Here is a 144,179-nt window from a genome sequence, read left to right as displayed (position 1 = left end):
GTGCGCGCTGCACGGCCGCTCGCCGGGGCTGCCTTCCCGCGTTCCTGCGAACCGAGCCTTGACTGCAGCCCCGGCGCTTCCCCGAGGAGGCTGCGAAGTAGAACTGCGCAGGAAGAGAGCCGGGGACCCAGGCAGAGTGGGCGGGCCCGGCCACCGGGAGTGACGGGTCGCTCCACCTACCAGAAACACGGAGCACCATGCAAATCCAGCCGCTCCGCTGAGGGTTCGACAGCCAACCGGCTCACGGAACGTGGGGGTGTGGAAAGGGTTTGGAGCAGCGGAGAGCAGTCGGGGGTTGCTATTGGCTGAGACAAGGGGCGGGCTCCGAGGGGCGGAGCCAGGGGGCTGGTGACAGGCGCAGCTGGAAGGAAGGATGCTGTAGAGACCTAGCGCTGCGCCCCGGCTCCCGCGCGCACTTCCGCACGTGCTCCCCAGGAGCCAGCCTTGGCTGCAGTTGTCCCTGTGTGGGGACGCGAGTCCCCATCCAGATGTTTCGCGGGCGGGATCGTGGTGTGTGCGTGTGTTAGAAATAGGGAGGGCGGTGGAGGAGCGAGGGTCAGGCCGGAGATGCCCGCCCACCCCACGCCGGGATTCGGAGGGGGAGGCCCTTCCGGGACTAGCACCGGTTTAGGAAGTTTAAGTGGAAATCGCTGTCAAACTTTTTTTTTTTTTTTTTTTTTTTTTTTTGCGGTACGCGGGCCTCTCACTGTTGTGGCCTCTCCCGTTGCGGAGCACAGGCTCCGGACGCGCAGGCTCAGCGGCCATGGCTCACGGACCTAGCCGCTCCGCGGCATGTGGGATCTTCCCGGACCGGGGCACGAATCCGTGTCCCCTGCATCGGCTGGCGGACTCTCAACCACTGCGCCACCAGGGAAGCCCTAAGTCTTTCCTTCTTATTCTTTGCCAGGAGTTGATCTCTCTCCAGCTGCCGGTTAACTGGGGTCGGTGTAAACCATCCTCAGGAAAAATTCTTCCCTCGCTTCCGAAAGTGCTGAGGAAAGAAAAGTCGCGAGAAGGAAGGGAGAAATTAACAAGGAGTTAAAGGCTGGGGGAAATTTTCCTGGCCAAAAAGTAAGTGTGAAAGTCACGTGTAGAAAGTTTTGTCCGGATATGAGGGTGTTGAGGACGTTAGGTGAAGAAAATGTTCTCCCTTCCCATGAAAAAATATCAAAGCCAACATTCGCCTTCATTTAGGAGACGGTTCGGTTTGCTGGCCTGTTACACGAATTATTAGGTGGTGGTTTTTTTTTTACCATCGATGTTTTTTTCTAAGTCAAACGTCAACTCGGAGCAAATCGATCCCCGAGTTGCACCTCAAGTCCACTCCAAGCCTGTCTCCCGGGTTTTCCTCCGCAAAGTGACCCTCCCGGTCGGGGCGGGGACCGCACTCTGCTGCATTCTTGCCCCGCGTTCCGGTTGGAAGCTCGGGTGCTCCAGTCACCCCGGTGGCACTCAGGAAGTTCTGGATGCCGGCGACCCGGAGGGGCCAGCGGGCCTCCCACGCCTGGCCCCGCGCGGTTCCGGGACAGAACGTTCCTTCCGATCCCGACCCCCGCGCGGCCCCCCGCTGAGCGCTGCCCCCGCTACCTTCCCGGTCCGCGCGGGCGGCGGAACCACCATGCCCCGGGCACCCTGCTGCGCTGTCCCCTCGCTGTCCCCTCTCGAGGTAGTGTCCCGAGTCCCGCATTCCCACCTTGGGCCCGGTTCTCCTCCGTCGGGAGCACACAGAGGAAGCCCGTAGGCCGTGAGCATCTCTGATCGAGAGAGGGGGCGGCGACCCGGGAGGGTTTGGGTGACCCTGCGGCCCCCCCACCGGGCCCCCGAGCCCAGCTGTGCTCTGCGCGACCCCCTGGTAACTCTCAAGCCCAAGACATCTTCTTATAGGATGGCTGAGGGGAAAATAATTTAGGAGGAGGATTTCCTCCTGCTTTTATATTCGCAGGGAAATTTTCTTTCCAGTCCTCTTTTCCCCTCTCCTTCTTCGGAAGTGATTTATCTACCGTTAGTTTTTTAATTACATTAACTTATTATAAGTTTATTTTAAACTTCTAAAACATGAGAATATATTTCTGAGCGTTAGCTTAGACGGACTTTTTTTTTTTTTTTTTAAGCGACAGGGAAAATGTTAGTGTCTCCGAAGGGTTTCTTCAAATTCACATTATTTCGGGGGGAAATGAAGTCCCTCCTATCCTGAGGCGGCTTAGAGTTTGTGGACTTCTGTGGATTTGGGGGGAGGGGAATAGTGGTTTATGATTTGTGCGTGTTCAGGCCAATTGTAGCTCCCACATGGCTAACTTCAGGCCTGGTTGGGTGTGAATGCCATGGTTTAAATTTTTTTGTTTTTTTGATAATCCTAACAAAAATGGTCCCTGTCCTGCGGGTTAGCAAAGTCCAGTGTAAAAGAAAAAAGAGTGAGCGAGTCCGCCGGCTATATTTAGGACTTCTTTTTCCGGGGGTGAAAGGAAGGAGAGAGAAGAAGCAAAGACATGGGCATCGGAAATTGCCCGGAGAGTTCCGCGGAGCCCAGCGCCCCCCGGGCCAAGTCGCCGCCGAGGGCACCCGAGCGCGTTCGGCCCCGACCGCCCAGCAATCGGCAGCGCGCAGAGCTGGGCTCCGCGGCCTCATGCGCACGGTGATTCGGCCCTGAGCAGCGCCCGGCGGACCGTTACGTGGGGCGGGGCGGGGCGGGAGGAGCGGACCTGCACAGTGACCCCGCGCTCTGACCCTTCCGCCCACTCGCCTGGTCCGCTCGCTGCGCTCTGGAGCCCAGAGACGCGCCCCGAAATCTCCAGGCGTGGGGGCCGCTGCAGGTTCTGCGGAGGCGCAACCCGAGGCCAGCCTGTGCGGAGTTGGTGGCGAGGCTGACCGTGAACCCAGCTGGAGCCTCTGCCCGCAATCATGGCTCAGCAGTCAGGGGTGCCCCACGCCCGAGCCTGGCCGTCAGCACAACGCGGCCACCCAGACCCGGAGAAAGGGTTCCCTTGGATAAACTTATTCAGAAGTTTTGCCCTCGAGAAACCCGCAGAGGAGCGAATTGAATTTGAGCACAACTGTAGGGTTTATGTTTTCTTTCGGTTGGTTTGTTGCGCTTACCTAATGAGGTGCTCGCCTCGGGCCTCGGTCGGGCTAACGTGGCAGGCAGCCCCTCTCCCTCAGAAACGCACAGGCCGCCTCAGGGGCCACCTCCTGTCCCTCTTCCCCCAGGTCCTGCTGCCCACGACCCCCGTCGGGTCACTCTCTGGCCCTGAAATTCCCCGCCTGTAGAGTAGAATACTTGAGCCGAAAGATGCCCACGATCTCTTCCGCCTGAAGGTTCTCTGGTTCTGGGCTCGAGCCCCCGCCGCTCCGCCCATCGACCCTCCAGCTCCCCCGGGGGCCGGCACCCCAGCTGCCCGCCGCAAGGGTCGCACTTCCTGGGCTGCCTGAGCTGATGGCCCGGAGCCCGGTTCCCGTCACCGAAACCCGTGTCCCCCCCCCCCGCCACGACTCCGCAGCGAGGCGGGCCCCGGGTTGGCGACTGCAGGCTCGCTCTGCCCTGTGCCCCACTGCGCCCAGATGCCAGCCCGCAGGGGTCGCTCCGACGGCTGCGGCGGTGGGGAGAGGGTCGCGGCGCCCCAGCGCCCAGAGGAGGGAACCTGTCCCCAGCGCGCCCCGGACCCACCCTCTCCTTGCGGGGAGCTGCCGGACAGAGGCGGGCCTTTGCCCGAGCCCACAGCTCAGGCTGGCCAGGCAGACGCGGGATCTGACACCGCGTGGCCTGAGGGCTCCGCCGAGAGGAAACCCTTTCCCAGGCTGCGCTCCAGCTGCACCTCGGGGACCGTGTGCCCACCGGGCTTAGTTGGACACATCGCCCCGCGACGTCGCAGGCGCGCGGCCGTCTAAGAGGAGCCCTCTGCACGTCACAGAAGAGGGATGATGGCTCTAGTCTTATGGATAAAAGAAGTTTGGTGCCCAGATTGCTTTGGTGGCTGGTGTCCAGAGGAGTCAAGGTCGTGTGCTGATTCCGGCTCCCTGGCCCTCGTGGCCCCCTGCTCTGGGCCCACAGCTTCTCTGGCCCTCGGCCAAGGGGCAGGGCGTGGTGGGGAGACTGCAGAACAGGTATTTATGCCCCAGGATCCCTCTCCGCTGGGTCATCAAAGGCTGGCGGCTTCCTGTCCGGCAAGACACAGCTCCTGCTGGGAAGTCCTCCCACACAGCCTTGCTGTCACCAGGTTCTGGAACGGCTGGCTGTCCGCCTGGCCTCTGCGGGCCTAGCGGGGTGACGACACCTCCCCTTTCCAGCGTCAAGGCACATGCCCTCCCTGTGTTCTCCCCTCCAGCATCTTTTAAGTAGCTGCCACATTACCCAGCGGGAGTGTGCCTTGTCTTTCCTGCCAGGACTCTGACTTTGGTACGCCAGGGCTGCATTACTTTCTCTCATCTGGTTCCCAACCACTTACCGGCTGTGTGACTTTGAATAAGTTCCACACCTCTTCTGAGCCTGAGCTCCTCTCCTACAGAAGCCTTCAGCCCCCTCTTCCTCCCCTAAGCTCTCCTGGCCGTGGAAATGCAAGGCCAATCCTGCCTTCAACCTTCTGGGCCTGAGCTGCTGAGTTGCGGGAAGAGATGGTGCCTTAGGGATGGTTGGTCCTGCTTCAACTTCCCCACCGCAGCCTTCCACGGGCACATAAGGGCACAACTCTCCTAAATGTCCCCAGGAGGCCCACTTCCCCAGCTCCTGAGACAGCGTTTCTTACCTTTGATCCCTCCAGCATTTCTCAAAGCCTCTTTGAGAACGTAGATGCTGACGGGGATTGTCTACACCTTCCTACCACCAGACATCCACGCACATTAGCACTCACCCAACTCCTTCCTACCCCTCCTTCTTCCCTCTCGTTGCAGTGGAAGAAGCTGCGGGCCAGCCTGACACACAGTGACCCCCAGTACTGCTCTGGACCTCAGCCCTTCTCCCCTCCCATCTCCTTGTCCCTGACCCCAGTCTCTGCGGTGTGGACACGGATGTGCCAGCCAGACCCCGTTAGTGAAGGACGCGTTGCCCCAGCTGCGGGAGTGCTGTCAGCACACGGCCTCCGGCTGTCAGCACCTCCAGACTGAGGGCCGGAAGTCACGCCTCTTTCCAGGAGGGCCCCATCCAATGACGGAGCAGGGAGAAAAGGCCTGGTCGTCCCAGCAGGCTCCCGGCATCTCTGAGGGCTTCCTGCCCAGTTGGCAGAGGACGAGGGGCCCGTGTCACAGCTGGGATCGGCCCCTGCCCAAGCCTTCCCCCTCCTCTTCCTTCTACAGGTGTTGGGTCCCAAGGGCATCGCCCAGGACCCCGACCTGACCTGTGTCCCTCCCTCCCTATGGTATGGTTCAAATCAGTATCCAAACACACTCCTATATATGTATATACACAGTGTGTGTATATATATATTTTTTGTCTGTTTGTTTTTTGCTCCTTTTCAGAGCCAAACACACGTGCAGGTCCTACTTTCTCACCTCTTATTTCCTCTTTATAATGCCAGTTATGCTTTTCTAAAAATATTTATTTATTCGGTTGCATCAGGTCTTAGTTGTGGCATGCATGTGGGATCTAGTTCCCTGACCAGGGATGGAACCTGGGCCCCCTGCATTGGGAGCACGGAGTCTTACCCACTGGACCACCAGAGAAGTCCCATCTTTTTTTTTTTTAAACAATGAACAGCTTATGCATACACTGAAAAATCTGTAAGAAATACAGAGTAGAGTATGACTCTCTAACCCAGATCCTCAAGTTTCTCTCTCCAAAGGCAACCACTGTTGCTAAACATTTTATGCAAATACAAGTAAACGAGTATACATTACTGTGTCTTTTTTTCTCAAATGGGAGCATTAAGTAAATAGTAATGCCATGATATGGGTGATCATTCCATGTCAGTGTGTGTGTGTGTGTGTGTGTGTGTGTGTGTGTGAGCTTTTAAAAATGCTAACTATAGATAACTTCCATTTGAAAATGAAGGAATTATTGAAGTAATAAATGTCTCTTTATCCCTGGGAGTACAGTTTCCTAAAAGATTCTGCTAAAGTTAAGAAGAAAATAAAATAACTTTCTAAACTACATATCTTACTTCTAGACAGTATTTATTGACTCCTTGCTTTGAGAAATAATTAACACACTTATATTTGCTTTCACCCTTTCTAAGTTAAAAAAAAATTAACTAGTGTATACTTTATTTCATGTTGTCAAGAAGAACAGACACCAGAGGGCTCACACACACTCCCCCTTTCCTCCTTCCCACCCCCACTCCCACCAAGTGAGGACATGGCAGCAGGTGGCCGTCTGCAAGGCAGGAAGAGAATCTTCACCAGCCACTGAATCGCCGCCCGTCATCTTGATCTTGGACTTCCCGGCCTGTTCCAGAACTCTCACAGTTCCAGGATGGTGAGAAAACAATGTCTGTCGTTGAAGCCAACCAGCGTATAGGATTTTGTCACAGCAGCTCGAGCCGACGAAGACACCCTGCTTCCCCCGGAAGTCAAATCCAGTGGACGTGCTTCTGTCTGAATTTTCCATGAGGTCTAAGCAGCATTAGATTCGGGTGACCACTGGGTCTTCCTTGACACTGCTCACAAGCCACCAGCCTTTCCCCAACACGCGTATCAAATCCTCACCCTTTACCGCAGCTTACAAACCCTACCTGCTGCAGCTCTGCTGACCTTCCCAGCTCATCTTGCTCTACACGCCAATGACCATGACAGCCCAGCCACACCGGCCTTTATCGACTTCTTAAATATCCCAAGTCCCCCCTCCCACGCCCATCACGTGCCCTTTGCGCACGATTCCTCTCCTTATAATGGCTCTTTCCCTCCTTTTTGCATGACTGGGCTCCTACTAATCCTTAGTTTTCAGTTTAAATATCACACCTTCAGAGCCCTTGTCTGATCATTTTATCAAAAGTAGGTCTTCTTTGAGCCCAGCTCCACTTTGTTTCTTCCCAGCACTTTCAGTAATTTATAACTGTTGTCGTTATTTTGTTTGTTCATTCACTGTACACCCCACCGCCCTTGGCTAGGAACATACTTGCTTTGTTTATCACTGAACACCTGGCATAGGGCCCTGGGTAGGCTTTCAGTGTGTATTTGTTGAATAAGTGAATTAGTCTGTAAGGACTGAATTAAAATGCATGTAAGGTGTCTAATAACATGCCTGATACATTGTACAAGTTTGGCAACGATTAAATTCCACCTCAATGAGAATGAGGTTATTTCTACAAAGGTGCTAGGTGTTACTGGTGAACATTTCAGCAAATTCCCATTGTTTTTGGAAGAAAAAATAGATACACTTTATGGAACCCTTGGAGCAGTGGTTCTCAAAGTGTGGTCCTTGGACCAGCAGCAGTAGCATCACCTGGGAATTCGTTAGGAAAGAAACCCAAAACTCTGGGGGCGGGGCCCAGTAGTCTGTGTTGTAACAAGACTCCCCCAGTAGCTTCTGATGTGTGCCTGAGTTTGAGAACCATTGCCTTAGCGTATTTTTTTTGTTTTGTTCTCTTTTTATTTTGAATTGTGGTAAAAATACATAACATAAGCTTTACATCTTAACCATTTCTTAATGTACAGTTCAGTAGTGTTAGCTACATTGACACTGCTATGCAGCCAGTCTCCTGAAATCGTTTCATCTTGCAAAACCCAAACTCTGCTCCCATTAAATAATAACTCCCTCTTCCCCCTCCCCGGCCCCTGGCAACCACCATTCTACTTTCTCTTTCTGTGAATTTGACTACTGTAGGTACATATTTAAGCAGAATCATACAGTATTTGACCGTTGGTGTCTGGCTTATTTAACTCAGATTATGTCTTCAAGGGTCATCCATGTTGTACCACGTGTCAGAATTTCTTTCCTTTTTAAGGATGGATAATATTCCATTGTATAAACCACATTCTGTTTATCTGTTTATCCATCAATGGACAGTGGAGTTGCTTCCACCTTGGGGCTATTATGAATGATGCTGCTATGAGCAAGGGTGTACCCATGTTTCTTCAAGACCCTCCTATCAGTTATTCTGGATATCTACCCAGAAGAGGAATTCCTGGATCCTACGGTAATTCTCTTGTTTCACTTTTTGAGGAACCGCCGTACCGTTTTCCATGGCAGCTACTCCATTTTACATTCCTACCAGCAGGGCACAAGAGTTCCACTTTTTCCATACCTTGTCAACACTTGTTATTTTATTTTTTCTGATAGCGGCCATCCTAATGGGTGAGTTCACTGTGTTTTTTTCTTTTTAATTTGCATTTCTCTAATAATTAATGTGCTTTAGAGTACTTTTACACGTTTCTAGGATAACCTTTTTGTAGTTTATAGGCCCTGTTTATAGGATGCCAGAGTACCTGCCGCAACACAATGGGGAATTTTCAGTCACTTCAAAGTTTAATATTAAACGTAGAACCCAAATCCAGATTCCTTATCAATGCCCTTAAAATCCTGACCTATCTGTATTTTTCAGCCATCAAAATAGGACCTTTTTTTTTTTTTTTTGTCCCACTTCTACCATCACAGCCGTAAAGGCTGACAAATATGCATCAGGTCTGCACTGAAGCCCACCTTCACAGACTGCTCCTTCCTTCAGGCAGAGAGAGACAGCATGGGGCTTCCCTGGTGGCGCAGTGGTTGAGAGTCCGCCTGCCGATGCAGGGGACGCGGGTTCGTGCCCCGGTCCGGGAAGATCCCACATGCCGCGGAGCGGCTGGGCCCGCGAGCCACGGCCGCTGAGCCTGCGCGTGCGGAGTCTGTGCTCCGCAACGGGAGAGGCCACGACAGTGAGAGGTCCGTGTACCGCAAAAAAAAAAAAGAGAGAGAGACAGCATGTCTAGAAAATGGTAGAAACCGCACCCAGGAGTGCAAATGTCCTATAGTCAATTGCTCAGGGGATTGAAAGCGCTTTTGAAGTAGCAGGTGGCAGCCTGAGAGCCTTTGAACCAGATCCTCCTTACTTATTGGCTGGAGAGGAATCCTGTTTTAATTGAAGAGAAAATCTTCAGAGGTATCTGGGGGCACCAGTGCTTCTTATAACTTACCTCCCAAAGGTCTGTGTACAGCTCTCAGGTATTTCAAACCGGTCCCTCTTCAAGTGGCGGGAAGTAACTGAGTACAGCGTCGTGTGGACTCTAATGTCACATCCACTTCACTATGGACGCCTTCTCCTCTTCCATTTCCGACCCTTCTTTTCCACTTTTCACTTTCTCCCTCTGGAGATCACCTCCATAACCTATTCCTCATCTCCGATTCCCAACAGTCCACAAAGAGGCTGAAGTAACAGATAAGTGAGTTTCCCGTTGTCATAAACGCCACCAGCCATTTCCCTGGCTTTGTTCTAAGTGCATTACTGGAAAAACTGGCCTTAGGAGGAAGATGGGTTTCCTGTTGACTTCCATTAGCGCTTGATGAATTTCTTAACTTTGAGCCTTTGGGAAACCCGTTTGAAATAGGAACGCCTGGTACTTTTTGCGAAGTAAGAGTATGAGTATAAAATAGTGATGCTGACTTCCATTGGCCACCCGTGACAATTAGTTATGACATTGAAGGTGGGCTTTGTCTCCATAGCGGTCTGCCCACCTCTCAAAATTCCAGGGGCCAGTATCAGACTTTCAATCCCGTATCCATCTGAAAGGTGCAACAGCACAAAGGTGAATCTACCTAAAAAATGAGGTTGGTTTTTAAAACCCAGAGCTGCCTCTTGGTTTCCCTAAGACTGTGTCCCGAGGAGGTTACCAGTATGCTGAACGTAACACATTGTTCTGGAGTAAAAGCTCTTTGTGGAAACTGTTTGACCATCAGTTCAATGAGTGTTTAACCTGCAGGCTCTGCTCTGCCCACCTTGATTAACTGCGCTCACCGACACCGATTTCTACGTGTCACTCTTCCACTCGAAGACTTTCCGTGGTTCTTGGTTGTGTGCACCTCACTCAACTCTGATTTCATCTGGACAAGGCTGTCTGGTTCTGTCACCTGCCATCCTAGGGCTCTTTGAAAAGTTACTAACGTCTCTGTGCCTCAGTTTCCGTCTGTAAAATGGGTTGGTAATGCTGTCAGGGCTGAGAGCAATGCCAGACCCGTGCTGGCATTAAAAGGATGCTAGCTCTCCTCATCACATGTAAATAAATGACTGTCACAGCCCTCTCCCTTGCCCCACTGCTCTCCTCTGTCCTGTAGCTCATGATGGCCCGTGATTCTCAGATGAAGAAGCGGAGAGGGGGCACCTTCGGAACCTCTGGGGCTGAAAACACACTCTGATCTAACTCACTAGGGGGCACTCTCCCGCCCTTCACCCCCACGGGCATTCCCTCATGAGAATCACATGAACCCCTCCTGTTCAGATACCCGTCCTGAAACTTGGCGGATAGTTTAGACCAAGCCTGGCCAGGTTAGAAAGGACTGAGAGGCTGAGTGAACAGGAAAGCAGCAGACGCCACTCTGGGCTAGTGGGTCGCTGTTGCCAGATCTCCCGATTTTTCCCAGCAAAGCTAGAAAACTGGATCTTTATGTGAAATTGCCTGCATTTTATATGTGAGGAGATTTAAAAAGTTACATGTTTGAAATAAAATTTAAGAACAGCCTTGGGGGTCATTAATATCTGAGCCAAACACAGGTAGTTCAGACGGAGGAAATCCAACTGCCAACCTCTGACCTTTACAAACCCCTGTTCCTTCCAGAGAGCTCCTGAGAGCAAGAGGACTTCTGACTCTTGTTTACAGACGCGAGCACTGATTTTCAGCAAAGCGAAGGTCATCTAAACCGCAGCAAAAGGGACCAGACAGAGCTTGATCCCCACTGCCTCCCTCCCCACCACGCAAGAGCCTCCTCCCAATCCAGCCGCCTTTGGGGAGACGCCCAGACCGCTTGCGCATGGCTCACGTTCCCCTATTTATACACATCACCATCCATACACCAACTCTCCCACTTCGTGTAAACCCTCCTCCAACCCTGCCCTGGCGCCAGGCACCGTCCCAGACTGATAGTCGGTGGCCAACGAATTCTTGCTGCTCAAAGTAATTAAAGTAATTAAGCACGTTGGGTTACTGCATTAGAGTAATAGCTTACTTAATGGCCACTTAAATACTCTGTAATGTCAGTCTGTGGTCTGCTTTGGAGCCCCCAGATTATAAAGTAAGTGAGTTTCTGGATTTTTCGCTAGCTCAAAGCCTTCGCTGATTCATCTCTTCATGCATTTATTTGTCCTTTCTTGAGCTACCCCTGTGGCTAGGCCCTGTGCTAGTAACAGAAACGCAGCCCATGCCTTCATACAGCTCACAATCTCCAGGACCATCTTGATAGCTTTAAGTGTAGATATTATAAAGGTATCTATTCATTATAAAAGTGAAAAGGACAGAGTAATTTAATACATGGATACACAGGGGGAATTCGGTTGGAAACTGAGACAGCTGTACACAAGGAATCTCTTCCCCCTCCCCAGGCCTCCTATCTGGTGGCTCAGAAACAAATAGTTATTCCCTAAAGCAACCGAGGAAGCCTGAATGATTCCTGCACAGACTTGGCACCAGAGGAGCAGAGATCCAGAAGAGACCTTGGTGAGCCTTTGCCCCATCCAGGAAGGAATTATTGACCTTTGAAGGCAGCATTTCATGACCTTCCATCTGTCTTTGGCCTCAAGGACTCCTGAGTATAAACACAGGTACTACCTAAGTAATGATTCAAGCAATTAGATCCCATTGGGTAATTCCAGAGAAAGTTTGTTTTGGTGAATTCAGGCTTGCCCTACAAGAAATAATAAAGGGACTCTTTCAGGTTGAAATAAGAGGATGCTGGAGAGCCACTTAAAGCTGGATAAACAAATAAAGATCTTTGATAAAAGTAAATACATGGGCAAATATAGGAGCCAGTATTATTGTTATTTTCTACATGTTTTAAAAGACAAATGCGTAAGAATCAAAGTAATATGATGTTGGACACACAGTGTATAAAGATGTAGTTTGTAACAACAGCATTAAAGAGGTGGGTAAGGAGTTGTATAAGAGCAGAGTGTGTGCTACTGAAGTTAAGTTGATAGCAATTAAAATTAGATTGTTATAACTTTAAGATTTTAAATGTATCATAGTAACCATGAAGAAAAGATCTATAAATATACACAAAAGTAAGTAAGAAGGAAATCAAAGTGTGTCACTACAAAAAAATCAACTAAACATAAAAGAAGGTAGCAATGGAGGAAGTGAGGGACCAAAAAATCTATAAGACATACAGAACACAAATAGCAAAATGGCAGATGTCCTTCCTTATAAGTAATTACATTAAATGTAAGTGGATTAGACCTTCAAAAAGCAGATATTGGCAGAGTGGATAAAGAAAACGTTATCCAACTATGTGTTGTCCAGAAGAGCCTCACTTTAGATCTAAAGACACAAATGAGTTGACAGTGAAAGAATGAAGATATTCTATGCAAATAGCTAAACCAAAAGAGATAGTGATATACTATCATCAGACAAAACAGACTTTAAATATAAAAACTGTTACAAGAGACAAAGGAGGACATTGTATATTGATAAAAGGGTCAATTCATCAAGATGATATAACAATTAAAATCATATGTGCATTGAACAACAGACACCCTCCCCCCAACATTTATAAAGCAAATATCGACAGACGTAAAGAGGGTTATATAGTGATAGCTGGAGACTTCAATACCCCACTTTCAATAGTGGATAGAATCATCAGACAGATGATCAATAAATATGGAAATAGAGGATTTGAACAACAATATAAACCAACTGGACTTAATAGACATACAGAATACCCTACCCAACAGCAGCAGAATACACATTTTTCTCAAGAGCATGTGAAACATTCTTAGGACAGACTGTATGTTAGGTCACAAAACAAATCTTAATAAATTTTAAAAGACTGAAATCATGCAAAGTATCTTTTCTGGACGCAATGGAATGAAACTAGAAATCAACGGTAGAAGTAAAATAGGAAATTTCAGAAATATGTAGAAATTAAACAGCACATTCTCAACAACCAATGGGTCAAAGAGTAAATCATAAGGGAAACTTAAAGATACCTTGAAACAAATGAAAAAAAAAACCAAAAAGTACAGGATGCAGTGAAATTATCCCTTATTAATACTGATGCAAAAATCCTCAATAAAATAACAGCAAGTGAATTTGGCAGTATATTGAAAGGATTATACACCATGACCAAGCAGCATTTATTCCTGAAATGCAAGGGTGGTTCAAAATATGAAAATTAATCAGTGTAACACATTCCATTGATATAATGAAGGAAAACTAAAAATAGAACTACCATATGACCCAGCAATCCCACTGCTGGGCATATACTCTGAGAAAACCATAATTCAAAAAGAGTCATGTACCCCAATGTTCACTGCAGCTCTATTTACAATAGCCAGGACATGGAAGCAACCTAAGTGTCCATCGACAGATGAATGGATAAAGAAGATGTGGCACATATATACAGTGGAATATTACCCAGCCATAAAAAGAAACGAAATTGAGTTATTTGTAGTGGGGTGGATGGACCTAGAGTCTGTCATACTGAGTGAGGTAAGTCAGAAAGAGAAAAACAAATACCGTATGCTAACACATATATATGGAATCCAAAAAAAAAAAAATGGTCATGAAGAACCTAGGGGCAGGACGGGAATAAAGACGCAGATCTACTAGAGAATGGACTTGAGGACACAGGGAGGGGAAAGAGTAAGCTGGGACAAAGTGAGAGAGTGGCATGGACATATATACACTACCAAATGTAAAATAGATAGCTAGTGGGAAGCAGCCGCATAGCACAGGGAGATCAGCTCGGTGCTTTGTGACCACCTAGAGGGGTGGGATAGGGAGGGTGGGAGGGAGGAAGATGCAAGAGCGAAGAGATGTGGGGATATATGTATATGTATAGCTGATTCACTTTGTTATACAGCAGAAACTAACACACCATTGTAAAGCAGTTATACTCCAATGAAGATGTTAAATATATATATATATAAAATGAAGGAAAAAATTTTAAAAACACTCATGGTCATCTCAACTGATGCAGAAAAAACATTTGACAGAATTCCACACACTTTCATGATAAAAAGCACAAAATCAACTAAGAATGGAAAGGAGCTTCTTCAACATGATAGAGGCTATACACATAAAGCACACAGCTAACATCCTAACCCTAGCCCCTTCGAAGGGAACTCGGGGCACAGCTGTACGGAGTTGCAGCTTCATTCCTCTGGAAAACAAGGCTTGAGGCGAGCAGCAACATGCTAACAATCTACTGGAGAGCCACAAGCCCACAGGGCGCAGACCAGCGGCCACGGGAAGTGAGGCCAGGGAAGGAGAGAGGAGAGGCTGTACTTTGTGGGCGACTTGGAGAAGAGCTTGGAAGAGGTAGGCAGGCTGGCTCGTTAGCCTTCTTTATTTTTATTTTATCTTTTTTTTTCACTAGCCTTCTTCAGAAGAGTGGAAGGAGGTCCACAGGATGGGACGGGGGTTTATCTACCACTGGAGGGGGTTTCCTCCTTCTCTTGCCCCCCATTGGTCAAGGTCCATCAGTTGGGAGTTATTTCCTCAGGATTCCCAGACTGCATCACCTGGCCCTTTGTTGGCTGCAGCAAGCAGCTCCCACACCCTGCAGCGTGCTGTGTTTCTCAGATTTGGAAGCTGGAGAGGTACAGGGGTCTGAGTGGCGGTCTCCCAAAAGGTATGTCCACCTGGAACTTGTGATGCAACTCTATTTGAATAAAGGGTCTCTACAGATGTAATTAAGGTAAGGATTCTGAGTTGAGATCATCTTGGATCAGGGCGGGCCCTAAATCCAATGACAAGTGTCCTTAGAAGAGGATGACATGGAAGAGAGGCCAGGGAAGACAGAGGCAGAGCCTGGAGTTTTGCTGCCACGAGCCGAGGGATCCCCAGAAGCTGAAGGAGGCCAGGGGCCCCTCCTCCACCGGAGGCTCGGGAGCCAGCCAGGCCTGCCCACGCTGGGACCTCCAGGGCTGCGAAAGGATAAACTTCCCTGCTTTAAGTCACCAAGTCTGTGCTCATTTGTTACAGCAGCTCTAGGAAACACATACCAACGAATACACCGACGGGGCTGTCCACAAAAAGACCGGGAAAGGAAGAGGGCAGCTGCGGAGATTCGAGGTGAGCAACCGTGTGTCCCGTCCAGCTCCTGCTGCAGACCCGTGTGGAGGGAACAGGGGACCTAGGGACGCAGGCCTGCTGGCAGGTGGAGGTGGGGTGTGAGGCTGGAGCTCAAGCCGGTGGGGAGGCTGAGGGCTGTCAGATCAAAGGGAGTCACCAGTTCATTAAAAATGGACGCTGTTGTCCATGAGGATGACGGCAGGGGATGTGAAGAGAAAAAGAGGGATAAACACAGGGTTGAGATGGTCTCGGGGGGAGCTGAGCTCTCGTGGGAAGGAGCTGTGGGCAGGGATTACCCGGCAAGTATTGAACAGATGAATAGCTGGAGTTTTAGGTGCTGATAATGACATTGAAAAATGTCCCCCAAAGATATCAGGCCCTACTCCCCAGAGACTGTGACTATTACATAGCAAAAGATGTGACTAAGTTATGGATGTTGAGGTGGGCGGGCTAACCTGGGTTATCTGGGTGGGGTCTGGCTAAGGATGTACATGTCCTTCTAGGAGAGAGGTCGGGGGTGGGGGAGATGTCACACACACACGCGCGCGCGCGCGCGCACACACGGGAGAGGGCTGTGTGAGAAAGGAGGCCGAGACTGGAGGGTGATGGTCATGAAGCCATAAACCAACGAACACCAGGAGCCACAAGAAGCTGGAGGAAGCAAGGAAGGATTCTCCCCTAGAAGCTTCGGAGGGAGCTTACTCCTGTTGACACCCTGATTTCAGCCCTTGATACTGACCGACTTCAGACTTCAGACCTTTAGAACCGCGAGAGAACACATCTCTGTTGTTTTTAAGTGCCCCGGTGTGTGGCAACTCGTTACAGCAGCCCTAGGACGCTAATACAAATGGGGCGGAAGTCAGGGCTGATTCGGCCCTAAGTCATAGCTCCTGCAGGAAGGAGGGACCAGGAGAACTCAGGGGCACGTGCAGAGGAAAGGAAAGTGGAACGGACGACGATTCAACTCCATACACAAGTTCTGTAGCAGACGCTGTTTGACGCCGTGAACTGTACATGCTCACCCTTGAAAAACGAGGACAGAAGTACAACGTATTGAACGCCCAGTACAGATTTCAGGAGGAAGCAGGGTGAGTAGAAGACTGGGGTCCCCTATAGGAGGCACTGTTGGGTGAAGATGAACTCAGGCGTCGAAACAGAAACAGAAAGGACCTGCGAGGAGGGGGGCGGTGGGAAAACAGAGCCAGACACCCTGCAGGGCAAACCGCACGCACGCCCGTACCCCACACGCGGAAGCATCACCGTTCTGTTTCCAATCTTGCTCTACTTCAGAGCCGTGGGCTGTGTCTGCTCGAGGCCAGAACAGCTGTGGGCGATTCAGGAAAATCATTCGTCAGACAGTTCAGTGGGGCAGCGCAGTACGGAGCAAAGCGCGTGAATTACTTACTCCAGTCCCGTCCCCGAGCCTCCCTCACCAACTTCTGAAATGGCAGGAATCGTACCGCATTACAGGTGGGAACTCGTAGAGGTGGCAACAGACCCCTGCCCGGGGGCAGACCCGAATTCAAACTCGGATCTGTCTGCCTCCTAAATGCATGATTTCTCCATCAGTGTGTGGAGGGAACGGATATATATGCTCTTTGAGATTTCTGAAGCAGTTGGCCTGAGATAAGACATGTGTCAGCGTGACTAAGACACTTGAAAAGAGAGAGGGAAAATCTGTTGAGAGCCACCTCCCCATATTAGAGACCAGGGGAATCCATGGACCCTCTGAAATAGTTTGCAAAATTGTACAGGCGTGTGTCCATTTGCTAGGTGGCAAGGGCCTCAACTCCTACACCTTAAAATACATTAATCTCGCTGCTCTAGACATAGGGCACCATGCCAGGCTCTGTGAGTAACCATCAGTCTTTCTAAATCTAATGCCAGTTGGCTGCCCATAATCCACAGACAAAGACAGTGCTTTGGGAAGAGGCTATATAAAACTGACATATAAATATGTTTGTTTTACTTCTCAGCCCAGACAACATCTGTCTGGGCAGCTCTGGTCACACGTAGGTATGATATAAAGATATAAAAGGTGCCCCCCCAAAAGGAAACCCAGATGTTACCAAGTCATTCAGAACTACATAAAGACTCTATCAAAATTCTTTAAAGCCTTGTGTCTACATGCCCTACTCATCTCCCTGAGACTTTCTAAACTGCTAGGAGCCCTTCTCAGTGAGGTGACAAAGGTTAATTAACAGGGCGGCCCCCTCTACATCAGAGAAGCATAGACAAGTAAGGGAGAGAAAGCTTGAGTCAGCGTGGGCAGAGATTTCATCCTTACATATTTGCTCTGACAAAACCCATCTGGATGAGCCTGGGTTCTCCAGAGGAACAGGACCAAGAGGACTGAGGGATTGGCTGGTTGATAGGAATTGGCTCCTGCAGTTATGGAGACAAAGTCCCAAGACCCGCAGTCGGCAAGCTGTTGACCCAGGAGAGCCGATGATACGGTCCAGTCTGCATCTGGGAGCTGTGACTGGTGTCGTCCAAAAAGAGAAAAAGATTTCTGTCCGTGTCTGCTGAGATTGCTCACGTTCCTGCAGCTTAAGAACACCTGTTGGCACTTCAAGGTGGGCAAGAGGCCCTGGGTCCATCCTGCTTCCTTTAACTCTCCTGGAAATGGAGCCAACCTTCCAGCCGCATCCATCTGGGAATCAGGAATTATAATCATTGAAGGGACCGTATCAGATCTCAAGTAATTAGGTGGGAAAATCCTAGTGGCCACCCTATAAATCTAGATCACAGGCGATAGCTGAATACACCAGATGGTGGGGACTGGTCTGTGCTCTTGGGGAAGATGAACCAAGTGGCTCAGTTCTAACCCGTGGTGTTTGCAGGAAGATGTCCGTCCATCTGTGTTCACTGTCCTTTTGTCCATATGGGCACCAGGGTCAGGGCTTCTGGAGCACACTCCTTGGGGCTCCCAATGGTGCCCCTGCGTAAAAGAGAAGCTGGGGGAAGGCAAAGTGGATGCAAGAGTAAGTAAAGGGACGGGGCTGTGGGACAGGCCCAGGGGTGGCCCAGGGTGGTGAGAGCAGCCTGAGACCCAGGGATCCCCGGGCTGGCGTGGGACCCTCCGCATAGGGGGCTGGCCACCTGGCCTCCTGCTGTGCCCAACAGCCAAGGTATTTTCAGCTTTTCGATGCTGGGGGCTGCGGGTCTATCCCTGGTCACGTTTGTCTCCAAGTGAAGTGGGTTCAGGGAGCAGATGCACCAGCGTCCCAAGCGAGAGCCTGAAGGGGGTGGCCCTCCGCCTCTCCTGCCGCAGCCAGCCCAGAACTCAGCCGTAACACCCTCCTACTTCTCCCGAGACCCAGCTGATCATAGATCAGAACTGGCTAATCCTTTCCTCCCCAGCCGGCCCAGCCTCGGTGTGTCAGAGCTGCTGCCGGAATGCCGGATGCATGAGTACAGACGGTAGCGCCTTTGATCTCTGAGCACGACGACATAGACTTATCAAATGTTTGCCTCTTTCTGCCTCTTCGAAAGGCTGATTTATAGGACGCAGCCTTAGCCTCCCTTCCTTTCTTGAAATATGAAGTGTTCGTGAATAGCCAGGGTAATATTTAATCTCCTGCCAAGGAGGCTTTCGCACTGACTAACAAATGCACTACATCCCCGCCAAACGGACCACATCTGTTTGGGCTCCTCTTTTTGGACTAAACAAATTAGCATTAAAATGCCTCGCGAGAATGCCAAGTGTCCCTTTCTAGATGAGGGGGCAGGGACAATTCCAAGGGAGCCCGGCTTGCGGCTGATGCTTTCCTGTCCCGTGTGTCTGGGCAGGAGCCGGGTGGTTGGCGGGGAGCCAGGGAGCACGGGGACCCCAATGCCCACGGAAGCTTAGGGTTGGGGCTACTGGCAAACGGACCTGCCTGGCTCATTCCTGGCTCTTTGATCCAAAGTTTTCCCTAAACGATTCCTGAGAAAATGGAAGTGTCTTCTAAGAAGTACTTTGCTTGGAGAAGAAAGCAGCTGACTTTAAAGGTGCTGAGGCTCCTTAAAGGTGCTTGACGGGACTGACTTAGCTCTGAGGGTGGCCCTGCCACCCCGAAGAGGGTGCCGGCCTGGGAAGTCCCAGGGGTGCGGCTGACTTGGTGTAAAGAGCAGGTAGTAAAACGCCCTGGGTTTTCACCTTGTTAATGGTCTTGTAATAAGTGGACCTTCACCCGGGTCTGTATATAAAGGAGGTCCTTCCTTACGATGAGTCGGGGACCACAGGTGTCAGGCGGTCAGGAGAGGCTTATCGTGGTGATGGGCAGTGGCATCTGAGGGTCCGCATAGCCGCTGGGCACTGCCTTCGCTGGGACCCCTTTCCCAGCGCCTCTCCTGGGCCCACTTCCTCATGGCCCTGACCCCAAGGCCTCTCCGAGGACCAAACTATGGGGTGGCCAAAAAGCTCATCCGGGGCTTGCCAGAAAATGTGACGAAAACCTCGAAGGAACTTTTTGGTCAACCCAGTACAATGTAATTCCCCTTTGTCCACCCTCGTCTCACCGAGTTCCTCAAACCTTCATGGTGGGAGGGGACGGCTGCGTCCCGCATGCGGGCTGATCGATGTGAACCAGGCCGAGTGGGTCAGGAATCAGCACAAACCCTACATCAGGCCAAACAGGGCCAACATCTCAATGTCCACTTTCTTTTTCTTTAGGTTTGAACAAGCAGCTGGCTCCAGTCGCCCAGTGGCCCACCGAGGAGGCAACCACAGTTACCGGGGGCTTTTGTTTTCTTCTCAAGATATCCCAGGCAGGAAGACAGGGGGGTTTGTTTTTTTCACTTCTGCACCCCAGCACCTCACTCGAGGTAAGTAGCAAACAAGTATTTGTGAATAAAGGAATGAATAATTGTTTAAGGGGTGTCTGCTTCTTAAGGGGAGAGAGCCTGCCAAGAGTGGTGACAACAGAAAGTGGAGAGAGATTCTGCCGCCTGGATCGAGCCGTGCCTGATCTCAGCTGGCTGAAATGCGCTAGCCCTTCTCCAGCCAGTGACGTTATAGATGGCTTTCTGGAGCTGATGGGTGACGATGCTTTGCCCCCAGAGTTGGTTTCTTATTTTGAAACACATTGCATTGGAGGGGAAAGAGGCCGAGGACCTCGAAGGTGCAGAGCTAGACCCCCGTTTCCTGTAGGGCGTCGGAACATCGGTCAGAGGACACGTGACACTGTGTCTAGGGCACCAAGCGGGGAGAGGCTTTCACGGCGCGAGACAGTTTGGGTGCAAGCTGGGACCCCACTGTCTGGAAACAGATACCTCTCTTAATGAAGGAAGAGATTTTAGCAAAACATAAAAAGAGTGATGCCAAACGAGGAGATGAACCACCAAGCAAAAAAAAAAAAGTTAATACTATGAATGAAGGACTTGGAAGACAAGCGCTGAGGTCCAACCCACAAAATAAAAGAAGTTATTTGCACAGTACTGCCGTGAATCTATACACCTTTTCAGTTTTTTTAATCTTTTAAATTTTTATTTATTTATTTTTAAAATTTTTGGCCATGCTGCACAGCTTGCGGGATCTTAGTTCCTCCACCAGGGATTGAACACAGGCCCCTCGGTAGTGAGAGCCCGGAGTCCCAACCACTGGCGCCAGAGAATTCCCTACACACCTTTAAAATGTATTCAGATATTTTGATTTTGCAATAGTCTTTCTAATTTTGTTATTCGTTTCTCATGTACCATCATGTCCTTTTTAACGTCCCTCTTTTATTTTTTGTTATTTTATCTTTTCAGCAGAGTTGCCTCCCGGCCAATTAGTTTTGTGGCCAAAGTACCTAGAAGCGGAGGACTTTGGGGAAGAAGCTGGAATGCGCCTTCCACTCCCTCCCTGAGAACTCTCCAGAGAGTAAGCTCCTGGGGGTCGCGGCCGAAGCTGGGTTCGTCCCTTTGTCCCACAGCAGGCCCGGCTCACGGCACGTGGACGGTCACTGGCTCAGCAGATGACAGAGGGGCAGGTGCCTCTCCCCTCACTGACGCTTTGTTTGGTTTGTGTCCGTCTGTTTGTTGAGGGTGGGAAGGGTGGAGGGTGGTGTTTGTGTTAGCCCAGCTAATGCTCCCAGGATTGTTCGTCTTGTCACCTGGCCCCTCTTTAGGTGTTTGGGGTAGGGTTACTCAGCCAAGCACTGTCTCCTCCAAAGTTTCCTCTGCTCCCCTCCCCTCCCCCCTCCTGCCCATCCCCAGCTGTGTTCTGGGCTTTGCTTTAGAGAGAGGAGCTGTCGGGTAGGAGCTGTCTGCTGAGGACACACTGGCTTTTACCAAGACCCTGGCACTCCATCTTCACCCCCGGCCTGGCCGACCTGCCGTCTCGCACTTGGGATCCTCCCTCTCTTGGTTTCCACTTCCTAGGCAGCCACCCAGCTTATGCGCCAGGTCGGGGTCCCATTCCTTTAAGCTGACCTGGATGCACGGGCTGGCTCTCACCCGCCGGAGGTGGGTGACGATTAAGGAAGAAGATGGAGCTAGACACTAGATTCTCTGCTAACGCATTTGAAAAAGCAAAAAGAGAGAGCAAGAAAAATCGTGGCCAAGAAGCCGACTTGACTAAGAACTCCTTGCTGCTTAGTCGTTAAGCCAAGACAGCCCTGAAGACACAGGAAAGAGCGAAAATGTACCACCCTTTGGAAAACAAAGACCGAGTAACATCTGGAAGGAACGATAGTCATCATCTTGGCTCGACCGTGGCTGTTTTCTTCACAAGACAGGTTGAGAGCTGCGTCTGCCCTGGATTCAGTCACATGGGGTGTGTGCCCTACTCACCCCCCCACCCCGTGCTGGTCCCAGTGGAGCCGAGACAAGTGTCCCTCCGGCCCCAGCACCTGCCCTAAAGCCACCCGCTCATTCCTTTGCTCACTGACGGCGCACCCGCCTCGTGAGCACTCCCAAGTCCCTTCTATTCTGGGTGCCCGTGGATCCAGCAATGAGAAGCAGACGCTTCTGCCTTGCTGGGCTTAGGATCTGATGGTGGGGCAGGGAGACGGTGCATGGACAGGTGAGTAACACCTGCAGGCTGCACACTGACAGGTGCCCCGGGAGACACAGCAGGAACGGTGGGGGGGATGGTCTGAAGTCAGAGAAGGGAGATTCCAGAAACAAGAGAAGCTGTGGGTGCTGGTCTAGAAGCGGGGGTGGGGGGGGCCTCTGGTCGGTGCAGCCCCGGACTGTCCTGCGGGTGGGGTGGGAACGGGGACTGTCCCAGCAGTGGGATAAGGACGGTTTATAAGCCATTTTCTCTCACGAAACCGCCTGTTATAAACAGCTTTCCGAATCAGTTCCTTCTTGATCCCAGGCTAACAGACCCTGTCCTCCTGACCACAGGGGCCTCTCGTAGCCCAGATGGGGTTATTCACTCAAAAAGCACTTACTGAGGGACTTCCCTGGTGGCGCAGTGGTTAAGCATCTGCCTGCCAATGCAGGAGACACGGGTTCGAGCCCTGGTCCGGGAAGATCCCACATGCCACGGAGCAACTAAGCCCGCGAGCCACAACTACTGAGCCCACGTGCCACAACTACTGAAGCCCACACACCTAGAGCCCGTGCTCCGCAAACAAGAGAAGCCACCGCAATGAGAAGCCCATGCACCGCAACGAAGAGTAGCCCCCTCTCGCCCCAACTAGAGAAAGCCTGCATGCAGCAGTGAAGACCCAATGCAGCCAAAAAGTAAAAAAAATAATAATAATTTTTAAAAAGCACTTACTGAGCACCTACTCTGGGCCAAGCATTGCTCTAGACACTGGGGAAAAAGTGCCGTGGAGCAGCAGTCAAGTCGATTGCTGGACCCTGTTTGTCTTCCACTTGCTTTTTATTTAGTTGCCTGTCAGTTGACACCACTGATCCTACAAGACAGATGGAGAAAATGTGCCCCGGACACGAAGAGCTTTGGGGATGATCGCTAGCTGGCCGATGATTCCAGAGAAAAAGCAAGGCAACATCCCAACCCAGTTCGTCTTTAAGTCAAAATCTCTTGGGCTGTGAGCATGTCATTAGAAAGGTCAAGAGAGCATTTCCTGAAAACCTTTCTCCCCTGAGTCCCTCCTGCCATCAGTTACAAGTGTCCTGCTGTAACAGGAGTGTGCTGGGGAGGGGGGGGGTGGGTGGAGGTCAGAGGACGGAGACCCTGACTCCAGCTGAACTCAGAGAAGTGAGTCTCCCATCACACCTGCGTCAGCAAGCAGAAAAACCTTTGCTCTGGTCCCAGCACTGCCATGGGGCAGAGAAGTGCTGAGTCCTAGCTATTTTCTTAACAAGGCAAAAGGAGTGAGGATGGACTGAGAAAAAATACACGGTCAGAGGGAAATTCAACTCTGTATATCCGCAGAGCAAAGCACAGTTTCCGACAGCCTTGTTTTTTCCCTCTAGCATCAGGGCATGGGGCACTCAAAGTGTATTTAAAGCGCAATAAAGGTGTTTTGATTGGGCAAGACAGACCCTATTTTTATGTCTGAAAACACAAACCAATCCTGGGAAGAGGCAACGAACAGCATCCCCCTCACTGTCGGCCTACAGAGACAGACCCTTTGGTGAAATTTGGTTTTATCCTCAACGGATACAGTGGTTTCACTAAAAGGAAGTTGGTACAATTTTCCCAGAGTCAGAAGGAATAGCGTGTTAGGAATCATGTTTCTTAAAAAGCTAAATAAGGAAACTGGACATGACCCGTTTCCTTGTCATTAGTTTGCCATATTATGAAATAAAGGCCAAGTGCAATCCCGTTTCAAAGCACAGGCTTCTGCTCCTACCCGTGTGGCCCCCCTCCTGAGTCAGGGCCCCCAGCTTGAGTCCTGTCCTTGCAGCCACTGGCCTGACAGGCTGAGCGAAACTCTGCAGATCAGGTCCAGACAGTGCGTCCCAGGCTGGGCTCCTGACATGGCCAGGGAGTCACCAGGGTGAGCAAACTCAGACCCTCCCGTCTTTAACCTTGGGTCCCTGGGAGGTCCTCTGCACGTGCTCCTGTCTCCCCAGTGGGGTGACAGGATTTCCCAGAGACCTGCCGAGGGATGCTTGAAACACACGGGCTTCACCGTGCGGGAAATGCTACTGGTCATCGGCCAGGGTCAGAACACCTGGCTGTGGAGGTGAAGCCCCGGGACGTCAGAAGCCCAGGTGACCGAGCAGCTCTCTGGGCTCTAGGGCTGAGGGGGTCATGGGAGCGTGAATTCCACGTTCCCGCAGGAATGAAGGGACAGGGGTCTGGGGAGGTGGTGGTCTGAGCACAGGGTAGCCCCAGGGAGGTGTGAGAAGCAGCACGGTGGTGGGGTGGGGGTGGGGGTGGCAGTGAGGGGTTCCCGTGGAAGGGTCTCATCCTGGGGTCTGAGCACCAAGGAGCTGAGACATCATTGGTTGTGCAGACTGCACACTGGGCACTGTATTTTCTGAGCCGGGGAACGACAAGTGAGGAGGTCAGAGAGGCCTCAAGGACCATTTCTAGGGCGATGGTTTTGAAGGGAGGGGAAGGGAGAGACTAGGTGATCCAGAGCAGAGGGTGGGTGTCAGGCGGATTCTTTCGGGAGCGCAGGCTGCTTGCTTCCACCCCCTCAATAAGAAACATCTCCGGGTGGGGCATTCTGCTCCCCTCCCAGCTCATGAAAGTGAGGCAAGTGTTATCGGTTCCACCAGGAACCAGAGATGGAGTGGAATGACGCCACACACACTATGGTTCAAGGTGCTGGTTTATTGCAGCAGGAAGAGAACCGACTCGCTTTACAAATCTGAGGGCTGTGGATGTCCCCGCAAGACACACTCATGCCAGTTCCCACAGTGCCACCTGGATGCAGCCAAGAGGTGATGTTTCAGGTAAGCAGAGACAGAAATCACATGCTACCTGCAATCGCTGTGGAGTTTTGAGAGAACAGGCATATTGCAGGCACTGTTTAAGTGTTGCATAAATTCCCAGATGGATTCCTTCCGGGGCACTGAGTAACTAAAGTATCCTGTTAAGCTTCAAGACCTTCGGGCAAACGGGACAGACAGTGGACAAGCCGGTGCGTGTGGGGGCTGAGGAGACTGCTGGGACGGAGGCCAGCCCTGTCTGCGGGGACCCATGCGCCTCCCAGGACCATTAAGCACCCCCATCCGGAGTCCAGCTCCTGCTTCTGGCTCTCCAAGCCGCTGGACGTGTGGAGGCTAATTTCTGAATTTAGAAGACAGCAGGATGGAAATGTGTTCCTCACTAAAGGGACAAGAATGTGAGCTATGTGGGCCGGCTGGCCCCTTTCTGATTTCCCTTCTCACTCAGCCTTGAGCCGAGCTGATGACCGCAGCAGTGACTAAAGAGGACGAGATGGATCAGAGCCGGAGGGATTTCTAGTTTTAAGTCTAGCATGACCCTTCCAGAAAGAAACGCTCTGACACCTCTGATATTTTAAAGTGAACTTTAAAGATGCCTTTGATTCCTTGGAGTTTCTGAAATGCTGATACGTGATAGGGTGGGCAGTGGGTGGTCTGGTCTGAGATTCCCCAGACAACCGTTTGGAATTCCTCCCGCAGAGGCTGGGCAGCAGCATGTCCTTGGCGTTCTGTTATCGTCTGAGGGAAAATGAGGCTGAGGATGTGTGTGGGACAGAGGAAGGTGGACCCGGGGGCCCTGGCTCATTCACAGGAAGGGGGGCTGCGACTGGCAGCCTGCATTTCTTCTGACAGCCGGCGAGGGACCAGAGGCCACGGAACCACAGATACCAGAGTGCGAGTGTGCACCTCGTCCGGCCACCCCGGTCGGCACCTGGGGAGTGTGTGTGGAGGGGCTAAGGAAGGTGTGCTTGCACTTCTACCTGAGGGAGAGGACAAAGTGGGTGGGGTTATAGGAAGAGCTCTGTAAAGACCCTCAAAGAGAAATGCGCTCGTCACGTAAAACTGCGGAGCCAACCCAATTCTTATTTGGGGAGCATTTTGGATATCACCGTGCAAAGAGTTGTCGAGTGATCACCGAGCACCAAATTAGTTTACAATCTTGTTCTCAACACAGCGACTTCTCTCCCGGTGCTTTGGAATTACCAAAATATCCTTGCCTAACAGCAAAGGGGGAAAAAAAAAAAACCCCTGTGCGTCTCCCTGGATGATTTTTGCTCCTCCCCACGCGCCGGTCGCCGTCAACTCTGCGGCCCGCCCGCGTCGCCCTGCGCAGCCGGCCTCTTGCAGGTCAGCATCAGCAGCAGGAAAAGGGGCAGATGCCAGAGGCTGCAGAAGAACAGCTTCCGGGAGCTCTTCCGGTCTGCGTCCCTGTAGAACCGAAAGCTGAGGTAGGAAATGTACAGGTTGATGGGGAGGGCGATGACGGGGAAGGTCCACGTGGTGACGTCCAGGGCTGGGGCCGCGGCGGACATTGCGACCAAGGCCAGGCAGTGGCGCAGGGCGACGCGCCGGCACAGGTCCGGGTGGGTGACCGACATCATGCAGTAGCCGCCCCGGGAGTAGTCTTCGCGGAGGCCCCAGCTCAGCGCGTTGAAATGAGGAAACTGCCAGGAGTAGAGGATTCCTCCCAAAAGACACGCTCCTGCACAGAGGTTTGGGGAAGCAAGACACGCCGTCATCAGAGATCCACAGAGGCACCCTTTCCGACAGCTGCCGGCCCTGGCGGCGCGCTCCCACCCCGCAAGCCAGACTCCCTCGGGTCCTCGCGCGTCTGCGCTTCCCTCTCTGCTCGGAGATGGAGGTGGGCGGGGGCGGGAGGCTTCCCACAAGGCTGAGCACCTGTGGCACCTGACCGCCCCCCGCCCCCTGCGGTGCCAACACCGCGACAACAAAGGAGGTCACGTTCAGGGGCGGCCCAGTCCCAGAGGGCCTTCTGGGCCGGGCTTTTAGCTCTGTTTCCACCAGCCGGCTCGCGAGTGAGGGGCTTGGTCAGCGAGGTGGAAGGCCGCTCCGGGCAGGTGGCAGCTCCCCGCTCAGCACCGACAGAACCGCAGTCCTTATGGGCGGCACCGGGGACGCGGGGGCAGCAGGCGGGGCGCACGGCCCGCACCGCAGGGAGGGCGGGGGACTCCCCAGCGCAACCTGAATACGCAGAGCGGCACAGGGGCAAAGGCTCTGCTGTTTCTCAGAACAGGTGAACACCTGAGCACCCTTTCTCCGGAACTGGATCTTCCCCCCAACACGGTGGGGTGAAGGCTGCCAGTTACTGAGTGCCTCCTTCTAACGAAGACTTCTACAGTCACCTCACTTAATCCGACTGCAGGACTTGAGGTAGGTTTTATAATCCTCATTAAGCGAACGAATCAGATGATGCTAAATTCTCCAACAAGAGGTGAAGGAGGAACTCAGCGGGAGCCCGTCTGATTGCAGCCCCGGCTCCCCCGCGGCACTGGACCGGGTCTCCGGAAGGGGCTGCAGCCATTCCTGAGCGGACGGTTCATTCCTCCTCTCCTCACACAGGGCGTGTTCCCCGAGCGCCCACTGAGAGGCAAGCGCGGCCTAGGCACCGCGGATGCAGCGTGAGCGCCGAGCCACGTGGGCCGGGTTCCCGCAGAGCCGCGCATCCAGAGGCCCGCGGCGGCTGTGCAAAAGCATGTGCAAGGGGGGCGCAGGGCACCGGTGCGCAGCGCACGGGGGCGCAGCGCATGGAGCGGAGCAGACGTCTAGAGGAGGACGTCTGCGCCCAGAGAGGAGTGACCAGGCCAGTGCGGTAATCAAGGCCCCCGGGCAGGAGGCGCGGCAGTCACAGCATGACAAGAAGACTAGGGCGTGTGTTAGGATCCACAGAGCCGTACATCAGAACAACAAGGTCGATATTACTGTATGATAATCTAAAAAGTAAATTAAAATAAAGAAGGCAGGCATGTGTCTGGAGTGCAGAGAGCAGCGGGGCCAGGCTCCAGGATCAGCCAGAGGGACGGGCAGGGCCACCCGCCCCCGCTCTGCAGGCGGCGCCAAGGACTGTTCCATCCTCGGAGCAGCAGGAAGCCATGGAGGGGACCTAACGCGTGAGAGCGCACATGTGCGTGTGGCGAGAGGGGCTGAGGAGAGGGGCCCTGGTGAAAGGACACACCGGAGGGGCCCAGGCAGCTCTGGACGGATCACTCGGGAGAGGAGAGATGAGGGGAGTGAGGATCGGGGCGGTGATGGCGCAGCAGGAGAGATGGGCCTGAGAGGGACCAAGGAGGCAAAGGTGACAGGACGTGAGTGCAGAGAAGGGAGAGAGGCGTCGGGAGCGATTCCTGGGCCCAGGGGTGCCCGGAGACCTCGCGCCCTAGAGGACACACCCGGAAGCCGTGCAGGGCAGCTCCTAAGGGTAACTCTGGTGTGTTCGGTCTGACACGCCCTTGGGATATCCACACGGCAAGTCGTGAGGAGGGTCTGGGCTGCGATGCGTCCCCCACCGGGTGAGCCACCTATCCCATCACTACCTGTTTCCTTTCCCCTCCGGGATGTGAACTCCGTGAGGGTTCGTTCCTCTTTTTTTCATCTCCAGAGAGAAGTGCTGCATACCATGGGGCAAAGGGTCCTCCAGCCCAGCCCCGGAGCCCACGTGCACAGAGAACTGCTCCACAAAAGCCATTCCCAAGACCCCCGTTTCCAGCACTGACATGTGAACCTTAGGACCTTCTACTGCCCCTGCTTCCTTCCTCCTCGGAGGGTCCTGGACGCGCTGACTCACTCGGGGTTCCCTGTGTCTCAGACCCCCACCTGCCTCTGGGGCCCCTGATCCGAGAACTGGGGGATTGAAGACCCACTGGAACCCACCCTGGGAAGCACTGTGCTGCAGGGGGCTTGAGCATGTGCACCCACTGTCCTGTCTTAGATGGTGATGCAGATCTTCTGAGCCCCTCGTCTGTGGGAACGTGCAGAAAAACAGGGCGGGGTCTGGGGCAGCGACTGCTAACACAGGACCCTGAGCAGGAGAGAACACAGTCAAATCACTGAGAGTCCTCCAGAGAGTAAGCGTGGGCTCCAAGTCCTGCCACGCACCTGCCGGAGAGGATCAGAGGAAGGAAGCCGCTCTTCATTTTGGATCTTTATTTGTGAGTCAACCGACTCCTCGTCAGCCTTCCAATCCAGAAGGAAAATAACAAAGACTTGCCCTTAGGGTCCCTATTTTGGTAGGGTGGCTGTCAAATCCCCTCCAGACCATTTTAACCCTATCTATAACTAGCACATATATACATCTTCATTCACGTAGACACATTCCAATTTGAACAGCAAAAGCAGCTACTGGGACTCCCCTGGTGGTCCAGTGGTTAAGACTGTGCTTCCACTGCAGGGGACGCAGGGTCGATCCCTGGCTGGGGACCTAAGATCCCGCATGCCGTGGGGCCAGGAAAAAAAAAAAAAAAGAAGCAGCTACTATTTGTTGAATCTGGTGGCAAACAGAGGACAGTGTCAGCCACCCACCAGGTACGACCCTGGAGGCCAGAGAGGCAGCGGCCAAAGCGACAGAGCCCTGCACGGGGCCCAGCGGGAGGCGCACACGACGCAGGCGACACTGACGGCTGCTACTCAGAGAATCAAAAGAGGGCGGCAGGATGGGCGACCTGGGAGTGACTGCTCAGGGAAGGCGTCCCCACAGGTGGTGTGTGAGCCACGTCTCAACTGCACTGATCCTGGGAAGAGTCACTCGTCGTGTCTCTGGGAGACGTGCAGGCTGTGGGGAGGCATGGGGAGTGAGGAGACAGCCAGCAAGGGCGGGGCCGGATCTCAGGGTACCTGCACACCCGATGGGGAGGGGCATCTCCCCCAGAGCAGCGGAGAGCAGGGAGGGGGCACAGGCGGCAGAGACCACCAAGGGGACAGGTGGTTGGGGGGCACTGGAGAGGCACACACTGATGCCTTTTCCTCCGGGGGGACCCGCAAGGTTCATGGTGGAGACGTGAAGGTTCTCTCTGTGGCCGTATCAGGTTTGCCCAGCAGACATCCATCCCCACGAAGGCCTGGAGGCTTGTACGCAGGCCCGCGGAGGGGAATCACGTCCATGCTCTCCTGTTCCCGGCACCTTTCTACAGGCACAGCTGCTCTCACCTCACAGCTGAGAGATTAAGTAACTTGCCCAAGGCTATTCAGCACCCCGGCACCGTGTACCAGCACCTTCTCCTAGAAAGTTGTTGCCAAACAGCAACTGAAAACGGTAACAAGGGACTGCCAGGTGGTCATCAGAATGCCAGTGGAGCAGAGCAGAGGAAGGCTTGCTGGAAGGAGAAAGCCCACTTATCAAGATAAGAGTGCTGGTGCCTTAAAAAACAAACAAACAAACAACCAAGGTTGTTCAATTACAAACACACAGGTAATATTTTTCTTGACAGTGAGCACCCTTGGGGAATTAGCCAAGACAGAAGGGAAGGGGGCAGCACCCAGGTACAAGTGAAGTGGAAAACAGAGCGACAGAAGGAGACTTCTCCTTTGTATTCCGATGGCAAAACAGAGCCACCTCTGGATGTCAGAGGGGCCAGCACAGAGGAGGCAGTGTGACTGGTTCTCGGGGCACCAGGCCACTCGGAGGCTTTGAGCGCAGCCCTAGCCCAGGGGGGCCGACAAGACCAAGCTGTGTCCCCAGAGGAATGGCATCAGGGCTCACGTAGAGATGGGGGAGGGGATGGGTAGGTCAGGGCTCAGGAGCTGTTTTGCTCTTGCAATGGCCGAGAAAGAGCCAATTCAGCCAGGAAACCAGGCTCGAAACGGTTAAGACATCAGGCTCCCAAGTGGAATCTTGTCGTTCTCAAAAGCCCTCTTTTTTCCCGTGCCAATTGGAGTATTCTGTTTTGCTCAATACACGTTTTCAGTTATGCTTCTCCTTCAAATAACATAATTTTAAAAAAATCACTTTCGTAAGAGTGGCATGCTGCTTTCTCTGGGAGAGGAAATTGGGTAGGGGTTTGGGTCATGTCACAGATGAAAGAGCTTTAGAAATCACAGCTTAGCCTTCAAGGAGTGTAATCAGAAAACCCCACCCCACACAGCTCTCCTCGATGGGCTGCAAGGCCTCGGCTCCGTAAAAGATGTAAAACAAATGACTGTCTCCATCAAGATAAGGCGAGCTAGAACAGGAAGGCTGGAATTAGTCCAGGGGCCTTGGGGGAACCCACCTTCCTCGTGGGGGGAACATAAAGTCCTCGGTTTCCTGACTCAAAGGCTTCACCTCAGCCTCATCCCCACGAAGCAGTCTGTTTTCACTGGGCCCACGGTCTGTGACAACAAATATTTACTGTTTGCCCACCATAGGGCAGGCATGGTCTACCCTCAAGGCCTCTGCTGGAGTCTGGCCAGGGACAGAGACAAAACACAAGGGATCACAGCCCAGGAATGTCACCTTCGGTTCAGGGCTTCAGGGGAGCACACAGGAGCAAGACCTCAGTCGGCCCTGGAGAGGTCAGGGAAGGCTTCCTGGAAGAAGTGATACGTAAACTGAGATTCAAAGATGGTCTCTGAGGTTCAATCCATTCACACAAGCCGTGCGTTTCCTCCTTCTCTGCAATGTGTTTTCTCATTTTCCTACCGGTCTGCAGAATCTTCATACATACTTGGTTTAATCGTATCCAGAAGAAATGTCTGCTTCCTTTCTTTTAATCAAATATCTGTTGGTCTATGAATACACAGGATACGGAAACTTGTGAGATAGTTGGCGTATCTGTGCGAACGGACTCTCCAGAGGACAGCAACTTCCTGAGATCATGATGCCATGATCCCAGTTTAGAGGCAACTCCAGAGAAGGGCCAGGTGTCAGCGGCCTTACTTCCTTCCCTCCACACACAGAAAACAGAGGTGAGCTTGTCGACTGTGCTGTGTGTGACCAGCTGAGGGGAACCCTTATCTCCTGGCACCCTCTCCGATTAGGGGGGCTCCTCAGGTGAGGCAAGGCCAGCCAGTGTCTTCCCAGTGACTCTTGGAAAATACTCTCGGAACATCTCCCAAGCATCTCTACGCCACACCGGCAGGTGGAGACCCTCACCCTTGTCCCCTCCGCTCAGGTTCGTAGCGTACTTCCATCATTTTGTTGGCAAACAGAGCCAAGGCAATCCCAGCCAATAGCTTCCCAACAGGGTGGAGACAAAAATCTCCAAGTTGGAGCTCTGACTCTGTATGGGCTCTTCCAAAACACACTCCTCTGGAACGGAGCTCAGTGGTTTCAGCTTGCTTTCTCTGCTGCCTGGCGGGCTTACGTTCAACCCTTCCCACCCCGACCCCAACCATTCACTGCCCTTCGCTGCCCACGCAGGGACTTGAAAAGGAGGAGAGACGCAGGTCCAGCAAAGCCTGGGCTGGGCTCGGGCAGTCCTCCCTCCGCGGACAGTGGGCTCCCTCTCTCCACGTGGCCCTCAGCAGCTTTGGGGTGTCGTGCTCATGTAAACTGGGGCTGGCTGGGGGAGCACAGCCAAGTCCAAAGCTTCATGGGCAGCAGTTTCAAAGCCCTTCTTTTGAGGGTGAACACAGAGGCGCCTGTGGGACGGGTCAGCCTCCCCCATGTGATGAAATTCCACGGCGCCGCAGAGAAAGGGAAGAGGACGGGGGCCAGTTCATCAACTGCATGGCGACAAAGGGGAGATGAAAAGTCCCCTGGAAATAGGAAATAAGAGTCGGCAATGGCCGCCTGCCCTTGAAGAATGCTCTGGCAGTGACTGGGGAATGATGAAGAGGCACGGCGAGGAGAAGGGATGCTCTCCCTGCCTCCCTCCACGGTCCACTCCGCACGGTTCCTTGCCCCGCTGTCCACGCCCCACCGTCCATGCGGAGCCGCCCGAGGTTTCATTTGAAGCACAGTTGGGGGAAGAGTCAGCACAAAGCCCTGACTCTGAGCAAGGTGACCCCTCCCCTCCTCTTCCCCCCGCTCCCCTGGGGGCTCCGAGCCTCTGTGGGTGCTCTAGGAAACTTACCTGCTCCCCACTCCCCAGCTCACACTTGAAGGTCTCTCCCTTTATCACCCGAGTATGAATCTGTTGAACAGAACTGACTAAATGTGCACTGCGGGCCAGGCCTCACCTACTGTGGTCCAGCTCCTGTGATCCTGCCCGGCTACGCGACCCGGGGGTGACAAGGCCGGGCCTTTTTGTGCCAAATGGTCGCCAATTACACCGCCGACCTCCGGCTCGCTGCGTGTTTCTCATATGGTCCTTCTGACTTTTTTGTTTCTTCGTCTTTGAAGACAAGAGGGCTCTAAATATCGTTTGGTTTGCTAATATTCCTGTAATGTCTCTTGGTCACTCTGTCTTTAGAAATGGCATTTATCTTAATCAATCTCAAGCTCTAAGACTAGTTATGGAAAAATCTCACACAAAAGGAATTTACTCGTTTTCGAGTTTGATTTCAAAGTGAGGCAGTGTTTTAAAGGAAAGCTTCAAAAGGGCTTGGGTTAAACAGTGCCTGGTACTTGTTAGCCCTCAATAAATATTTGTGGAATGAGTGAGTGAGTAAATTCTATTCTACCTTCTCATCCCAGAATAAAGGAGGTAAATAAAGTGAAACAGTATTTAACATTTTGTAGTTTACCAGCTGAGGCTAAAAAAACTCATTCTCTTTTTGTTACTAGAACCATCCATCTGTCAAATGTCACTTCCTGATAAGAGTCCGTCTCTGAGTCCTCATTTGTAACTGAATGTTGGCTGACATAATTAATGTTGACCACACAACAACATCTGAATTACAAACCAAAGGCCATTTACAAATCTCTTCAAGGCAGTCACCAGAAGCATGCCATAAGACCGGGGATTTATTCAAATATAGGAAAGACCCAAGACCGGGGATTTATTCAAATATAGGAAAATAACAAAACAGAATCTGAGCCTTTTTAAGAAATGGGGGTGATGGGAAGAGAGGTGGCTTTGGCATGGGAGAGGGGAAGGGACTTTAACCCGAAGCCTTCGGGATAAACTAGACCATCTCTGGAGGTGAACGCTGTTGAGAGGCTACCATGTGCGGCTCCAGGCCGGGCCAAGCAGGAGCATCTGCTGTCGGGCACTTATCCGCGGTGTGCCCCCCACCCCCACGCCCTCCCCAGGGCGTGCAGGTCACTTGTCTCCTTGCTGGCCACTGCCTGCAGAATCAAACCAAGCATTTCCATTCCTAAGGCAGCGAGCTGGCTGCACCATGGGCCAGCCCTCTTATTGGGCCTTCCTGAGTTTTAGTTGCTAAGCGTTTTTAATGTTTTCTGCTAACAGCAGTTACGCTCCCCCGCCCCCCGCCCAAAAAAAAGCAAAGTAATTAGGCAGGTGGGAGGAAAGGTCTAAGCCTGGGTCTCAGAGGAGAATGGACACAGGAGAAAATTCCACTGTAATGATCACCTCTATTGACACAAAAAGCGCTTTTAGGGCTGGGCTCTGGCTGGGGCTGGCACCCTCTGAAACAAAAATTCCACTGGGAGAGAAGAGCTAGCTGTTCACAGTTCTTTGTGCAGCTACAAAGCAGCAAACACCAAGAACACCTAATGTTTGTTTAGCTTTTACAATTTCCATCCGTTAGTCTGTTTGTCTTCACCTCACCCCCTCCCCCTGCCCACCAATCCAGCCTCACTCGCCCACCCACACTGAGCTGGATTCTGAAGGGTCACATCAAGCACAGGCTTTGGACCCACACCACTGGGGCATCTAGAACAGCGAGAAATTCTTTTCCACTAGCGGTAAAAACAAACAAACAAAGCCAACAACAACAATAATGTTGTGGGGAAAAGAAATCAGAACCCCATGGCTGTCTTATGTTTCACGTCTTTACTGGAGGCGGGAAGGCAGCACCATCTCTTCCGTGCTTGGTGCCCTGGAGGTCGTGATTGGCCCCGTGGCCACTACAAAAACCACAGAAAGATCTAGATGCTAAGAAGGGTGCTTCCGAACACTGCATTTCTTCATTCTGTCGGCCGTCTGGGAAGCACGCAGTTTTCTGTAGCTACAAATCTGGTATCTTTCCTCCCATCCAGAGTCAGTTCCTTCGAGGCAGGACCCTGAAGGTGAGGCTTCAGGATCCCCATCACACACGGCCCCGAGCTGCTGCCCCCCAATCGTAACCAATGTCTACCAAGCCCCAGGAAAGGGCTTCAGCCCAAGTCCACCTGGTCAGGGGGACGGCGACTGAAATGAACGCCGGGGCTGGTATGCGGCGTCCTGACGCGGAGGCACGGATTTCGGTCTGTGTAGACTTGTATGCCTACCAACCCCTGTGCACACACTTTCCGTTTCTTGGAAAGCACTTTCCCTCCTCAACTAAACGGGCCGCGACTTAACTCAGAAGTCACTCGGCTCCGAAGTCTTCCTGGACCGATTTGGGGGCCAATTTAAGAGAGCCCGGAGCCCCAGCTAAAGCTCTCTGCTCAGGGAAATACTTGATCACCGGCCTGCCTCTCCCTGAAGACTCTGAGACATGAGACACAAGTGAGAACCGGGACTGGGTTTCAGTGACCCTGTATCTCTCAGGGCCCCGCACGCAGTGGCGGCTGGGGGGACGGTTCGGGAAAGCGCGAGCCGAGCGGGCCTCTGTCACCTCTGTCACCCACCTCCCCCTCCCTCCCCAGCAGCAAGCTCGACAGAGTTTTCCAAACACTTCTCTCCTCATGGCTGCTCCACAGTGACCAGTTTTTGGAGGTTTAAAGACAAGATGGTTTGGAGATACCACAGAAGAAAGGAAACATTGCTGGCTGTTTTTTCTCAGAAGGGCTCCTTCAAACAAACACGTCCCCAAAGATAAGAACCCAGAAGAGATACAACAACCTCGGTAAATAGTACAGATGACACTGTTAGCGCATCTCTGATAATACCATCTGCCACGCCCTTGGCCCAAATCCCTCGGTATTTCCAGGGCATTCTAACAGTAAGAGCGCTCGCTGGTTCTGCCTTTTCAGATTGGCGGTTCTCAAATGTAGTCCCTGGACCAGGGGTATCAGCATCACGTGGGAACTTGTTAGAAATGCAGACTCTCAGGCACCTCCCCAGACCCACTGAGTCAGAAACTTTGGGGGAAGGGCCCAGGATCCTGAGTTTTAACAAGCCCTCCATCCAGGTGACTGATATGCACTAAAGTTTGAGCACCGTCGTGTTGGACTTTGGCTAGCGGCTGCCACAGTACAAAGTGCAGTTCTAGAAGATGATAAAACTATATAAAATCATAGCCAACTTAGTCCCTAAAATCCAGGAGTAAAAATCTTTCAACTACATTCTCTCAGATTCTGCCTTATTTCTTTGAGTCATTTCCTGCTGTACTCATAGGTGATGCTCAATATACATCTGGCGATTGACCTTGGAAATACCTTAGTTTTTTCAACTTTAAAACGGAAGCTACTTATCACTGTTTCATTCATCCATTATTTCATTTACTCAATTCATTCAAAGATCTACTTCTTAGCTCAAGTTGGCTCCACCTATCAAATTAATGTCTTGAAACTTCTGAAGCAATTGCAAGCATTATTTAAAGTAGCATTCCTCTTTCTGTATAAACCTCACAAGGCTTTGGGTGTGTGATTTGATCTGTGGTAATTAAGGATTCTGGGGGCAGTAAACCATGTTGTCATTGTGTGCCCCACAATGTACCTTCAAGATTTATACAAAAGGGATACAATAGAAGTCAATCGCAAAAACTGCAAAAGGACCTTCTTTTTGTGGCTTTACAAACCTTTCAGGCTGCTCTGCTTTACACCAGGGTCAGTTCAGGTAGATGAAGGGTCTCGTTTCTCAAGACAAACGTGCATTTTCAAGCCGCTACCTATAAAAGGTACAGCCTGGCCCTGAGCTGTTCCTCATTAATGAGTACCCAATACAAACAATTAACTTTGGATTGCAGAAATACTATACCTCAATTTAAAAGAAAATTTAAATATGCCCATTAGCATTTTAGCCAGATCCGGACTGTGGCTGAACAAATAAGGGCTCCACCTGGATGTGCGTCCTAAGTGGGAGGACCTGAAAAGCTTCTCTCTCTGGCCTCCAGGGAGGCAGCTCGAACACATGCTGAAGCCCAAGCTCTTCGCAGGAAACTACCAGGGGCCTCCAGCCTTCAGCAAGAACCTGGGTCCGAGGACCCTGCATGACAAAGGTGACCGAATTCTCCACGGCCCTGGACTGGACAGCCCTCACATACCTCCAAGCGATACCTGTGCCTGGGGCTGTCACACTTGGCCCTGACCCTGGCCCTGGCTGGGATTCCCTGGACAGAAAAGGTAGTTTCTGGTGCCTTGTTCCTTGTGACAGGTTTGAGGAAACTGAACAGGGCTGTGTCCATCCGGCAGGCAGGTGGCTTGGAGCAGGCATCCGAGGGCTTAGGCAGGAGGACGTGGATGGGAACAGAGCACACAGTGCGGGGCGGGCAGGGAGGCAGAGCCTGGAAGCGCCCTGCTTGCTTTCCAGTGTCTGGACGATGACTGGAAAGGCCTGGAGGGCACAGCAGGGGGAGGCTAGCTGGGTCAAGGGTGGGGATCCAGGCTGAACTGAACAGCAGGAATCTGACCAGGAGGTTTGGCAGTGCCCAGGTGGGCTCTTTAAATTTACAACTGAAAACCGCGGGTGGAGGGTGGGGGCGGGAGCTCATTCCTCATCTGGTCCAGGGATGCCAGAGCCCTGCTTTCCCTCCCACTTCCCTCACCCAAGACACAGATCGCTGATGGACCCAGTGCTTTCCCTCTAAGCCGGGAGGCATCTCCCTGTCCCAAAACAACAGCCAGGGAACAATCGGGAACCGCTCAGACTCTGCCAGTGCATCAAATCTCACGACCTTCCTTCATCTGTACTAATTAACACCAGCTTTACGATTGAGGGAGATTCAATAACAAGTCAGCAAATCCTCACAACAGCTCCATGAGAAGGGTCTTTCCAGTCCCAGGTGGGAGGCGAGGAGACACGGTGTAAGGAGGTCAAGTTTGGTTCTGAAGGGCAGCCAGCTAAGGCCGGGCGCGCCCCAAACCCAAGCCCCCTCCGCCAGGGCCAAGCCCTTCACCGATGGGCTGACGCCGTCTCCCGCTCGCAGGAGACTGGCCTCAGGCTCATCACAGAACAAACAGGCACACACGTTTCAGAATATTATATTCGCAGATTCATGAAATGCCAACATTTACAGGATATTAAAGCCACTGTAAGAGACAATCCTGGTAAAGGTGCAATCACCTTTGTAAGCTTCCAAATGGGAACGTAAGAGCTTTTACGAAAACGTTTCAGAAACATGGCTTCTAGGGCAACGGTTTATGGCCAACAGCCTTTTGATCGCTCATGTGAAAAATATGTACTTACATATATTGCCGGAAACCTCACCACTTCCTTCCTAAGCGTCGGTGAAAAACAATAATTACTTGACTAATTAGACTGTGAAACTTCCCTTACGGATGGTAAAAAGGAGCTATTTTCACCCCACAAATTTACTTGTGACATCCCAGCCAAAAAACTGGAGGAATGTTTCAATGGTTTTATTGTAGACAGCATGAAAAATGTAAGCAAATCATATAAAAATAAATTAGAAACTAATGAAAATAGTCTGTCCTCTCCTAAGAGGGGAAAACAGTCTGGTTCTGGGGGAGTGAAGAGCTGGTGCAGCAGGCCTGCTGACAAGGCAGCATCCGCTGTGCCCGGGCCGGCCCTGACACCCACTCCAGGATCGGGACCGACCCCACACAGCACCAGGCCTGCCTTGGCTCCTGACTTTCAGGTGCTTTCTTCTCATTCTACCTGTTGCCCTTTGTTTTCTCTCAGCCCTTCCCTACTGGTGAGAGCATCTGTTCACCCAGAAGCCAGGCTGACACGGTCTCCCTGCAGCTCTACACTCGATACTTCCGACAGCCACAACCGCACACGTGCCAAAGGACTGGTACTGAATAGAACGGCATCTACCACCAAGTACCGCAGCTCAGGGAAGGAAGTGGCCTCTGACCAGCGGTGTTAGCGCATGGAAGAGCCCCTGAGCTCACGGGGCCAGCACCCAGGCCCCGGGTCTGTGGAGAGACGCTGAGACACTCACCAGCATCCAGGCTGCCCGTGGCCGCGGTCCAGCCCATGAGGGGAGGGATGGCCCCCACGACGGCTCCCACCCACGTGTTGGCAATGCTGATCCTCTTGAGCGGGGTGTAGCAGCAGGTGTACAGGAAAATGTTGAAGAGCCCCAGAGCTCCCGTGAGTGGGTTTACGCCCCAGGTCAGAAGGGCAACTCCCGGAACTGCACAGCAAGTGGCAAAGGACACAGCTAGCAACGGGCTGGAAGAGAGCAGGGGACACAGAGCCATCACTTTCAGCTCCAGGCAATCACGACGTGGGGCACAGGTACAGGGAAGCGAGCAGGGGGTGGTGCTGGCCTGGCTTCTGCCCTGAACCAGGACATCCTCTGGATGACATTTACAACGAGGAGGGACTGGCTTGCAGGAGCTCGGGCTGCTCCTCCTGGCTTTGCCAGCCGGGGCTAACGAAGTGAAGAGAGTGGAGGCCGACGAGGCCCGGATTCAACAGGAGGCCCTGCCCCACCTCCCAGGCCGCAGGATGTCCCGGCCTCCCTGTCCTTATCTGAGCAGCAGTGACCGCCCCCTCTTCCCAGGGCTGACGTGAGGGCTGCCCAACACGGCACCTGCTTTGCACACGGTTCTGTTGCACAGCTGGTGGGAAGTTAAGTGATCGTGACAGATGAACCCTTCGGAACCCAGGATTTAGGATTTGGGCAAAAACCAGTATCTTACTTCTGGAAGCAGTTCTGTCCATTTACTTATTATTTATTTAAAAACATCACCCAGTTAGTACTAATGCGTAAGGACAGTGTGTCTGAGTACCACTACGTGTAATAAATTACAGGCTCAGCACGGCACCAGCTCTGGGCCAGCAATGAGACACCAGGGGCCGCCCGCGGTGATCACGCTGCCCGGCCGGACCATGGTTTATGGACACACAGCTTTCAAAAGAGGTGGCACAACGCCCTATATGTAAGTTGTCAGATAAAAGTCTACAGCACTAAAGATGACCGCAAGCCTGGTTCCCAACAGAGCCTACTTTATACAGTGGACTTCCTGGGGCCTCTTGTGAAAGGCTTTTCGAAAGTGTGGAAACTGCATCTACTAGTCCCTGCCCATCTGCATGTTTCTTTACTCCCCTGGAGAAACCTAAGGAGGGCGCTTCAGCCTGTCTCCTCCTTGGAGAAGCCACGGCTCACTCGCAGGCCCCAGCACGTGCCCACGGGGACACAGGTGTCATGGGTGCAGCTCCGAGGGTGCTCTGGTTTTAGGGAGGCCGGCTCGCGTCCCTGCAGGCACACGTGTGGGTGCGGCCATGTCCCTAACACTGCCTGTCTGTCCCTCAAGGAAAAGACAAGATGCGGGGGGTTGGGCGGGGCGCCCCCAACCCCTCAGCAGACATCCTTCCCTCTTACTATGAGTGATGGATACCTTCATCTTGACTTCTTCCTCCCATTTTCTCTCTCATTTTTAAAGGTAAGCGCTCCAGTTTTGCTCTTGTGCAATCCCCTCCCTGTCTGTCTTTCACCTTCTCCCTCCACTGAGCCACATCCTCACGTCAACGGCCTTGTTCACATTTCTCCAAGGTCTGACCATCCCCTCCAAACCCAACTAGCCTTGACTTCCCCATCCCTCCCTCTGCTATCGGCCCCAACTCTCTCCCTCACACCTACTGAAGCAGATTTCTCTCTGCTGTGACCTGGATAAACACCATGCGATACACACCATGTGACCTGGACCACCTAGCTTCCCTGTAGAGCGGACACACAGTTTTCCAGGGGCATGGGGAGGAAGACACCTGGGGTCACCTCTCACATTGGTCCAGAAAGTGGAACTGAAATGGCTGATAAGCAGTGCAAAAACTGTAACTGCTGTTCTTCTTTCAATCAGGTACTTTATAGCTTACAAGAACAGATTTTTTTTTTCCCTATGGGACTCTGAAAAGCTAGTTTTATTGGGGTGGAAGAAAAATGTGGCTCATAAACATTTTTATTTTTCCTGAATTGGACCTTGTGGGGAAAAAAAAAGGCTGTTCACTCCTTCTCCAAGGACTGTGGAAGCCAGTTGGATTCAAAGGTATTAGTGTTGTAAAAAGCCCTTTTACAAAAGTGCGCGTGAATTTAATTTATTGAGATAGGCGATTTTACGTGGAAGTTTAGTTTCTGACCCTTGTCGGAATCACAGAAAATCATGAGACTCAAGTTTGGTGTTTAAATCTGTGCTCAGGGGCACGAATGAAAATTGGGTAGGTTGACAAACCATGTAAACAAAAATGAGGATATCCACCCTGGTAGGGATGATCACTCTCAGCGCCCAGATACTCAAGGAACCCATTTCCTGCCTGGTCCAAGGAGCCTGGGGTCGGCTCATGTTGTGGGTAAAAGTGTCCCAGTGACTATATCTGTGAAGTTTATACTCCTGTGCTTTATTTTTCATAAACATATATGTTTATCAACAGAGGAATGGATAAAGATGTGATACTTATATACAATGGAATGTTACTCAGCCATAAAAAAGAATAAAATAATGCCCTTTGCAGCAACGTGGATGGAACTAGAGATTGTCATACTGAGTGAAGTTAAGTCCGACAGAGAAAGACAAATATCATATGATACCACTTATATGTGGAATGTATAGTCACAGATGTAAAAAACAAACTTATAGTTACCAGGGGATAAGGGGGGAGGGGTAAATCAGGAGACTGGGATTGACATATACACACTACTATATATAAAATAGATAACTAATAAGAACCTACTGTATAGCACAGGGATCTCTACTCAATACTTTGTAATGGCCTATATGGGAAAAAAAAACCTAAAAAAAGAGTGGATAGTTGTATATGAATAACTGATTCACTTTGCTGTATACCTGAAACTAACACAACACTGTAAATCAACTATACTCCGATAAAAATTTTTTAAAAATAAAATTAAGGGGCTTCCCCGGTGGCGCAGTGGTTGAGAGTCTGCCTGTCGATGCAGGGGACATGGGTTCGTGTCCCGGTTCGGGAAGATCCCACATGCCGCGGAGTGGCTGGGCCCGTGGGCCATGGCCGCTGAGCCTGCGCGTCCGGAGCCTGTGCTCCGCAACGGGAGAGGCCACAACAGTGAGAGGCCCGCGTACTGAAAAATAAATAAATAAAATAAAATTAAATTAAATTTTAAAAAAATTTAAAAAGTACTTACTCTCCCCCCTACATCTGAGGAAAGGAAGGAGAGAGGGCGGAAAAAAACCCATAAAAGTAACACATGTTCATTTCCAAAAATTTGGAAGGACAGAAAATCACACAAAATATTCTAAATTAGCTTTTCAAAGAAACATTGGTTTATAGCTTTCTAGCCTTTTTTTTTTTTTTTTTTGCGGTACGCGGGCCTTTCACTGTTGTGGCCTCTCCCGTTGCGGAGCACAGGCTCCGGACACGCAGGCTCAGCGGCCATGGCCCACGGGCCCAGCCGCTCCGCGGCATGTGGGATCTTCCCGGACCGGGGCACGAACCCACGTCCCCCGCATCGGCAGGCAGACTCTCAACCACTGCGCCACCAGGGAAGTCCTCTAGCCTTTTTCCAATGATACAAATACTTTAAAAATAACTGAAACAGGGACTTCCCTGGTGGCGCAGTGGTTAAGAAACTGCCTGCCAATGCAGGGGACACGGGTTTGAGTCCTGGTCCGGGAAGATGCCACATGCCACAGAGCAACTAAGCCCGTGCGCCACAACTACTGAGCCTGTGCTCTAGAGCCCGCGTGCCACAACTACTGAAGCCTGAGCGCCTAGAGCCCGTGCTCCGCAACAAGAGAAGCCACCGCAATGAAAAGCCCGTGCACCTCAATAAAGAGCAGCCCCTGCTCGCCGCAACTAGAGAAAGCCCACGTGCAGCAACAAAGACCCAATGCAGCCAAAAATGAAGAAAGAAAGAACTACTTTGCTTGGCTCTTTAAAAAAAAAACCAAAAACTGAGAACACAATGAATTGTGGTTTTGTTGCTTATTCTATTTTCAATATATCTTAATCATTTCCCTATGCAGTTAAGAATTATTTCACACCATTATCGTTAATAGTTACATAGTGGCCTATTCCGTGGATATACCGCAATTAATTCAATCAATATGTCTTTTTGGACACAGCATTTTTCCAGTTTTTAATTAGAAATAATGTTGGGATGAATATCTCATAGACAGGTCGTTGTTCACAGCTCTGACTATAATACATTCTGAGGATAAGTTCCCAGATCACTGAGTCAGATGACATGAACATTTTTAGGGGTTTTGACTTGTACCCCAGCCTGTACTCGAGAGTTTATACTAGTTTACACTCCCACCAGCAGCATATGAGAAAGCCTATTCCCAGAACCCGTATCAACACTGGGCACGGCGGCATTGAAAACAAAACAAAAGTGAACAAAGTCAGACAAGTTTACTGAGATAGATAGTATTATCCCCATTTTACAGATGAGAAACTGAGACTCGGAACCAGGACCTGTACTCGGGTTTCCTTGCGGGCTCATTCAGGTAACCCGGGGTTCACCCTCTAACTGGTACGTGGAGGGCACTGGTCTAATACCATTTACTGACGCTCTCACTTCTGGGGACTGCAGGGGGCTGTGAGGTTGGGGTCTTCAGCTGGGAGCAGCCTCCTGTGTGCTCACAGCTCCTTCAGCTCACCCCACTGCCCACGTGGCCTAACTTCCTACTGCATTCCCTGACATGGAAACGACTGGGAAGCACTCCATTTCTTTGAAGCAAAGGACAGACCTGGGATGTAACACGGTGAGCAAGACAGACATGGTCCTCATGCTGGGGGTGCTTATCCCACAGTGGGCGACAGTGAAACAGGTGGAACAGTCAAGTGAGGGGCGAGCCTTCCGGGAGCAGGAACCCAGTGTGGGCGGAGGTGTGGAGCAGACACAGGAAGTTCGGGGGATGTTGAAGCCAAACCCTGATGGACGGATGGGAGGCAGGCAAAGGGCGGGGCAGCGTGCTTTGGGGGCCAGAGGAGTCAGAGAGCAGAGGTAGGGAGGGCCATGGGGAGGTCTCTGGGCAGAGGCAGAGTCCACGAAGCTCCCTCTGCTTCTTAAATCAGGGAAGGAAACAATCAGATCTGCTTTTGAGGAGCCCTCTGCCTGCCAGCACGTCCAGCATTCACTCCACTCATGAGAGAGGTCCGCATTAGGCGTTTTTTTGAGGAAAATGAATCGCGATCACCCCACTGCACCATTTTTATCAAATGCTCAGTTGAGAGAAACAGCACTCAGGTAGCCAGTAGCCGTAATCTACCTTCCAGACCCCCAAACCCACGGTGGGTAAAGCAGGGCAGCAGGGCCGGGCCTGTTCCTCCGGGCGGCCTTCCTCGGCTGACCCCAGGGCGATCGCACCGCCGTTTATTAGCTCCTGCTTTTGCCTCTCCTTGTCTCTCCCACGTCTCCTTTTTGTTGACTTTTTTGATCATTTTTGTTACATTTTACATACGTTTGGAAGTTAACAGAACTTTGTTTCAAATAAGGCAGAATAAAAGAGTTAAGTAAACAAAGGGCGACCCACAGGGTTTTGGTTAGAATCTTTGCACACAGTGAAAATACATCAGTAAAAGGAGCGAAGGGTTCGTTTTGAAGCTGGAAGTAGGAAGAGGCCGAGCAAGAATAAAGAGGAAATACATCAAGTGGTATCTGGGTTATTTTTTCCAGCTGGATTTATTGTGAAATCCTTAAATATCATGGTGATATTAAAGTTGCTTAAGTTTAGCTGTCTTAATAAATAGATCTATTTTTGATACAGAAAAAGATTAGGAAAGCGCACTCCTTTCTCATCTCAGTTATACAACTATGCTTTTCTGCCTTAGTCTCATAAAATGTGCTCAGAGCTAAATCTCAGACCTGAAAGGCAATATTGTCAAAGACTGATTTCTTGTTGCTTTAGGTCAATTACTCATTGTACTCTTCCTCTAATCATACTGCTCAGCCCTTGATCAAAAAACCCACCTAGTCTCCCTGTTCACGGGTTTTGGAAAGTATCCCAAACCTGGGGAGAGGCACCCCCCCTGCCCCCCATTATTTCTCCCTTTATTTATTCTTTATTTAAAATTTTTGTTGACATCTTTTTTTCCTCACTTAAATTCCTTAGAAGTTCATCCACACTTCAAGTGGTACTCGGAGGCCTGATTTCTAGAGGTAAGACCAGAAGGAAGGCGAACTGGAGGCTTCCTCGGGTTTCCCTGGGCTGGGGTGACCCGAGGGAGAGGGTCTCGCTGGGACCTGCTGGCAGACCCTTTGCACCTGTGGTTCTGTCGTGAGCGTGGTCTTTGGACCAGTCACAGCAGCATCACCTGGGAACTTGTTAGGAACCCAGGTGATCTGGAGACCCGCTGCTACACTATCACCAACGTGACGCTGGTCCTACCTGGCCTGCGTCTGGCCAAGCTGACGCAGGCTGAGCCGACAGAACCCTGCACCCTTGTTCTGCTTCCACTGCTGACTGTGCTGGCCTGGTAAGTCGCCCACTTTCACTTGTCTTTACATAAATGTCACTGCAGTGGAAAGCACTCAGCGCTGTGAACTAGATCTGTCATCAGCTAACGCAGGAACTCAGCTGTATCCCTCAACCCCTCTCTGTTCCAAAGACCTTGAATCCAACCTAGTCATGTGGCTTAATGTGTTTTGGCCACTGAAAGGGCGGGATGAAGCAAGTGTGGCAAAGTCTTGGTAACTGTTGACTCCGGGGGATGGGTGTCCTGGGGTTCAGTGTGCTCTCTCTACCACTGTGTCCCATGGAACGTCTCACAACAAAAATGTTTCCGAAAATGCCTTGATACTCTTTATTCATATTATCATTCTGGTTTCTGTATATGGCATAACTAGGCATGTTGTACAGGAATCGGGTGGTTCCGAGTCCTCTCATGAGAACTCTGATGTAAACCATCTGTGTAAAAGCGGGCGAATTATTTAACCTCTCTGGTCCTTAGTTTCCTCAACTGTAAAGTAAGGGTTGTATTAGGAATCTTTCGATGGCAAGATTGCAACCCGAGTCAAACTGGCTTACACATAAGGCTCGGTAACAATACTATGGGGAAGGCAGGGGTTTTACCCCATGGAGCTATGGGACCTGGAGCAAATTACTTAAACTGCTGGCCTCAGTTCCTTCATCTGTGAAGTGGGAGACACGCCATAGAATTGCTTATGAATTAAATGCAATAATGTAAATAAAGCACTTAAGAGTGCTCACTCAAGGTGTTCATTCATTATTCATTCAAATCTCTCACTGCCTACACAGCCAGCCGCTACACTGGGTGTAGGTACAGCAGCCGTGAACAAGACAGAGAGCAGAGTTTAGTCTAGAAAGGAAGACAGACGTTAAAGAAACACAAGTACTATGAACTCTCAAGTTGCAACATCAGCTACAAGAAAAAGAACAGGTGATACGAAACAGTTATTAAATAGAGGACTTATTTAAATAGAGCTGGAGGTAGAGGCTGATAAACTTGCAATAAATTGTTTCCCCTGATTTATATTTTCAAAATTATAAAGACGTAACGGATATATACTAGAATATGAAAACGCCTGTATATATACTCAAGAATGTCAGTTCTTAATCATAAATTATAAATGTATGATGGCTGTGAAGCGTGTTTCTAATAATAACAATTAAAATGGCAGAATATTTCTATCTCCAATTATAACTTTAAATTAAGAATTTAATTTTATTACAGCAAATTACAAAAAAATAAACCAGAACCAGGAGGAACTGGGTTGATCACCTGCAAAACATTTTAAAAATAAATTTATTTATTTATTTATTTTTGGCTGCGTTGCGTCTTCGTTGCTGTGCGCGGGCTTTCTCTGCGGCGAGCGGGCTTCTCATTGTGGTGGCTTCTCTTGTCGCGGAGCACGGGGTCTAGGTGTGAGGGCTTCAGGAGTTGTGGCGCATGGGCTTAGTTGCTCCGTGGCATGTGGGATCTTCCCGGACCAGGGCTCAAACCCGTGTCCCCTGCATCGGCAGGCGGATTCTCAACCACTGTGCCACCAGGGAAGCCCCCAAACATTTTTTTTTAAATGTGTGCTTACACGTCTACCACAGTAGCTGTCATGGCTTTTATTAAGAACCGAGGAGTTATCTCTGTGAGTGGTTGTTGCTGGAGTGAATTTATAAAGGAAAGATCAGAAAAGCAGGGGAACGGGGTGTGATACTGCTGCAAAACATTCCTCATTGTCAATAAAACAGAAAAAAAAATGCGTGAATAAGGAAAACAGCACTACTTGATGGGGGCGGGGAATGGCGGCAGGAAAAGATCTAGCAATTTTCTTGAGCTAAAAAATATTCTTTTGTATCCCTCCACTCACTCATGCAAATAGGTTCACGGCTCGTGCTGAGGGTGGAATGATGATTTATTTCCAAACTCACATCCAAAACTGAATTACATTTTAAATTGAGAGATCTTTCTACTGAGCACCAGCGTGAGGTCTTTCTACTTGTGCCTTTCCTGGCCAAGGCTACCGTGGAAAGAAACTAAGAGATACGAGTGGGAGGGGAATTTGTCAACACATTTCTATGAATTATTTATTCCTCCCATAAAATCTAGTATTTCTTTGTTTACTAAAGACCAATCCTTAGTAGCTCTATCAACGTGGAATCTATAGAAATCAGGAACAAATGAGAAAATACAAGCTTTAATATGATACCTACTTATTACACTTAAATGTAATTTAAATTACCTGACTTTAAAATAATTTACTGGAGAAATGTGGCCTTTCTGTTTAAGTAATGTGTCAGAGAGGTCTATGAAATGTTATATTAAATCAAGAAGGCTTTATATTTTAAGCAGCTCTGCAGGTAATTGGTTTAGACAAAAATGAATCTCATACTTCTTGGTCATTTTTCCAGAATAAATGATTTTTAAATTGTAAAACGAAATCCCCTTTCTTCAAAAACAAAAGAAAACTCAAAACCTTAATCAAAGCAAGCCAATTTAACTTTAATTTCCTACATAAATCCCACATTTGAGCTCTGACCTGAGTTTTTGGGAAAAGTGTTCACAAATAACTGTTTTGAAAATATCTCTTCAGAACCTTATTTAGGAGTTTTCTATTTCTGAACAAGTCTGAAGTTACAGATACTGGAAGGTAGCAGGGGACTGATGTAAATTTAGAATTTAAGGAATATGTGACGACAATGAGGACACAAAACATACTTTAAAAGGAAATTAGTTACAGCAAGTTTTGAAAGACTATCAGTTACATATAAAATGACGGTAACCTGCTTCAAGAAAAAATTAAATTTTACAACATGTTTAAGAGAAATGCAAGAATAAGTATGTATTTCTGGCATGATTATATTCAAAATATGGGGACTGTGGTACTACATTAAGTAAAACTTTAAGGAGGAAAACAAAGCAGGTCTGAGCTGAATGAGTTTTTGAAAACTGACTGAAGAATCTTATTAATCTAGGGGGAAGATAAGAAAGATAGGTTAGGGGAAAAAAAAAAACCAAAAAACACTCAAAGGAACACTGGCCCGCTGTTGACCTCTCAGATTCAGCCTTCTAACTCAGGGAGGAAGTGAATGGTTACCTCTTGAATGATGCTCCATCGATTCAGCTCAAATTAAGAATATGTTATTTGTACGAAGACTCTGGAATTTTCAAAGAGAAGATTCCTATTGTTCGATCTCCTCCATGAAAAGCAAGTTTCTAGTGTAGTGGTCCAATCTCAGTGTTTTCTCACATCCTTGAGGGCGGGACCACCTACGGAATTCCTCCATTACCCCCAGGCCCCAGGGAGGAACACCTAGGCCTGCCTAGGTGGGAGACACATACTTTTCCTTTTTCCTGCTTGAGCCAGATGGTTTAATTCTGACCCCCTCCCTTTTTAATTTATAGGAATCTATTTAAAAAAAGCAGCTTTGTTCACTTACATAAACTTAGGGTCAGTGAATTGTTAGGAGTCTTTGAAAAGCTTTAATAAAACACAATTTATAAAAAATGAAGCTAGGAAATAAAACTATCCATCCCCACAGCTCTGGAGACTCCTGGGAGCTGCATGCACGTGCAGCTACTTGGACATGAGGGTGCAGATGTGGGAGGCTGAATCTCCTGCACCGCCTGGGACCGGAGCCTTTGGTCCACAGGTCCAAACAGTGTTTGCAAACGTGGACATCTGTAGGGACCAGGCTGGCAATGTGAAGCGTAAAGTGGGCGGACTTAAGAAAAAACAGGAGGCGTGAGGACTGTGGGAACTGCTAGTCAGGTTGCGCTGGCGGATTCCACGTGGGAGTGAGCCAAAGAAGCCTAGAAATCTGTGGTTTTATGTTCAAATTTTCTATTTTTAAACGTTGGCAACTGCAGAAAAGCAGTGCACCAAACAAAAAAGCGCCTCCTCGGGATCTGGTCTGGTGGCTGCTGTTTTGCAGTCTGTGGTCTAAGTGGAAGGTCTCTGCTGTCGAGTGCGTGCAGCTCCTCTGCCCCAGGACGACCCCACACCCTGCCCCCAGCGACACTTCTCTTATCTTTGGTGTGGCCGTTTCTTATTCATCCTCCAAATTCAGCCTTGACATCAAAACACGTCCTCCAAGAACATCTTCCCTCACCCCTCTCTCCTCCCTGTTGGCCCCCCATGGGTGGTCCACGTGCCCTCTGCTGTCACAGCACTTCTTGGTCTCACGCTAACCTCCTCTGCTGCCTTGTCTACCCATCCCCGACGTACACTCTTTCAGTGCGACTCTGTACCATTCATCTTTACATGCCCGGTACCTAAGGCTGGGGCCCAAAATGTTGGCTGAAACAAACCTTTACAAACCAGGCAAAAGAGAGAACACGATCTTAAGACTACTGCTCCCGTAACAGCAGCCAATGGGAGTAGCATTTGATGGTGTCGAATCTTTTCACATCATCATCTTATTTGAAAAGGGAGGAAATAAAGTGATAGGACATTAGACCAAATGACTCCAGGTTATTAGTAAAAGGTGTTTGCTCCTATGACTTATTTCCCACGTGACTGCAAGGTATTGGCTAAGTCGCTACGATACGATAGTTACTCTGTATATTCATGTTTCTTAGAATATCTAAGTATTGTCTGGTTATACAAAGGGGCCTGGGGGCTGAAGGATTCCTCCAACCCCAGGACTGCTGTCAACAAATGCTCACAACTCACAATGCTTTCATAAATGCCTTCTTTTTTTTTTCTTATGACAATGAGAGAAAAGCATGTTAACTTTCAGAAAACTCCCGTGTTCCTCTCATAGAGCCACTGTGATGACTTGTCACAATGACGTGCACACAGGCCCTTTTGCTGGTTCTTCCTAGTATGTTTCATACGTTGAATGATTTTATTTTAAGGATAAAGTTCTGTCTGTTAGCACCACTATTATTAAGTTGAGACCAAATCTGTTCTTCCTGCCACTCCAAATGACTGGTTAACACTAAAAAAAAGAAATTTCTACACTTATAAAATGTTTATGTTCTTATTACATTCGCATTATATACACAACGAGAGACTAATCTTAACCACCCAGAAGCTCTGCAGAGCTTCACCAGGGCCGGCTACGTGTCTACTAGACCAGCGTGACGGGGGTGGGGGGAATGAATAACACTCCCAGGTCCCCTGCAGCCTGCAAGATGTTTACATTTGCTTAACTGCTTACTGCTAAAACCTTCAGTAAATGTGAAAAATGTCTCCTGTAAATCCCTATAATACTTCAGCTAAACCCCGTTCTTTAAGTTAATAATGCCAACTAAACAATCCATTAATTTCACTCCAAAAACTCAATCTTCATCATTCATTTCAAAACCAGGTATGGGCTGCCCCCAATTCCAAGTGCTTTGATTTAGCCTCTCTGAATCACCTTCCACTCTGCTCTTATCGCTCTGTCTCTCCGGCTCACAGCCCACACCTCAAGCTTACAAGTTATGGATCACTCTCATCGGAGCCCTTAAGTTGGGAAAACTAACGCTGACATGTAGTCTTTCCCTGTCAACATGACCGAGCTGGAAAATGGAGAATTCAAAGGAGACGGAATCAAAATAAGAAAGAAGGCCCAGCCCACGCCTGACTTCTTCAGGAAGCTTTCACTGCCCAGCTGGTCCTTATCCGAATCTCCCCTTTCTGACCTCCCGGGGACCTTCTTGTTTGTACCAATTCTTTTATTTCCGTCAACACATGTTTACAGGCTGCCCCGTCTTGTCTGCTATGCATTTGGTTAATTTTTCCACCCAGATTATAAGCCTTCTGAGCATGATAACAATAAAACTGACAGTGCCGCTTCCATTCTAGGTAATCAATACATTTTTGATGCATTAAACAAGGGAATTATGTAACTCTAAAATATAGACAAGATACATTTGGCCTTGACATTCTTAAAAAAGATGAATTTTAATTAGGGTAGACCATGAAAAAAGGTTATTACTTAAAAAAATATATAAGCTATGTTAGCAATTTAAGTCTGAAGGACTTCAACTCAGAGAAAGATGTATCCCTCTGTCCTCTTTGAAAACAAACAGGAGAGTGAACAGAAAACAGAAAGCTCCAACTCTGACAGAACCAGGAAACCCTCCTAGAGAAGAGCGCCAGATACAGGAGGACAGTGAGAGCACACACAGGTCTGTGCATCGAGGCAAACGGTGAACGTCTAACCTCAGGTCTTCCGGAGGCTCTGTCTACAGGTCACAGAAGGGATCTGACGCCAAGTGGGTGCTCTGGGGGTGGGGAGGTGGGCCCCAGTTAGAAGGTGACCAAGTAGAATGAGGCCGAGGGTGGCTCAAGCTGTTGGAAAGCAGCCCTGGAGGAGTGGCCTTGGGTGCTCTCTGTGCCCTGTATCCGCGCCCCCGCCCCGCTTAACTGCCCCCACAAGCCTTGCCCTTGGCCCAGGGCGCTGGACCAGAACTCGGGCCAGCAAGTCTTCTCACACTGGGCCTGGGAACTGGGACAGAGGACTCGGCCGGAAGACCTGGGGGCCAAGGTTGAGGGTTCCATGTCTATGATGAGTCAGTTTAAGTGGAATTGGGACCTGAAGACCCAACAGGCAGAGAGGAATGAGGTGGAAGCGCAGAGAGCAGCAGCCTTGACACGGGGGTGGGAGGGGTGAGGGGTGCCATGCTTTCCGGAAGTCTGGCTGTAAAAAGAGAAGAAAAACCAGATGGAGGGGCTGATTTGACACTCATCTCTGTGACAGAGGACCACTTGTCTAAATATTAAGTCAGAAGGAAAGGCCCTGATGGGGCAGAGGGCCTGGGAGGCCCAGGGAGCCTCTAGGCCAGGCACGCACACTCTGCAAGCTGCCCTCTAGGGCTGGAGCTTGGGGCCCAGAAGGCAGAAACGGGGCCCCAGCCGCCAAAAACAAGTGTTAGATGCTGACAGCGAAAACCTGTGCAAAAGTACCTGGTCTCATCCTCCTCGGAAGAAACGAGCGCTGTCTCAGGAGGAACTACTGAGGACATTCACTTTAACCACTCATCATCTGCCCTCCCCTCGGCCACCCGAGAACTACGAAATCCGTTTTATCCAATTAGGACCAATGTTGCAAGTAAATACAGAGCTTCATCACACAGAGGGCATTCAAGGACACTGGATATGCGTGTGACATGTAAGTGGCAGGCAGGAAGGAAGTTACTGGTGAGAATACAAAACAGCAGAAAAACGGGGGGCCCAGAGGTCTCAAATTCCTTCTTGATTTTGCCTCACTCAACCCCGAGTCATCCAGGCTCCCAGAGCCGCGGTCCCCTGGGCGGTGCTGCGGCTGTGCCGACAGCCTCAGGGGCACAGATGCAGAGGTGTGGCCCACAGTTAACAGAGGTCAAGTCTGCAGGGAAGAGCCAGTCCTGGAGGTAAGACAGCACCATCTGACCCCTGCAGCCCCTCTCCAGACATTCTTAGACGCAGACGCTGAGCTCTTTACCAAACGCACCGAGACTCCGCGACCAGCGGTGTGCGTAAGGGATGCACCTAAGTGATGTGGGGACAACGTACTCAAGTTCACCAAGTGGCCCCCGAGCCATTAAAAATCATGCCTGGTGCATATGAGGCCCTCAGGATATTCGTGTTATATAAATAATCCTAGGCAGTGGACATAAACACACGGAAGACTCAGTCTTCGTCTTGGAAGAGCTCACAACATGGTAGTGGAAGACGCCCAAAGACAGGTGTGTAGTGTGCTGAGTGGTGCAGTGGCAGACACAAGCGCAAAGAGCAAGAAAGCCACCAAGACCAAAGCCCAGCACCCCGTTACTGCAGCGTGGACAGAGCGATACGTCCGGGGGCAGCCCCGCTTGGCTGAAGACCTACCCGGGCATGGAAGGGCAAGGCTAGCACAGCTGGCAGGGGTCAGAGAAAGCAGGGCATTTTGGTGGAAAACGCAGCAATTCCACTTAGTGACAATACAACATAAAAGCGTGAATAAAAAGGAGAACAGAGGGATGAAGCTGGAAGGACTAGAAAGGATCGGACTCTGAAAGGCCTTGTATGACATAGTAAAGAATTTAAAACACATTTTTTCCCCAAATATGTTTGGAAGACCCCAAAAAGTTTTAAGCCAGACACGAGTGTGATGCTTATCTGCCAGCTGAGTGGGAGATGGATGGAGAGGGGGTGAGCGAGAAAGCAGAGAAGGCGGCTGGGGCACTGCTGTAATCACCCCACAAAACGGAGGATGGTCAAAGGGCAGACGCCAGGGCGATCCAGGCAGTGGAAAAGACACAATATGTTGAATAGTCAGATGAAGGGGATAAGAGAAAGAGAAAGTCTAGAATGAGTTCCAGGTGCCTGACTTTAGAATGTAAATTAACAAGCAGAGAAGGAAAAAGAGACTTGGGAGAGAAAATGATGAGCTTACGGAATGTGAGATGCCTCAGGGCTCCCAGAAGAGAATTTCAAAGGGTCCAGGCTCAGAAGAGGAGTCTGGGCTGTGGGCACAGCACTGTGGAGGGCAGCACCTCAGGGGAGAAGTGAGGTGGGAAGAGGACCAGTGACAGGGCGCAGACGGGGGAGGGAGGGGCAGAAAGGAGAGCCGGAGGCCCCATGCCTACTCACCCTTCGGTCCTCAGCTCCAAGACCCCACTCCCTGATGGTTGCCCTGACCTCCTCGGTCTGGGTCAGGTTCTGTGTGCTCCCACCTCCCCTGGGCACCCCCCAGCACAGGTTCTACCGCTACCCCTCCAGTGTCTGGTGTGGGGCCTGTCTGGCTGGCAGGTGTATTCAAAAATTACATTTGTTGAGTGAGCTGTACCTTGGACAGCACTTAGGGTTCTCATGCTTGTGTGCCCCCCTCTCTCCAACGGGATTCCACGAATGGAGCCCATGTCATTTGCCTCTTTGTCACTCTAGCAACCAGCACATCCTCTAGGGGACGACATCCTCCATAAATGCGTCCTGATAGTGACAGGATGAACGAAGCATTCACTAACCTGCCACTGGCTGGACCAACTTAACCATGAAAATGGAAACATGCACTTTCATTTTCTGAGTTCCCTTATCTGCCAAGTGTTTTGCTTCCTTTTCCCCATCCCTTGAATCGAATCTGAATTTCTTTTTTATGTTATTGCCTGATAAGTATGAAAATATTTGTATTTCAAAGCAGATTTGGAAAAAGATGAAAGTTCTGCAAACAACTCTACGTTCCTCTGGAGTGTCAAACCCACTCCCCAACAATGCACTTCAGTTTACATGGTTTTATCGATCTTACGTTGTCCCCCCAACAACGCTACGAGATGAACAAGGTAGGAGATACGATCTCACCCTGCACGTGAGGAAGTGGTGGTGTGGGAAGAACCATTCACTGACTTGCCCAGGCTCAGTGAGTGAGATAACGTTTTTCCTAGACTGCAATGACCACAAGAAGAAGATCTGAAGACTGAGATGTTTTCTATTACATACAGTTTTTAAAGATTGCTAGTTCACTTTTTCCAATCATCAAGTTAAAACTAGATTATACCAAATCTGCCTTTTTTTCTGAAAAACTGAATGAGTCTTTAAATTCTATAGTGCTTTACAATTTTCAAAAGTTTCACACAGATGTTTTCATTATTTCCTAACACTATGGGATTATATGACCTTCTTGATAAGAACGTCAGCTCCTCTGACGTCTACCTTCACTCTTGCCTTTGAGACTGCAGATTCAACCTGCTCAGTGGGTTTCGTCACCAGCAAGGTGAGTTCTCGGGAATGTTCTTTGTCTGAGAATGAAAGGGAGCTCTAAGCCCAAGTCTCCCCCGCACAGCGATGACCAGAGCCATGACAGTCTGGCCAGGAATGTCCAAACAAGTCTGCTAACCTTATTTATCTTTTCCAATTTATAAGACATAAAGATATTGAGAGTCATTGAATAAAAAGCTATTTAAAGGGGTCGGTATGACAATGCCTACCCGCAAACTGATTTAGGTACATCGTACTTTCCATTTATGCTCTTTCTTCTCTTCGAGGCAAAATAAACAATTGGAATTTGTATGAAACAGCCTTAAAATAAGGGAACTCTGTGAACATCACAATTGTCACCATCACGCCCTTCATGTAGGTGGCATTTGGTCACCACTCAAGCTGGACACTGTTGACAGGGAGAGGGGACACCTCCCACAATTCTGCTGGGACAATGGGTATTAAGCAGGCCCGTCCTGGGTAAGCTGGGAGGACGGGCCCCTTGACTTCAGCCCACATGACGGTCACACTCGTGGCAGAGTGCTGTCCCCGAGCATCTCTGGTCACAGCCCTGACCTGGGACGCACTCACACAGGCAGCTGCTCTCCTCTTTCTTTTCACCATGTCGGTTTAACCCTGGGTCAGGCTGAAGGGCCAGTGAGTCCATGCCCCTCCCTGCTCGTGTCGAGGCCAGTGAGGCCACGCACGCACTCGCCGTGGGTCCCACTGGGAGCTGGTGCTTGGTGTCCTGTCTCTGGTTTGTACCCAGCGATGCCTTTGAAATCCATGATCTGCCGCCGCTACTGAGGTCACTGAGGCCGCTCCTCTAGTATCATCCAAGTGTCCCTTCTTTCTTACTTTTTAAGAACTAAGAGGCAGAAGTTTGGTCTCCCTGGAGTGGTGTTTTCTTCTCATGGACAGAGAGACTTTTCCAGAGAGTTATGTGCAGCTGTTAGGAACTCAGGGTGTGGAGTCAAGTGGACGAGGCCAAATTTATTCATCGTACTTGGATCCCCAGTTTTCTCACGTGAGTACTGGGAGGAATTTAAAAGCATCTACCTGGGCTTCCCTGGTGGCGCAGTGGTTGGGGGTCCACCTGCCGATGCAGGGGACGCGGGTTTGTGCCCTGGTCCGGGAAGATCCCACACGCCATGGAGCGGCTGGGCCCGTGAGCCATGGCCGCTGAGCCTGCGCGTCCAGAGCCTGTGCTCCACAACGGGAGAGGCCACAACAGTGAGAGGCCCGTGTACCGCAAAAAAAAAAAGCATCTACCTCACAGTGCTATAGTGAGACTTAAATATAAATAACGCGTATAATGCTTTTCATTATGATGTAAGTGTGGTTTCACCAGGAAATGTAGAATGACATTTACAGTTCAACCTTATTAACTATGTGAATTTGATATGCTTTTCTTGTGATCTTACCATTTATCCCCATTCTATTTTCTGTAACCCCGACTTTCTTTACATATTTCTCTACTTTACTAATAGCCTTATGAAGCCTCTAATCCTTTCTGGAATAAAGAATAAGTAAGCAGTAAGGCACTATTCTCTCTGCCAGCTCTGAACCCTCCCTGTCGTGTTTTTCTAGAAGGGAAGCCACCTAGGAGCGCAGAGAAGGCAGCCAGGCACATGCGAACTGCACCGACAGTGCACACAAGCCAAGAGCCCCTTCAGGGAGCTCCCCCAGGTCCTCAAGAGCTCTCAGAACGACCAGTCCAGGCATGTGCTTCTTTCCTTCAGGACTGCTATATGACTTTAACTCCCTAGAATATAGTTCACTTAAACAAAAACTTTCAAAAAAAACTGCAATCACTTGAAAAAGATAATGAAAATAAACGTCTACAGTATGTCTGTCAAGTAGATACAACCAAGCTATGGACAAAGGCTGTCAACAGCAAACGACCTTTAAGGATTTCTGCCCCAGATTCACGTCACCGCTGCCCATCAATAATGACAGGGATCGCACTTTACCTGCCAAATCGTGACTAAGTCTACAAGGCTGTGCTGATCCGTGCGGGCCCAGATCAAACGGGACAGTAAACACTAAAGGAGAATTTCAGAGCAAACTGGCTAGGCTTTGGACTTACGGCCCAATAGCCGTTAGGAATGGGAGAGCCACCAAAGCTGAGCGATAAATGTCAACGGTCATCTGCAAGACTTTCTACTATACCCCTATGGCCACTCATTTATAAAATATCTGTGTAGAAGAAAATAATTTACTGAATTATAGTAAACACTAAATGGCAAGATATTAAGTCTTCAGTTTTAAAACTATGATTCTCAACGCAAGATTTTGCCCCAGACTCATAATAGCTCCTTGTACCTATTTAATAAAATACATCCTAGCTAGAAAAATAAGTCTGAGTCTAGCTTTTTCAGGCCTATAATTTGCCCTCTAGAAGAGCAATTACGGTTTATTATCATAAATGAGATTCTGCCTCGGTCATCTTGCAAACAAAAGATAAGTTACAAGTCTATCAAGACTAATAATCGTACTGTAGCCTCTTCCTTTAACGGAAGGGCACTGCCAACACCAGCCACCAAGGCTGTGATGCTCCTCCCTCCTGGATGTACTGAGAGACTGTGCTTTCCTGGGCGCGAGGAAACGAGCACGCTGGGCGAAGTAAGACGACCTACTAGAAGAATGACGGCCTTTATCTGATGACCATTCCAGGCCTAATGGCTGTTTGCTGGGCTTATCCCGTTTCCCTTGGTCCTAAAGGAGTACGATTTCACTGAGGAAAAAAGCCTGGACAGAAATTCCAAACAAGTAGGAACGCACCAGTGATTTCAGCAGTGGCAGGAGCATCGTTTAGCTTTTGAGATGGGTTACAGGGCTTACATGTGCCCTCTAAAACGACTTTACTCAAATCAAAGTGCTTCTGACACTTTCTAAACATAAAGACAGCAGAGAGCTGCATCAGATCTCAAAAAGGGAAATAAAGTATCAGTCAGATATGAGATTTCTGTTCTTAGGTGTTTTCATCTGGATCTACTGCCCTTTTCAATATTTAGATTAAGAACTGAATGGCTGAAAGCAGCAAATACTAAAACTTACATTTACACAGACATCTGACTCATCTGAACTTGTTTCCTTTATTGTTTTGCTTGATATGTATGATTATTTGATCCACAGTGTTACGCCAATGAATCTGAAGCTCCGTGAGGGCTCCGCCGGGACAGGTGGACAGAGGTTTCTCTGACTTAGAACAGTCATGCAGTATGAACCACTGGCCCTTTCTATTCTTCTCGGCCTGTGCTGCTATTAGACTTTAAAAAATATTTTAAAATGCCGGTTTCGAGGCCTCCAGGAAGTAAAATGTTTAATTATTAACCACTAGTGGTATTAAAATATTTATATGCCTTTTAGTTCTACTTAGTTGAATTTGGTGGAGAGGACAGTAAAGGATGCAGTGCTTTACCTGGGGTCTAACAGTGCTCTCAGCTCATCTGAAAACATAAGGATTCAGACATAGCTTGCTGCTGAGACCCTGCATGGATCTGTCTGAAATCACCTGTGTTAATGGAATGTTTTTACCTTTAGCCACTACGAGCAAAACAAGCCCACGTCTCAAAACCGAGTCTAATAAGGAAAACTATTGCGTCAGTTATTCCCACAGCAAAACTGCCCATCTCAGATCCATTCTGAGCTCTGAGCCCTGCATTTTGGTTAGAGTTGGAGAGCACTACATATCCCCCTCCCCGTATGTCCCTTTGCGGGTGGGGTGTTCTTTTCACTTTACAACTCAAGGCAAAATACTGGGAAATGATTCAGGATGGACAAGCAAATGAATGTTCTGTAACATGGAGGAGACTGACATTCATGATTTTACCTGATCTGTCCACGAACCAGAGGTCTGTTCTTTGTCCTATTCATGTTTGAATCAAATGGAACCTCAAAAAACTGCAAAAAGATTGAAAACAAAACAAAACATTAAATACAGTGTGAAACAATTATTCTCTTCTGCTTTAATTCTACAGTTTTTTTTTCACAGTAAATTTCATTTTAATTTTGATACTACAAACTCATACTCTTGGTACTCTTTAGAGAAAAATTCTCCGGGAGAGACACATTTTAAAAAATATATGCACTAATTACCAGGAACATGCACAGTTCTACTTTTACCCGCTTTGAAAACCACGTGTTAAACACACAGTTGCATTCCTCAAAGCCAATGTTTCAGGTTTAGAGCATTAGTGCTGTCCACAATTTCAGAACTTTTCACACATCCCAAAGCCTGTGAATCAACCAAGAAGCAGATGACCACGGGAAATGGGCTACTAGAGCCAAAGCCAGGTCTGAAGGGAACAAGATGCCAGATGAAACCATACACAAGTGATGAGGTTACACCGAGACTAAGGCCAATGCCCCTCTGCCTGGGACAGCTCTCCTGTACACCTGAGACCAGGGTATCACACCTGTCACTGTCTTATGAACACAGCAAAGTGCCCCTGGGGATGGAGACTTAGGTGGCTTCTAGGTCTGAGGCTGCAGGAAATATTTAGTGTCTGGAGCCTTGGTTTCCTCAGCAGCAAATGAGAACAGTTGCTCTCACCTACCGACGTCGGGCAGTGTGTGACGACACTGCTGCCATGCAGGCCGAGAGCTGCCGCTTCTCCCCAACACCTGCACCCGCCCACAAGACTCCCAGCCCCTCACAAACCCGACCCTTCCTTCAAGACTAAGGTCCGGTTTAATTGAAGCCTGAACCTCTGACCTGATGTGATCCCCTCCTCCTTTCAATCCCCATGGCACCTGCCTGAACCACTTGGAAATGTGGCTGCACCTGAGGTGAAATCGAAATGCTGCAAATACAACAATCACTTGTCAAGAATTACAGAATTGAAAAGGTGATAAGTCTGTTTCTGATTTCACATGATAGCAGTGTCACTCTAGTTGGTAAATGAAAATACAGACTGTCCATTTTTTGGTTCAGTCTTTTTTTTTTTTTTTAACTTTACTGAGGTCCACTTGATATACAATAAACTGCATGTATTTAAAATATATGATTTGGTTAAGTTTTGACATCTGTACACACCCCTGAAGCTATCACCACACGAAGACACCGCACGCATCCATCTTCCCAAAAGCTCGGTCATGCCCCCTTGCAGTCCCTCTCCCCCACCCTCCTGTCCACACCTCATCCTTAGGCAGACACGGAACTACTCTGTGCCCCTATAGACTATTTGCATTTTCTAGACTTTTACGTAAATGGAATCAAATAATATGCCCTCTCTTTGTCTGGATTTTTTTTCACGTGGCATAATTATTTTGAGATTCCTCCTATCACTGAGTGTATCAACAGGTCATTCCTTTTTACTGTTAGTATTCCATGACATGGTAATACCGCAATCTGTACATCCATTCACTTGTTGCATATTTGGGTTGTTTCCGGGTTTTACCTATTACGAAAAAGCTGCGATGAACGTCTGTGTATAAGTCGCTGCATGAACACATGCTTTTATTTCTCATAGGTAAACACACTAGAGTGAGTCATCGAGGAGATGCATGTTGAAACTACTCAGGAAACTGTTCCACGAGGTGGATTGCCATGTTACCTTCCTGCCACCAGAGTATAAGAGGTCCAGTCCCAGAGCCTCCAAGAACTAAGCTTTGGGTCATCTCTTGTGGCAAGGAACTACAGCCGTCCAAGGACAAAGGCACGCGGACTGGCCAGCAGAAGAAGGTATTTATAAACACCAGCTACAACCCTGCGACCAGCTGCAGAAACAAGGAATGTAATAGTTCTGAGTATTTTCTCCTTGTTTTACTATAAATATGTTTGTATATATAAACCACATTTTTTATTTGTCTCCCATTCTCCTACCACTGAATATATGCTAGTAATATTTACTCTCATGCCTCAGTATTGAAGTTACACAGGATCAGCTGGAAGAGAAGTGAACATTCCCCCAGAGATGAATAAAGGGACTTTGCCTCCTCTTTCAGGGAGTGGATCAGTGAACTGTTGGTCGTAAAGAGAATTTCATCATGTTCAGTGTACACACAACTTTTTGCTATCGCCTTATCTGGAAGTACGACTGAAGGGTGTATCCGAGCGCCAGGCCGACAACGGCGAGCTGTGATGGGTCTGTGCCGCGTTGATTTAGCTCACCGGGAACCATGCTGCCCGGAACGCCCTCTCCCCACAGCTGTAGCTTAGGGGCAGCCACGGAAGCACACATGAGATCTGGAAGGTGGGAGTGCAGGAGCGGCCATGTTTACACTTGCAAAACTGGTGTGAGGTCTGGCTCTACTGCGCCTTGCTGGCCTGGAGCGGCACGGGGCCCGCCGCTGCCCCCCGAGCTTGTCCACGTCTCGTGATCCTGGGCCAAGTCTGTGTGCTGTTCCATGGTCAAGTGCATGCTCTCCTGCAGGTCAACCTGCATCATCAAAGGTGCAGGCTTGGAAGCAGCAGGAAACAGACTCGTGGTCCAGTCTTTTCTCATGCACTTCTGCTCCTCCTTGTGGATTCCGGGTCACTCCTGCTCTCCTATGCTTTCCTCAGGCCTGGCACCAGGTACAGGGGCAAGAGGCTTACGGGACTGCATCACATCCATGGTCCCACCAGGCCTGATCCCTTATATCCCTTATATCTCTCAAGTGGTTCCGACATCCTGATCAAACCTTAACTGATACAGGCCTCTTCTCTAATACTTTCAACAGGGCCGCTGTTTAAAAGTAGTTAACTGTCCAGTATGACCATCTTATGATCTCAATGACAGGCTTCCTGAGATATGTGAATTTCCCATCCTTAATGTTAAAGAGAACTACGCAAATAGGCACTCAATGAATAATTTATTAAATAAACCATCACTGCAAATAAGTATATTTGTAGACTGAACTACATGTTGAAACGATTTACAATTTATAAGTGTTAAAAAATTCTTTGAATGTGTTCAAGTTACACATAATTAAAATGTTCCGTCTGTCACATTCCCTCCTTTCCCCGATATTCAAACACATTCTATAAGTATTTGAACTATTAATTTCACAGGACTAATGAGGATTCCAATTACAAATCATGTTATTTAAATGCTGGTAAGGTGTTATCCAATATGACACAGAAACTCTTGTACAAATAACTATCTTGGCAGTTCTCAAGTCTGTGTGCGTGCGCGCGCACACACACACACACACACACACACTTAGTTCAGGAATTCTAATGAATGGTTTCATCTGGATGAAAAAAGATGTTATATTTTCTCTGTTTCTGGCAAGTCAGCCATCCAAAGATGGGAACTGAGGACTAGAACACAGCAACTGAACTGCAGGGTGCCAAAACTTGGCAGTAGCTTCTGACTCCCACGAATGCTCGAATTTATCAGGACAAGCGTCATCTGGGCAGAAATACCAAGCTGACCAAGGCTTCTGGTTCGTTCCAGCGAGGGCTAGACAGCCCCTCCGAGCGCGTTATGCTGCTTTACGCTGTTTCTCGCGCATCTCCCGTAAGGCCTTTCAGTGAGGTTCACTGCTTTGGTTTAGCTATTGAAACCGCATCCCCGAGACGTAAGGCGGCGGTGACACAGATGAGGAATTTAAACATTTTAGAACATATAGCTGGCGTGATAATCTACTCACATTTTTCCCCTGTGCTTTGCAATTTTTTCATAATGTTATTATCATTTCAGTTGGCTCCAACTACGTCTGAAGCAGAGAAGTAAAACTGCTACAACTTGTGTTGAAAATAAAATACAAATGTCGTCTTACCAACCCTTAGAACACACTGTTCGGCCCGCCTTTTCATATACCCTTGCTGCTTCGAATGACACCCCCAGTGATACGCTTCGGTGAACACACTTGGACAGCCGCTCAACCCAGGCCTGTCCTCTCGGGCCCTTCCTTTAGAAGGCTCTAGTCATTAGGTCTCAAATGGCCATGTCACCCAGTACTTTACCCCCTGCCTGGACACAGTGACTGGTTTACTGAGTGGTATCGGATTCAAACAGTCTTTCCTTGGGATTTTACAAACCAAAAGCCCAGGAAGGTATGTCCTCCCTTCTCTTGGGTTGCCTGTGGCCATGGAACAGGATAAAGGGAAGTGGAGGAGAGGCCCAACACTGATTCCTTGGGTCAACTTACCTCCAAGGCTCCACCTCCACCCTTTCCAGTTGAAGCCAACACCATATGGGTCCAGGCCTCTTAGTTCCAACATCCCAACACAGGAAAGGCTGTAAGAACTTCAAACGTCAGAGCAGTGCATTGCCCAGGAGTGAATAATACTTGCTTTTCCTTCAGCAAACAACTTATTTTCTGTTTATGTTCATTTCCAAAAGAAGCTTTTCTCTCAGTCTCTTTCCCTCATAAAAATCCGTCATTCTTCTGGAATTCTTTTCATTTAAAATTTCCCCTTTAATCCCGGCTCCCCACCCTACCAGCCTCCACTGGTGACACTCCTCCTAGTTTCTTGCCCCCCAGCTATCCTATGAGCTGTTATATGAGTCAGGCTCTTGGGGCTGCAAATGGTAGAAACACAACCCAAACAGCTCAAAGAAAAAAATGGGGTTTAATTTCTTACTACAGGGCTGTGCCTGCTTTTAGGAATTACTGGGTCCGGCGCCAAATGTGCTGTCATGATTCTGGCTCTTTCCGTCTCTCGCATCTGCCCCGAGTACTCCTGCATGCAGGCGCCTTCCAGGAAGCAGGCAAAATGGCACAGGCAGCCCTAGACTCTCATCCTCCTGGTGGCCCTAGCAGAAAGTTTATTTCCTGATACCTCCAAAAGAAAAGTCCAGAACAACCATGGCCATGAATCCTCACAGCTAGGTGATGATGCGACTAGGCTGTGACCATGGGGAGGGTGCAGGTGGAGAGACACAGTGATACTGTATCGCCCTCAAATCGTGAGTGTTATTTTCTCGATAGGAAAGGACAATTCTATTACCAGAAGAAAATGGGAAGATGTTAGGCAGACGGATGCAGTGAAATTATTTCTAACTCACTGTAAAGCTAATGGCCCCAAATCATTTCATCTCACATCATACCTATAAAATAACTTGCCTACATGTCTCCTAGTTTAAGTATCTGAAAGGCATTAATCATTATAAACACAGTAAATAATTTATATTAATCTTTGTCTCATAATCAGTTTGGGGATCAATAGTTCTGTCTATTTAACAGAGTAGTAAATGGATTACTTTTTCCTCCTTGTAATCACATGAAGATACGGGTCACTATTACACCAACGGGTAAATATTTATTAGATTCCTAATATCAGATTTGTGCTTTTCTATTATACCATGCCTTTATATTAGATAATTATTATTACTCCAGAGAGATGCTGCTCAGATATAAAATATACTTATTAGCCCTTCCAACAGATAACAACATACTTACGACACTACTGAATTTTGTAAGCTAAAATGACACAGACATCAAAAGCAGGTCGAAATACAACTTGGCCCTAGTGATGAACTTCCTATTCCTATTTTGATTAATTACACGCTATGCAAAAAGTAGATGTGTTCTAGAGATGTCTGCAAGTCAGGCTCAGGAAATATTGACTTTGATAACGAGGTGCAACTTTTTCTTCCCCTATGCTAAATAATGGGGGCAACGTTCTTCTAAAGACTCAAAGGAAAAACAAACGTGTGAACCCTGTCGGAGTTTGTTTTTCCATCCATCTTCTCAAAGCTGTCAACAAGTGTTTGTCATTCCAGTATGGCTCACAGCCTCCCAGGTCCAAGATAATGTCTCAATCGGTCTCAGACCAAGTTAAAAGGGATGTTAACAAAAATAAATAAATAAAGCACCGGGAGAGGCACCTTATCCAGCAGGGTTCCACATACCATTACTTTCAGCTTACAAATCAGTTAAGATACGCGGTCAGCCATGGCTCTTTTGTTGTTACCAGTGTTCGACTGCCATACCAAGAATAAACAAATTAAGCGAGACGACTCGCTGTTCCCATTGATTTTTCCCCACGAGGTATTTGAAATAAGGTGTGTATGTGCTCACGTGGTGCTGGGGGAATGTTCCCCTCCAAACATACTACTCAGGCCATCGCTCATTAAGCTGTATTTTAAGGCTTCACCCTAAAAGGTCACCCAGCACTTATCAGAGGCCTGAAGTACCATATCCTATAAGTAAAAGAAAACTCAGAAAGTTGCACTGGTTTTGACGAGCTTCAGAAATGGTGTTATAGGTCACCGTTTCTCCTCCCAGAGGGAACTCAATTTGTAACACTGCTTTCTGAAAAGACATGGAAGGAAAACACAGCAAAATATTTACAAGATCTGGGTAGAGAGATGTGGGGTGAGTATTCTTTTGTATTTTATAATTGTCTATAAAGACCATGTATGTTCTACTTGGAAAAAGAAAAAGTAATAAAAATTTTTACCTAAATGATACAGATATAAAATCTGGACAGACCTTCGTTAGGTTAACTAATAAAGAATAACTAAACTTATCTAGTAGAAAGCCAATATCAATGGAGCCTTAGTCAATTAGAATCCTTTTTTTCCCCCAGAAAGAACCACAGGATAAAATGTTGATCCTAAATATTTCTCAAGGACACCCATTTCCCTCCATCCTTGGTGCCACTCCTTTAACTCAGGCGACCATTTTATTTTGCCTAGATTACAGCAGCCTCCCCACACTTCCTATCTGCATTACGGATTACCCCTACCAATTTCTCACACAGCAGCCAACACGATCTTTTCAGGTACAGACCTGATCATGTTAGTTCCCAGCCTAAAACTCTCCACGGCTACCTGCTGCCCAGGGAATAAAGTCCAGGCACTCACGTGGCACAGAAAGCCCTTCACAGAAGCTCTGGCCCCTTTACCTCCCAGGGTCTCATCTTCTCTCGCCCTGACTGCTCCCCTCTACGGGTCGGAACCTCCTGTCAGGTCCTCAGGGGCAGTCTGCCCTGCCCGCAGGGACCCTTCGCGGTGCCGTGCCGCATCCATCATTAGCGCAGAGCTGACTTACTGGTGTGCCCTACACTCTGCTTCTCGTGTGTGCCTCGGCAGTGGGGCTCTGCCCGAACAACCACCGACAGGACAAGAGGGCTCACTTCAAGTTCAGAGTCACCAGTTTCAAAGGCGGCTTGTACCACTCCCTGGCGAGCCCCCTGGACCTCTCTAGCCCACTGGCTCTGCTCCCCTTCACGGGAGGGTGGGGGGCGAGTTCAATCTGGTCCGCTCTCAACCGATGGGTGCAGCCTCCTCCTTCCCTCCACCTGGGCTGGCGACCCTGTTCCCTCCCACCTCCTATGAAACCTAGTCCATCAAGCACCCCTTTTCTCCACAGAATGGTGTCTTTTAGCTGGATCTTTCCCACCCCTACCTCAACATGCTTAGTTTTCCCCCAAGCCCACACGTCTCCCCGTGTCGTCAGCGGACTTGAGCACAAGGTTAGCATTTGGAAAAGAGAGGACGTGGTCTCTGCTCCTACCGCACATGAAGTTCGGGCCCCTAATCTTAGCCAGCACGGTCAACAGCAGGAGGTGTCCGGGGCGAGGTTAAGAACCCTCCAGAGATCTCGCAATAAGCTCCAAGGGATTTCTATTCTAACAGCTGCCAAGGACCATAATTCCATCTTTGCAAAAATCATTTTTAAAACAGGTAATTCTGAAGGCCAGTTTTGAAGAACAATAAGTAAATGCATTAAAGTCCACTAAAGGCGAGTAATATGAACAGACTATTTAGATTGCGAATTTTTTTATTAAACCCAACTTTTTAAAACTTGGGTCTCACAGATTAAAGGAACCTTTCCTCAACTAGTGCTACTTCATCCTAATCTAATGGGAACAAAAGACTAGCAAATTAATAAAGTCTTGTGGATCCCTCCACAACTATAAAAAAACAGGCATGCTTACTGAAACCATTAATGGTGATAAACTATCAATAATATGACAAGTCTGACCTCTGAAACAGTTCCCTAAAATACTACAAAGAGCTTAAATGCCACCATTAAAAAAAAAAAAAGAACATGAACATTTTAAAAGGCAAGAAATAAGTAAAATCACCTTTATCTAGGATCCATGGCAGAAGAACGAAACGATACTCGAAAAGAAAAGGTTATATCACAAGGTGAGCAGTAAAACTGGCAAATCTACAGAGATTCAGCTGCTGCTCTGATACACATCTGGTCCAATCGGGGCGGGGGTGGGAGCTACAGAAATCATTAAGCCATCGGAGATGTTCCAAACAAAGAAACTGTAAAATTCTTAACTATAAAACAAAGGAAACACACTTAATCCCTCAGGGGTTGCAGTATGTATTTCAACTGGGTGATGCCGTCCCTCGTGAGGACACGTCGATACACCAAAACCTGGAGTAACACAAAACCTCCCCCGTCCGCATGTGGCCCGGAGCCAGCCTGCGCCGGCACCCCGGCCCCTGTTGGTTTAATCGTCGCGTTACTCTACACACCCAGGAGGGGGCGGCAGAGAGGAGGAGGCTGGGGGAATCGGGGGAAAAATGTGTCTCACTCATTCTGCCGATCAGAGAATAAATACCTTAAAAATATAGTTACGCAGGCCTTCTGTAAATGTTCAGTAACGTGTTGGAAGATTAACACATTTCTTCTAAGATAACGGTTTATTTTTGAACTTCAGATCCTATACGGCTGCAAAGGGAAATGATTCGTCTTCTGAGGAGACACCAACTACCTACTTACTTACTATGTTATCTTAAGCAAAGTGACTCGAAACCGCTCTTTAATGACCCCATTCCCTTCTGTCTCTGAGATTCTGTGATGGGGGTACAATTATAGTGCATTTTAACTTTAGTAAAGTTTTTCTGCTGCCTATTTTCCCCTACAATCCTCAAACAGTCTCTTACCGATTACCTAAAATTATTTTTAAATAACCTTTTGAAAGTCTTCGTGCTGAAAGCAGGTATATTACAAAATGAGCTTCTTTAGGAACTTAAGTGAAAAAGAAAAAAACTGGAATGGTGAATAAAAACAATGACTATTACATCAAAATAATAAATAAATAATAATGGAAATAATACTTGAATCAAAAAATAAAATAGCACATAAAATATATTGGGGCATTTTCAAAGGCTTAAGAAGGGAACACAGGCGTTATATAAGTAGTCATTAAGTGGAATACTTCCGACAGCCTTTTATAATTGTTTCTGTTCCTATAGTCCCACTGCTTTCCTTTCAACCTGATTACTGGACATGCCCTGCTTCTGCGTCTGATATATTCAGAATATGTATCTAACCATAGAGTTGGGCCTACAGAGAAGGACCTATACAGTTCCTTCACTGAAACACAGAGACGGCGGAAAATTCTTTTGGTAGGGCAAGACATATGTCATGGGCAAGGGAAGGATACTGGGAAATGTCCCAGAACTGAGAAAAGTTTAAGTATATAACTTCTTTCCTGAGAAGCCAAACAAAAACCTGTGACATGTTATAAGCATGGTTACCGTGTTCTGAGAGTGTAACACGTGCATTGAACACCGTACAGAACGATGCCAAAATAACACAGTGGTTGATCCATGGAAGAAAAGCTTTCCATCCACACACAAAATATTTTCAGTCTTCCTGTTAAAAGCAAACCGGAAAGAAATGTTTCCTTTTCTAAGATATGTGGATCAAAATTCCAAATTAGTTGGAGTTTCTAGGAGAGAAAAGATGTAATAGGGTTCTGACGTTCACTTTGAGTTTTTCAATGGGAATTTTTTTAAAGTTTTAAATTTAATTAAAAATGGCATAAAGAGAACTTAAATATTTCTAACTTTTCTGTCAAATATCAGTATCATCCCAGAAAACAGGCCAACATTTAAAAATGCCCATGAATTACAGTAATTGATATGTGACTGTGAACTTACTAGTAGGATCATGCAGCTTAGGTGAATGGCTATTTATTTGGTCATCAAATCCCAATACTTAAAGAATTGCAACCGATTACATGTCCATGTAGTTTCTGTCAGCATCACAGTTTTTTGCCTCAGAGGCAATTCTTAGAATATATACGATTTTCTGTGTTTGCACAACTATCCGTGTAAAGTAGCAATCTAGTTTTCTAATAAATATGAGTTAAACGGACAGCATTAATGTCTTAATGAAATACTTCCAAACAGAAAAGGTTTTAATTTTAACGACCACCTTTCTTACCAGTTTTTTTAAATTTTTTTTTTTTTAATTTTAATTTCTTTGGCTGCGCCTCACGGCTTGCAAGATCTCAGTTCCCCGACCAGGAATCAAACCTGAGCCCCCAGCAGTGGAAGCCCGGTGTCCTAACCACTGGACCGCGAGGGAATTCCCCTCCAGTTTCCTCTTAAATACACGCTAATGGGAGGGCAGGCTTTCTAAGAGATGCAAGTACTCCCTTTCTTACTGTTGGTGACAGGAGACAGTGAAAACAGCAGAAAGAAGCCTCCACACTGAGGATGGGTAAAAAAGCAAATGAGGAGGAGCTGGCACCAGGTTAAACTCTAAACGGTACCCAGAGTCAGATTTTACGGACAAAACATGTAAGAACTTATTTGAGTGCACGTCTAATCAGAGATTTTACTTTAGAAATACCAAGTGGACCACCGTTCTCCTATATTCAAAAAAAGCCTTCCAGGGGCTTCCCTGGTGGCACAGCGGTTGAGAGTCCGCCTGCCGATGCAGGGGACACGGGTTCGTGCCCCGGTCCGGGAAGATCCCACATGCCACGGAGCGGCTGAGCCCGTGAGCCATGGCCGCTGAGCCTGCGCGTCCAGAGCCTGTGCTCCGCAGCGGGAGAGGCCACGACAGTGAGAGGCCCGCGTACCGCAAAAAAAAAAAAAAAAAGCCTTCCAGATCATGTACTAGTCTCTCTTCTGTGAAGCAGAGAAACCCTGAATTTATGTGCCAGGAAAACAGTAAGTAACTACCACTCCCACAAGCAGCAAACAGAAAGGCAAATAGACTTTTATAATTAAATCTGTAATGATGAAAAACAATGTTGCGTAATGAATGTCTTTATAAAAACACAGTCTGCCGAACTACCTAACCATTAAGACATTTATTTCAGTTTAACCGTTGACAGTGACTTTTATTCCATAACGACACGTGACTAAAATACTTCTCATTCTCTAAAAGACAGTCTTTACAGGTATAATACAAATTAATAAGACAAGTCACACTGGGAAGAGGGGGTTGGGACTTTGTCAACCGATCTTTAACAGATAAATTAGCACTATAACTTATAATTAGGCTTAAAAATCCCAGACAATATCCACATATGAATTCTTGAAAGAATATATGAGGAACAGCAATAAAGCAGAGTCTAGTTTATACTAGTATAATTTTTCAAAATGACAGCTCTTATAATTAAATATATTTGAGAGGATATGTACCTTAAAAATATATACCTCATTTTATTTATCATTTATCATAATGTGATGACTTAAAAATTAATTCTATTAAAAGTTTTCTTAAAAAGAAAACTACCACCACAAATCAAGATTTTGAAAGCTATGCAACCAAGAAATCAGATGTAACATTGCAATTAAATGAACAGGCTCGCTGAAGATCTACTGACCACATATATTACATGATATTTAATAATCTAAATTTTGTATTGCTTCATAACAAGTCAATGAGATTACTATTAAGGATATAAAACGCCTGAAATTAAAAACAAAAACAGGAATATGAAAATAAGAATATATTATTTCAATATCATTTACAAAAGAAAGAGAAAATGTTCTTATGAAGGGCAGTAAGGAACTCTAAATTTAATGAGTTTAGTTCGTTTCTAATAAATTCCACTTCTGGAACTACATATCAAGGAAATGATATAGAAGTACAGGAGAAAACCACATGATAAAAATTTAAAACGTCTGCTGCAGGGTTGCTTTTAACAAATAAACACTGGAAGAGCACTAAAGGAACGGTTACAATGTGGTAGGACACCTTGATGGAACATCAAGCAGTCATTAAAGATGATAATTAAGACTCTAAATAATCTGGGAAAATGCTTCAAACACTAATAATATAGTTTATAATTTGTTCAGAGTGGTGGGTCTATGAATTTTTGCTCTCTTTTCCAATTTTGTTTTATTATAATAATGAGAAAAATAATAAGCACAAAGAGTAAATTAAACAGATGTGGCTACATTTAAAGAAAGATTTGCAGATGGTTTGCGAGTATTTTTAAAAATTAAATGTTACATTACATTTTCCAAACCACATTAATCTTTTAGGTTTTCCAAAACACATTAGAAATGTAAAAGTTTCATCACAAACGCTTTTGAAGGTTAGTTTGAAGGAGAAAGGCCCTTATAAACATGGCAGGTCAAGCAGACTTAAGAGAAGAGGCTTCTTTTAGAAAAGGTTTCTTCACTTTTAAGAAGTCCTCAAACCTATAATTTCCATAGCTTTATTTGTTTATTCATGGCTGTAGCTCGCTAAGGCCATATTTCTCAGAAGTTCTGTTTTATTTTTACTATTATAGCATACTCTGATTTGCTCAAGAATTTACAGACATTTATTAGTCCAGCAAGCTTACGACTACCAGCTGAAACCATTTCTGATACTAAATATCGGAGGTGACAGTGGGATTCTCCCACGTAGACGGCCTCAAGTGTGCACATCTGTAGTTTTCCCACTTTGAGCTGTGATGCTGATGAACAAAATACCTAAGTTTGCAATCACTATGCAATTTTATTTTATTTTACTGCTAAAAAATCCACTGACTTAGACATTACAAAAATATAAAGCTAGGTTATTTCATTTGAAACTGTCTTATGAAAGCTTAAATAATAAAATTGTAAAACCTTTTATTTTGATCAGCTTTTTACTTGAAAGACAGTGCACATTCTCAGCTATGGATTTAGTAACGAAGGAAATATATTTCCCATGAGGTGACCAGCAAATCTGCTATGCAGAAAATAATTGATGGATCCTGGCTAATAGTGTGAGGGTTCATTCAAATGTTAGCTTCTCAAAATAACCAGTCACAACTTGAAGCAGGTGAAAATCTATACTTAGTTTCATGACTAAATGAATGTAACGGACAAGCAAACACGGAAGAGCAATGGGAAAATGCCTTCTTAATACTGATGAGGCTACAGCAATGCACTGACTTATTCTGAACAAATCAGGAATAAGTACCGCTATTAGCTATTACTCACCCAGGGTTTACTATTCCCACGCCTGGGCTCAGTGTTTTGTGTATTAAGCCTTATCTCCTGTAGGTAGGTATTACCACTATCTTCATTTGAAAGTCGAGATAACTGAAACCCAGACAAGTAATTAACCAGGGTCGTAAGGCTTGGATTTGAACCTGGGCCGCCTGAGTCCCTGTGCTCGATCATGGCCCTACACGCCACCCGACACAGGAGGCTTGAGCGTGAGACATGGCTGGGATGAGGATGCTCTGAGGGGCTGTGAGATGGAGACCCTGGCCCCAGATCACAGTCCAGCTCGGGAGATAAGATACTTAATTTATAAAATAATAAGAGGCGGCATGGTAAGATTCACAGAGATGCAGACGATAACTGCCAAAAATAAGGTTCAGGGGTATAATAATAGAAAGAATATGTTTCGGGGCTTCCCCGGTGGCGCAGTGGTTGAGAGTCCACCTGCCGATGCAGGGGACACGGGTTTGTGCCCTGGCCGCGGAGTGGCTGGGCCCATGAGCCATGGCCGCTGAGCCTGCGCGTCCGGAACCTGTGCTCCGCAACGGGAGAGGCCACGGCAGTGAGAGGCCCACGCACCGCAAAAATAAATAAATAAATAATAATAATAATATGTTTCAAATGATTTTATTCTTTTCCAAAAGAACCACCGACATGCTTAACTGCAGTGGAAACACAAAGTATTGGACACAATTCCAATATCCAACAATATGGGCTTAGTTAATGTAAATTTTGCTTTATTTGTATAATGGCATACAAAATGCTTAAGGCCTTTTAAAAGCAAATGATATTGAGTGACTTGGGAAGTTCATGATTCGGTATTAAGAGAAAAAAATAAAATTATGACATGCCATATACAGTATAGTGCCTATCTGTGTATGTGTATTGAAAAAGATTGGACAAGAGCTATAAACCAATATATTATAACTGAGGGATGCTATTCCCTCTCTAAGGAAATTTTATTCATGTGTGTCCCTTTAATGATCATCACTGTATGAAATATTTGAAAGAACACTTCAAGAACATTTTGGTATTAAAGAGCTCTGATAACAATCACAAAACTGTAATTGTAAATCTGCATGGAGAAAAACAACATAGAAATATAAGCAATTTGCCTAAGGGCATGCCGATGAATCTCGATATAAACTGCATTTGACAACTGAAAATAGCAGTGATTTCCCGATACCGAATTGAAGAGATACCCACTCCACCCCAGCTCCCGGAATGTCAGGACTCAAATCCCTCTTTCCTTTTGACACCCCAGAGAGTGTCCTTTCCAGTCTACCTTAATGCTGTTTATTTTTTCTCCGTTCACCCATTTATTTTAAAGTGATTTGTTTTAGAAAGTTCTTACAGTCTGTAGATAAGCATGCATCAGAATCCTAGCCACAGTCTTTTAACACTAACCTTAAGATTTTCTGTATTAAAAATATAATAACTCGTAGGGAGAATTATTTTATTCTCCTTATCTTTGTTCAGTGTTTTAAAAGAAGTGTAAATATTTGTTTACTTTTACTTTGTATACATTCATTTCCAAAAGGAAAATTACTAGGTTAAAAGCTATAAATACTTTTGGATCGACCACTCAGACATATACATATTGTATTCACTATAATAATGTAATATTTGTTTCATAACACTCAGAAACTTACCGTGTGATTAGATGCTATTTGGAAATGTGACTTTTATGACGTTCATAGTATGCCATTATATGGATAAAACATCATTTAACGGAGCCCATTTCTGTATGTTGAAATTATGTCTAACGAATTTTAATACATAAAATACATGCACGTATTTTGATAATTTAAAACATTTCTAGAAATGGAATTGCTGGGTTGAGGGGAATGTACATTTTTAACAATTTTAAACTATCCTTCCAAAATTTCCCTCCAGAAAGACTGTCCCAATTTACATTCTCAACAGCCTGAGAGGGCCTGCCTTCCAGAATCCTCACCAGCATTAGGTAAAACAATTAAAAAAAAAAAAAAAAAAAAACCTAAAACATCTTTACTCATTTAATTTCTCATTGATTTAAAAAAAGATTTCTCATTGACTTAAAAAAAGATTTCAACATAGGATGTAAACTAAACCTTACAACTTTACAAAAAGTCTTAAGTTAATAAAGCGCTGATTGTTAAAATGAAGTCATCAGCACATGCAGATATCTGTATGAACAGACTACAGTCATGCATGTTTTTCTGTCTCCTTTCACTATAATTAATTCCAAACACTGTGAATCAAGGTAGAGTTCTTGTTCTGCCAACCTCATAAATAAGATAATCACAAAAAAGAACACCCCAGCAAAAAATGTATTTTGAAGGAGGAGATTCACTCTAAGTTTTGACATGCCCATATCAAAAAAACAAATTAAGTACAGCATTCAAACAACAGGAGTCTCAACTGGGCTTTATGGTGAGAAATTTCCTACAACGTCGGTATGGCGCAGCCAAGCCAACAGCAAAAAAGGGGGTTGAGCAAACTGGTAATGAATGAAAGCAAATCTAGACTTTTGGGTTAAGTAGCAAGAAAAACATCTAAAAAAAGGTATATGTAATTCCCCAGCTTTTCCTTAGAAGGATGCTTATTACTCAGAGGTCAAGTGAATAAGTCACACCTCATTTTTCTGTCATCTCTGAGAAAGAAAACGACGCACACAAACTAATTTTCTAGATTAATGAAGTAATTTTCTATTTTGAATAGCCAAGTATTTATAAAATTAAAATCAGTTTTTGATGGAAATGTTTCTAAAATTTCTCCTATTTCTGAGCTTTCAGAACAATTTACTGAGCCTCATCTGACCTTGTTTGCAATGACTCAGGATGCTTGCCTTCACAGGAGATTGCTCGAACTCCTAAGCTTTTAAAAATAAATCACCTTTATTTTTCTTTGTTTTGTTTTACGCCAGCGTTTTCTTCCTCTTTAACTTCATCTCTAATCCTTATTACTTTCAATTTTCTGTCATTACTTAAAAAAAAAAGAAAAAAAAAAAGGCTAGACGGGGGCGGGGGAGGGGGGTGGTAGGAGAGGACAACCAACCAAACTACTTGATTAAATGCAATCATCAAAGGCAGCGCTTTTAGGGTGTTTGTTCCTCAATCTCTATTCCAAGCCCTTTACTGTGCAAATGCCTTTGCTTCTCTATGTTTGAAAAAGGATTTCAACTGGAGGACAGAGGTGTGACTGACTTGCAATACTGAAATCTAACCGTTTCAATATGGTTGAAATGGGTGAAGGTGGTCAAACGGTACAAATGTCCAGTTATAAAAAAAATAAATCTGGTGATGTGGTGTACAGCACGGTGACTATAGTTAATAACACTGTATGTATATTTAACAGTTGCTAAGAGAGTAGACCTTAAAAATTCTCATCACAAGAGTAACAAATTTATAACTGTATGGTGATCATTTCATAATATATATAAATAGCAAATCGTTATGTTGTACACCTGAAACTAATATGCTACATGTCAATTATAACTCAGTTTTAAAAAAATCTAAAAATTCTAATAGATTCAGTAATAAGACTATGAAAAACAGGAATTCCATATTTGAACAAAAATTTAGAAAATGAAGATGATGTTCTCTATACACATTTAGAGAAAAACAAAAGCATTCTATTGCTTCTACAGTATAATGCTAGAAAGGCTCCACGTCTAGGACAGTGTTTTTCAAAGTGTAGTTCAGGGGCTGAGTGCATCAGAATCCTCTGCGGTACGTAATTACAAATGCAGATCCCTGGGCCCCGCCCCTGACCTTCTAAAACGAAGAACATCTAGGAGTGGGGACTGGGGCCTGCCTTTTCCATCAGCTCTGCAGGTGAGTCTTTATATCCATAAAATTTCAGAACTACTAACCTAGAATCTAAAGCCGGTGGCGTGCTTGCGACATGCTAACCCACTTTTGTTCCCAACAAAATAGCTGCATGAGCTCCAAAGAAATTTTATCATTACGATAATGGTTAATTACCAAAATTATTCAAAGATTTCAACTTCTGATTTTTAAAAAAAATCAAAGTAAAATGTGTCAACAGAACCAATAAACTAAACTGTGAAGGAAAACAAAGACCACTCCACGTAAAATCTGTAAGAGTCAACTATTCGCAAATGAACAACTTTCCAGTATGGATCTTTGTGCCCACGAGGTAATAACAGAGATCCCATCATATATATTATTAGGTTAATTTTAAAGATAATTTTTATATGTATAGTTATGCACAGTTGCTCTTTATTCAGAATGAAAGAAAAAACAGTGCTATGCTTTGGCCTTGTGGACAGACTCAAAAAGCATTTTGAAAACACAAGGCAAGTTGGTACCCTGGCTATGATGTCACGTGATGTTTTTGCAAGACGCTACCACAGAGGGGAACTGGGTGGAGGGTATATGAGATCCCTCTGTATCATTTCTCACAACTGCATGTGAGTCGATGATGATCTCAAAATAAAGAGTTTAATTAAAAAAAAAAACAAAAAACCCTCCAAGGGCACTGATTTTACCCAGGTCTGGTCAAAGAACTACCGCTTTGGAAGGCATACTTTCTGCTACTGAAGTTAAGTGGCAATGCTGGCTTTTTTAGCTTATTAAGCTAGCTGATTTCAAAATTCTCTCCGAAAGTGTACTACACCACACATATTCCTTGGGAAGAGGTTTAATTTCCTTTTTCCTGTTTATGTGCTTGTGATCCCTTTTTAGAGGTGAAACCATCTGCGTCCCACATACAAAGCAAAATTAGGCATCTTACAGTCATTCTGTGCCTCTGAAACCCTATCTGACAGAGGCGATGCTTTTCATCTTCCAATATGAGTAACCATTAAGGTAATTCTAAGACCCAGTTAATATTTTCCAGAAAACAGACATTTTCTAACACATAAGTTGTTTACTAAAGCCAACAGATACTGTAACTTTGTATTTTTATCTCGATTTTCTTTAAGAGCACATTAACAAGCATGTAAGCATATCATCAATAATATTCCCAAAGGTCACAAGTGTCAGAGACAACTCGATGAAACGTGAAAAACTATACTCTTTAAAGATCTAGATGGAATGGATTGTGAAGAATCATTGTTTTTTTCCTTCAGACACTAACATTCGTTGAATTTGAAGACATTATGCGGTCTGCATCACGAAGCCTTTTAGTTACAAGTAACTGAAAAACTGCTATTAATATTTATTGTGTAGAAAGGAATTCTTTAACACCAAAGCAAAGAACCAAAGAGAGCTCAGAGACACTGGTTCAAAGAACCGCCGTGAACACCAGGGTTCCTCTCTGTAAAAGTCACGTCATTCAGCATCTAGGTTATTAACATGCTCACAAAAAGAAAAGATTTCTGTATGGTAACACAGAGTCTCACTTACGTCCCATAAAGTCAATGCAGACTAAAACTTCACTAATTAAGACTGTACTAGAATTAATGAAAAATCTGAATTAAAGACTAATTTTTCTTAAAAAGGATGTTTCCTTCCTTGATTTCAATTATGATAAAGGTTTCATGAATTTAAAACTTTACTTAATTAGTCATTTTTTTCATCACCCATACTAGAGTCAGGATGAAACTGATTTCCATTTAGAAAACTTTTTCATTCTACAGAATACCATTTCGTAGTTTTAACAATATTTGGTGTTGGTAGTGACAGCAGGCATTTAAAATGCTTGATAACCAACTGTTTAAGTGTCTTCCAATATATTTTGTCAAGTACTCTGTATTATACAATGGGTATAATTACAAATCATGTTTGTTAATTCAATGAATTACACCATTAGCTACAATGGGGGCATATAAACATAGACACAGTGCCCACACTCAAAGATTACTCTTAATAAGAAGAAACTCTTCAAGAACTTTATTATTCTGATTTAATTTGAAAAATAATACTGGATCTCTTCAGAAATATTCCATAATTTGAACCTTTCACAAATCCAGCTAGTACAAATTAGTGTAATTTAACTGCAGCTACAGTAATACAGATTAATGGATAACCAGAGGTCCCCTTAAAGCTTCCTTTAATGTATGAGTCACTAAAGTAATTTATTAACAATTCCTTTATTTAGTCCTAAATATGCATTTGTAAAATATTTCTAATTATTTTTAAAAATACATTCAACAAACTACAGTTATTACACCTTTGATTTTTTGTTTTCACGGAAAGTACAAAAGTAAACTGCAGCCCAATCCAACTAAATGAATACAGTCTAATTACTTAAATACTAAGTTTTACTCCATCATTTCTAATAAAGAAAACCAGTGAATAAATGGCTTATTTTTAATAACTTGCAGGGAAATTCTAGGAAAGTTTTTCAAATTCACATTAACCCAAGCTTCATCTGGTCCCTGTGTAAAGAACTTCACAAGCATCAAACATCCCCTCAATAAAGAAGCTACAAGAGTTACCACATTACAAATTTTTAACTTAAAATGTTCAACAAAATCTCCAACTGACTGAACTGTACTGTTTTCTTTAGGAATTAAATAAATCTAAAAGGAACTAAACTCAAAATCAAAACGGTTAAAAAGTTCTAATGACACAATTCTTTCAACATTAGATTATTAAATTTCTATAGTAACAGTGCATAATTTTTCTCTAATACTACCCAAAGATTTTTTATGCTATGATTTAGCATCAGCATAGGCAGAGAATAAGTAAAAATAACCAGGATTATTCTTTGATATAGTTTCTTAGCACAACAAATTTCTTTTTCTTCTTCTCAAATAATATAATAGGTTAGAGGTTAAAATACATGTATATCCCACAGAAAATTTAACACTTTATCAAAAACTGTTCTACAATAGGCCAATATGATTGTCAGATGGGAAAAAAATATATAAAATTTTATTTTTTAAGATTAGGAGAACATTATGGTTAGAAAATTTTTAAAAAACAAACTTTTATGCTCAGATACTATGACCACCATTCATTAAAGTGCTTATAAACCCAAAGTGAGAGAAAGCAGAGAATCAAGCTAACGCATATTTAGTAATACAAGGATCATACCTCCATGTTGTTTAAAATTGATACATCAGTTGTTTTACTTCATATAAAACTTTTTCAGGTGAATGGATTTCACCATCTACACTTATCCTCCTTCGGAATTTAAAATAACAAAATTACAGAACCTGGTTTCATATACGCATCTTAGGCACAAGTGATTGAACAGCTGTGGAAATCTACGTCTCAAATATCCAAAATTCCTGATATAATAAAATGGTGTAAACTTAAACCATCCATTTCTAATCCAATTACTTTATCTCCTCATCTCATCTGCAATGACTTCATGATGTTTGGATAAGGAATGATGTGGCATTTTGTTCATGATTAAATTCTAACGTAGAATGTAGAAATATTATGGAAAGGGAAACCCAAACAAAAGCAAGTTCAAGTATTTTTAACATAACTATAAATAATGAAAATGTATAGATCCCTAAGGAAATGTCTATTTAGAAGGAAGGCATAAACAAATCATTTGTTCATCATTTTATCATTTAATCCCCCAGTTTTTTTAGTTGGAAAATGCTCTGAATGAAAGGGACTTTGTCGAAAAGCTACTGGCTCTGGTTTCAGAATCTCCTTCCTAATTACTCTACCCACCTGATGAATGCCAAGATTGCAACACACGAATCAGCGTTATTTATTATACTGAGTCTGTCCGTCTAACCCTCCTGTGCATTTGCTACTGTCACATGGTAACAATATAGGCTGTCGTATAATAATTTTAAGGGAAAAATCTGTTTCATAATTTTTTAATATTACTGCTTTCTAAATTACTGCCATTAGAATATTTGAAATGGAATGTTATCTGTTTTACTTGCTGCATCCAGCGTACTTTATGGTATAATGTGATCACCCGGTCACATTCAGTGACCTAAAACTATCCCACTGAGCAAAGCCGGGGCCAGGACAGAGCCCTTCTCTCAGTGGAAATGAGCTGAGAATTGGAGCTTCCCCCTCCTACTCCCTCGATTTTTGCTAAGGGGTCCTGCCAGACATGGTGGCAGTTTTAATGTCTCCCTAGCGCCCCAAGAGGGGAGGAAAGGCAGAGGCAGAGGACCTCCCGTGGGTGCAGGAAATCAGGCCGGGGAACAGAAAGGAAACACAAGCTAAGGCAGGGCTTTCTGCGTCTCTTCTAACTGATCCCCAGGCTCTATGACAGGCTACCCATACCTGCCTCCCAGAGCTGCTGTAAGGGTTACGGAACCGCACGGGTGCAGCATCTTTGTCTGGCATGTGCTACATGCTTCTTTATTCCCACCCTTGCAACCGGCATTCAACAGTTTCTTAGTTTGAATCAACCTATTCCCACGGAACGTTTGAAATTTCTCCGCCTCACAGACTTATGAATAAATTACCTTTAAACAGCGTTTCACAGCTTACAGAATGCTTTCACATACGTTATTTCACTTGAAAGTGTTTTTTCATAGACACAACCTTAGGTAAAATGAGATGGGTAGGTCTGTGCCACTTTTTGCCCCTGTGTATCATATCCTGTTTGGTTGTTCTAGATTTTCTCTTGGGCTAAGATTTAACTGCATGAAACTGAGGTCTTTTGGCTACAAAGACTGTTGATGCAAACTTCTAACCACAACATGTAAGTGATACATAGCAGGGGCCATTCAAAATACTTAACCACCAATAGAGCATGGGCCTGGGGCTAATCCAAAGAGACACTGCCCCCCCCTGCTCTCACCCCTGCTCTGATGTCTATGGAGTCCTGGGCGCTGGGTGGGTGGCTGCCTGACTTACCAACCCATAGGTTAACAGCCAGCATCTCCTGACTAGCAGCCCTGCACGCAGGTTTTTATCCCCGTGTTTAAAGTGGACCGTTTAGGTCCAGTGGTATAGACTCTGCACTTCCACCGCATGGGGTGTGGGTTCGATCCCTGGTCAGGGAACTAAGATCCCCCATGCTGCGTGGCACAGCCAAAATATTTTTTAAGTAAATAAATAAATAAAGTGGACCGTTGGGCTATATGGGGGGATGCTAGAATGGGCCCCGAGAACTCATTCTTCTAATCTCATATACAGTCTTCAACTCCCTGGATGTCCCTTCTTGTACATTATACATGTTCGATGCCCCTAAAAATGGTCTTCTGTGATATAAACACTTGTACATCAGCTGACAAAATATCTGAGCTATTACAAAGTGTGGTTTTCTACCTCCTCACGTTTGAGTTTAGCTGCGCTATTTTTGTCTCAACCACAGTATTAGTGAAATTATTTAAATATTTTACTGAGTCTTCTCTCATATTTACAAAATGAGTAGAAAACAGAAAATGGAAAGCATAGGGACTAGTGATCAGAGAAAATGAAGAGGAAAACCTGCGCCTAAAGCTTGTGCCCTCTGGCTTTTATTTATTGGATTAAGCCGGGAGATGGTGTATTTGACGGTGAAGAAGATGTTCAAAATTTTAAAGCACTGAGAAAATTTTGGACATAGAGTACTGAAGATCGTGTTTAATTAGGAACTGGAACTAAGACTTCAAAGATAATCTTAAACTGGACGGGAGTATTCAGAACCCCTAACAACAAGGAAATTGATCTGTTTACACCTTTATATTTAATATATAAAGCAGCTTTCTTAGGCTTTAAAAACCAGTTTCATGCTTTGTTTTCTAATTATAAAATCAGGAAAAAAAGAAAAATAAAAGATAAACCATAGGACTGATACTCACATACAAAGTTAATACATTTTTATCTCTGTCTCCCTACATATTGCTCTGAATATGCTCTTTCACTTAACATTATAGAGTGAATATTATTTGTGTTAAAAAATTTTATATATATATATATATATATATATACACACACACACACACACACACACACACACACACACACACATACATACACAAATAGATCTACCTCATCACCTATAATGACTGCAGAGTATTTCTTTCACTGGACAAATCAAGATGTATTTAAACAATCTCCCTTTAGTTTTTCTTGAGCAGCTTTTTGGTTCTTCTAAATTACAGTAACTACTTAGAAATGCCTTTTGACTTTCTCTTCAATAAACTGCCCTTTTAAGATGTCTACAAATCAATGGCCATTTGGCCCTTCATTTAAATGACTTGAATATATCCAAGCTACACATCACAATGAAAATCCAATTGTTCATTTACTCGAGAAGAATTTTATTAGGCATCTATTATGTGCTGCTGGGGATACAGTAGGGAACTAGGTTCCTGATCTAGGGGAACCACTAGTCAATGAGGGCACAACCAGAGACCAGCCACTGTGTGAGGGCTTTTCGAACACAGCCTAATTCAGGGGTTTTCACACAGTGTTTGAAGAACCCCAAAGTTCTGTGAAGGTCCCTGAAAAGTCTTCTGTTATAGGGAATGCTGGGGGAGAAGAGGAGCAAAGGAGGAGGGAAAGATGGGGGACAGGAAGAAGAGGAGAAAAGAAAGCTGCAAAGGAGAGAGAGGGGAGCAAAGATGAAGATGACAACCAGGAAGATGGCCTGGAGGATGCGAGATGGCGAGACGGTGAGGACCACAGAGACGACGGCCAGGAAGGCAAACGCGACGGTGAGGAAGACGGCAAAGGAGGAAGTTCTGAAACCAACTGACCTGGCTTAACCCTTAGGAAAAATTCTACAGGGTAGATGTTACAGGTCTCAGTTCCTGCGTGAGAAAGCTGGGGTTCAGTGAGATTGCCTGGTGACAAAAATAGTACACCTAGTAAGTGGAGTGGGAATTTGACTCTGGGCCTGTTCTGTTCCCAAACTTCTGACCTTCACCAGGACATTATTTGATGGACTTTGTCTATTACAGATCAGTTGATCATTATAGAGGCAGTGACTAGGCTTCAAATCATCCAATCACTGATGGACATTACTCAGATTTTATCTTAAAGAGGCAAATCTACTCAGTAACAGTAATATATCTAGTGCCTTTACTTGCAGAAATATTTTACAATTATGGGAGCAATGTCTTCCTAGGAAGGGAGGAATAATCCTGAGGAGGGCACAACACATTCACTCACAGGATTCTTACTTCTTCCGTGTAATTTAATTGGGGACTAAAATCTCTCCATTTACGTCCAAAGGCTTTTACTTCCCTGACTTTTGTTGAAGCCGCAGATTGGCAGAGGTTGACTTCAGCACGTCCACTCCAGCCCCCCAGAGGAAGAGATGTGGGAAGATGCTGGGCTCACAGGTGTACACACGTGGGGTTAAGGAGTATCACAAGCTATAACTTATGCGCGCTTCTTAATATACGACTACAGTGTCTCCTGGACAAGTTGGTCCTCAGGCTGAAAAAGGAGAAGGAAGCTTACCACCTTTACTCTTCAATAAATAAAGAAAAAAACCGCCAAGCATATCTGGCTGTATTTTACGCATACTCTTCCCGACCTTTTACTTTCACGGCTCTGCAAAAGTGGGCTTTTCTGCAGGCGTGCTTCCCAAGTAAGGAGGTCTGTTTTTGTGGAGCACAAAGAACCTACATCTTCACATCTTTTGCTAAAGGGACGCATGGCTTACAGTGCGATGAAGAAAATGATTGAGGTGATTATGAGTAGTTTTCTCAAGGGGCCTTAAAGAAACAGAGTAAAGGCAAACAAAAATATAGGAGGCTGAAAGAGCTGGTCTACCCACATAAGCCTAAATAAAAATAGCTCTCCTACATAACCACTGAGAGCAAGATCCTGGTAAAGATTACAAAAGATGCAGATACCACAGGAAGTTTTAAGCTGATTCAGACAGTATGTGTATAACTGGAAATCAAACAATGGAATTCAGGTAGGAGAAACTGAGAACTTGAGTTAATAGTTCTTCGTGGCAAGGGGCTCATCAGCTGAGGAAAGGTTACATTATTTATACACCAATGCAGAAATATAAAGTACTATTTCATCAAAGGGAAGAAATTTCATTTCTGCAAACTACAACTGAAGCATAATGGACCTGGCAATCTCTTAAATCTAAAGAAAAAGATTTATTTTTACTAACGCAAAACGGGTGTTTTAAAAAAAATTAATGTAGAAATACAGATTTTAGAAATGTACCTTGATATATACTCTTCTTGAACACTTTTGTTTGGGTTCTGTACTCCTGCTGTAACTCGGCCCAGCTGTACAATCATAAATCCATCCATAATGTACTTAACTGCCCCCTCTCAAAGCACCCTCTCCCCTCCTCCACAAACCTTTTTATTTAATTATCTAAATATCTGAGGTGAAAGCATTTTTACAAGAAGTCACCATGCATGCAAAAAAAAAAATAGAGAATCCCTACTATATGCACACCCTATTTGGAGAATTCATAATTTGTATCATAAGTCATTCAATTTTAATGGTTTATTCTGACCAAAAGAATATTTGCAAAGAGTTACTTTCTATCCAGAAATATAAAATAGCATAAAAAGAACACAAGTATTATAATCAAGTCATAATTGAAAAAAAAGATATCTGATACTTAGTATTTTTCTAAATTAATAACTGCAGGAACAGTTTTTTGTCAAATAAGCATGTTCACAGCTAACATGTTGTCGCATAAGTATAGGACAAACTAAAAAAAACAGATTACAGCTGCAAATGCTCAAAATTGCAGCATTAAAATGCAGATGAAACCACAATTTATAATCCTTTCATGTTTTAATCTACTCATAAGCATATGAGTAGTTTTTCATATCTTTTTTTTTAACTAAAAATTCAGTTCAGTGAAATTGCTTATTAAACTATTAGAGGTACCAAAAGAGCAAAATTAAACAGAAAATGTCTACACTGTAAAAAAAAAAAAAAAAAGAACGAAAAAAGATAAATCAGATTTATACACAGCATCTGCAACAAATTTGAGGTATTGGCTAGGGCTTCAAGATTCCATGCTATAATTTAAAAACCACACACACACATACACACACACACAAGATTCAAATTACTATTAAAAATGCGACTTTTGAAAAAATTAGAAACACTTCTGAAGGTGGTGCTAACTTTGATGTGGCTGTGTTACCAGACTGTTTTGGTACCTGAGGGCAAAACAGTAACTTCTCAATAGCGTGTAATTAATAGAATAACAGCTAAGTGTGCAAAAAAAAAAATTACTTTTTATTTTGAAGTACAGAACGACAGTAACAATAGTAACAGTCTAAACGCAGGGCAAATGCATAAATTCTCAATGAAGCACACTCACACACATACAGTTCTTATTTAATAGAAGTCACGAGCTCAAACGACTCGTTCTTAGTTTTGACCTACCTGAATATAATAAGTAGAATGCATTTACTGCATTTGAATTTTTGTTCAATAATCTTAAAACTTCCTCTAGGGAGAGAAAATTTCAAGTGAGTATGGCTTATTTTTATTTATAAATGTTAATGCTTTACCTCAGAATATATCTTACCTCTCCCTCCTCACCACCAGTATGTAAATACGTGAGAAAACTGAGGTAAGAATAATAAATAGCTGAAATATGCCTATTATGACAGAGCTGTCGCCAACCCCACTATAATGTCTCAGTGGTATAACTTTACTTAGTGGTAGCACCAGGAAAGTAGATACAGGAAGAACAGTCTTCAGAAAATAATCTATTCAAAACATCAAACTTATGAAAACATACACCTACAGTAGAGAAGTTGGTTTAGTAAAGAAAGCAAATAGCTTAAATTTACCATTGCTCCATCATCTACTTTAAAACCAACTCTCTTTAAAAGAGCTGAAGTTAATTCAAAAGTTGTACCATAGTCTTGGTCAAATTAACCTATTTTCTTTCAAGATTATATTTCAAAGATTTAAATATGAAGCCTCGCACTTTCAGTCCTTTGCACCAAACATGTGATTCTATTATTCAAGGAGAGACGAATTATAGTTATAACAATCTATCTCTTCTGAAGTTAAAAACAAGTCAGAAACCAAATCAATACGATTCAGCGTATTTCAGTAATGCTCATACCGATTAATACTTAAATATTTCCTTGTAATTTTAAACACTAGTAAAACATTGCAGAGAACAAAAAATATATAGATGTTAATGCTGCAAGAGCTGGAGAGAATTAAACACGAAGTCACCAGAGGAACGCTAGCAAGCTCACCCCATGGAATCACACCGCGTCGCATGTCTCCGCCCAACTCCACCCAACGACACTCCCCTCCTCACACACACTCGCATACCAGTGAGCTTAACAAAGTCGATTTTCCTCAAAACAGTAAGACAGACAGAACTGTAACCACTTTCACCATTAAACACACTTGGTTCAATTAAATGGCTTGAAAAATGTATACTAATAAAAGTGTAGAATACCCTATTAACATATAAACACATCTATATAAAGTCTGAAAGTTGCAAAGAGAAAAAGAGTTACTTTCCGCTAATTAGCTGTGGTAACAGGATGCCTATTAAAGCTTGATTTATTTTTAAAATATACATTATACATCTTTAAAACGAGGAAGAGGATTATAGAAATCAAAAACTTTTAAACCTGTGTTTGAATGCCCTAATTCAAGAGTTTATACTGAACCTTTTATTCAATGGGCTGACTAAAGTAATTTAAGTTAGCGAGACCCAAATGGCTTAAGTTTAAATGGATATTGATGGAGAAGTAAACATTTGGATACATTTTAAAATAAAGATGAAATGGTAAAGTGCCTTCAAACTAAACATATTTAAAATAATAAATAGAAAGTAATGAAAGATGCATCCTTATAAGGAATCAGAGGGAAAAAAAAAAATCCCAGCAATGAATCAACACAAGTACCCCCTTATTAATCGCAGTGTTTTTTGTTAGAAGCATTTTTCTAATTGACACTGAATTAGCATTTACTACCCCAGAGAGAGTTCTCCGTGGCAAGCACTTTAATGGGGGTTGTCTGGTGGCTTCCGCTCGTATTAGAGGTGTAACAAAATAGATTTCGTGCACCGAGTTCGCTGCGGTGGTGCAGGCGGCCCGGGAACGGCTTTCCTCCTCGCCCCCAGGACATGCTGGGAGTGGAGCTCTTGCCCTTGACTAATACCTCAGGTCCTTTAAAACAATGCATTAATTATGCATTCGCTGCAAGTTCAGACACTGTGCTTAATATGATTAGTGCTGCTGTCTACCCGACTTAAGTACTGACATGTATTTCAAAGACTGAAAGTGAACTGGATGCCTTCAACTACCCAGAACATTCGCTGTGAAGTCTTCTCAGAGGCCTTACAATAAAGATGGAGACACACAGGCCTCAAGTCCTAACACCAGCAGGAGCCCTGGTTCAGTTCTTTAAACTCACAGGCATCCCGTTTGTAATCCGTGATCCAATTTGTTTACCTCCCCGGAGAGCTGCATTTTGTCGTCTGGCTCTGAACGCTGGCCTATGAATATGTTTTAAATTTTACAGCGTGGTTTTCGGTATGGAAATAAAACTTTATTTTTCAATAGCCCAAATGTTTTTCTTTCAATGAACCTCTTTGGTCCAAGGCTAATTCAGCAGAGAATGACTTGAACACTGCGAAAATTACCAGTAGCACCTGAAATCCAATTCTCGACGGTTTCAGGACTTTATTACATTTTTATTAATAAGATGACAACGTGGAACAAGAAGGGCATGCTGTCACCTCCTATCAGCTGTAGGAGTGGCGCCTTCTGTTTTCAGCACATGTTGAAAACTATGGCCTCCGTGAAACGTCTCAACTGGAGGTGACAGGATAAAAACATCCCTGTAGTTATTTTACTGATGTGCATTCATCAGTGACAACCTGTGTAAATACATCTTAAAGATGAAGTTCACGTTTCATTGTTCACATTTCAGGGCGGAAGAAACCCAACCAGCATCTCCTAAATCAATTTGTCACCTGCTTTAACTGGCCATTTTCTATTGGATTTCAAATCAAAGTGAAAACTGATAACGCGATAGGAAGAAAAAATGAGATTTAAATAATTCTACACGAAAAGGAACATTTCTAAAATTAAGAACACTTGTTTCAAGTATAACTTATAAACTGGTTCTGATTCAACATTAAACAAATAATCTCCAGCATTGGCCACAGTCACATAATGAAAACACCCAACCCTCAGGAGCCTCCTAAGAGTGGGAAAGGAGACTCCATGCTTTGACAGATAAAGAAACCAAAGCAGAGAGAGGGGAGCCGGGGAGCGGAGCAACACCCAGGGCACAAAGGGTGCTCGGCACTGGACCACTGACGGCAAGACCGCGACAGGCCTTCCCCCCCAGCCACCCCCGTACGTATTCCCACAAGTAATCATCTAACAAGCGGGTGCTATGAAATGAATACACTATCCTAATTATCAAGAGGCCCATTAACAAATTACATGTGCAACACAGACCGTGAGGGCAAATGTCCACCAACAAAGGACAGCGGAACTGGCGGCAGCACCCAAACTCATGTTCTGAACGGAATGAGGAAAAATAATCAACTCTGGATTGTCCTGTGGAAGTCTTAACTTCATAATTCTATGTTCATTGAAATTAGGGAAAACAACAATGGGAAACTGCTTGCAGAATATTCTTAGGATATGGCTCACTTCACTAAAACTATCCCTCACTTCTCAATCCTCGAAGGAATGGCAATGGCGTGTAATAAACGCTAAACACTAGTCTCTCTAAAGGGGTTGCCCCCCGATTCACAAATTTTGTGCCAAGTTCAAGAGATGAAGCGATTCTTTCTATGGCTACATAGCTGTCCGAGTCTAACAGAGTGGTCACCCTGCAATATTTCATGCAACAACTAACCTATTCACAGCTGAACTGAGCAGAAGACAAGAATCAGGTACCTGATTTATTCTTTAGAGACCCACTGTCACAGTGACAGGAGAGAGAGACGTGAAACCAACAGCATCCAATCGACTGTTAACTGTTGTAAATACTGTATCTGCTTTTCAGTAACACTAACCAAGCCTAGTTTCACAGCTGGGTACCACTGATACACGGGCACCAGAAGAGAAGAAAAGGGAAAAGCACTTGATACTGAAGGGAAAATGGTCCAAGTCCACACATCACATGGTTTGACTTAAAACAAGCAGATTAAAGATACTTAAACGGCTCTGAACATACACTGCGGGCACCTGTTGCTCTCAGGCTGCCTGCCCCGCCTCACCCCTGTGAGCATGAGAAGCCTGGTCCCGCACAGAAAGCCCTGCTCACACCATCTCACATTGCCTACCTCGGAGAAGAGCGCATTTATTTCTCAATTTCACAGTTTCTTTGGGATACATGATTTACATTAAAATGTAATACCAAATAGACCACAGAAATAACATTTACATTCTCTATCGAATGCCTTTCATTATAAACTGCCTTCCTAATTTTATGATTTGTAAAAATTTTTCTTTTTAATCAGACAAATTAGTTTCGTATGCTTCCATCATGCTCTGGGCTACTTTATCCACACTAGGAAAAAAGCCTGAGTTCTAAAAAAAGTTTTAATTTTCACTCGTGCATCAATAATATTACCTATGTGAATCCATTCTATACTCAAATAGTCTTAAGAAAATTACTGACTTAAGGCTGCTGAGAAGAGATCTATGATTTGGGGATCCAGACTCTTTATGATGAATTGTGAGCCTGCCGTGTAAAGAAAAGTTCAGAAGCCGTCGCTTCCCCAGATCAAAGGTTTACTGCATGAGCCGGTAGAAGAACCAATAGGTTCCGTGACAGAAGAAAAGCTAGAATTCTGAGTTTGAGCTCTGGCACCCAAGGCAGGGTGATTATTTAACTCTGAGCCTCAGTGTCCGGAGCAGTAGAGCGGTACTCATATGGTGACCCCTGTTCCATGCACCTCAGGAAACTGCGGGGAAGATCAAAGACCTGGCTCAGGAAAGAGCTCTGTAAACTGTGAGGTACCCTCAAAACGCAAGGCACCGCAGTATCGTCCTCACTGCCAGCCTTCTCTCCACATCCGTCCCCCTGCACATCCTCTCTGGGGGCTGAATGGGCTTGGCTTCTGCTCTCAAGCCCTTTTGGAAGCAGGCAGACCCTGTGTAGAGGCAACTCCCCCAGAGGCAAGTGCTGGAAACCTTACCTCGGTTTCTTAGGATTCAGGGAGGATTTAGCAGGTTTCTGGCAGACACATACTTAGGAAAGATCTTAATTCAACGCAGTTTACTGAAGCAGCGGTCTCCTGGCCAGTGGACTGTCCAGCACTTGGCTTTCGTGAAGACTGAGAGGCCAGTCTCAGCCATCCCAGCACCGCCTGCCGCTTGGCAGGACTTCCCTCAGTTGGTCAAGGGCACTTTTCTTCCTCAGAGCATCCCCACAGCCACTGCCACCAACCAGGACTGCAGTCAGCCCTGTGCCTAGAAAATCTCCGACTGTGGGGTGAGGGGTGGAAAGCTAGAGCAGAGGGAGGTACGCCAAGGCTTAAGGTCAACATGCAGAAAACATCAGAGGAGCAGGTCAGGCCCAGAAATCTACTGCTGGTGAAAGGGCAGCAGGAACCTGGGAACAGGTGCCTTGTGTGTTGATGTTTGGTCAAAGCAAGGTTAGGAATCTGGTGGGTAAGTCAGGGTCAAGAGAGAAGGGGCTCCAGAGTCAGATAAAACTGGAAGGACTTCCAGCTCTGCCATTTGGCCAAATAACCTGAGGCAACTCACTTAACTTCTCTGAGCAACCATCTTCTCATCTGTCCAACGGGGAAAGCAAGACCTAGCTAACAGTGTTGCTACGAAGATAAAATCAGATGATGTATGTAAAGTGATGCTATTATTAGCATCATTATGTTTACGGTTATTTGCAGTGACTCACCGGGAGGCCCTGCAGGCCGCAAGCAGAAAAATATATATATTTAATATATATTTGAATACGTATTTATTCAAAGTATAACCCATTTCGCTGGGAACCAGGGGACACAAGCACTTAGGGGTGGAGGGACGCCTGGGCAGACACAGGGGCAGAATCAGGGTGATCCCTGGCCTGTGGCATACAGCATTAATACTGTTCCAGCAGAGGCAGGAAACAACCCAATACAATCAATCCAGGAACAGATTAGACAGAAGATGGAAGCAGATTACCGGGAACACACCCGAATAGACAGAATCACGTGGAGTGAGGAAAGGAGCAGCCTCTAGCAGGCAACTTTTAGCCCTGTATTTACACTCTGATGATGGTGAGGTTCCTACTGGGAGATGAGCTTTCATAACAGTCCAAGGATACCCACACACACACTCCTCCCTGTACAGAAGCAGGCCTCTTCTCATCTTACCCCATCCCTCCCTCAACAAACTGGACAACTGCCAATAAAAAATGTCTACAGAAAGAAAAATCAGCCAAAAAGAAGGATGTCAGCAGGCTAGGTTTATTCCCCACTGACATGGCCCACTGTCATCGGGTCAGCAACTAACAAGTTCATGGTCCCATAACCACCAGACTGGAACTTCAGATGAGAACAAGAATGTGTAAGAAATGATCTTTAGGCAAGCAAATCTGTTTCACTTGTAATATAACCTAATTTTAACATTTGTGAAATTTCCATGTAGCGAAAGTTTGGGAACTAACTACTCAAAGAGATTTAAAGAGAAAATTTGGCATTTCTTATAATTTTCTTTCAATTTCATGAAAAAGCACTGCTAATCATTTACTAACAGTTAAAAGTTCAGAAAACATATTTTCTCTGGATCACAGTCTTATTTATAATTGTATTACACTTGTCTTGATTCTCACTGGTTTTAAAATGTTAACCAAAGAAATTATCATAAAACTATGATAAACTACAAACAGTAGGCTAGCATGGACTTGGGAAGATCACAGATGGCAGACACCAACTGGTTCCACAGGGTGACGGCGACCTCACTCCCGTGGCTGCCGGAGCACGCCGAAGGCTTGGCGGTCTCGCATGTCCTAGGAGGAAGGGGACCCTGTCACAGAGTGGTGGCTGCCACCCAGGCCGGCGGACACGCCTGCACACTAACAGAGTCAAGCTCAAGGTAAATTTGTTTCTCGGCCCTTTTCTTCTCAAATCCATTTCCGTATTATCACCATCATTTCTGAGTTCCTGCGTCCTACAGTCTCGCTGGGGCGGGGGTAACAACACCCTCACTGGCCACAGGCCTCTAGGCTTTTCCCACGTCAGCGACTCCCCTACTGAATCAGACCTGGACTCCCTCGCCTGGCGATTATGACACCTGACGTACGGCTCCTGTCTGTGGCCAACGACTTCCTCCCGGCCACCTGCCGCTGGAGGCCCCTCCGTACCACACACGTGCATGTCTGCCTGATGCCCTCCAGCTGCCCTGCTCAGGCTCAGCTTATTTCTTCCAACCGGATCCATCGTCTCCTCAACTTCAAATCCTGCACGGTCTACCAAGCTAAATGTGCTCCCTCCTCTAGAAGCTGGAGATAATCTTTCTTCTATGATATCCTATACAACTTTATTTCTCTTATTTATTTTCTACCTTCAACTGCAGTTTCTTGTGTATATATCTATTTCCCACTAGGCTGTAAGAACAGAAATAATGTTTCATTTGCCTGTCTTGAATGCCAGCACATGACACAGGCAGATACCATTGTTACCATCTGCATTTTACCACGAAGAAATCAAAACATTAGGAAGGTGAAGTAATCTCCACGTCGCACCACTACTAACAGGCAAGACTCACACCTGTGTCCTTAGCCATCGCACTACATAGCCTCCCTACTGCATTATTTCCTCTTTCATGTTGATTACTAGGCTGCTTAAAGCTGAAGTGCCTGAGTTTAAGACATGCATCCCTAAGCATTAACCTTGCTTCTGGCTTAAGTTTTTCAACTGGTCACTCTTTCTTCCTTGTCATGGTTCTCAGAAAGTGCCTGGGAATAAATATATAATTTTTAAAACGGACGTTGACTATCTACTCATAATAAAATTCAGATCATAAAGCCTGAAATCAAATGTGAGATGACATACAACTGGCTGAGGCAGACAAGATATAAAAAGAGAGCTGCAAAACAGGGACAAATAAATTAAAAATATAATTACAGAATTAAAATCAGCCCTAGCAATATTAAAGAACAAAATCCACCCTGAAGGAGATTAAGCCAGTCCCAGGCAGAGCGAGCAGGACACATTCACCCAGGCCACAGAAGGGAAGGACCAAGAGATGAAAGCATGGAGGAAGGAAATTCACAGTGTGGAGGGCAGACAACGGAGAAGGAAAACACAACCGACGCCTGCACGGGACGACAAAGCGTTCCAAAGGTACGGATTCTCCGCATCATAAGGTCTACTTCTAAGGATCTAAGCTGCGGAGATACAAAGCCATGGGGTGGAGAGACCAGGCCTGGACAAGCCTCGGGACACTGTGTCCCAGAGGGCGTGGCCGTCACTCACCATTTCCGTGTGAAGTTTCCCACACCCGCTGCCACCATTTCATCCTCTTCTATGGCTAGTCCTCTTTCCACCCTGGCCACCACGAACGCCACGCCGCGCAACTCCCGCAAGCACCGTGCGCTTCTATTCCGTGGGAACGGCATCTTCTGGAATCCTGCCTCACTGTGGGCCCATGGCTTCCCACCCAGCGACCGTGGGAACAGCTCTTCCTGAACCCATCGCCCACAACCCCTCCCCACTCCCCCAGCAGACTGCCTTAGGACTGGCCTGCATGGCCTCCGGCAGCTTTCTACACCGCTGACCACTCCCTCCCTCTTCATTATGCCCTCTGCTACCCTGCTACCCTGGTTTTCTCCTCCTCTGTCTCCCCAGTGTCCTCGGCAAGGGCATTCCCCCTCCTCGTGCCATGAAACAGCACAGCTCCTCAAGGCTGGGCTCATTCGTGTCCACAGCTACAACCACCACCTCTGGGATGACTCTCAAATTTCCATGTGTAACACGTTCCTCTATTCTGACTTCCAGACCCATAAACCCATCTGTCCACTTGTCATCTCCTCTTGGCTATAATGAAGGTACCTCAAACTCAACATGTCCAAAACCGAACTCAGGATTCTTCCATCAAACCTAGGTCCTCTTTGAGTGAATGGTATCACCATCCACCTAATCTCACAAGTTACACCCTAGGAGTCATCCTTGACAACTTCTCTCCCTCTTTCCTCGAGTGTGAATCAATCTGTAGGTGCTGTTCATTTTCTCTCTTAAATATCTCTCCGACTCACCCCCTCCGGCATCACTCTGGTCTAAGCCACCACCAGCTTTTCCCTAGAGAATGGCAAAGCCTCTTGACGGTTCTCGCCCTATCCATTCTGGCTTAAATACCAAATCTGATCAGGTGACCCCTCTAGAGATGCTAGAGCGTGACAACGGTTTCCAAATGCTCTTAGAAACCTTACCGTGGCACGCACACCATCCGTGGCCTGCCCTCTGCCCTCCTCCCATGCGGCCTCCCTGCACTCAACAGCCCCCTTCCCATCTCTCTCCAGTGACAGCGCTCCAAGCTGTCCTCAACCACGCTCCCTTCTGCCGTGGGGCCTGTGCACGAATTAGCCACTCTGCCTAGAACGCTCTTCCCTCCCCCATTTCCCTGGGAAACTCTCACTCATCTTTCTCAGCTTGGGCATCGTTTCCATCCCTCTCACAAACTCAAATAGTACCAGGCACCTCTCATCTGCAGACCTCACTAAAGCAATCCTGTAATTTTCAAATACAATTTGTGATCATTGAATTACTGTCTGCCTCCTCACTCCCCAGGTATCGGGGAGTTTCCTGGGAACTCCGTTGCCTAGTGACGGGTATATACAATAGACGCTCACAGGAAGACAAAATAGTTGAAAACAAGTTGAATACCTGAACCAGTTGCTTCAATAAAGGCATAAATTACAAACTTACACAAAATATAGGAAGTGGGACCAGGGGATGTTACCTCGGGGCAGATGAAGAACCCAGAACTACCAGCGTTCGGTGGAAGGGAGACCCATACGCACTGTGGCAAAGCGCGAGGGCAGAGAGAAGGAGTAGCACCCACGCCTGCAATTTCAAGCAAATACTGCACACCCTGCGCCGGTGCAGGGACTGTGGCTGGAGAGACCTCTGTGAGCTGAGTGGTGAATAGATGGGGAGTAACAGTGGGACCATCAAAACTTTCCCACAGAAACAGTGGAAACAGTACCGAGAGGCAGTAGAAAGTATGTTCGAAAAAATCCTACTAGTAAAAATAAAAGTAAGCTTTGGAGAGCATTTGCTTTTTACTCTCAATACCATAAAAGAAGAACTAAAGGAAGACATAACAGCATACTTGTATGGGAAAAAAGAAAACGCTTCCTGAGTACAGGCAGATATAACAGAAAAACAGGTGAGAAATGGGACCTGATTTTAAAGAAACTAAAAATCTAAGAGCTAAGAAAACCTAGGAATGAACATTCAAAAATGGGAGAAGGTCTAAATTTTAGAAATTACATTTACTAAGAATATAAAGTGTGAGCAAACCGGAAAAAAATCAGTGTACTTCTTTGATTCTTCTATGTGCTCTTCTCCCCTATATTTTAACCTTTCTGAAGCTGGGATTCATCTGCAGATTGGCTGGTCTATCTAGTGCTGTCTCCTGTTATATTTGCACCTTCCTGCCCTCCAGAGTTAGCAAATAGTCTTTAGGAGCTAGGAAATGCTTTTGGATAAGAAGGCTGAATAGTGCAAAGATGTCTGTTTTCCACAAGTAAATTCACAGGTACAATGTAGTTCTAATGACAACTCAATGGGTTTTTTTCTTTTAAGAACTTCAAAACAAAGATTCTCAACTTCACCTGAAACAATAAACTGATGAGAAGCACCAAAAAAAGTCTTGAAGAAGTGCACTGCAGGAGACATGCAACCTCAGACATCAAAGTACATTACAGAGATCAACTTCTTAAAAGGGTGTGGTTCTAGAAACAACAGAATGAACAGATTAGTGAAACAGAAATAATCCAAATATAACAGAATGGTAGCTATTTTAAGAGTGGCAGTTCAAAATAATCCTGGGATGACAAGCTAACAATTGAGGACCATATTAAGTTAAATTACCATCTCATAACCTATTGTTTTTTTAAAGAATCCAAATATAGGTGGAAGGTAGAAGGTCTTTCTAATTACCCTTCTCAAGGGAGAAACCTCATAAAACAACAGATTTGAGTATTTAAAAAATGTAAGGCTTCCCTATACTCCAAAATAACATAAATAAAGGGCAATGTCAAGGAAAGGTTCGGAAAAATATTTGCAACAAATTATTAAACACACATAAAGCTCTTACATATCATTTGAAAAGAAAATGTCTTCATGCTAAAATAGACAAAAGACATGACAGAACAATCATAGCAATTAACCAACAAGAAAGTACAATGACTAATACTTGTAATTAACACATTATGAACATAAGACTGGTTTCCTTTTCTCAAGACCTGAGATGAGCGAGATGAGAAAATGTGTTGACCAATGTGAAGAAACTGAACTTGGGGGGAGAGAGGCAGGATGTTCACAGGGGTCTGGGGAGTCCCTGGTGGGTTTTGAGCAGAGGAGGGATGTGAACTCACTTAACGTTTTAGAATGTCACTCTGGATGTCGTGTTGAGAACAGGCTGAAGAAGCAGCAACCCCAGTGAGAGGCTATTCATAACCCAGGCAAGACACACCAGTGGTGGTGATGTGACGGTCCAACCAACCTCCTGTCACTCCTCATAACCTCTACAGTTAAGTGTGTGTGTGTGTGTGTGTGTGTGTGTGTGTGTGTGTGTGTGTGTGCGCGCGCCCAATCAGCATAACTTCCTGATGGACTGAATCTGGGGTTTGAGAGAAAACCAGGGGTCGTGGATGACTCCAAAGTCTCTGGTCTGAACAACCATCACACTGGATTGACTGACAGCAACGGAGATGGGCAGTCAGAGCAGGTTTACGGGGAAAGATGAGAAGTTCAGTTTTAGACATTACCATTCCGGCATCTTACAGAAATCCAAGCAGAGCTGTTGAGTAGACCGCAGGGTATGTGAAGAGTCTGGGCTTCTGTATCTCCTATCTAATTTCTTCCTCTGGTAATGAGGCTTCTGTGAGGAAATGAATCACTGGAATATGTTTTCACTAACAGCTATTAGTTGTAAGCACAGAGAACACATAACTCATTTCATCCACACGTTTTGCAATACCAATTAATGAAGAATAATTTTTTAAAGTCTTCAAATGACAAAGATGAAATTAATAAACACTCTCATTTAGTACTGTATGAAAAAACCTACTGTGCCGTAATAAATAACTTTTACATTGTCATTAACTTAAGCTTGATTCTATCTGCTCCCTTCGTATTATTCCGTTTTAAGTCAACTTGTTTTATTATAATCTTAATGCTAATCCTTTCAAAGATGGCTAGTAAGTTTCCAAGAGAATTTGTACAAACAACAGGATTATCCTCTTCTTTGCCTTGTAAAATGTGATTTTTTTAAATAACAGCTGTGATGAGGTTAGAATAACAAAGGCCCAGAGCAACAATGCTGATTTAGGCCCCTTTGACCACTGATCTACCTTATCACTTGAGGGCTCACTTTCTTATTCAACAGCCATTCAGTGAGTGCCGGTGCTGGAAATTAAGATAAACAAAATATGCCCTCGCAGCCAGAAAGGGGCTCAGAGGGTAGTGCACGTTCAGATATGCAAAACATAAAATGCAGTCTAATAAACGGTGTCACAGAAAGCTACAGGGAATTATGAGATCAGGGCAGAATGCATCAAAATCCAAAAAAGGTTAAATTAAGCCCTAACGTACAAGTTTATGGAAAGCACATACTAAACAAATATTGATTAAAATGACCTGAGTGCCAAAGGTTAAATAGAACTCAATAGGGGAATGTTTTGTGCCACCACATACTAATCTCTAATGGCCATACTTAAGAATATCCACTTCCAGTGCTTTCTATCTAATAACTAAGAATTATACATGCTTATGATTGTAATTCTTTGATTGAATTACTTAACTCTGACATTTGCCTCAAACACCTAGAGTGAACCTCTGTTAAATTCAATAAACAAGGAGCCCTTTAGACTGAGATGTCCCTAATGTCTCAGCAGCCTGTGTATGCAAAACAAAACCTAAGCCTGTAAATATCTCAGAGGTGAAGGAGTCAAAATCTAAGGACAGCCAAACACAAACAGCCAACCAGGTTCCCAAATAAGGCTCAAGCTACAGCCAATCAAATCATTTCCTGGCTTCGCTAGCCTCCTCTCTAGGAAAAGCCTTTTCCTTGGCTCCTGTCTTGGGAGCACCCCTAACCACTTCTGGTTTGGTGCTGCCCAGCCTGGATCAATTTTTGCTCGAAGAAACTTGAAAAATTTAAGATGCCTCAGTTTATCTTTTAACACCTCTTTACAGAGGATTACAGTGTTAATGTCACTGGCTGGCAGCTTGAGACACTTTGTTGTAAAACATCAGTGGCATATCCAGAAACACGTCTTTGATCAATGAACTTTAAAAATGGACGCTGAATTTTTTACTATTACACTCTGCTACGCAGACATTTAGAAAGCAAATTAAGAATTCTAGGGCTTCCCTGGTGGCGCAGTGGTTGAGAGTCCGCCTGCCGATGCAGGGGACACGGGTTCGTGCCCCGGTCTGGGAGGATCCCACGTGCCGCGGAGCGGCTGGGCCCGTGAGCCATGGCCGCTGAGCCTGCGCGTCCGGAGCCTGTCCTCCGCAACGGGAGAGGCCACAACAGTGAGAGGCCCGCGTAACGCATAAAAAAAAAAAAAAAAAAAAAAGAATTCTACATTCAATGACTATTTAGGCTTCAATTTGACAGAAATTATAAAAGTAAGGATGCAAACAAGCATGACAATGAAAGTAAGAATGACATGTTTACATCGATTTGACTTTCTCTTCTTGCAAAAGCAACGGCGGATTAACTGGTTAATTCAAGTGATTTTGTTAAAAGTTCGCGCAAATCGTTTAAAGCTATGCTTAGAAAGTAATAAAGATATTTAGAGTATCATACTTAATTTGTATGTGGACATTTGTGGGGGAAAACATGGGCTAATGAGGGAAAGGATGATTAAGACATGTGGATAACTATTTAAATACTTAAGCCAAGAAATGTACTAATATGGAATGGCATGAAATGTAAATTAACACAGGATCTGGTCTTTTAATTTGACAGCTGTTTGACAACTGCAAAATGGAAAACTGACCTCAGACAACTGCAAATAATTGAGAGACGATTAAGGCAAAGAATTTCACATGGAATGATACAATATCCATTGTAGTAACTTCTCACAGGGGGATAGATAAATGCAGGCTGGAATTTTTATTGTCTTTGAAGGTGCTGATACTCGACGGACTTAAATTTCACAGAGAGCTGTCTGTTACTCCATTACAATTAATGGCATTTTCTGAAATGTAACCCCACCATCACCATCGGTGATAAAATAATTGTAAACACATTTGAAATTTCCAGGTGTTTCTTGAAGCAATTTTCAGTTGACCCTCCTTGACTTTACCTTTTGTATGCATACCCCCTTTCTTAAATTTGGAAATAATGAGCTCTTCTATGGTACAGCTTGCGAAGACACACGTGTCCAAGAAAGGCAGCCGCTTCATCTCCAACCTGAGATTCACCGGCTTGATTCTATCTAACTTACTGAGATATTTTGTGCTTCACTTTTCTTGGCATGATGAAAATAAGGGGAGAAAAGTACATTCCACCATTTAGTTGTGAAGAATTCTGTTTTCAGAAGGAAGATTTTTCTATGCTTCCTTCATCTTAAAAAAATTTTGGTAAATGATAATATATAAATTGTGTGTCCTATTTCAAAGGCTAGACTTGGGGGTGGAGTCCTCAAGGAAAATTCAATCCACTGACAGGTTTTGTTTGGAATACACAGGGTTTCAAAAAATTGAGCCAACACTTCACACTGAAAACTCAGGAAATTTCACAGGAAAACCCAAGTGTCTAGCTTGTATTGAAAAACCGGAGGTTCCAGCTGCACGGGTTCTGCATTGATCTGGGCTGAGCACAGCAGCTGCTCCCTGGTCAGGGCACTCACCCTCGAGTTCATCAAGGCCACCACACAGCCCTCAAATGGCAAATAAAACATGGAAGGAAGAGACACCAAAGCATTTGTCTCTGAAGTGGAAAAAATCACTGTGGGTAACTGAGACGAATTCCCTGTGATCACAGAAAAGGTTAAAAAAAAAAAAAATCTCACTTCTTAGGCTTGTCTATAATCACTTTCCAGCAAGACTGTTTCCTACAAACACAATTATAGTCCCAGGAACTAGGTAGCCTAAGGGGCTGGGGGGTGCATAGCTGGATCTGCCCCCAGGTAAGTCCCTCCTCACCCCAAGACGCAATCCACAGGAAGACCGGGGTGAATGACGAGGCCAAGCACAGGTTTCCAGTTTGCTTCTTCAGCATCAACCCACTGACTGTCTTCCTCACGGACGGGTTAGGCATCCCCTCTGTGTGCCCTGAACGCCTTAACCACTCACCACATTTATGATTTTACGTTTACATTTTACATTTATCTGTGTCATTTTTTGATTGACATCCATTTCTCCCACCAAACGATAAGCAACAGTCATCACTCATTCACACGCTGAGCTCCTACTATGTGTCAGACCGTTTTCTAGGCCCTGGGGGAAGAGCAATAGATAAAACCAAGGTCAGAGGAGAGGGACAGGAGTGCAGAGTGTGGGCCTCCCCTTGGCTCAGGGCCAGAGAAACCTGAGCGGAAGTTGGAGCGAAGCCACGTGGACACCTGTGAGGAGGCAGTGGGCACAAAGACCCCCAGACTCTCGCCAGGAGCATTACTGATGGGCTGGGGTGAGGGCGAAGAAGCCGCGTGGCTGGAGCGGGATGAGTAAGGCTGCCAGAGGGAGGAGAGCAGCACCCAGGCGGGGGGACTTGGCGTTTTACTCTGAGTCGATCCATCCACACGCCTCTGACATAACTTCCCTCTGTTTGTCCGAGATCTTTATTTTCCCATCACAGAAAACACCCAAAATGTTCACACCAGTCCCAGCCCACAGAGTGCAGCCTCTCTACTGTCCTCAAGTCCAGGCTGCCCTCTGCCCCCAGCCCCCATTCACTCTCACCCGGATGCCCACCGCCAGTTTTCTGGTACCAGCTCTCCACATTTTCGTTGTCTCTGTCTCCTGCTCGGATGCTGGCCCTACCCATCTCCACCTGGAGACACCAAAAGCGCGGCAAACATTACCTGCCACCCCTCTCCCCCGCACCCCACGCCGCCAAATCCAGACTGCGTTATTATTTCTTTGCCAAGACCTGCTCCTTCTTCTGTGTTCCCCACCTGGGCATCATGGGTGGATGGCACTCTATCCACCCACTCCCCCGTGTCAGAAATCTACCAGGTGTGTACACACCTTTCTTTTCCGCACTAGGACATCAAATTAATAATCAAGTCCTCTAACTTGGCATCTCTCCTAACGACGCCCCTTCAAGCTCTCATGAGCTCTACTTGTTATCTGAACCGGTCTGTCCTCAAGCTTGGCATCACAGAAAAGCTGAATCAATTTTTGTAGAAAGAAAATCTCCCCATCTCCTTTCCTCAGTCAATAAATTCCTGTTAATAAGAAGTCATAATAATTAACATTGCCTGCCTGCCTGCCTTCTAAGTACCAGGCCCCTCTCTAAGAACTAACTGCGTCATTTACTTTCTCAACAACGTCCTCTGCTGAGACAGGTTCGGTCAACCGCCCGAATCACAGGGCTCACGGGTGGCAGATACCGAACCTCCACCAGCAGCCTGGTCAGTGAGCCTGGGCTCGACCCTCGGCCTTCCTGGCCTCTCTGAGCGGCTCCCTTGCGCCAGAGAAACAGATAAGATCGCTGCCCGCGCTGAGCTTACAATCAATCACCCACCCAAACGCATCCTTACAATCGTGAAAAGCGCCATGAAGGCACGCTGCCCAGGTGATGCAGGTGGGTACCTGACGCTGCTGCACTGCCTGCTTCTATGTTCATCACGTCCTCGTCCCTGCCTGGTGTTTTCTTGTTAAAATATTTATCGCCCACCTTTTGCTTTTCCACTTAAACTCCAACAGACCAGCGACCTTCCTGCTGCCAGCACCAAGCACAGTGCCTGGCAGGACACAGGCCTGCAGGAAGCGTCTGCTGAATGAATGACACTTCAGCTGTGATCCCGGCAGACTCCATGATCTAGGACGGGGACGCGGAAGGAGGTGGGGCTGGAGAGGAAACGGACCATGCAGCGTCCTTGGGTCAAAGTCAGCGCCTTCTTCTCCACCCTTAGAGTGCTCAAGAGCCGTTACAGGTGTGATGGCTTTATGACCACCCACCATGGTTGCCCAGCACCTACAGGGTAGTCCGGATGCTTGAGCATGGCAGGCCGGCTGCGATGCCCCACCCCTGCTGAGTCCTTCGGCCGAATCTCACAGCACAGCCCCAACTGGGGCCTCAGTCTCCAGGTCTTTACTCATGACCTTCTCTCTGCCTGGAAAGTTCCCCTCTCACACGCATCTAGCTGCTAAACACCCACCTGACCTTTGGAGGCTCTGGTCCCTTCTTGGGGAAGCTCTCCTGCCCTCCAGAGGGGGCAATGACCACTCCCGGCCCCTTCCCTGTACACTGCCTGTATTCTTCCCCTATACTAGTGTGCTTTATTATTCCACTGTACTTAGGTACACAACTGTCTTCCCTACCAGACTAGGAGCTACTTCAGAGCAGGGACTGACCTTTTGATCACTGGCAAAAGGAGCCAATGAACATGCGAGGATCCTTCCCGAAAATGACTTTCAGGAAGAGACGACCACCTGGTACTAGCATTTCCTACTACGTAACTGCACCCTGCTTTTTTGGTCACGGGTAAATCGGAGCCTCTCTCCAACAGGCGGGGGATGCTGGGGAGACTCCAACAGCCTCCCTCCTCCCCGCCTTGGCGATTTGGACTTGAACTCAGCAGAACAAACAAAACTCTGCGCGAGTGAAAGCCAGCTCAGTCACATCTTCCTGACTTTCAAAGGCATTAAAGCAAAGTCCTGAGGCCTGATTGTTCAGCACGTACTTACGGAAAGCATCATTTTTTAATGCGACCTGACTTTACTTAAGCCAGAGGCATTTGGGATGGCTAAATATCTCTCTGCTGAAAAACTTAAGAACGATTTTTCTTCTTCTGTGAAAACATGTTAGACTTTGAATCCGGGGACTGTCTAATTGTTCCAGGTTAACCGCATGCTTATTTAAATAAGCTATTTTGCCATTCCGTCATTTACTCAAGAGCAAGTGAAAATCGAGGAGGGAATCCAGGCTCAGTCAAAAGTGTCCTTTACTAATACCCTAATTTACAAAATCCCTGAATATTCTGATAAGAACTGAGAATCTGGTCTTAAGATATTTTTAAATTCTTAACATCCCACGTCTTGTTTAATCCCCATTATTTTAAATTAGGAGTTGACGGCATCAGCTTTAGGAGAGAGATCTTTAGTCACGTATCTTGAGCAAGCTGTTTAAGGAAATTATACACAGCACCGTTTAATCCTTCGTATTAGTTCACCTAATAACAGCAACATGAACAGTAGCAATTTTCTAGATCATCAGCCATATTTTTGCTGAAAGTGGTATCAGAATAACGTAATTTTACTCAGATATATTAATGAAAATGTTAGGATAATACACTAGACTTTTATTTCAGCCGTAGTTTTCTTTTTTATAAGCTAGCAGGTAAATATCTTCTAGGATTAAAGAAATCTCCGTTGGAATAAAAGCTAAAACTGTGTATTTTCTTAGTATTTTAAGGTTACACAGTATATTTTCAGGTATAAGGATACTCTATATTACAAGTATACATAAATCTTATTAACTACCCAATTTTCTCTTTTGTTTCATCCTATCTTTACACTCCATCATTCAAATCCTTTAGAATTTCTTTGTTCCCCCTGTGATCACTGCTTCCAAGAGAAATCTGGCATAGGATCTGAAGGAAATGCCAGAGTGAAATTTTCCTTAAGATTAATCACACAGGTAAGTAATTTCCCCTTCTTACCAAACAATATTTTCTAAAACTTCTTGGAAAATCGATAAGACAGGACTGGGTGGTCGTGAAAATGTGAATTTTAGGATTTACTTAATTACCTACATACAAATTTTAAAGGTCTAATACCTTGCCTAAAGCAGTATGGAGCTCCTTTACTGGTTAGAAATAGCAACAAACAAAGGATCCTCAAAAGTCGGTTTGCATTCAAGAGCACAGGTCTAATACATCTGTTCCACTGTCCATCGCCGACACCCTGATTCCTATTCTTATTCAAGGGTCTGGAAGTTCAGTATGGAATTCAGAGTCATCAAATGACTCCGATTTTAAAGTGAAAATACTAAAACATTGAAATTTTTCACGTGTTAAACCCTAAGAGCAGCGACTAAGACAAAGACAGTGAGTATGAGACGGCTTCCCAGGGTCAGTCCTCACGGTCAAGTTTGACATCAGTGTCATCAGTCAACCAAGAGTCAACCTCACCTAGAAAACAGCGGGGCAGGGAGGCTGGCTCCGAGCAGAGAACAAACAAGCTGAAGGGATTCAGATGAACAAGCTATCAGGAAAGGCAAAACATAACTGAAGACTTGGGGAAAAAAGAAAAGAAAAGAAAGATAATTTGGGAAAAATTCAGCCTGACTCCTGCTGGGTTCAGAAGACAGGGAGCCATCCAGGCAGGAAGCAAGTTTCTAAACCTCCCACATCACAGTCAATCACAACCCGCTGCCCAGAGACACAAGCCAAGAACCACAACTCCAAAAACCTACATTAGTATCACTTGCATTAATTCCATTATGTCTCAATTAAATTCCTGCTTTTGTCATTTATCAACGTTTTTCACCAGTATTTGTTAGCTTTACCAGCACTGACTACACAACTCCACATGGCTATGAAGTGGCAGAGGACGAATAATGCCTGCTGAGCCCAAGTCACCACATATTCCAAGACCACGTGCAGGTATTACACGCTTGAAATAAATATATACGCACATTCATGCACATGCACATATTACAGTTTGCAAGGCTAACCCAAGGCTCTTAGTACACTGAGGAAAATATCCCATTCTCTATATTATGACCCTAACTGGAGATAACTGGACGGTAACCAGATTCTGAAAGTGGGCCAGAAACAGACCACACTTTTATGTCAATAACAATAATAACATCTAACATTAATGGAGCACTTGGCTTCTACAGGGCCTAAGTGCTTCAAATCCTCCCTGTCTCACTAGAGACAGAGACATTGCCGGCCCATGACGGTTCCTTCACCTCCAGGGCTCTGCAGCAAGGATGCCAGTCAGCTGAGGGAAGGTGACTCATTCAGTGGGAACAGCCCTATTCCGAGTGGTGCCCGGACTAACACATTTCAAGCGACGGGAAGAAGCAGTGAACTAGGGGCCCACGGCCCACAGATTCTGCTCTCAATTTGACCAGGTTCAGATGTGTGATCAAGCTTTTTCTTCTATAGCACTGGGATGATGCCACCTCAGAGTTGTTGCAAGAAGCAAACAAAATAATGGTCAGTTAAAGTGGCATGTAAATTATAAAATACTGTCTACGAATATATGTTCAAATTATCGTCATCTCTACATTTGCTGGCCAAACTTCACCTAGAGTCATGTGGTTATGAATTCCGATGCCAAACTCACTCTACTTAGATGGATCATGCTGGAGTAAGGAATCAAATGAATTTAGGAACTATTTGGGGTTATATCAATGCAGGGAAAGAGACTCTGCATTGAAAACGCATTTTCTTTCTTACGTTGCTCAGTAATGCTCATCATTTGCCTTATATAAAAAACATATTTAGTTGGAGACGTTTTCCCACATGCTATTCGAAGACTCTGCAAAACTGATCTAGTGCAGTAGCTAATCTGAGTCATCTGAGTAAGCCACAAGTTGCGGACTTCAGAAGCCTCGGAGTGAATGCAAGTTGCCCACCAATTAAAACATCGAAGTCAAACAAATCACAACATTCAGAAGAAAAATACACTTCTCATATTGATTTTTCTTACACAGACGATATGCTCTATACATCACATCGCCAGTGTTCGCTGACATCAGCCTTCCTCCCCCAGAATACAACACCAAGTTTCCTAACCACTTCTGTCCAACATGGAAGATGAAAGTCAACTCCTATTGCTCAAGGCAGACTGCAGAGTCAAAACAAAAAAAACAGCAGAGAAAGGGAAAACAGAGAAAGATGCTTTAGATATTAATCTCATATTCACTGAGAAAACAGGAAAATCTTTATCTGTCTCTCCTCTCACAGTTTAAAAGGCTGTGAATTTTCTTTTGCCCTACCCACCCTATAATTCAGAGCTCTTTATCCAAAGCTCTTCCTTTTTACCTTACTTCAGCCATGAAAAGTCTCTCAAGTACTGTCAGTGTCAAACAAAAAACAGGTCTCTTCTTGACCCTATTTTATTCACACCTCTTGATCTCTTTCATTTCCTTTCATAAAAATTCTTCAACATTCTGATACACTAGATCCCAAAGATAACATGACCTTATCTCCTTTACCTCTCTAATTATAACCTACCTCTCAGATCTGAAACTCTACTTACATTTTGTGCCTTTCTTGTAATTTTCTCCAAAATAAAATCTCTGAGAACATCAATAGTTCTTCGTAGAGCTAAGTCTAGGTTATGAACTCATTCATCATTTATTTCATCTTTCAAAGGAGCCATTTTTTGAAATCCCATGAACGTACATTTAAACAAACAAGCTAATACTTACAAAATGCTTAGAACCTTACTTGGCATCTGGTTAAGTGCGAAATAAGTGTCAGCTGCGACTACTGTTATTATGGAAATTTCTTACTACTTTCCCCGGCTTCCCCCATAAATATTCCTTTTTTTCCCAGTATGACTTCCTTTGGAATTTCACCCTCCTGGCCAGCTATATGCTGTGGGAAGAGGTGATGGTCAGACAAGATCAGTAAATCATAATCACTGGTCTCAAGGAGTTCAGCGTTCCCTAGGGATGAGCTACAGATGAATAATTTCACTGCAACACCACAAGAGCCTGTTAACCACAGTTAGGAAGTGATAGACTGGGAGCACGGTCCCAAGGAAGAAGGGACACTGAACTGTCCCAGACAGGAGAGCAATGACCCATAGTTTGGAGGGATAAGGAGGCCGGCTTCGGCTCAACAGGAGGAAGACATTTCGAATCATCAGGCTGCCCATCAATAGAGCCAGTTGCCCTGAAAGTAAATGGCAACTGTAGTATCCAGTATGCCAGGGATATTATAAAAACTAAAGAGATCCAACACAAAACAAGTCACCAAACTTCTTGAACAATCTACCGACGGCAGAGTAATAATGGAGGAAAATATTCTTGGTCTTATTTGCAGGCGCACACACAGCACCACAATTAGCCTGACAGGAGATCCAACACGTAACTACAGAGAGGGTGAAGGTGAGGCAAGCCAGTTGACCTGGGTCCAATCAGTGCACTTGGGAGTAGAAAAGCCAGAGCCCAAGCCCAAATCATTTGATACAAAGATGCTTTTACCACACCACATTTATAGTGAAAGATGGAAGGCGTAGGTGGGCTATGAAGAGAGAGACATAGGATTTCTTGTCTAAACTGAGTTAAAAGGGGTGTTGTTAATAATTACACAAGGAACACCAGCATAAACCAGGCCACATGGTCACCCCAGCCATCAGTGGGCAGTTACGTAAGAAGAAAGGTGAGCCAGAGACTGCCCGAGGCAGGAGCTGTAGCCAGAATCTAGAGTGAAACCAAAAGTAGAAATCATCAAAGCCGTAGTTCTCAACCAAGTCCCCAAGCAACATTTGGCAACGTCTGAAGACATTTTCAGGCGTCACAACTAGGGGGTTGGTGCTAACAGCATCCAGTGGGCAAAGACCAGGGACCATGGGAAACACCCCAGGATGCACAGGACAAAGTTTTCCAGCCCAAACAGTCAAGAGGGCCAAGACTAAGAAACCCTGTATTAAAAATTAAAAGATCTGACTGTATAAACATATGAAACATCTGCACTTCAAAAACAACCCCAAAAACTGCAGAAAATATTCCGACCTTACGTGAGAAAAAGTTAATCCAATCTACGTACTTCGAGACTTCTTAAACAAAGGCAAGCATTGGACAGCAAAATGGGCAAACAGAAATGGCAAATAAGCATTTAAACAGTCTCCCCAAATAAAAAACCACTCTACCTCCTGAGGAATCAAAACACTTTGAATTAAAAGGACACATCTAAGGTCACCTATAAACCCAGCATAGATTTTCTAATACGCAGCGTCAGTGATGAGCTGTCACACACTGCCAAGTGGAAGCGTAAGTTGATTTGAAGCAAACAAACAAAAAAAGACCTTCAGGGAAGAAATTAAGCTGTACTTAAAATACGTATCTTTTTTAATTTTAACTTTTTATTTTGAAAACGATGTATCTTTTTTTTTTTTTTTTTTTTTTTTTTTTTTTTTACGGTACACGGGCCTCTCACTGTTGTGGCCTCTCCCGTTGCAGAGCACAGGCTCCAGATGCACAGGCTCAGCGGCCATGACTCACGGGCCCAGCCGCTCCGCGGCATGTGGGATCTTCCCGGACCGGGGCACGAACCCGTGTCCCCTGCATCGGCAGGCGGACTCTAAACCACTGCACCACCAGGGAAGCCCTAAAAAACGATGTATCTTTTAATACAGGGGCACAATTCCAGGAATCTACCTAAAGAAATAGTTGTGGACATGTTCAAAGATTCAGCTACAAGAATTTCAGCTCAGCATTATTTATTTGGGCAAAAATTGAAAATCCCTAAAATGTCAAATAAGGAGAAACCGATTAAACAAATCATGGTGTATCTATATAGGACTCTTAAAATCATGCTATATAGCAAATATCGACATGGAAAGACATTCATGACATACTACTTAAAAGAAAAAATATATAGAAAATATACATATTATATATATATCATTTCTGTGAGAAATCAATAGGGAGGTATGTGCGTGAAAAAGGTCTGCACAGTAATAACATAAATCACAACGGTAAGTGGTGGATCTATTTGGGTGCTGGGATACAAGATACGAGCACAACGGTAAGTGGTGGATCTATTTGGGTGCTGGGATACAAGCTACTAGAGCAGTGGATCTATTTGGGTGCTGGGATACAAGATACGAGGGCAGGGATTTTTGCTTTTTCTCTGCTGTGACTCACACACAAAACAGTGCCTGGCACAAGGGGACATAAAATAAAAAATGTTACTGTTATTTTTACTTACTTATAGTTTCTCACTGATGTGTAATAAACACTTTATTTTCATCATAATTTTAAATGTTGCTTTTAAAAAGAAAAATTCAACGGCAAAACAAAACGTTTTACAAACAGAAATGGAAATAATCTCACCTACCCCACAGGGTTGTACGGCTTAGATAATAATTTATGTAAATACGCTTTGTAAACTCTAAAGCATTGTATGAATATTAGAAATTAATTATTCTGCTAAGATCATACATTCCAGCATTAAATCATTTTCATATATGCTTTGGCTGGTAGTCTTTCTCTCAGCAATTTCACTTCCAGTATTTTGTCCTTTAAAAACAGAGGTGTGTGTGGCATTACTTGTAGAAGCAAAAAGTTGCAACTGTAGAGGATTGCTTGGGAAAGTTGTGGCACATCCATAAAATGGAATCACTGTTAAAATTCATCCTGTAGAAATGCACTTACTGACATACACTCTTGACCTTTATTTAAAAAATTCATATATGTGTAACATAAGTAAAATAATCCCCAATACAGCTTATTACGACAATATCTGTTATGTCAAATAGCCAAGAGTTGTGATGATAATTTTCTGATAATTCTTATCTTTCAACTTGTTAATTCATTCTAATTGAATTTATTCAGCTTCTTCCTTTTGGTCTCTCGTTTTACAAGATTCGATCAGTCAAACATTTTATCTTCCAGTCGCTGAATTTTATGGATTGCTTTCACCCTTGGAAGGCATTCCTGCTTTCAAGCTGCCCTATGGCTTTAAATGAAGTATGCATATGGTTTACAAACATGGGTGTAATTCCTTTTTATATTGTCATGTTAGTGGTCTCTTACATATACATGAATCTCTTTATGCATTAGTCAGGACTTCATAAATCAGAAGCTAAACCTCATTTTCCCTCCTTAAAAGAAATGTAAGGACTGTTTTCCAACGCTTTATTTTTCCTACTTTCACAAAGAGAGATCACAGAAGCAGGATATGAAGAAGAAATCCTCAGAACTAAATGAATAACAGCTAAGAGAAGTATTAAAAAAATGTGAAATGTTACTTGAATCCTATTATAAATGTGACGGAAGGACGTCTTCTCCCTATAGAACTCTATCAGAAGCTGGAGAACATTCGGGCACACCAACCACACATCTGCATTCTTTCAGTTGAACACCAGCTCCCTCAAAAAGGCAGGAAGGAACTTCCCTGGTGGCCCAGTGGTTAAGACTCCGTGCTTCCAATGCAGGGGGTGTGGGTTCGATGCCTGGTCGGGGAACTAAGATCCTACATGCTGCGGGTCGCAGGTAGAGAAAAAGTAGGAAGCGCTTCCTTTTTGCCAAGGACTATTTCTTTCTTTATCTGCTGGTCAAAACCTCAGGCCAATTCTTGTGGCCTTGTGCTCTTCGTTCTGCTTACACTAAAGAAAAGCACTAATGAACATCGCCTCGCGTTCCCTTGTTTTAATTTTATGAGACTGCTTAACAACACTGGAACTAAAGTATTTCCAACGTTATTTAGAAAATACTGTAATTTAAGAAGCTGAGACCATAATAACCGCGAAATTCGACAGCGGTGGAAATCACTGAGATTTTTTAAGTATTACAAGGCTTGCCAATGAAATCACAGTCCAAGGCAAGAGGAAGGAAGCCATGTGATGAATACAGTAAGATGAAGAAATTATTCATGCGTCCAACAGCACTGATGAAGGGCGGACGCCACGCCCAACGCTGCTGCAAAGGGTGTGAGAAAGTTCCAGAAGAAGAGGAGGACGGCTGTGTGCGTGAGAGGTGGGCCAGGCGAGGAAACCAGCCTACGGAGGCGACAAACGGAAGTGACAGGCACTGCCACTTGTCAGCACAGAAAGAACCTCACCAGTTTAAAACCAACAGAACCCAACTCACCCCCTGCAGCAAACGTACTTCCTACAGACTGTGAACTAACATAGCCATCTAAGCTCATTTAAACTTCTAAAATTTCTAAAACCTTGGTTTATGTTCAGCTTCCACAAATTTCTGCCTAAATGTAAATCATTTATTTCCTCCAGATATTTCTTCGCTACAGCTGAAGGGTTTTTCCCCCGTGATGAATTCTTGAACCACCTGTTTCTTTCTGGTGGTGGTGGGAGCGGAGGCAGGCAGCTCCAACTCAAGGCCATTCTGTATTATCTTTTATAATATTGGGGCATTTCTGAACCAGTTGATGCTTATTAGTTTCTTGTTGTTTTCTGAGTCTCCACACTTTTGTCTGAAGCCTCTATTTAAAAATCCGTGTAATTGAAACAGAAGACAGCAGTTAATATCCCAAGGATAAATGCATCTTCAATTTTTAAAAGGAGCCTGAAAAGTAGAATGTTTTCCTGGCTTAATCTTTTGACCCAGATTTACAATTACATAAAAGTAATAATTTAAAAACTATTTTGAAACCTAGACCCCAAAATAGCCACATAAATCCATTTTGCTTGTACTGCTTTTTGTTCCAATTTTCATTAAAAACATGTTCATTGTGAAACCATGATCATTCTCTTAGCCAGGGAATATGGGAGGGCAGCAAAGGGTAGGAGCAACTTGGAAGAGATGGCATCATGGTTTACAGGAGGGACAAAGGAGCAGGGCTGTTTGAACCTCACTGTAAGACTGTTTTGAAGTTTAAAATTGTAACAGAAAATTAACTTCATTTGAAATAGATGGATCCTTCTCCAAAAAGCTGGTAACACATTGTAAACGACACAATGATGTGAGGCATCACCGAATGAAAACACTCATGTTTTTCAGACTACCAACTCACGCATCCACTCAGCCAAGCTGTTTTCCTGCTGGTAACTTGAATGCCAGTTTTAAAACCGTGCCAAGTCCTCTTGGGTGTTCTGGTGATGAAAATGACTTTCTTTACGTTTTAGCCAAGACTTTTCCACCACAGCATCTTATGAGAAAGCCACAAGGCTGGGGTACCCCACAATGACCAGGCGGAGGGAAAAAACTATTTTAGAGAATTACTTTGATGTTTAAAATAATACATAATAGGGAGGGGAAGATGCATTAAAAATAATGTGCTAATTAATTTTTTGATATATTCTGATTCCACACACCAAGTTTACTGAATACTGAATTTTTGATTTTTTTTTTAAGCTGGATATGCTTGTTTAAAATACACTGTTTTGCATAGTTGTGGTTTAAAACGCAAACAAGTCAAACCAAAGAAAGAACAGCACATAATAATGTAAGCTCAGGGGAATGTACCTGAAGTGGGTAAGAGGAGAAAGTCTGACGGCCCTAAAACACTTCCTAACCCCGAATCCTGGTCATTTGAGGCAGATACTCTAACACTCTCTCCGCTGAAAATATTTGAAAACCTTTCACCTCAATAGAAAAGACAAATTGATTCTGTGCCCCAGACCTTGTAGGACACAGGTTCACAGGACCTTCCCAGTTACAGGTGCAATTCCGGAAGGTTTTTTTTTTTTTAATGTGACAATATCATCATCTAAGAAGTAACAAAATCGTGATCCAGCTGAAAGGTGACACACTGACCTGATTGATGGAGTTGGCAGCACAGGAAGCCAGGCCAGTTCCGACAAAAGTCAGCAGGAAGCAGGGCCAGTCAAAAGGTGCTGGGGCCAAGGCAAATCCGGCTGAGGTGGTGCTGACCACAAGGGCTGCAACACAGAAACAGAGCAGAGCTCGTCACCACGCAGGGCCAGACGGTAACGGCCAAGCAAGCCCCCTCCATGTGAAACAATCCACTACAACAACATGACCTGTAGGCTGATCTTTCATTAAAAAAAAAGTTTTACAAAACATTTTTCTGATTATAAAAACTATATGTGTTCACTATAGAAAAATGCCAATTTTCCTTTAACTCCATTACACTCAAGAGCGAAAAATAAGATAGGTATTTCAGATCCAGTCATTCACTTATTCACTCAACAAACATTTACTGCACACCTAACCCACAATCAGTACCGTGCTGGACATGAGGCATTGTTCTGAGCAGGTCAGGCTCTTTTTTGCCTCAAAGCCCTTGTATTTTTTGTTCCCTCTGCCTCTTCCCATAACTGGATCCTTCTCGCCCTTCAGATCTTGTCTTAAATATCACGTCTTAGGGAGAACTTCCCTGACCATCTCACGTGCGGGAGGCCCTCCCCAGGTACATCACCCTTCAATTTCCCTCCCGGTACTTGTCACACTCCAGCGACTCCATGGAGTATAAGCCCGTGGAGGCAGGAGCCCTAGCCATACCTACCTAGCAAGAGATGCGCAAAACTCAAGCAGCACCCTCCTTTGTGGAGGCTTGTCACTCTTTCCAGACATCACAACATCAACCGCTAAGCCTCACAACAGGCTGTGTTCTAGGATCAGTCATCTTGTTTTGCACAACTCAGCAGCCCTGAACGTGGGTTCAGTGGCTCCTCACGTGTCGCCCCATGTGTGGCAACAAGCCAGGACTGGAAGAAGAGTCCTCAAAACCCAGGCTCCTTCCCAGCAGTACCCGAAGAACAAAGGGTCCATGGTGTCAATGCGGGAATTCAAAGGAAAAGAGACAGCAGGGTTCTCCCTCTCAAAGTGGAACTCAGTAAATTGCTTCTCTCCATAGAGTAAATCAGTTGAAATAATTCTTGACTCTATTTTGAGACCTTGAATCTTAGACCAAAAGTAGACTACTGGGCTTCCCTGGTGGCTCAGTGGTTAAGGATCCGCCTGCCAACGCAGGGGACACGGGTTCGAACCCTGGTCTGGGAAGATCCCACATGCCACGAAGCGGCTAAGCCCGTGTGCCACAACTACTGAGCCTGTGCTCTAGAGCCCGTGAGCCACAACTACTGAGCTCGTGTGCCTAGAGGCCGTGCTCCACAACAAGAGAAGCCACCGCAATGAGAAGCCCGCGCACTGCAACGAAGAGTAGCCGCCGCTCGCCGCAACTAGAGAAAGCCTGTGTGCAGCAACGAAGACCCAACGCAGCCAAAAATAAATAAATAAATTTATTTTTAAAAAAGTAGACTACTTATAAACATCTATGGTAGTTAAAAGAGTGTAGAAAATCCATGATAACTTTCTCAATATATAATTAGTAAAATCTAGAGTCACCAAAATAAAAAACAACTTTAGATGTCTCTAAATATCCAGGTCAATATTTTGTATTGTGATTTATAAATAAGTTTTAAAAGTCAATTACCACCATAGTGGAAAAGATAGCAACACAGTCACTGAACTGTCAAGCTAAAAATACTGTAAAAAGAAAATTCACTTTGTTTAAAATTGAAAAGGGTATGTAGACACACAAAAGCAGTGTTTTTCTTTTTATTTGCCCCCAGAGCATGACTGGGTAATGGACAATAAACACAGAAAGCACATCAAATTTTTGACTGATGGGTCAAGTGGTAAGTTGAGAAGGGACAGAAAGCAGTTTACAAAAGAATGACAGAGAGAAAAGGACAATTTTTTTTTTTGGTTTTTGGTTTTTGGTTTTTTTTTGTGGTACGCGGGCCTCTCACTGTTGTGGCCTCTCCCGTTACGGAGCACAGGTTCTGGACGCGCAGGCTCAGCGGCCATGGCTCACGGGCCCAGCCGCTCTGCGGCATGTGGGATCTTCCCGGACCGGGGCACGAACCCGTGTCCCCTGCATCGGCAGGCGGACTCTCAACCACTGCGCCACCAGGGAATCCCAGGACAATGTTTTAGTAAGACTTAGCAATGATTAAATTTACAAAATGGAAATACTGCCTCATTTAAAAATATACAAATTGTAAACGGTAATACACATTAAAAAATGTGTATTTGTTTTATAATACAGGGGCCATTATTTTTTATAATACAGGGGCCAGTATTACTACAAAGGAAGAAATCTGAATTTTGTAACACATTTCTAAAAAAAAGATCAAAAGCTAACAAAGAATGTATTTATACTTACTTCATCAAAGCAATTAATTTAAAGAAAAAGAAAGGAAAAGAAAATTGATAAATTGTAAAACTAAGCAAAGCAATACTCTCACACAGCACTGCCACAATGGTAATTAAACTGTTCATTGATTTCCTGGGATTCATTACATGGAATCATTTTGCAGCACCAGGATCTCATTAACAGTGAATGTAATATATTCTTTCATTCACAGCACTTGAAATTATATTTTATTTGGTAATCTCATATTGTCCCTTCACAAATAAACATAAAATCAATGTTGCCAATGAAGTGTGACCCATCTAACAGAAGCCCAGAAGCACTGTCCTGCAGGCCCAGGGGTGACTCTGGAGGTCCAAGGAAGAGGGATACCCCTACCCCGATGCACCCACTCCCACCTGCCCCTGGCTCGTGGGTGGAGGTCCAGCCCAGTCACAATCACCGCCATGCAGAGACTCAGCAGCCACCTAGGGAGGTGCATGGTGACGAAGGCAGCCCTGACACCTAGCACAGCTGCAGCACTACCCACAACTCTTTTTGGAACCATCAGGCTGGACCTAAGACTGGTCAGGGCCACATCCTCCCAGATGCCATTGCTGACAAGGAGTGACCAGATGCGGTCTCTGGTCTGCCTGCCTCCTCCAGGGAGAAGCTCTCTATAATTAAAAACAGGTTGTTAGATTTTCAAACCGTTGCAAGCAGGCACACCCTGGCTGGCCCAGAAGGAAACAAGCCTCCCCGTGTGAGCTACCTGAGGACCACATGGCAAAGAAGCCCGGGTGGCCGCTAGGAGCAGAGTGGTCCGGGGACCTCAGATGCAGAGATGCAAAGGTATGAGTTCTGCCAGCGGCCCCCGAGCCCCAGAGGAGAAGCATGGCCCCAGCCCACAGTGATTTCAGCCCAGGGGGACCCTGAGTGGAGGATCCGGCCAGGCCACACTTGGACTTCCGACCTTTAGGAACTACAAAGTAAGAACCTTGTGCTGTTTTAACCTGCAAAGTTTGTGGTAACATGGTTTGGCAGTAAGAGAAAACGTGTGATACTGTAACAAGGGTGGCACTTAAGGAAGACTAGACTTCAGGACACAGAGGACTGACCGGAGCGGAGGAAAGCTCGCTCAGGAACCATGCAAAGGCCACTGCAGGGAACCAGGTGGGCAGGGAGAGGACCTGGCAAGGGTGGCAATGGTGCAAACACAGGTGGCGTGAGGGGTCTTAAGGCAGTGACATGGGCCTTCAATATGGAATAAGCGGAATGGGTACAGCAGAGGAGCGAAACGCAATTCAGTGACTCCAAGAATAATAAAGCCCTAAAAGGTCAGAGGGAATTTAGGGTCAACTAGTCTCATCTCTGTCCTGATGGAGGAATGGACACTATCCCTGGATCTGGCAACAGGAAGCGGTTTCTCCCCAGGCAGCCCTGCACAGAAGGGCTCCAGCTGTGGGACGGGTCTCTCTCTCTCTCTCTCCCAGATCAAGTCAGGACGACTCCCTCGAAACACCTCCCTCTGGATAGAACCCTTGTTTCTGGAGCAACACCGAGTTAACCTCTCTTAGTACAACCTTCAATCATGCAAATGCCACTACCCACAGCCTCTGTCTCTCCAGGCATACTGTCCACGGGACCAGCCACGCGGAGCCTCCATGCTCCTGTCCACACTGAGGGACACCTTTTAGAGAAACACTAGTTTCTAGTATAACAAAAGCACTCAGCACAGTGCCTGGCAAGTAATAAGGGCTTAATAAGCAGTGCTCTTGGTAATTATTAAAATGCACTTCAAGATGATGTATTTTTCCAGCCACTATGCTTAGACTTAATAGTTCAAAGTGGTGTCTTAAGGAACTCTGAGAAACAGCAAAACACTTCACACAAGCTCCATGCGTCTCTGTCTTATAACGTCCAGGGGAGTGCCCAGAGTGCAGTCCTTAAGAAATGTGGACTAACCATGATAGTGATAAAAACAAGACTTACATTTGTGAAGCACTTTGCAATGCCAAAGTGCCTTTACATTTATTTAAGTCCCGGAAACATTGCACTTATGGGAAGAAAACATGAGAACTTTCACTTATATTTGACTTCTCAACCCTCTCTTTTAAAACACACACTTTGTATATCTTAAAATGAATATAATACACTGGTGTAAGAATACGTGAATTTTACTTACAAGTAACTTTGCATTTTTGTTATATATGACATATTTATATACAATAGCATAAATATTTTATAAATATACACACGTGCACTTAAAACTCTTTTACTGATAAAGTACACGACTAACAAACTTTGCAGAAGCTTGCTCTAAAATGAAAAGCAAGGCAAGCATTGGTGGATATTACGTCTGATTTTATACACGGAGATCCAGGCGTCAACCAGCGGCAGTGAACTCAATCTACCGTCTAACCCAGAGTCATACGCTTTAGGCATAATATTTGGCTCTCTGCTTTATGGGATGTACTGTAGCAAGTACTCCAAAGACTCATTTTCAGAAGAAAATTCCGCTAAAGGAAGGGAAGATATACACACGCACCACCCAGCTGATCACAAAACCACCACCAGGCCAGCAGGGCTCGCAGGACACCGCATCCCTGCGCATAACCCACGACGCCCCTGCAGCACGGGTCTCAAGGGGGATGGCCACAAGTCCCAGAGGAGGGAGCCCCGCGCTGCGGGGACGCCCCCTGCACGTCCTGGGTGCACGTGTAGCCAGGCTCCCCGGCTCCAGCTCGCAGTGTGCTTTCCAGGGCAGCCAGGAACCACTGAAGGGTTTCGCCTTTTCCAATAAGCAATAGGTTTTCTCGCAGCAGCAGCAGCTTTGTCAGGAACGATTTTTTTTTTTTTGATAAAGGCTCAATACTCTGAGAACTGTTGGTCTCTGAGCATAAGCATAATGGAGGCGCTTTCTTTTCTGAGATCGTCATTTAGAAATAACTCTAACGATTATATTAACACACTGGTCCTCTACATCCTGCTTTATCTCTGTCTTTCAAGGCCTCGCTATTTTTCAGCCCTGGCCCCAAAAGAATTAAGTGAAAAACAAAACTCCAATAAGTCAATTTGGATAGTTATCAACTCTGATAAAAGATCTGCTCAAAAGATTGAAACCACTGGCTAAATGAGAGTTTGAGATCCTCTATAGATTTCAAATTATCCTTGTGATCTATTACATCTCATTATCCTTGATAGCAGATACTATGCAATATTATAACCCAAATCCTACAAGCCTGTGATGAATCTCTTGAAAGCTCTATTATGTACAAAGCTGCCCAAGGACAGGCAGTTAATGAATTTGTACGTGGTTTTGTTCACCAGTGGCTCCAAGCAATGGAATGTTTTTGTTAGCAGATCTCAAAGTTCAAAATTATACAACTTAATTCAGAGGCAAGAATTAAGTTTTTTCTGATTTTCAGACGAGCATGTATTTTTACTTGGTAGCTGTACTTAATGATTTCTTCCTCTCTCTTCATTTCTGTTAACACTGTAAGCTTCAAATGGTTCAATGTCTAATTTAAGAGTTTTTAGCCTCCACAGCTTGGCGGTGTTCCGCGAACGTCCCGACGGTTATCTTACCCACACATGTACAGAGGAAGGTGGCGACTTCTACACTTATTGTTATGTTCAGATGAAAAGTCAATTGATGAGAGACACGGTATTTTCTTCTCAGCCACATTAAAGCCTATCAATCAGGGGGTAACTGATTACAAACCATAGCCACTTCTGGTTAAAAGATAAAGACTTTTTAGTGGAGATTTTTAATAACACAGCTGCAAAACTAAGAACTTGCCGGGCCTTCTAGTTTTCCCCTTTCTTTTTTTCTTACTCAGTGACCAGAGCTGGTCTTAAAAATCCTAAGACCAAATTCAAACCCCTAACTTCAAATTTATTGAGCAACACTGTTACCAAAATGAAACATTTAAGTACAGTCCCCAGGAAGCGCTGGGTTTGCACCCAAACAGCATTCAGAAAAGGAAGATGAAATTGCTATCTGGTCGGTGATACACATAAATAAAACACATAAATAAAAGCTGTTTATATCCAAGTTAATTATGCAACACCGAGTGAGGCCCTAAGAGTCTTCTTTCAATCACAGTTTTTCCTTGAACCATCAAAGATTTTCTACTTTGTCGTCCTATTTTTAGTTTTTCTTTTCAATAAAGAAATTTTTCTTTTCAATATACTTAATAACCAACACTTTACAACCTTATTAACTAACTAAAAAACGTTTCCATAAAACCGATGCTTATCAAGCTTTTAAGAAGTAAAAACACTTCTTTTGAAAAATGAGTTTGGCAAGAAGAAACTGTTAGTTGAGCACTTTTCATTAAAATAACGAAGATTTTTCTCAGTTTCGTATCAATGACAACAGGTGAAGGGTGACACTATACAAAGCAGACAGAGGAAATCTAGGGGCCCCAGGTCATCTAGTTCAAGTACAATACTTTTCAGTCACCATGAAACATTTCAACTATTATATCACAGTAAAATAATTATTTGTAATTAAAAGGCTAAGCTGTTCCAAATTCTACAAATGGTGGCAACAGAGTTCATTAGTTTTCTTTTTTTCCCATCAAGCTTCTGCTTTTTGAGCACCTATTATGGGCAGAACAGGAGCAAGGCCCTGGCAATGCAACAAGGCAGGAAGATGGGTGTGGTCCCAGGCCTCCTGGTGCCCACAGGCTGGTGAAGATTCAGACAAGCCAGCAGGCATGACCACAGAGCGTGGGAGCATGTCAGAGGGTGCAGTTGCGGACGGACGCCGTGAGGGAGGTGAAGGGCTCCCGACCGAGTGCCCGCTCACACTGAGCTCAGAGGTGTGACCGAAGGCTGAGGAGGAGCTGGCCTGCGATGGGGAATTGGGGAGACGTGACTGCGAGAGGCAGGGCGATGGCAAGGACAAGGCCGCAGGGTGACGGAGCGCCAGACAGACCTACCCTCCTCCCCTGCCCGTGTGAATACAGATAAAAAGCGGACCCCTGTATATTTTTTTTTAGCAAATCACTGATATGTTAGCACGCCCCTTTTCATTCTTAACTTCCCAATTCACTATCCACCCCCTTAAGATATAAAAAAATAATGGTATTGAGCAAAAACTATTTTTAGTACTTAGAGATAACCCTGTAACATTCTTTTAAATTCAATTCTGTAAGTTTTTCATTCCTTAATCTTAATAAATGAGATGCTACCATGTTTTGCTTTGAACTGGAAACCAAGCCCTTGATAATACCCCCAAATGCTAATTAGGCACCTGGGCATTTCTGACCTGCAGGTTTGGGAAGCAATCGTCTGGTCCCCTCCAGAGATGCAGTAACCCGCCCTCCACAGAAGAGGGAGGCCTGCTTGCGTTTGCAGAGTCTAAGAGGACTCCCAGGTGCCACGGTGATGGAGCCATCCGCTGATCGGGGGCAGGGTCGGGGGAACAGGCAGAGGGGAGAAGAGGCAATGACAGGTGAGAATTCAGATAAATTCTGTTTGCAGGAAGTTGCTGAGTTCCCACTTGATGAGAACTAAAGCTCTATTTTTTTCTGAAATGGAAAGCAAGGTAGTTGCTGAGAATGAAGATGAGGTGGTACAGAGGTGGCGAATGAGTTCTCCAGGTAAGAAGAGCTCCTCAAATATGTTCTGGGGACCGTGCCTACCAGGGCCCTCTGTTAAAATACAGATTCCTAGGCCCCATCCCAGACCTTGAGGGAAGGGGTTTATGGAGACGAAGCCCAGAAATCTGCATTGTAACAAGCGATTTGAGGAGTTTCAGAACCACTAAAGATAGTGAAGTCCCCTAGGATGATGGAATTTGGGGTGAGGAAGAAAACTTAGGATGCCAAAGCCTTCAGTGACTGTTAAATGCAACAAAGAAAGGAAAGAGGAAATTCCATGGGACCACCTGGCTCGTTCCCTTGTTTAGCTCAAGTTTCACTGTCAACCTAAAACCTACACTTTTCAAGGTAGTCTTGGGCTGGGTGGCCTTCCTCGCTGTACAGTCCAGGGTTGACAACTCCCCAGCACAAACTAGGGAGTCTCAAATGTGTATCTGATTATCAAGACGACAGGGAAAGACTGCTGACAGATGGCTACACGTCCACAACCACCACTGGGAAAGTGCATGTTGAGGTGGCAAAGCAGTCTTCATTTAAACACGTTACATGTGAAGTGCACGTGTGGTGTAGTCCCAGAGCAGACCTAGTGGTGCTGTTCTATTTTCTTTGGAAAACTGGAGGTGAAGAGGTGGGCAGCCCTGCATCCTCTTCCTGGGAGGGGATACACTGCATAATGAGACAGCCCGGGGGGTGCTGTGAGAATACAGAGAAGCTGGATACCGACAGAGTTAACTAGGCTGGACTTCAGATGCTTTGGCTTTTTAAATGATAGAGGTAAGAATTTTTTACAACCTCCCTTTTAGCTGTAAAGCCATGCCGTACAGTCCTGGCCAATGAGATATAAGGAGACATTCCTATCAAAAGCTTCCCTTCCCAAGTAAAAAGGCAGCATGGCTTGAGGGATCTTAGTTCCCTAACCAGGAATCGAACCCACATCCTCGGCAGTGAAAGTGTAGGATCCTAACCACTGGACCACCAGGGAAATCCCTAAAAAGGCCAAGTCTCATAAGGAGGCTTCTGCTTTTCTACACCATCCCCTTTCTTCATTCTTTCTGCCTGGAACATAACATGATGATGGGGGAGTGGCAGCTGTCTTGTGGTCTTGAGGACAAAAGCCACAAGCTAATGACAACAGAGCAAAAAACAGCAGCCAGCTATGTAGACAACATCCTTGAGCACTGGCTCTGGGCTCCTAATTTCAGACTCAAGAGAGTAATAAACCTCTCTTGAGGTTTATTACAAAAGAGTAATAAACCCTTTATTTGCTTAAGTCACTGTTCTTCAAGTTTTCAGTTACATGGAGCCGAGCCCATTCTCAACTCATAGCTTTTCCTCCTTCTCTTCTTTAAAGTCGTCAATGTTTTTTTGAGAATGATTATCATCCACGTGAAATTTATCTCTACATGCTTCGAGCATCTACCACACCTCTTACACTCACAATCAATCCAAATAACATCAAACTGAATTTAAAACAATTATATCAATAGAAAACAGAATAGCCGAGATAAATGCATTTTTCTTCTAACTTAGAACACTGGCTGAGGCATCTACGTGGCCCACTCCTACCAGAAACCAAATGAAATGATGGAATAAAAATGAAAATTGGAGAAAAACCTACATCAGCAATAAATTAAGAGAGGATACTAAAACCCTCAGGAGATGTTCGTTAAATACAGCGCAGATGAGTTGAAATTGAAGACAGCTGCTGAGAGCTGACTTATTACTTTCACTATTTGAATAGTAGAAAATTAGACTACCTTAATACCAAGTGGGAAGAAAATGGATAAATATGGGAAATAAAGGCTATCTGACGGGACCCTGTCTTCCTGGCTGGTGTGGAGGGTGAGGGGCCAGAAGCAGAGGCCAGGGTGGACCACGGCGACACAGACCCACTTCATGCAACAGCAGGACTGTCTGGAGGCAGCTGCATCACAGCTGGAGGGAGAGAAGAGCAGTCACAACAGAGCGAAAGCAGGGCCTGGCCCAGACGTACTTCTCACAGAGCCGAGGCAGAGATGAATCTGAGGACCTTAACCCAAAGAGCAAGCCCCCCACCAACACTGCTCCTGCACAGCGGGTATGCCCAGCAGGTGGGGGCACTGGGGCAAAAGCTGGGCACAGACACACTGTGTGCTGAGCATGGAAGCGGACGGCACGAGAAACCAGACTTGGGAAGAAGTAGGATGATGGCTCTGTGGTTTCAAAAACACGTTGGAAAAACCTTTTCAGAGAAAAAGTTCCCTTGCTGGTTGCCTCTGTGTCTCCTTTGGGCCACAGGAATGTTTTACCAGTAATGGAAACTGAGAGCCTCTATCCTCAAGCTTAAAACACAAGAGAAGTCCAACAACACCATGTCAAGCTGGGTGGTAGGTTATCATGTGCTTTTGTGTCTTCAGACAACACTACTTATTAAAAGAGAAGGTCATCAAAAACAGGGTGAGCACAGGGACACAAAAAGATATGCACAGAATCAGAATTTTTAAAAAAGTACAGAAAGCATTTACATTACGATCTTACTTTTGTTTAAAAAGCAAAAATATCTGAATGGCATGTATAGAAGAACATTCTAGAATACACCAAAATGGTTATTATTTTGAGAGGGTAGACTTAAAAGGAGATTCCATTCGTCTTACTTTTCTTATCTATATTTTCTATTTGTTCCAAAAGTAAACACTTACTAATAAAAATACTACTTTAACATTTAACAAGGATGTAAATATTAAGGTATTTATTTCAAAATACACATTAAAATTTAAAAAATTAAAATTCTACTCAACTAATATTTTTATGAAAATGAGAAAAATCCTTTATGCAGCATCTGAGAGCTAATGATTACAGCACGTTGACTTTTAAAAACTACAAGCAATCGAAAATAAAATTGTACCCTCTATTCTTGTCTTTTTTTTTTTTCTCCTTTTAATAAAAAGCAGCATTCTAGGTTCTAGGGGAAAAAAGATCTATACGCTGACAGACTGTAGTTTATATCAGTTCCATGGACAGCCTAATCTATTGGGTCCAATAAACGATCTATTTTAGTATTCTGGTCTCAGAAAATGTGTTGTAGCTTTTCAGCACAGACATTATTCAGGAAAAAAATTCTGCTTTTTATTGACACATATTAAGTATAAACTCAGCTGCGTCACCAAAGCTTCTTATGATCCTAATCCAAATAAAATTTCTTCACCCCAGTGTGGTCCTTGCAACAAACTCCAAAAACATTGTAAATAGCTCAGCTGGCAAGAGAAACTCAAGGGAGACATATTATTACTTCTTTATAAACTCATTCTTACTTCCTTTCACAGAAAAAAAGTATCTTTAAATGGCATTATCTCCTGCAAGCTTTGGCCCAGATCCTGGCATAAACGCCAAAGCATCATCCCACTGCCACCCTCCTATCCTACAAAGGAAATGCAAAGATGTCACTGTGTGGCTCTTCACTTAAGTCTACAGTTAGTTATCCTCGGCGTATTTCAGCTATAAACAGGAGGCAAAGAAAGGAAGACTAGTTCTCTAAAAGTGATCACGGACTCCCAGGTATTTCTGTCTCGGCTATCATTAGCTATAAACGAATTGCCCAAGATTTTAAGAGTCCAAAAGAAATCAATTTATAGATACAAGGGATTTTCTTTAAAAAAAAAAAAAAAATCCTGCTGGCTCCAAGACATGTGTGAATTCAAGTAATAAAATAAACAGGGAGGTAAGAGGTCAAATAAGAGGGTCGGGGTCACCCAAAGGGTGCTGCCTCTTTAAATGGAATAAGCAGAAGGAAATGACTTTAATTCAATTAGCTCGTCCAGAAGCCTGGGGCATGGAATATATAAAATGCTCCGAGGAGAAATTTACTGCCCAGGGCTTTTCCATCTGTGGCTGCAGGGGAGGCTGCTGCTCTCTGCCCCCTCCGAGATGTGTACCTCGCCTGTGCACATCTCTCCTGTGTGGTCCAGAGCCCCCAGGTGGCTGCTCCCGTGCCAGTGGCGGCAAGGGCTGCTCTGGCTCACGGGAAGTAAGGGGCGAGCTCTCCCACATCTCCAGGCCACTGGGGCTGGGCCTGGCCCTCTGCCTGTGCAACCCTTCCTTCACTTTCTCGAAGGGTGGTCCAGGACCACCGGCATCACATCATCTACATGCGTGCCAACATGCAGAGCGGTGGGTCCGGTCCCAGGCCTCTGGGAGTTGATCTCAGGGGACAGCAGAAGCCCCGTTTGAACACACGTGCCACGTATGCTCCTTAGCAAACTGACACCTGGGGACTGGTAAGTCGACAAGCAACATAAATAGAGCACAACATGTACCATTAAAGAAGGGATTTAGTCATGGCTTTAGATTTCAGACACCATGTTTTAAATATCAAACCCTGCATCTGGAATGCCTATTCAGATATACAGCACTACAAGGTACAGAAAAGGAAAACCAACACAACATCTGGTATGAAGGGAAGGAAAATGTGCCCCCAGCCCCCCCGAAATGATCCTAAACCAGTTATCATCCTTTCCTATCTGTCCCTAAAGAAATAAGCATTATGAAACAAACTTTAAGACGTTATTTTAAATTAATAATTTAAAGTACCTCGTTTGAGACTCTAACAAGAAACATTGATAATTAGTTCCTGACTTTGCAGTCTGTCAACGCTGACTTCCTAACTGCCAAATAAAAGAACTTCATAGCCAGGCATCTTAGGAGACCTCTACCATTGAAGTGTTGATCACTTCCTTTATGGACTGGCTTTCTTTTGGCTTCCGTGACAAAGCCACTTCCTCTTTCCCTTCCTCTGACCATTTATTTCCTTGCAGACTCCATTATACACTCTGCACAATCCTTAAAAGGGGACATGCCCCAAAGCCCTGTCCTTGGCCTTCTGCTCTGGTCACTCTACACTTGACCTCTGGCAACCCTGCTCACCACCACGGCTTCACAGTCAACCCTACACTGAAGACCGCTTGCTCTTCTGGCCCAGTGGTCTAGCTGAGCTCCTGTCCTTCACAGCCAGTGCCCACTGGACCTCTCCACCTGGATATGCCAGCAGCAACTCGAATTCTGTGTGTCCAAAACTGTTCTCCCCCAAACCTGGTTCTCCCTTCATTGTTCACATTCTTAAGTCTCAACACAACCAGTCATCCAGTCTTCCACAGCAGAAGGCCCCAAGTTGTCCTAGAGCAGGGGCAGCAAACTCAAGTGCCTGCAGGGGCACCCAGGTGACGAAGTTATTTCACTTATTTAAGAAACAAGTGTATAGGTCTTAACATGGTCTCTTCTACACAATTTGCAGATGTCACCCCATTTAAAACTCAGTATTGACCTAGGAAGTAGGTATCATTATTATCCCTACTTTACAGATGGGTAAACTGAGGCACAGAGATGTATGGAACTTGCTCAAGGTCACTCAACCAGTGAGAGAGAGGATCTGAGGGCAGGGACTCCAGCCCAGAGGTCACTACTCTACGTTCTCTCTCAGAACTGGGCTGCGTGGAGGATAGCAAGGAGCACAGTGCCCAGGACCGGGGAAGGCTTGCTTCCCCTAACAGCAGTTAAGACTCCTTGCAAGTCTGTGTCCTAACCCTTCTATCTTATGGCCCCCAGCACGCCACCACGTCTACCTGAGGTTCTGTTCATTCCACTTCCTTAATATTTCTCTTTCTCTCTCTCCCCACTTTTCTCTTTAACTCAGCCCCAAGTCATTTCTCAGTTGACCACCACTGATTTGTTTCCCATCATCCTTGCCTCTCACTAGTCCATGCTCTATAGCTGGGGTCAGCAAACTTTTTCTCTAAAGGGCCAGACAGGAAATATTCCAGGCTTTCCAGGACATAAGTTTTCTGTGGCAATGACTCAATTCTGCTGAGGTAGCATGACACCAGCACAGAACCAACGGCTATGGCTGTGTTCCAATAAAACTTTATTTACAAAATCAGACAAGCTTTGCTCAACAGTGTAGTCACCAGCTTTCTTCGCAGAGAAACAATCTACATTCCCGCACATGTGGGACAATCCCAGAGGCCCTACAAGAAGCAAAGCACAGCAGTGAGCTGGGAGTCCCAGGGCCTGTGTGTTCACTGCCCATCAAGCCCAGCAGTGCAGTCCTTCTTGTTTCCAGAACTGAAACGGAACACATTATCTTACTGCATCGTCACAGGGTAGTAGGTGTGAACACACAAAAGACAAGGAAATAAGCAGGATAAATATTCTGTGTTAACTGCAAATAAAAGAGAGACCATTTTTAGTACAATATGTTTAGGGTAATACTATTTACTATTCTGCGTAAACAGAATTCCAAAAATTTCACTTCAAATCCCAATTAAGTTGAAGAGAGGAAAAATACTAAGAGGGGACCCGTAGTTTCAAAATCATTCCTTTTGGGGCAATAACAAAATTAGCATTTTGTTTAACCAAAAAACAAACAAACCACTCTCAAGTAAGAATCTGACTAGACTGGAAAAACAAAGTACCTGTGAGTTTGATTTTGGACAGCCGAGCCAAAATTCCTGGCAAGTCATCCACACGCAGCTTCATCTCTTTCCACTGCTTTTCTTCTTTTGTCTCTGTTCCCACAGCTATAGAGCCTTCAATTACTGGGGTGGGTTCGAGTTCTATCGATTCTTTTTCATTTGGCTTTCTCGACAGAGACAGGCTTGGGGGTGAAAGAGGTCTCATCTCGTATATTTCGGCTTTGGCCTCATCCAAAGATGCTTTTTCAAGGAAAGGAGATGCCACTGGTTCCGGCTTTGGTTTCATTTGCTGGTTGAAGCTTCTGTTCAGTTGTGTGACATACTGAATAAAAAAGGTACACGTTACTCGGAAACCAAGGCCCAAAATGCTCTTAAATGCTTATTCAGTAGCACCTTCCATCAGTCCAACTTGTAAAATACCTAAAAGATTTTCCTATCTCACTGAAGTAACTTGTGTTAGAGTGTTACATGGGACTCACTCTACTAAGAAATATGGAGAATACAATTAACTGGTTTTTCAAATTCTACAGCTTAGAAAATCCTAGGGATTTAAGTTCCTTGAAAGAAAGATAAATTTATTTCATATGCATCTCCCCCAGAATTTCCCTCCATGTAGTACCAGAAACTGGAGGTTTCATATTCCAAATACAATGAAAAAGTTTTCTATAATCAAGAGCCAAGGCAACCTGTTGACTTTCCATGTTCCCAGGTGAACAGTGCATGCAGACATACTCAGTGGGGGACACAACCCAGGGCTCAGTGACCTTAGGGCAGTGGGTGTGGGGAAAGAATTGGATTTTAGAGTCAGATAATCTCTATTACTTACTAGCAAAAGGAGTAACTATGACTAATATCCTTGAGGCACTTTACAGTTTTATATAACATACATCTTTAGAGTTTATCGAATACGTATCTCATCCAATGTTCTCAAAAGTTGTTAAAAAAGACGGATCATTATTAGTATCTCTCGCTTTAATTTTCAGATGAGGAAACCAAGGCTCGGAAATAAACTGACAGAGAAAAGAATCAACAACTAGTTACTTATAGATGCTCCTGGGACTTGGAGCAACCTATCCTGATAACTAGTTAAGCAATTTTTCATTACATCACAAAGACTTGAAATTACATATACTCATCTTAGAAAGGAGTTACAAGCTCATGAATGAATTCCGAGTTCTGTTTACATAAAAAAGGCATTAAACATATTTGAGTTTCTCTTCTAAACATCCATTATCCTCGATCCCCAACTTTAAAAGTCTGAACATTTCTGGAAATTAAAATCTCTCATCAAAACAATGTGCTTCATTAAGATTTTAAAAGTTAAAGTGGGCATTTTAAGTTAAAACAAAAAAGGTGAGAGAAATGTCAAATAGGACTTCAGAGTATGAATTTGCTATTCTTTCCTGCTTGCACTGAAATCATGAGTTTTTAGCTGTCGTTTCTTCCTCCTATGATTCTTTGCCATTTGAGAAAGTGGCCAATGTAAGTTACCACACTGCCGATACCACGAAGTCGACCTGGACAAAAGCCTACTGAGCTATGTTACCAACGCCCACTGTAAAATGCCCAGCAAATCACAAACTCAATTTGTTTGAATCTGCTCAGAAGGGCATGTGTTTAAAAGACTTTTGAATACACTGCTGATGTTAGAAAACAGGAAGGTCACACGGTTAAAGCAATTATTTCTGTATTACTGATGTATTCACAGAACTTTAAAGAATTTAAAAAGATGCATCATACAGTTCAGCTTTTCCTAATTGTGGCCTAGTCAAAACACGCCAGCAGTTTTCAATCTTTTCCCAAACTTAATCAATAAGTTCAAGATCATACTTTAAAACTCAGACACCAGAATTATTCTGGTTTCAGTTAAGTATAAACAGAACAAGGGATTAAAGTTGTGGATAAACTTCAGACCACATGAAATAAAAGTCCTTTTCAAAGAGTACTTCTTAAAACTCTTCTTACAGTCCCCTCATACAGGGAAAGTAAAGGCAGGGAGCACAAAGTGAGGATGGTCTTCTCAACGTACCATGTGCCTGAGGAAGTTAAAGTGCTGAAATGTAACCCACTGTTGATTGACGTTCCTGAGAAGATGCAGGAACCTACGAGGTGACTCCTGCAAGGCTCTCCTTTCTAGATACCAGACACATCCTCCTACCCAGCCTGTAATAGAGAGGAAGGGGGAAAAAATGTTAAAATCGTTAATACTTCTCACCAAGTGATGACTGGACCTACCCAGAAGCAGAGCCCACACCACGGTAAGCAACACATGAGTGATGGGTCAGAACTTTGAAATGACCTGATCCAGATCTGTGAATGAACGGTATTGATCAGCTCTGCTCACCGTTTAAGTGAGTGTAATTCTCCAGCAGGGCTAGGGAACTTTTTCATCTCAGGATCATTAGGCTTTTATTATATCAAATGCTGAAATGACCAAACCATAGATCTTTTAAAGAATAAAATATAAGGCTTCCCTGGTGGCGCAGTGGTTAAGAATCCACCTGCCAATGCAGGGGACACGGGTTCGATCCCTGGTTCGGGAAGATCCCACATGCCGCGGAGCAACTAAGCCCATGTGCCACAACTACTGAGCCAGCGCTCCAGGGCCTGCGAGCCACAACTCCTGAAGCCCAGGCGCCTAAAGCCTGTCCTCTGCAACAAGAGAAGCCACCGCAATGAGAAGCCTGCGCACCGCAACGAAGAGTAGCCTCCGCTCGCCACAACTGGAGAAAGCCCACGCACAGCAACAAAGACCCAATGCAGCCAAAAATAAATAAATTAAATAAATTTAAAAATTTTTTTAATTTTTAAATAAGAATAAAATATAAAACAATCAGTTCAGTCACTTTTTAAAAAGTATAAAATAAGAAGCAGAATTTTTCTCAATAAATAACAGTAAACTGCAAGATATGTTTCAGATTAATATTTTGGCCATGTCAGGTAAGCCAAGGAAAAGGGAGAGGAAATAGCTCTCAATAAAGTATGAGTCTATGAACCTAGTTAGGAAGAAGCTATTTTTGTTGTATCCGAATTTGGCTTTTAATCATTTCTCTCTAAACCTTCTCTCAAACATCAACAAATCCAATGCTTCCATGTAAGGCCTCATCCTGGGCAAGCCTTCAACAGGACCACAGCACAGACCCCCCCCCCCCCGCCACCTTTCTTTTAAGTCTCTCCTTCCATGGCTTCCATGACCCTAAGGACCCCTGGTTCTCTACCGCCCGCAACTTATCAGTTCTCGGGTTCCTGCAGTGGCTCCGCTTGCTGTGTCAGCCACGTGAAGGCAGCTGTGTCGTTGCTGTTCTGAGCACTACATACTGTCCCTGAACAAACGTAATTCCAGGGTAATTGTTCATCTTCAACCCATTTCTAGAGTCACTATGCCTCTTTCCATCTGCTGAGTATCTCCATGTGGATGGGTTCTAGTACGTCTCTGAGAATGTTACTCTCACCCTTATCTTTACTCTGTTCCCTACTGCTGATAGAACCATCGCCTACTTGAGATTCCAGGACCACCCTGAACTCCTCCTTCATCACCTAATAATCATCAACTCCAGTCAACTCGGAAACACTGGTCAAATCTGTCCACTACTTTCCCTGCCGCTGAGAGATACAGACCCTTGTCATCCCACACCTGGACTACGGTACAGGCGTGGGATTCAAGCCACTCGCCCTGGCTTCAGTTAACTCTCTTTCCTCTCCAATCCAAGTCCCATAGAGCCAACGGTTTTCTTCTGAAGCCCGGAATACACATCACCTGCCCAAACCTGTACCTATGACTCGCTGTCTCGTGCTCTGCACTGCACGTGCCACCATTCCAGCTCGTGCATCTTCGCTGACGCTGCTTCCTTGCTGGCACGGTCCTGCCTTCCACCCGCTGCCTGTAAAATGTCGAAGTCTCCTTCAACTACCCTATCACTTCACACTGTTTTTGTGTGGCACTTCTTTCTTTCTTTCTTTTTTAAGATTTTTTGTGATTTGGACCACTTTTAAAGTCGTTACTGAATTTTTTACAATATTGCCTCGTTTTATGTGTTGGCTCTTTGGCCGAGAGGCACGTGGGATCTTAGCTCCCCGACCAGGGATGCAACCTGCACCCCCTGCATTGGAAGGCGGAGTCCCAACCACTGGACCACCAGGGAAGTCCCCTGTGGCACTTCTTAATGCAAATATTTCCATTTGTTTCTGCATCATGTTTCCTCAAGGGTAGGGACTCTCCTTTCCTCCCCTCTGTTACAACAGCTAGCAGAGTGCCTTCCATATAAGAATGAGATGATGTCTGATGACTGGGTCACCCACATCGCTCACCTGGACTGTGGGAAGGAGAGCTATCACCACCCCTCAGTAAACATGGCAATTATCTTAGACTGGAGATAAGTCCCTTCTTCACTGGAATCATATTCTCAATCCTCAGGTAAGTATGAAATGCTTATTTTCCACATAAATGAATATGTGTTATCTGTATATAGGTACAGGAAGGAACAGTAGTGCTGAAATCAGGCCACTGATTGAAATTTCCTTTGAATTCAGTCCTCTGATAGCAAGGGTCTGTTATCTATTTATTTGATGCTGCGTGTATTTCCTTTTTTGCCTTGACATTGTTCTTTGGGATAATACAACTTCAGTATTAAAAGATTATGTCGAGAAGACATCAAGTTTTATTGTTCTGGGTCTTAATTTCAAAACGAGTTTTGAGTTCCATTGGTCCAATGAGAAACGCACGTTCCTGTGAGGAAAAGAACCACTTTGGAAAATATCTCTCAAGATTATGTGGGTTAAAACTGAGACTTTACGGGGTGGGCAGGGGGGGAACAGCTAGGAAACTGTACTTTTAAATGATGAAAAAAACACTTGATTTAGTCAAAACACGTCATATCTCTATGAATCAGTGCCCAGAAATTTAAAGACATTTTGGTCCCATGTAAACAAATGTAGGTTTGAAGATACACATGGCTTATAATAGATGCATTAAAAATCTGGAAACAGGGCTTCCCTGGTGGCACAGTGGTTGAGAGTCCACCTGCCGATGCAGGGGACACGGGTTCGTGCCCCGGTCTGGGAGGATCCCACGTACCAGAGCGGCTGGGCCCGTGGGTCATGGCCGTCGAGCCTGCGTGTCCGGAGCCTGTGCTCCGCAACGGGAGAGGCCACGACAGTGAGAGGCCTGCGTACCGCAAGAAAAAAAAAATCTGGAAACGTATGATCTTATCCACTATTCATCATCAACACTGAGTCATGATCGTAGGGCTTTTAAAATGAAGTGCACACGACTTCCCTGGTGGTGCAGTGGCTAAGAATCCGCCTGCCAATGCAGGGCACACGGGTTCGAGCCCGGGTTCGGGAAGATCCCACATGCCATGGAGCAACTAAGCCCGTGCGCCACAACTACTGAGCCTGCGCTCTAGAGCCCGCGAACCACAACTACTGACCCCGTGTGCCACAGCTACTGAAGCCCACACGCCTTAGAGCCTGTGCTCCGCAACAAGAGAAGCCACCGCAATGAGAAGCCCGCACACTGCAACGAAGAGTAGCCCCCGCTCACTACAACTAGAGAAAGCCCGCGCGCAGCAACAAAGACCCAATGCAGCCAAAAATAAGTAAATAAGTAAATAAATAAATAAATTTATTTTTAAAAAAATGAAGTGCACAGATAAGAAGCTGAAAGGTCCTGAAAAGTTTTTAATGGCTATAAAATTCTTTGAAGCTTTAGAAGAACAGTCAGGCATGACCCCTAGATACCTGATACAGTCCCTATTTACCCTTCTGCCACCTTCCCCCCATGCTGCTTCCATATCAAGCTCTTCCAGTGGATCTTCCAAGTGGATCATAGCAGGTTGCACACACCACTTACTAGCAGATCTTTTGGCGATTATGTTCATAGCTTCAGGAAGCTAAGCTGTCTGTTAATTTCCCCCATACCTGCATCAAAAAGACGGGTCCAGCAACAAACCATGTGGACCATATGCAGTCCACTTACTGAACTGGGGAATTCTAAGTAGTCAGGCGGACCTGTCCTATAGGAAGCTGAAAATACAGAACTGAAAGGCAGAAAAGCAGCCAATCTTGAGGAACGCACACTGGAAAAACCTCCCTACAGAGGTGGTAATTCAAGCACTAAGAAAGGATGAGCTCTCTGAGAATGAGTGTCTAGGGTCAGGATCAAACATGCACAGTCGGGGATGGGAGAAGGCAACAAAGAAATTCAAAAAGAACTACAGACCCTTTCGATAAAATGTATCATTATGGAAAATCCCAGTCATACGCAATAGCAGAATACAATGAGCCCCCATCACTGATCCCCCAGCTTCAACAACTACCAAACCTCTGCCAATCTTGTTTCATCTATACACACTCCCACTTCTCACCCTCCTGCCCTCCTTTTGCACCAGAAGAGACCTTGGAGATCATCTAGTTGAACTGCCTTATTTAATGGCCCAAAGGGAGTCCATCTCCAACATGGGCCACCAGCAACACGTTCGTGACCCATAAGTTATCATCCTAAACTACGGGGGGGGAGGGGGCCAAAACAGTTCCCAACCTCCAGTTTAATAACTCCATCAGGAGAAATTTCATTCATTCACATGTAATTATTCAGCACCAACAGTGTACCCCCGGTACTGTGTCGGGCACTGGGGACACAGAGGTGAACCAGAGAGATACCGTCCCTGCCTGCACAAGGTTCAATCTTCTAGTTAGGAGAAACACGTAATAAACCGGTTATAAATAAATAACTACAGACCGTGCTAACCATCATGAAAGAAACAGGGTGATGCAAGAAGAGAGGGGCGGGGGGCTCTCCTTAGATAGGGTGGTCAGGCCTCTCTGAACAGGTAACATTTGAGCTGAAACCGAGCCAAGGGGCAGGAAAGTGCATCCCACTTTCAACATATAGCTGTGACAGGTCCTTGGCGTGGAGGGATTATATCAGGGACCACGCTAATGGAGAAAGACAAAAGTCTGGGGGTCAGGGGGTGGTTATGGCCCGCTGTCCGTGGTGGTCATCATCTTTATCATCGCCATCATGACGCTTTATCCTGGAACAAGGCTTCCGGGTTGGGGGGTGGGGGAGAAAAGCACTTGCCCGGTCCTTCAAGCGGGACGTACGAATAACGTACAAATGGCTAGGACCTAAGACTCTAATAAGCCAAGAGGCTCGTGGAGCCCCCAGGTTCTACTCCGTCCTCTCTCTCGCAGCCTCCAGTCTCTGAAAACTGAAAGAAGCACCAGACATCGCGCCCAGGGGGAGGAGGAGATGGAGACGGTGCAGACCACCGGGGCCCCAGTGCAAGACTAGACCCTAGCTCCGTGGCCTCTTCACGTCAGGCTACTCCAAAAGTCACTTCCCGCACTGGTGCCCCGCCGACCTCGCCAAGGGCTCCCAAGGTTGCAGGTAGGCGGAACCACGGCGTCACACGTGGCAAAGAGAAGAAAATTCCCCCAAAGTGGTGCCCGAGAACGGGCGCAGTACCTGTCATGACACGCGAAGAGAGAGTATGCGGGGATGCGGCCATCACGCACGAGTCCGGCGGCCCCCCGGGGTCCCCGCGTCCTCTCTCCTCACCGGCTGCTGGGTGCCGCCATCTTCTTTTCCCCGCCCCCCGTGAGAGGAGCGGGAGCTTCCGGGTCGTCACTTCCGGCGGGCGGGACGCGGAAGTGGAGGGCTGTGGCCTGAGGGGCGTTGACCGGCCGCCCGGCTGGAGCGCGCTGGGCCTAGGACAGGGGACCTGAGGTACCTTCGCGGGGCGCGAGGAGCGCGGGGCGGCGGAGGCTTCCGAGGAAAGGCCGCGCGCGACGGCGGACCTGCGCCTCCCGCCCCGAGGCCAGCATCCCTGGCCGGACCCGAGGGGCCTGGCCCTTGGGCAGGGCCGGCCGCGGGCTGCTTGCGGGCCGCTTGCAGATACCTCCGGGATACTTTTGGGCCGCCGAGGCGCCGGGAGGAAATGGTTTTGGGGACGGTGCCCCCAGCTTCCAGCCCCATCGGTTACAGCTTTACCATATTCGTTGTCAGATGCGGGGAGCGACGCACGCGGGCTCCTGGCCCCTGAGCCACGCCGAGGAGTCGTCAGGAGCATCTCGGGACGAGGAAGGTGCGTGCAGAGTTTAAGGTTCCAGGCTCCGGAGTGACCTCTGTATTCCTGGCTCCACTTTCTGGCCCCCTGACGTGTTGAGCAAATGACCTAAGTCCCCCGAACCTCGGTTATGTCGCTGTGCGACGGGGATCATAATAGCGTATGTCCCATAAGATGGTTGAGAGAATTAAATGATGTCTCTGCAGTGGGTACCCAGCCAGACTCCTGTCACGGCCAAGAACTGATAAGTTATCATTCGTGTCTGATTAGGAGGGCAGGTTTCAGCGCTCCTCCTTTCTTCCGGTTTTGGTGTTGGGAGTTCCGCAACTAACAGTGCACTGAAGGAAAAAGATTCGGCATTTGAAAGAGAAGAAATAGGTAACTGGGTTCTAGGAGGGTAATTTCTCTGTCTTCAGTGATAAGGTGATAGGTGGTCACGTGGGTCATCTCGGCTAGCATTGCCGGGCACGGGGGTACCGAGAAGAATGAGACCCCCTGACTGTATGAGAGCTGACACGGTACCAGTGGGGCGAGAGGGGTTGTCAGTTAGCAAGGTCAGTGTGATGGGGGTGATGTAGAAAGTGCTTCAGAAACCCAGGTGAGGTAGCGGTTCTGTGTGGTTGGTCAGGGAAGGCTTTGGAGATTCAAACTTGGTACTCAGTTGGAGGAACAGTGGATTTTTCCTGCAAACAAGGAAGGGAAAGGATATTCCCTGAAGAGGTAAACAGCATTAAATACTATGTTAAAAGTTTTCAAAACGCCTTGTAATTTTCCATGTGCTTTTTAGAAACGTTTGGTGTTGACATCCACAGGAAAAGGTAACCTCTTTTGAATAACAAGTTAAGGCTCAAAGAGTTTTATTTGCCCAAAGTCACCTAGCTGCTGAGTTCCAGACCAAGACCAGAACCTCTGATACCTGTTAGCACGTGATTTCCACCTTGCCTTATGGCCTTATTCACCCAAGCGTCTTGAAGAGTCACAGCCTCTGTGATTTGTAAAACACAGAGAATTTCAACCTTGGCTGCCTGTCAGCATCACCTGTAGGGCTTTAAAAATTACAGATGCCTGAGCCACCTCCAGACTTAAATTAGAAAGAGTGGGGAATGGATGGAACGGACGTATAATTTTCTTTTTAAAGTATCACAGGTGATTTTGGTACACAGAGCTGAGAATTACTAGATTCCAACTTTTTTTTCTTTTTTTGACAACACAGCTATGTCTAAAAGGTTGATTCACATGAGTGTTAATGTTTCATGTACTCCAAAAATATGAATTCCTGAGTTCTCTAGGTTTGTGATAGACAAGAAGTTTAATAGACATGCTCCTCCTTGGCCAACAGATTTTTCTCTTCATTTTCAGTTCTTTCCAAAAATGGGGGCAAGGTCAAGTACATGAATGAATGCATCAGTTTTTATTTATTGAGAGAAACCAGTCAGTGTCATATGGGAAAAAAGGCCTAAATGATGAATACCTTCTGTTGAGATTGGTCAGGAAGTGCATTCATTTGTAATTAAGTTAGCCTATGTCAATAATCCCAAAGCATAGTCTCCGGAAAGGTAATCCCTGGAGATACTTCTGGGAGGAAGAGAATCCCACTGCCCTGTGCGGTGAATTGGCTGCCTGTAGCTGCAAGGGAGGCTGAGAAAGCAGAGAGCAGGATTGTAGTGATGAGCTTAGGCCAGTCACAATCCATCCCCCAGACACAGTGCTGTCTGGAATCAAACCACAGTGATGTTAAACTAAGAAAAAAGTAGAGAATGGATTTTGGTTAACCAGCTAAAAGGGTGTGCCACAGTTTTGTTGAACCTGTTGTTTTCCAAACATTTTGGAAACAAACCCTTTTGTGAAATACCCTGAAAACTTGGGAAGTGCCAGCCTCTCTCACACACACACACAGCCAAACAAACAAACAATTTGGGGCTTGGACTATGTTTGTGGTGACAGTTTTCACTTATTCTAAGGTGAATCAGACTTCCTGATTTGCAACGATCTTACTTCATTTGACTTACTTTTCCTGGACAGGTTTCCTTAGAAAACGCCATATACAAGCTCTGCCCTTCAGTCACTGTAGATTAATAGGACATGTAGAGATGGACCTCAACAGCCATATAACTGCACCTTTTCATCTTACAGATTTGGAAACTGAGGTCCAGAGAGGTTAAGTAATTTACTCTGAGTGATAGAACTTTGTCTCCAGACACCCAGGCCAGCATTTTTCCATCTCATTATATTGTCTTTCTTGTCCCTGACTCTACCTGTGGCATCTTCACTAATGAAATTAAGTAGGGCTTCACAATTATATATATTTCTTTGACTTCGGATTTTTTAATTTTTACATTTCAAGTAAAATAAATATGTTTCTTAGATTTTTGTAGAATATGTTTTTAATTACCTGCTTATTTTGTTTAATATTGCTTATGACGAGAGACATAAAGAATTAAAAGCATTATTTTTAGCTAAAAGCATAGTTTTAATTAGCCCACAGTTACTGAAAGTTGAGTTGTATTCAATTTTATGTTAATGTGGTCATTAACCACAGTTATCACTTGCATATGTATTTTTAAACGTGATTCTGAATAACCAATGTAAAGCTATGTACTTTGTCTCTTAAAACTAATGTTATCACGATTTACCTAGATAATGGCTTAGCACTCAGTTAAAAACCAAGCTACCCTCAACTCCCACTTTGTCCTGTAGTGGATTTCCTTCAGAATTTGAAAGCAGAATCTCAGTTTCTCCTTGGAGAGTCTGTACTGAATCCAGTCTGCATTTTATTCCGTCTGATGTGACTTCTGAGTGGATGCTAACTCTCTCAAAGCCTTGGTGAATTTACTGCAGTAGATACAGACGTAGCTTCCTCTAGGCAAAATCCCAACCTAGTATGCAGGATGTAATCAGTTAGCACAGAATTATCCATCTAAAAGCAAAATAGATTTCAGAGCCCAAGGATAGGCAAAGGATCTGAATCGAGTTTTTCCAAAGAAGATATACAAATGGCCAATAAGTACATGAAAAGGTGGTCAACAGCATTAGCAGTCAGAGAAATAAGACTTAAAATCAAATTGGAAACCTGATGTTCTACTGGGGATGTAAAATGGTGCAGCTGCCTTTGAAAACAGTTTGGCAGTTTTTCAAAAAGTTAAATAAAAGGCTTTCATATGACCCAGCAGTTCCACTCCTAGATGGAGAAATGAAGACATACTTACTCAACGATAGAAAGACAGGGTTCTTCCCCTGGTCCCATGATGTTGGGGGTAGGTGGTGACAAGACAGGCCTGGTTTGCTTCGTGCTTGAGGGAGGCCTCCCTCCTGCTGTGAAAAGGCCGATGCTCAGGCTCCTTCCAGTGAGCTGGGCACCCACCAGATGTAGCTCTACTCACCAGCGTCAGGGCTCCCACATAAGTGTGTGTGTCCAGAGCCTCAGTGTGATAATAAACTGGTGTTTGCCCACGCTTGTCCTCCTCTGGAGGCTTAGCAAAGGTGACCACTGCTACAGTAGGCAACTCAGGTGTGGGAAGCGTGGAGTATTTCAGGACCCTGCCTTTGGCCGTGGCTTCATGGTGGTGATGCTGGGTCAAGTCAGGTCAGGAGACTGGTGTTAATTAGGCAATCGAAAGGGTTAAAAAGAACTCTAAGTGTCACAGAGGTAGCAGCTTCAGAAAGTAGCTATCACCTCTGTAACTGGATGGTGGGGAATGAGGCCAGGATTATTACAGCGTGGAAACCGAGAGGAGCAGGCACTGCTCTACTGATGCTGTGGTCTCTGCAGGGAACTGACCAAGCTGGATCTTAAGGTGTTGGGGAAGCTGTACGTGGCCTCAGCCGCTGCTGCTGGGGTGAAGGAGCACTGGAGTGAGGTGCCCAGGGGCGCAGGCAGACGGGAAGCAGGTGGCGGGAGGGACCCCTGCCCTCTCCATCCTGCAGCATCACTGTCCCACCTTGGCAGAGCCGAGCGGTGAGAGAGCCTGCAGGAGTGTGGTTTGCAGACTCCCAGCTCCAGCACCAGCAGGCACCGGATACAGGGTAAGTTTGGAGCCAGGACAGATAACTGCTGGGAGTTCTTAGGTGAACAGACGTTCCACTGTAAGTGTACAGATTAGGGTTTACAAATCAGCCTCCTATGAGCTTGAATAACCTAAATCAGTTCCTCAGATCTCTTAATAGTTCCTCCAAGGTGACCAGTAAGGATCCTGGTCCAAGGTCACTCCAGTCAGACATTACCCTCAGCTGTAACCTTTTCCAGCTCTACACCCCAGGGCTGATTCCATCCAGGAGCTTGGTGACATCATAAGTGGAAAGTGAAGTTCAGGAATGCAGGAAAATGAAACAGCCGCAGGGAAATGCCCTTGAGCAAATTCTGCTCACTGCCGCGGCCTTCCACCTTCATTAATCAACAGGCCACGATTTTAAGGGAAGCAGTACCTGCAGTCCAGGAGGTGAGCCACGACGGCCTCCGGTCAAACAGAGGGATCTCAGCCACACTTGCCCAGAGTTCCTGACAGCCGGAGAGGCCATGTGACCCAGTTCTGACTAGAGAGAGAGGAGAAACCTGCAGACAAGTTTTCTAGGAAAAACCTCATTCACTACTGAAGGTGTTCAAAGGGCAGTGCTCTGGGCCTTTCCCTTCCTTTCATTCTCAGGAAGCAGGGCTGAAAGTGGAATTTCTGGCACTGAGGCAGCCGTCTCGCAATTGTGAAGTGATGAAGAAACATGCCAGGGAAGGTGGAGTAGGAAAAAGAGAACCCAGATTCTAGATGAACTTGTTGGGCCCCTGCTCCAAGCCTGGAACATCTGTCTGCAGACTTACTGCTATAAGCATACTGTTCTGCTTAAGCTACTTTCCGGGTTTCCGGTTCGTCGCGTCCCTGATGGGACATTGAGGGGTAGGGCTGGGGAGCCGAGTGACCTGCACCAGAGTTTGCTGAGGAAGACGGCATGGAGAGGCAACCCAGATCACGCCAGACCGCTGAAACGCAGGCCGTGTCTAACAAGAATAACACAAACTCGACATGGTAGCTGTTTCCAATAGGATATAAACCCACAACGGTTTAAATAAAACAAATACAAGATGCAGTTTTGTGCAGACTAGCTTCTTACCTTGTTGCTTGGCTGTTTACTGTGCACCCAGTTCCTTTGCTGATGTCAAAATGTCCTGCTTCCCCACATCAGGAAAGTATCCCTTTTCTCTTTTCCTCATCCTTGGAATCTTGAAGCCTCGTGAAGAATATGGTGGAGTGCTCCAAGTGTAGCAGGAGACAAATCCTGTTGGCCACTACTGGTTGAGAAAATCATAACCCATAAAGAGCATCCCTAAACACCTAAACACACATTTTTTTATTAGTTAAAAAATAAAATGGTTCTTATATATTCTGGTAAATGACGTGTCAGTGTTATAAAACTAGAGAATTCCAAGGTACAAGGAAATTTGCTAAATGCAAATTAATAAGAAGAATCCCAGCAAGGTTATTCACAAAACAAAAATAATTAGCAAGCTACTACGAAAGCATAAACATCAAATCTTTTCTAAAATTAGTTATTAGTTCTCATCTATGGATCTTCTTTCTCCCTGCATTTGTACCTTTAAGACAATTGATAACAGGAAATGAAGATGTTGATTTCTTTTTTGAAATAAGTATCAATGCATATTTGCAAAAATATGCCATTTCTTTAGCATTTACGGTGCATTAAGTGCTTTGTCATGACATCATTTACTTTTCTCCAGAACCAAGATGTGTGTCATTCCCATTTTCAGATGAAGAGCTTGAGACCTTAAAAGATTTAAAAGATTAAATAATTTTTCCAAGTTCACATAGCTAGGAAGTAAGTACCACAACTAGAATTTAAACCTACCTGATTTACAAAGGATGTGTTCTTAATCCTAATACTGGGCCGTCTCCCATATTTTATGTATTATAGAGTCCTCATTATCTGGCATTTTTTCAGACTAGAATAGAGTTTCACATTTCATCAAACAAGTGAAGTTATTGTAGTCCGGCCTCAAAAAATTACTTGATTTTGCGTTTTCTGACTTGGGTTCAATTTCCTTTGACCTCAGTTTCTGGGTATATAGAACAGGAATACTAATACCAGGTCCACCACTTCAATTACATTGCACTTTCAATACTTAATGAGAGTTCATGTCTAGACACCTTCAAATAATACTCATTCCGGAGACCTACCGAATCAAAAATCTTTGGGGGTGGGCCTGGGAATCCAGAGTTAAGCAAAATGACTTTATTATTTTTTAAAAATCACATAAGCTTTGTGTAAAATGTCAAGAGTACAGAAAAAGAAAGAAAGCATTCCCAAGAGAAAGGGTCCCCAAGGAAGATGGTGATGGTGATGGTGGTGATGGCGGCCATGATGATGATAACAGCACAGACACCCCCTCTATTTCTTAGATTCTTCCTGTGTCCCAGAATTTACATACCTTGTCTCATCTAATCACATTTCACCTTCGCAGCAACCTTACAGCTAACAGACGATTATCCACATTTATAGATAAAGTAATCGAAGCTCATAGTCTGAGAAATCTGTATTAGGTTCCTAGGGCTGCAATAACAGTACCACAAACTGGGTGGCTTAAGACAACAGTTATGTAACGTCCCCCAGTTATGGAGCCTGAAGTCTGAAATCAAGGTATCAGCAGCACCATGTTCCCTCGGAAGCCTCTATGGAGCATCCTTCCTGCCTTTTCCAGCTTCTGAGAGACCCAGGCATTCAGTTCCCAGTCTGTGTCAGCCAAACTCCCATCTCTGCCTCAGCCTTCACATGGCAGTCTTCCTTCTGTGTCTGTCTTCACAAGGCATTTTATGCTCTGTGTGTGTCTCTGTCCAAATTTCTCTCTTTTAAGGACATGAGTCTGATTGGATGAGTGCCCACCCTAAGGACTTCATCTTAATTTGATTCCATCTGCAGAGATCCTATTTCCAAAGAGGCTGACATTCCCAGATCCTTCAACATGTCTTTCTAGGGGACACAATTCAACCCATAATACTATCCAAGGATACAATGGCTAGTAAACTGCAGGACTGGATTTGAACCTGGGTGATGCTAGAGTCTGGGCCCGTGGCCGTCAGCCACCACATATCCTGTCTTGGGAAGACACTCGGGGACGTTGTGCTGCAGTGCCTCGAGCAGGGGGAGGTGTAATAAGTGGGGAGAAAAATCTTGCAACTGTTCAGGAATAATTTATTTACAAGAGAACAAAACTCTGGGTGAGTCTCCGACATTTCCTCTGCAACAGTTAGATGCCAAGTGACTCCACACAGTGTTCTGAGGGGGAAAAAGTTATGAGCTAAGAACCTTATACCCAGCAATTTCTCTTTCAGTGGGACAGGCGAGCGTTCTCAGAAATGCAAGGGCTCAGAAAATATTCCACGTGTTGAAAAACTATTTGAAGATACATTCCAGTGGTTCAGAGGGTTTGAGATTATAGAGACCAGAAAAAAATCTCAAAAATAATTTAGAAACCAACATAGGGATTGCCAGCTTTTAACTGTGTAAAGGCATTTATAACAAATCAAACTACCATCTAGTGTTCATATAATGGCTTCATAAAAGATTGATCATTTTAATGCCAAAAATATTAAAAGAATATAATCTGATAGCTACTTAAATGGAATAGTTTAGCTTTATGGAAAAAATATTTGTATTTAATATATTTTACCCCAGAGGAGCGAAGAACTTTTTCTGTAGATAAGACCTCACCCATGAATGGGTGTTTGAGAATCAGGAGCTCACAGGAACCTAAATAAGGACAAGTGAAAATGTGTTCTGGCTAGCATTCAGGATTTATGCCACTGGGGGGAAAATATGATTTGAAACTGACCATAATCATTTCCATCTTCTCAGGAAAGTTTCAGTGGGAAAATCAGTCTTTGCAGTTGCTACTCCCTTCCACATTCAGAGGGTAGAAGGAAGGAGATAACTTATTCCCTCAGCTGACATCTGGGTTTCCACTTAGTCTTTCCAAGTTCTCATGAAAATATCCATGAAAGGACCACTAGTTTAAAATAATGGTTTGCCTTCGCACATTTAATTACTTCTCCCTCCCCGATTCTCTATAAAAAGAACATGTCTCCATTTCAAACTGAGGGTTTGCCCATTTGGCTATAATTTCTGCAAATTAGAGTACAGGTGAGGCCAGAGTAAGAGAAGAACCCATCAGTCTATGATTCCTGACATATAAAGGGTGAGACTCATGTATGGAGAAAGAGGAGTGGCCACCTAGGAAAATTCAACCAGTACCTCCCTCCCCAAACTCAGAGCCAGAGGGGCTGGGAGCCAGGACAAACAGAATCTGGAAGCCAGTGTATCAGGTAGAGACACAGAGGCTGCTTGAAGCGTTCAATCACACTTATACTTGGAATGAGTTCCGGGACTAAGTAAAGGGCAGCGGTGAAGCTGGCTTAAAATTGAGGAAGTGGGTGTGAGTTGGGAAATGCTGCCCTGGAGCCTTTGCCCTAGAGCCCTAGCTAAGGGTAAGCTAGAATGACAGTCAGGAACAGAGACTTTGAGGCACCATGGTGAAGTTCTTCCCCCATATCTGTTCCCTTCCTCACCTGCTAGGCACACGGACCTTCTATATGGTATGAAGTAATACTATGGTAAATCAAATCACAATTTCCCTATCACAGTAACTACAGAGATATCAATCCGAAGACACACTGAATAAGACATTTGCAACATTTCCCAAGGGACTATACAGTGATAACAAGTCCTCAAATCTAAATGACTTGACACCAACAAAAGGGTTTACTTGCTCACTTAAAGCTTGATGCAAGGTGGGTGACTCATCAAGGCTGCCATCCTCCAAGCAGTAACACAAAGATCCAGGCTGCTTCTGTGTTATGGCTCCACCTTTCTCAATATGTCCTGTATGGTCACCACCTTATCAAAGCAAGAGACTCGCGCGTACGCATCAAAAATGGCAAATGTCTTTTATACTCCCAATCCATTGCTCAGGACTAATCAAATGTCCCCAACATAACTGCAGTGTAAGGGCATCTGAGAAATGTAGGTAAGCAAT

At 45.5% G+C, this 144,179-nt stretch overlaps 1 protein-coding gene across 1 annotated transcript; it reads right to left on the bottom strand.

Annotated features, from left to right (window-relative positions):
- Window positions 1–26,204: 26,204 nt before the first annotated feature.
- COX10 (cytochrome c oxidase assembly factor heme A:farnesyltransferase COX10) lies at window positions 26,205–134,590 on the bottom strand. The gene is made up of 7 exons (XM_065897623.1): window positions 134,548–134,590; window positions 129,109–129,242; window positions 127,080–127,401; window positions 112,681–112,805; window positions 58,877–58,947; window positions 38,959–39,191; window positions 26,205–26,608 (listed from the first exon to the last, which is right to left on the bottom strand). Exons 1-7 carry the CDS (start codon window positions 134,588–134,590, stop codon window positions 26,205–26,207), a joined length of 1,332 nt encoding a protein of 443 aa, XP_065753695.1.
- Between the last annotated feature and the right edge of the window lie 9,589 nt (window positions 134,591–144,179).

This window comes from Phocoena phocoena, chromosome 19, assembly GCF_963924675.1.
Source record: "Phocoena phocoena chromosome 19, mPhoPho1.1, whole genome shotgun sequence".
NCBI lineage: Eukaryota > Metazoa > Chordata > Mammalia > Artiodactyla > Phocoenidae > Phocoena > Phocoena phocoena.
The sequence above is the reverse complement of the archived record's forward strand: the minus strand, read 5'-3'. Positions and strand labels throughout refer to the sequence as shown.

What these genes read in the sequence shown, in the direction of transcription:
- COX10 (XM_065897623.1), bottom strand. Translation starts at nt 134,590, where the DNA reads ATGGCCGCATCCCCGCATACTCTCTCTTCGCGTGTCATGACAG. An exon ending in GTCCAAAATCAAACTCACAG is followed by an intron (nt 112,806 to 127,079) that starts GTACTTTGTTTT and finishes TCTGTGTTGCAG; the next exon opens with CCCTTGTGGTCAGCACCACC. An exon ending in CTGCCAACTCCATCAATCAG is followed by an intron (nt 58,948 to 112,680) that starts GTCAGTGTGTCA and finishes ATCTTTTTGCAG; the next exon opens with TTTTTTGAGGTTCCATTTGA.